General features: G+C 53.8%; 1 protein-coding gene across 2 annotated transcripts; it reads right to left on the minus strand.

Moving 5' to 3' along the window:
- Nucleotides 1-2,184: 2,184 nt before the first annotated feature.
- Nucleotides 2,185-86,380, minus strand: SLC38A3 (solute carrier family 38 member 3). 2 transcript variants are annotated; one of them, XM_039481236.1, is made up of 16 exons: nt 86,252-86,380; nt 48,070-48,205; nt 46,463-46,547; nt 43,752-43,867; nt 32,823-32,896; nt 24,911-25,003; nt 24,575-24,656; nt 20,972-21,054; nt 20,123-20,181; nt 15,181-15,357; nt 14,496-14,575; nt 13,385-13,485; nt 12,768-12,892; nt 12,061-12,205; nt 10,024-10,127; nt 2,185-7,363 (listed from the first exon to the last, which is right to left on the minus strand). In XM_039481236.1, the coding sequence occupies exons 2-16, from the start codon at nt 48,171-48,173 to the stop codon at nt 7,259-7,261; spliced, it is 1,533 nt and encodes a 510-aa protein (XP_039337170.1). In that variant the 5' UTR covers nt 48,174-48,205; nt 86,252-86,380; the 3' UTR covers nt 2,185-7,258. The 2 variants fall into 2 exon arrangements, with proteins under 2 accessions (XP_039337170.1, XP_039337172.1); XM_039481238.1 differs by lacking the exon at nt 86,252-86,380 and adding an exon at nt 50,107-50,141.
- Between the last annotated feature and the right edge of the window lie 55,849 nt (nt 86,381-142,229).

The following is a 142,229-nucleotide window of genomic DNA, read 5'->3' on the forward strand; positions in this document are numbered from 1 at the left end:
GCTGGCTAGAGTCACTGGGCTCAGGACGGGGTAGCGGGGTGTGAGCCAATGGCCAGTGGCAGACGGGTGCTCAGACTGGAGGAAGGAATGGTCCCCTAGGCTCTCTGAGCCCTCTGCACTAGCGTGCCCCGTTCAGCTGGCTGGCGAGCCCCTGCCCCAGGCCTTGCCCTGCCCTCCTGGCCACTTGTCTGGGCCCAGCCAGGACTTTCCACCCCTCCCGTGGGGAGACCCGCTCGGCTCTGGGGCTCCTGCCCCTGCCTGTCTCTGCCCCTCGTGGCATTGCTTGGTCTCTAAATCAGGTTATCTGCAGGGCAAGCCCCAGACTCACACCCATCACCTGCCAGCCTGGTAACGGGGCAGGGGTTGAGCCCAGTGCCCTTAAAGGGCCAGTTACCCTGTGACAAGCCTTGGTGTGAGGGGACAATTCAGATGGGCGGCAGGATCGTGCCCCCATCCAGCCACTGGGTTCACCCCCTTCGCCATCCCCCATCTCTCCCGTTTTGCTGCCCTCGCACCCCACAGCAGTGCCACCCAGCCGCCTGCCTGGGAGCAAAGCACCAGACGAAGGCCAGGGGATGACCTGCCATGCAGCTAACCTCATGGCACACCATGCAGGCCTAGCAGTTGCCCTCTGCCGGGTACTCCCTGTGGTCATTCTGCCATTGCCAGGCATGTCGGCGTTCTGCTGGGAAAGGGGGGGGGGAGGGGCACGTTCCTAGCACGGGGCTGGGGCAGTGACCCTAAGAGAAGAGGTGATGCTCCCCCCCCCCATTCCCTGCTGCCCAGCCGCCCCTATCACTATACAAGAGCCCCAACTCATCTGCACACTGGCTCCTGGAGTGCTGAGGGGTGGTCTCCGGTCCGAGGCCTGACCTAGCCCTGGGTGTTTCGTTGATGATGCTGGACAAAACGGCAGCCCCACAGTTTTTTGGCTGGAGCAGAGTTACCTTGAATCGGGGCTGTGTGTGCAGCTCACTGAACGGCAGCGTCGCTGGAGCTCGCCTGACTGCACTCTCCATTGCCTCGGCTCCACCCGCATGGTTACAGCAAATGAGCGCTGGTGGGGCCAGGCCCAGACAGTGATTGCCCTGGGATCCCCAAGCAGAGGAGACCTAACCCACCTCCCTGTGCACCGGCGCCCTTAGAACAGACACTTGCAGGCTGGGCTGACACCAATGTGTCTCCCCTGTGACCTAGGGACCAATGTAAGGTGACCAGATGTCCCGATTTTATAGGGACAGTCCCGATTTTGGGGTCTTTTTCTTATATAGGCTCCTATTACCCTCCACCTCCGTCCTGATTTTTCACATTTGCTGTCTGGTCACCCTAGACCAATGTCTTCATTGCACTTACTCACTGCACTGTGCAGTCACTCTGCAGCGATCACAGACTGGGCTTCTGCTGCTGTGCGCCCACTGTACCACAGAGAGCATGTGCTCGCTGAGCTACCAACCTGCTCACATACATGCATGAGACACAGGAACTGGCGGAGCAGGGCAACCCAGCAGCAGCCATTTCAGAGGAAAGTGAAAGAAAGCCCCTACTGGACAATGATGGAATAACCTGACCTGCATTAGGTCCTAGTTGGTTTATGCCCTGAAACATGCAGCTTTAAAACCTGTCTAGATGGTTGAGTCTCTCCATGATAACTCCGGGTGTTTTCATTCTCTATATAAATGCCTCAGCCTTAAAAAAAAACAAAAAAAACCCCTACTTTGCTGGTGGCCATAGTGATACCTTGTAGCAGTGAGTTCCACTGGTTAATTTTGCATGCTGAACAAATAATGATTTCCTTGTGTCCATTTTCAGTCTGCTCAGATGAAAGGCCTACCTTATGCTCATCTCAACCCCTGAAGGGGATAAACATGAACTCCTTAGATCTGCCTTTGGCTGCACGGGAAGTGGCTGAGCTCATTGGTTTCTATGGAGGCAGTTATGTCACAGTAATTCACAAGCGAGTGACTTCCTTCCTTCCAGGGTGTGGCTCCCCATTGATCTGTGGGTGCTGTATGTCCCATTCTGTGCCTGAGCCACAGTGGGCGTGAGTCTTTAGCATGGGTTTGGCATGCGCACTGCAGTCATGCACACATGTAGTTCTGCAGGACCTCAGCTCACTCCATGCTGGGTCCATTCCATTAGCTCCCAGTGTCAAGAACACACAGAACCCAGGGAGGTTTTGCTTTTCCTTTATTGTTATTTAAAAAGGGGAGGGTGTTTGTTTCCTTTCCAAATAAAAATCTAATTTAACCATATAATTTAAAATCAACCTCAAGCCCTATCACATGGTATAGCTACGCAGCTCCTTGGCCAGCGCCTCGCTCCCCCTTCACAGGCTGGGAATGTGCTAGCAAAGGGACAGGGCATGGGAGGCCAGCGCTGGCAGGGGAGGCTCAGCCCGACCCCTGCAGGAGGGTCCCGAATGCAAAGTGAGACTGAAACCAGCTTTACCCCTTACGCTGCAGCCTGCTGAGCCACCTCATAGACAGAGCGATGGAGAGGGACCGCTGTACCAACCTGCCGCCACCCAGCTAACCTGACCTGTGCAATGACCTACTGAGCACGGCCGAGCTGGGAGAAGCAGAGAGCCTTGGTTGTGGTTACAAGACGCCCCACACCTCCCTTGCCGTGCCAGCCGGGCACAGCAACTTGAGCTCTCCAATACCACAGAGCCCCCAGGTAACCAAGACTGGCACAATCATGGGAGTGGTGCTAGTGCTGAGCCCTTCCTGGGAGGCAAGTAGCACCCACTGATTGCAGCGCCTGCCCCTGCCGGGCTGGCGCTCAGCGCCTCGCAGGATCGGGCCCTTATAAAGCTGACTAAAACCATCCTTTACCTTTGCAACTGTCTAGCCCTCCCCACTCTTCAGGAGGGCCCTAATCCACAGCCCATGGAAACCCTCCATGGGCTACTGCTCACAGCCTGGGGGAGATGGTTTAACACCAGCACAATGACATCTGGAGACGTCCCCTAGTAGCCAATATCGCAGTGGCCACCAGCCTATTGAATGGCCAGATCTCGCGGTCAGTTCTCTGCGGCATAGGCAGGTCATCTGGTACAGTGGTCCCTCTCCATTGACTACATAGCATATATACACTATACAGAGCTACTGAGAGCAACACCTACTCTTATATACAGTATTGACACAAAGCTGTCCAGCTTCCTCCACCCCGATACAAAAATACGTCTCTGAGTTACTTCATTTGCACTTAGTCAATCCCAAGAAATGGTGGGTTGCTTAATTTCACTTGCAATCACAGTGCTGCCGAAAATACCCTGGCCCACCCCTTACCCCCACCCCCAGACCAATTCATATGGTGCCCGTCACGCAGCAAATGGAAACTGGGAGGCAACCGCTCATTTTCCTAGGCATATGGCGCCCAGAGGCATGAGGAGTGATGTGGGCAGGTGGGCAGCTGGGAGGCACTGTGGGCTGGCAGGAAGTCGCACAGGGCTGCAGGGTAGGTTTAGCACAGGGGGAGGATCTGCACCCTGGACTGCTTCCTCAGGGGTGGATGGGGGGGGGGGACACGCTCTGCTTGCCCCTTTGGGGAGGGGGAATGATGGCGCATAATGCACTGGCTTCAGGCCTGATCCTGCACCCTTGTCGTCTGTGGGCATCTTTACATTGTGCCCGGTGGGCACTGGGTAGGGGCCACAGTGCATGGGCAGAGCACCCTCTACAAGTCTGCTGCTGGCCCTGCATTAGTGGGAGGGCGGGGGCTGCACTCATGGGACAGAAGGGCCGTCCTGCTGGCAGCTGTGGGCCAGGTGCCCTACACGTGCCCGCCCTCCCTTCCCCCCGACATCTGGGGCATGAGAGAGAGGGGTGCTGTTCCTTCCCCTGCCCTCAACTATCACCCCCATGTCCTCTGTCATCCCAATACTTTAGTGCACCCCACAGCATCGCCCCATTACACATCAGCATAGGCCTGTTTGCCCCATATACTCCAGCTTGTGTGGGGCGCTCCTGGGCTGCTCTCCAATCGCTCCTTAGCTTGCAGGGCAGGTATCTCCCAGGGCACAGGTGCGGAGGGGTCACCCCCAAGACCCCCCTCTGCTCACCGAGGAGCATGTGACACACCGGTACCACCCAGTCATGCTGGACGCTAGAGCCTGCCTGAAGGCAATGATGACCCTGGGCAGCAGGGGGCAGCAGCATCCCATAGACCATGACTCATTACACTGCATAGGTATTTGGTGCCCGTCACTTTGGTGTCTGGGCCCTACCTAGCCATGGGCTGAGCCTCCAGTGCTCTCAGGGAAATCAAGCTCCACATTCCTCTGCTGCCCAGGGTGTTCCCTGTCCTCCAGAATGGAACCCACCAGCACATTGCCAGCCATGGGCCCTGCCCCACCTCATGTACATGTAACACCGAAAGACCCTGGGCATCGGTGGCTGGGATTGAACCTGGGACCTCTGGAGCTTAGTGTATGAGCCTCTACTGTATGAGCTAAAAGCCACATGCCTGTGAGCTATGGCTGTAGCAGATTAACTAATCTCTAAGCGGTCTCGGTACCACTAGAGGGGACAGAGCACAACACCCAGGAGGCGTGTGGGTTACATACACACCCACCCTGACCCCTCCTCCCCACTGATCGCCCTTGTCTGCCCCCAGCCAGCAGGGCTGCCCCTCCCCCCCCAAGGACATGAACAGGTTTTGCTCCAGCCCAGCGACCCTCCTCTGCTTGGCCAGACCCGAGAGACAGCCCTTGTTGGGCCCCGGGGAGCAGGGAGTGGATGTGCCTTGGTTTGGGATGTCCCTGAGTCACAGCAGCCACAAACAGCCCCCAGTACCCATGGGTGCCCTGGTTCCTGAGCCAGGGAGTGTCACTGCAGCCGGGCCCTGGGAGGCCTCATGCAGGAACCCCATATGCCTCACGGCACCAGCACCACAAGCCTGCACGTGACTGTATACCCAAGAAGGCAGCTAGGTCACCCTTCTGCCCCCCCCAGCTCTGGCTTCAGGGCTGGGGGAGCCAACTTGGCTGGGCAGGACAGCAGGAGTGGCCCTTGGGGAAGTACCCCACCCCTGGTGAGGTCCGAAGTGAATTGCCAGAGAAGCCCGGGCACCTGGGGGAGTCCAGAAAAACCTGCTGCAGTTCTCCTAGCTGAACTTCAGCATCCACTCCCCTCAGTGGGGTGCCCATTCTGGAGCCTCACTGGGGTTCCCTGCCAGCCAACACAGATACAACACTGCTGGGGCTGCTGCCTTCACCCCTCCATGAGTGACCCTCACATGCCCAGGCAGCCTGACCCCTTAGGCCAGGATTGAGGGAAAGACCGAGTGCGAACACAGGCCCAGCCCCTCATTAGCTGTGACTCTGCAGGGGTTTTTCCTCTAACTAAAATCTAGGTGCCCCTACTGGTTCACTTTCCAGCCCAGCCCAGCAACAGTCAGTACAACCAGGGCCCTGCTGCCGGGACTACTCAGGTTCACACAGGAAAAGCTCAGAGTGACACAGGCTCTCCCTCTAGGGAAATCAAAACCATCACGTGGCTCCCATGGTGCTAGGGCTAGCGCAGTCAAACCCTCACTAGTGGTTAGGGCAGGAGGCCCCTTCATTGCCTGGGGACCACCTCCCCTACAGCTAGCTAGGGAGCTCTGCATCTTTCCCCACTCCAAGGCCCCAAGAATGGCTCCTGCCATGGGTCTGTGAGGAGGCCACATCCACGGTGGCTTCTTCTGCCCACATCCTGCCCCTCAGCCAGATAGACCGTGAGGGAGAGGGGCTCATGACCATAGCATGTGGAGAGGGCTGGGAGCCATCTTTGGTTTGGGCTGAAGTCTGATGGGACTGCAGGTCAGAGAGGTGGAAAAGACCTGTCCAAGGGTGCAGAAGATATTAAACTGGTGCACGCTGCCGGCCCTCCAGGTCTGGCTTCACCCCAGCCAACTAGCAGGGTGGGAGGACAAGAGGAGAGGACCATGGTGAACTGATGCTCCTCATGCCCACCACAAGCAGTAACGAGGGAGCATCCCAAATTAAAGACAGCAGCCAACCAAACATGATTTCACTGGACCCTCCCAGCTCTGACACGGTCTGCACAGGATGGGCACCCTCTGGGACTCACTAACCGCAAGGTCAGTAACACAATAACAATAGTGTGTGTGTGTACACATATACAATATAAATTAATATAGATTCTTCTAAACTATTTCGATTAGCAGCAAATCAAGTTTTAGGGATTGTTTAGTTTCTATACAGGCTCAATGGCAGGGCCACAATTCCCAGCACACACTGCCAACTCTCAGGGGGGCACCGTCTGCCAGCCAACGGGGAGGGCCCGCCTTAGAAGGGGGGGGACAGTCTCTCAGTGCTGTGGGGCAGGGAGCTGCTCCAGGGAGTGGGCAAGGCCCCCATTGCAATAGCAGCTGGTGGGGGCATATTAGGGCTGGCATTGGACCCTCCACCTACATATGCCAAGGTGAGACACGCCGAGGCCCTGCTCCCCCCAGTGCAGAGATCCCTGCCCCTCAATTCACCCCAAATGCCACCCTCCTCGGCAGGTGTGAGATCATGGCCACAGGCTTAGCACAACTCTGAAGCCATCGCACAGAGAATGGGACCCTCCCACCCCCAACAAAAAAGGGGGTTCTGAAGAGCATGTCTGGCCCTGTGCCCCAGCAGGGAAAAAGAAACTGAGGCAGAGGGCAGGACAGCACTACACCCCACCCCATTTCGTTTCTTTTTAGTTGACGAGCTGCTCCCTGACAGGATGTGCCCTCTGTCTGCGTCACTTCCCACTTGGCAGCCTCGCTGGTGCCACCATCCGTGGGCTTCTGGCTGCTCCATATGTGCATGGAGCTGCTCCGTCTCCTGGCCAGCCCCCCAGTGAGGTAGGGAAGTAGCAGCCCCATTTTACAGATGGGAAAACTGAGGCAAGCTCACCTAGCCGGACAAGGGCAGAGAGGGAATAGATCTCACTCCCATGCTACAGCCATTACACCTGCTTCTGCTCCTTCTGGCACTTGAAGCTCCCCAGCTGGACTGGCCCAGCTCAGCTGTGCCCACCCCCCAGCTGGGGGATTGCTCAGCCTCCCCATGCTACATTCATTAGCTGCGAAGGGCTGGCTCGCCTGTGCTGGGGAAATCCCAGTAGTGCCACAGGGCCCCAGGCATGTCCCTGGCTCGGCAGTGGTGAGGACTGGGTCACTGGACAGTACTAGCAGCAGGACAGGGGCAGAGGAGCATGGCTCAGACAGCCCCATCTCCCAGGGTATGGGGTGGGGGCGGGAGGGCGCTTCCTGCTGCCCTCTAGTGGCTGCCCCCACTCTTGGCGCCGCCCATTGCCCAGTCGCTGATGATGAAGCTGAGACTCATGACCATGAAGAGCACGCCGAGGCCCGCGAAGCCGGCAGCCTGCAAGGGAGGAGACAGGGGGCAGGAGACATGAGCCCCGGGGCAGGCTCAGCCCACTGGACACAACTCCAGACATCTGACCCCACCCACATTCGCCCGACAGACACAGAGCTCCACCCCCAACCTTGCCCACCGCAACCCCTCAGACACACAGCTCAACTCTCAGCCTCACCCACCTGTGCTCCCCAGACACACAGCTCCAACCTCGACCCAGCCCACCTCGGCCCCTCAGACACACTGTTCCGCCCCCAACCCCACCTACCCATGCCCCTCAGACACACGCCTCTGCCCCAGACCATGCCCACTTCTGGCCCTCAGACTCACAGCTCTACCTTCTACCCTGCCCACCCGTGACCCTCAGACACACTGGACTGCCCCCGCCCCCACCCACCTGTACCCCTGAGACACACAGCTCCACCGCCAGCCCCGCCCACCTATGCCCTTCAGACCCACTGCTCCTACGAGCCCACCCTCCTGTGCCCGACGGACACAGAGCTTCACCCCCGACCCCGCCCACCTGCACCATTCAGACACACAGGTCGCCCCTCGACCGAGCCCACCTGCACCTCTCAGACACAAAGCTCCGCCCCACCCTGCCCACCTGTGCCCTTCAGACACACAGCTCCACCCCCAACCCCGCCCAACTGTGCCCCTCGGATACACAGCTCTGCACCGGACCCCACACACCTGTGCTGCTCAGACACACTGCTCTGCTCCCAACCCCAGCCACCTGTGCCCCTCACCCTGAGACACAAAGCTCCGCCCCCACCCACCTGTGCCCCACAGACGCACAGCTCCGCCCTCGACCCCACCTACCTGTGCACTCAGACACACAGCTCCACCTTCAACCCAGCCCACGTGCAGCCCTCAGACACACAGCTCTGCCCCCAACCCCGCCCACCTGTGCCCCTCAGACACACATCTCTGCCTTTGACCCTCCCCATCCATGACCCTCAGACACACAGGACTGGTCCCGCCCCCACCCACTGGTGCCCCTCAGACACACAGCTCGCCCCCGACTTTGCCCACCAGTGACCCTCAGACACACAGCCCTGCCCTCGATCCAGCCCACCTGTGCCCCCATGCACACATCTCTGCCTTTGATCCCGCCCTTCCGTGCCCCTCAGACACCCAGTTCCCCCCGACCCTGCCCACCTGTACCCCTGAAACACACAGATCCCCCCCTTACGCCACTCACCTGTGCCCCTGAGACATAGAGCTCTGCTGCTGACTCCGCCCACCTGTTGCCCTCAGACACACAGCTCCGCCCTCGACCCCACCCACCTGCATCCCCAAAAACACAGCTCCACCCCTGACACCGCCCCATGTGCCCCTCAGACACACAGTTCCCCCCGACCCTGCCCACCTGTACCCCTGAGACACACAGTTCCACTGCCAGCCCCGCCCACCTATGCCCCTCACACAGCTCTGCTCCTGACTCTGTCCACCTGTGCCCGTCAGACACGCAGCTCTGCCCTCGACCCAGCCCACCTCTGGGAGGGGGCTCAGGGCTGGGGCAGGGGATTGGGTTGCAGGAGGTGAGGGATCTGGCTGGGGGTGCAGGCTGTGGGGTGGGGCCGGGGATGAGAGGTTTGGGGTGTGGGAGGGTGCTCAGGACTTGGGCAGGGGATTGGGGCAGAGGGTTGGTGTGTGTGGGGGGGGGTGAGGGCTCTGGGGTGGGGCCAGGGATGAGGGGTTTGGGGTGTGGGAGGGTGCTCAGGGCTTGGGCAGGGGATTGGGGTGCGGTGGGTTGAGGGCTCCAGCTGGGGTTGAGGGCTCTGGGGTTGCGCCGGGGTGAAGGGGTTGGGGTGCATGAGGGGGCTCCGGGCTCGGGCAGAGGGTTTGGGTGTGGGGGGGTGAGGGCTCCATCTGGGGGTGCGGGCCCTGGGGTTGGGCTGGGGATGAGGGATTTGGGGTGCAGGAGGGGGCTCTGGGCTGGGGAAGAGAGTTGGGGAACAGGGGAGTGAGGGCTCTGGGTGGGGGTGCAGGTTCTGGGGTGGGGCCGGGGATGAGGGATTTGGGGCACAGGCTGCCCTAGGGAGAGAGGACTGGACTGCCCCCAGCCCTCTCTTGCCTCAGCAGCCCAGGGCCGGAGGAGAGACGCCTCTCCCTGCTGCACACCTGCATGGCCCTTAATAGCCTGCTGTGCGGCTGTGCAGCTTAGAGGGAATTTAGGTTCTATCCCCAGCTCTAGGAGGGGAGTGGGGTCTAGTGGTTAGTGATGATGGTCTCAGATTCAGGACTCGTGGGTTGTATCCACGTGACATCTGAGGAGCCTCCCATGCTATAAATGCGACCTCCTTGCTTCTAAAGTGAGAGCTGCCCCTAGAAGTTCCCCCTAAAATTGTGCCCTCCCATACACACACAGGGGAGGACTCTGGAAATTAAGGCCCATGTTTTCAGAATATTGATGGCCATTAATGTTGGGTGACTGACTTGAAACACACTGTCAGGGAGGCATGATTTCAGCCATGCCGATTGCCGTGCTGGTTCTATGCCCTCTCAGTGGGGGGTCAGTGCCCAGCACCCCTGAGAGTTGGGGAGGAGGCCTCTGGAGGGGGCCCCAAAAGCAGAGTCAACGCTGGCCCAGGGCCACCCTCTTCAGCGCCCATTAGCGGCACAATTCGCCCCGACAGTCAGCTTGGCTGGAGAGGACGTACCAGGATCTTGGGGGTGGACTTCAGGGGCTCCTTGTCCTTGGGCACGATGCGGATGTAGAAGATGGCTGGGAAGATGAAGATGAGGCAGGGGGCTGATGTGGCACCTGGAGAACAACAGGAGAGAATGGGTACAGGGGTGCGGGGGAGCAGCCAGCAGCGCCCAGTGTTATAATTTAGTGGCTTTTTTTTAGGTGTTTTTGGGGGGAGGCAAATTAGCATTGTATGTTGCTAATACTATTGCAAGGCAGTTTGGAAAGGGTTAAAAGTATAAGTGGAAAATATATATATATTTTTTTGCAGGTTGCAAAAGGCTAAAAAAACCCAAAAAACTACGGGTTAACTCAATGCCTCAGCTCTCAGCTGAATCCAAAAATAAGATGCGGGCTCCAGTCCAAGGTCACAGCACTCAAAGAAACTCTATGCAGCCAAAAACCATGCAGCTAAAAAAACCCAAACTTAAAAACCCTCCTAAAAGTCAAAGCAAATAAAAAATCAACAGCAAACCCCAAACAACCTGTGCACAAAACAAAACTCTCATCCCCCCTTCCCCCTCGTCTTCTTAAATTACACCCAGTCTTGGCCAGCCTCAGGTAGTACAAATGTAAGTGTAAAATGGGTTAAGGCCTGGGGCACTAACGCTTTCTTCCTTCCTCTAAATAACATTAAAACCCCAGCACTCTCCACTGTTATTTTATTATTTTATTAACAAAGCTTTAAAATGTAGTCACTTGGTGTGCTCCTCCATCTCCTCCCCTAAAAATCCTGCAGCCTCAGCCTAATCACCTAACGCCCTGGGCAAACCTGTCACACCAGCCGCCCACAGGCACCTGACCCCCTGAGCCAAGCCCCCTCTATTAGTTTCCTTGGAAACAGTGGGGCTAGCGACCCTGGCACAATCCCCAGGTGCTGGCCTTGCACCGGGGCCCCTCGTGGAGAGGGGCCAGCCAGGGATCCAAGGAACAGATTTAATGAGGAGTCTGTTGGCACCTTACAGACTAACAGATTTATTTGGGCATAAGCTTTCGTGGGTAAAAAACCCACTTCTTCAGATGCATGGAGACTGAAGAAGTGGGTTTTTTACCCACGAAAGCTTATGCCCAAATAAATTTGTTAGTCTTAAAGGCACCATCGGACTCCTCGTTGGTTTTGTGGATACAGACTAACACGGCTGCCCCTCTGATACTAGGAACAGATCTGGCATGACGAGAGCAAAGGCAGAACAGGAATTAAAAAACACTCAACTGCAAACAAAGAGAAGCCCTCAGGCTGCAGCCTGGAGCCCTGGGCTTTGAGCTAATACAACGGTCAGGACAGGACTCCAGAGTCCGAGGACAAGGGCGATCATTCGGTGCCGCATTTAAACCCTGCGGTTACAATGATCAGAGGGGAGCAGCAAAGGGAGGTGGGGCCTTTTGCCTGTCTGGGCCACTCCTGAGAGGAGTTGGGAGGGGTTCAGCTGAAGCAGGGACCAATGGGCCTGCCGTACTGATAGTGCTGTGGGGCAGAGATCGTGGGCTGGGCGGGGCATGGAGCAGACAGCCCCAGGCTGGGAGGGGACCCTGAAGCACAGAGAGGGAACGTGACCCAGCTAAGGTTGCCCAGATTGTTAGGCCAGGCCCTACCCAGTAGGCAATGCTGCCTCCCCTGTAACAGCAAGGGCAGGGATTCCCAAGCTGTGGAGACTGAACTCCCTCACCACTGGGGTCCAATCCCAGCACTGCTACTGACTCACTCTGTGGCCTTGGGCAAAGCATGCTCAGTACCTCAGTTTCCCCACTGGCACTCCTTCCCTTGTGTGGCCGAGCTGTGTTTGTACAGGTCCCTCCAGCCCAGGGCTGAGGCAGGCCCGCAGAGGGCAGCGTGCGTGGGACGCTAGCCCTGCGCTGGGGAAGAGCTGTGGATTTCACGCCCTGGGGCCTGGGAATCTGGCACGACAGACCAGACACTATTTCCCAGCCTACAGGGGGCTGGTGCAGAGAGCGCTGGGCTCCCTGCAGTGCCGTGGGGGCGGCTCAGGCAGCACGTGCCAGGACTCACCAATCAGGCCGAAGATGCCGAGAATGGAGGGGGCGAAGATGACCAGCAGGTTGATGGTGATCAGCAGGACCACAGCGATCGCTACGTGACGGACCCAGCTGAAGTCCTTGCCTTGAAAGAGCATCTGCTGGATGGCGCGGCGCACCTAGAGAGGAGAGGGTCAGATTGCATGCCCAGCATGGGGCCCACAGCCAGTTCCCTTTCCGGAGCCCAGCCTGCTCTGGGCCCACCACACCCACCATGGCCTCCCTGTAGTATGGTGCCCATCACCATGGCCTCTGGGCCCGCTCACCCCATCACCATGGTCCCTGGGGCCTGCTTGCCCCAATCTCTGGCTGGCCCCCTATCTCCCTTCCTGCAGATTGTATAAATGTCCATTTCCTGCTGCTGTTGTGTCCCTCCTGTGCTCACCGCAGCCCATGCAGGGCCAGGCGCAGCCAGAGAAACTCCAGGCACCTGACGAGGACCACACGGTGCCAGGGCTCTACACTGGGCTGCCCTCAGTCACCAAGGCCCATCCAGCCTCTGCTGACACTGCCCACAAGCAGCCAGCCTGTGTCAACTGAGGCCATGCAGGGGCCTGGGACAACGGCGCCAGTGTCCCCCAGGGTGGGGCACTGCACAGGGAGCCACAACCCCTGATGTCAGGGGAAAGGCCCTGTTCTCCTCCCCCCTCCCCCTCCGTGACTGGCAGTGGCGTCACCTACCGGGAAGAGGACAATTGGCACGGTCAGCGTCACGGCGATCAACACTGCCACGCGCACGCACAGGATCAGCACGTCAAAGGGATCCACGTAGCTGTAGGTGTGTAGCAGCTCCGACTCCACCCGGCCTGCGGGGTGCAACCTGTGACAGTCATGCCCAGGGCGAGCCCCGCCCATCCAGCTGGCCCAAGGGGAGACCTGTCCCGCAGGGAAACCGGCCAACATAGCTCGGCAACAGCCTGGTGCGGCACTGGGTTGGTGCGTGACAACAGAACTGCTCAGCCCTAGAGACTGGGAGCCCAGCAACAAGACCTCACTGGGTAGATCGCACTGGAGGGGCCCTGCCACAGCTGGGTCGGGGGGTACCTGGGCAAGAGATGGCAGCCCCATAGCGTGAGCCCTACGGCTCCTGCCATGGGCCGGGTCTGGTGGTACCTGGGCAGGAGAGGGCAGCCCCATAGCCATGAGCCCCATGGCTCCTGCCCTTTGAGCCGTGCAGCCAATGGAGCCAGTAACCCAGCTCCGGCTGGGTCCCTCTGGGGCTAGCGATGGGCAGGGGGCCGCTCCTGGCCTTCGGGAGGGGGGGAGTGGGGATCGTCTCGCCTAGGGGGGGCACTCACCGTAGAACGTGAGGTAGCCGAAGAGGGCGGCCAGGAAGTACATGACATACATGACAGCAATGGAGATGTTTGAGATGCCCTGCATCTTCTTCTTGGAGGGGCTGCAGGATGCCCAGAGCAGGGTTAGATTTGCCGGCCGACGGCTGCCACCACCCGCATGAGCTGGGCTCATCCCGCTCCAGAGAGCCTCTAGGCCACGGCTCTCAACCTTCCCAGTCTGGGCCCCCTGTTGGTCTTGGGCATGGCACCCATGACCCCCAAGCTGCAGAGCCTTGGCCTTGCCAGGCTGCTAAGCTGGGTCCCTCTTGCCTGGCACTGGCGAGGGAGAGGCACGTTTCTGAGGCAAACCCCATGGTGCCAGCTGGTGCCTGGCAGCCCAGAACGGATGGGTCCCTGGCAGGCTTGGCTGGGGAGCAGCGCCCCATCGCCCTCCCTGCCCCTGGAGCACCAAGCATCGGAGGGCTCCTCACAGGCTGTGTCCTGGGGACATCTCAGCTGCCCAAGTAGCCACCCTCGCTGTGTGCAGGGCTCTCTGGTGCCAGGAGAGGGCGCCGGTCTGACACAGAGACAGGACGGGAGGCAGGAGCTGCTCCTGCCACTGGCCCTGCTGTAGAAAGGGGCAGGCGAATGGTGAGTGATCCCTGCCCCACGTGGGTCTGTCAGCCAGGAGGCCATCAAGGTGAGGGCATGAGCTGCAAAGCTGGCATGGATTGGGGGTCCCCACAATGGCTGGGGGTGCCCCCAGGGACCTGTGCCTGGGCTCCAGTTGCCAGAAGGCAGGTCACTCTGGACAGTGAGGCCGGGGCGGCACCAGAACCCGCTGGAGCAGAACCCAGATCTGGGAGTCCCAGGGCAGCAGAGGCCACTTGCAGCAATGGGACCCTTGGCTGGGGCACATGGTCCAGCCACAAGAGGCAGGGGCCCATCTGGGCGTGGATCCTGGCCACGCTGGCACTGGCCTCTGGAGTCTCTCCATTGCCTACAATGGAGCTACCCTGGGTTCAGGGACTGAGCACATTGGCTCAGGTTCCTCTAGGGAGCAATGGGGTAGGGTCCCGGGGCCACCTCCTTCTCCGCCTTTGCCCCACCACATTCCGGCCCTCCGACTCACTCCTTCAGCTCCGTGTAGATGGGCAGCACCTCGGGGTGGCACACAAAGGCAAACGCCATGATGGGGATGGTGTAGGCTGTCTGCAGGAGACACCAAGGGTCAGCGGAGCAGGGCTGCTGGCTAATGGTGCAGGGCACCGGCTACAGAGAGCTACCCAAGCACCCCAGCTGTCCAGCCCCCCTGGCCTGGGTCCCTGTGGCTGGGCACGACCCAGCGGTGGGAATGAATGGGGAGGATGGGAGTGGAGCAGGCAGGAGGGCTCAGGGGAGGGTGCTGGGCTCGCAACCTCCAGCACAGAACTGCCAGCTCCCACCAGTTGAGTCTGGGTCCCACCAAGCCCCAGCTTATGGAGGCATGTGAGCTGGGGAGAAGCTCAGTGCTTATTTTAAATAAAGAGCATCTCTGGGTCCAGAGGAAACACGGCCCAAGCACAACCCGATGGCGCAGGCGCCCCGAGGCGAAGGGAAAACCCAGGGGATTGTGTGAAGTCTCACGGCTTGGGAGCCAGTCCTGCCATTTTGGGGGCCTGAGGCATAGTTAGTGACCCTTGGGCTTGGCCAGATGGCAGCAGGGTTAGCAGCAGGGCTGGGGCATGGCCATAGCATTCCCAGGACACACCCACACCCAGAGCAGGGCTCCTCCGGGATCCTGGCTGCTCTGCCTTGTGGTCTGGCACATGTGGTACCTGGGAGTTGAGTGTGAAGAGGCTGGCAGAGCAGGCAGCCCCAGCAGCAGCTGGCTGGAGGACCGGGTAGCCGTTCTGGTAGTCGCTGGTGCTGCCCTGGGCATCGCTGAGGTTGCTTGTGCCGTTGCCGTCCTGCTCAGGGAGGGGGCAGGGGATCTGGAACTTCTTGTAGATGACCTGGACAGGGAGGGGGTGGAAAACCCAGTCAGTGCCCGGTACTGCCAGCATCACCCACGGCCCCCCAGCAGCCCAGCCCCAGCTCTGAGCCTGGCAGGAAAGGCGGCGAAGGAGATGGGTGCTGCCCAAGCATGAGGGGGAGATCACGGGGCAGGGGAGAGCAGCCCATCCCCCTGCATCACTGGCCAACCCAGCCAGGTCTTCCCAGTCCAACCCTCAAGGTCTTTCTCTGCTCTGCCGGAAACCTCTGCTCCCCACGGGGAGATCACCCAGGGCCTCAGCCACGTTGGTCCGAGGTCCCCTGAAGGGTGTGATTCATCTCACACCGCAGTGCCTGAGGCCCCCTCGCAGCCCCTGGGCACAGACTGGGCTACCGGGGTGCTCATAACTTTCAGGCCTGGCAAATTTCAAGGGATACTGTAGAGACACCCACCCAGAGCCGTAACTAGGTATTTTTGCGCCTGAGGCAAGAATATAAAATTGCGCCCTCCCCCCAGGGCTGGCTCTTAGGTGGCAATTCGGCGGCGGGTCCCTCAGTCCCTCTCAGAGGGAAGGGCCTGCCTCCGAAGAATGAATGAAGTGGCAGCAGTAGAGCTTGTGATTTTGGGGGGTCTAACTCATAATTTTTGGCTGCTTGGGATGGCAGCATTGCTTCCAAGATGGTCTTTGGTTCCAGCCCAGTTCCAATCCAAAGAGGGACTCACAGGTTAAGAGAGGAGGGAGGTGCTGGATATCAGCAGTGGCCACTAGGGATCAGCATGTGTCCTGAGAATGTTGGGAGTTCAGGTTTGCAGGGCAGGAATCAGGGGTGGCAGGTTTTTAGAAATTTTGGTGGTGCCCAGAACACGCCCCGCCCCAACTCCATCCCCCCCTCCGCCCAAGGCTCTGGGAGGGAGTTTGGGTGAGGGAGGAGGTCTGGGGTGCAGGCCCTAGGCTGGGGCAGGGGATTGGGGTGCAGGCTCTGGGAGGGAGTTTGGGGATGGGCAGGTGCAGAGGGAAGGGGTGCAGGGGTGAGGACTGTGGCTGCAGATGAGGGGTTTGGAGTGTGGGAGGGGCTCAGGGCAAAAGTAGGAGTGTGGGGAGTGAGGGCTCTGTCTGGGGCTGGCAATGGGGGGGCTGGGGTGTGGGAAGGGCTCAGGGCAAGAGCAGGAGTGTGGGGGGATGAGGGCTCTGGCTGGGACTGGGGATAAGGTGTTGCTAGAGGGGCTCAGGGCTTGGGCAGAGGGTCAGGGTGTGGGGGGTTGAGGGCTCTGGTTGAGACTCGGGATAAGGTGTTTGGGGTGCTGGAGGGGCTCAGGGCTTGGACAGATGGTTGAGGATGTGGTAGGGGGTGAAAGCTCTGGCTGGGGTGTGGGCTCTGGGGTGGGGCAGGGCTGGGGATGAGTTTGGGGTGCAGGCAGGCTGCTCCGGGACAGGGGCCAGAGAGGAGGACTCCCCCCAGCCCTTTCCCTGCTGGCAGCAGCAAGCTCTGGGGGAGAAGCCCCCCGTCCTGCCTCCCCAGCAGCACACTCACCCCCACCACTGTCACTGCATGTGCTCCTAGGGCCCCTCTCAGGTCCAGGAATCTCCCCCACCTCACTGGGGGTGAGGGATGGGGCTGCCTCCTTGCCCAGCATGGGGCAGGAGTGGTGACTGCGGGCAGGGCCTGTGCTGCTGGAGGGTCCAATGGAAAATGAAAGGGTCTGAGGGGGAAGGGCAGGCTCAGAGTCAGTCTGCCCTGGCAGTTGAGATGGGGGGCGCTAGGACCCTGCGGCAGCAGTTGCTGCACGGGAGAGACAGAGACTCTCTACTTTTTTTTTTTTTCTCCACTGTTTTCTGTGCCTGTGCCTCACTCGCCTGGTCCTTGTTAGGACACTGCACCCACCTCCCTCCCGCCCCGCTCTCTGTCTGTGGGCTTTGCACCAGCCTACCACACTCTGACCCTAATCCCACCCACGTCTAACTGCACCTCTCCCCCAGGGATGCTGTTACCTCCCGCCCCTCCGCCAGCTGGGGAGAGAGAAAGCGATTCCTAGATCTATGGCCAGGAGGGACCAGTCTGACCTCCTGGATAGCCCAGGCCAGAGACCTGCCCCGTGGTAATCCAGAGCAGAGCTGCGAGCAAAGCATCCCAGCTTGGTTTAAAAGTTATCACCCTGCCCTGGGTAAATGGTCCTAGTGGTTAGTTACTCTCCCTGCTAAAACATACACCTCATTTCCAGTGTAAAGGTGTCTAGCTTCAGCTTCCAGCCACTGGATCCTGTTAGACCTTCCTCCACTCAATTAAATATCTGTGCCCCACGCAGGTACCCACAGACTGGGCTCCAGTCACCCCATGACCGTCTCTTCACTAAGCTAAACAGACAGAGCTTCCAGCGTCTCTCGCTCTCAGGAAGGTTTTCTAGTCCTTTCCTCGACCTCACTGCTCATCTCTGAGCCCTCGGCAACGTATCCCCCTCCCCCTTGAACCCTGGACCGGGCTGTTGCTGCTCAGTGTCACTGGGCTTCAGGTCTCAGACACACTCTGGGATTGTGGGTGCCAGAGCCAAACCTGCCCACTTGCGAGACGAGCAACAGAAACCCCACGATGTCTTCAAAATCGCTCGGCCCTTCCAGGGCCTGACGTCACAGCAGGGTTTGGTGACGGGCAGAGAATTCTCACATCTGGCGGGTTGTGTGTGTGCGTGAGCCTCAATGGGTGCGCGTGTGTGCATGCATGAGTGTGCATGTGCCTCTCCGTGTGCGTGTGTGCGCATGCATGAGTGTGCATGTGCCTCTCCGTGTGCGTGTGTGCACATGCATGAGTGTGCATGTGCCTCTCCGTGTGCGTGTGTGCGCATGCATGAGTGTGCATGTGCCTCTCCGTGTGCGTGTGTGCGCATGCATGAGTGTGCATGTGCCTCTCCGTGTGCGTGTGTGCGCATGCATGAGTGTGCATGTGCGTGTGTGCATGTGTGTGCATGCATGAGTGTGTGTGCCTATGTGCATGTGCATGAACCTCTCCGTGTGCACATGTGCATGAGTGTCTGCGTGCGTGTGCATGAACCTCTCTGTGTGTGCTGCTGTCCCTGAAGGCTCAGCGATCTCCCCCAGCCACTGCCCCGGAGCCCTTGCCCACCCCTCCAGCCTGGGTTTAGGCTTCCTTAACTAGAAATAAAACCATTCGCTTGCCAGGCCAGGCCCCAGGGGGTCTGCTTGGGACCAGCTGACGGGCCAGCAGGGCCCAGAGTCCCTGTCTGGGGCCACGAGCAGACATGACAAGCCTAGCAGCTCGGGCCTCTTCTCTGCAGCCCAGAGCAGAGACCTTCAGTTCCCAGCTGGTGTCTGGAGCTCTGGGCAGCCGTGGGAGCGAATGCTGAGCCATCTGGCCCTGTCCTGCCCCTGCTGGATTCACTAGCAACCCGCAGTGCGGGGCCAGCAGGAGCAGAGGGTCCTGCTACCCCAGCCGTGGGCTCCCCCCAGCTCTGCTGGTGCTCCTCGCTCCTGACCTGCAGCCCCTGCCATCCCAGCCCTGGGCTCCCCCCAGCTCTGCTGGTGCTCTTCGCTCCTGACCCGCAGCCCCTGCTACCCCAGCCCTGGGCTCCCCCCAGCTCTGCTGGTGCTCCTCGCTCCTGACCCGCAGCCCCTGCCATCCCAGCCCTGGGCTCCCCCCAGCTCTGCTGGTGCTCCTCGCTCCTGACCCGCAGCCCCTGCTACCCCAGCCCTGGGCTCCCCCCAGCTCTGCTGGTGCTCCTCGCTCCTGACCCGCAGTCCCTGCTACCCCAGCCCTGGGCTCCCCCCAGCTCTGCTGGTGCTCCTCGCTCCTGACCCGCAGCCCCTGCTACCCCAGCCGTGGGCTCCCCCCAGCTCTGCTGGTGCTCCTCGCTCCTGACCCGCAGCCCCTGCTACCCCAGCCGTGGGCTCCCCCCAGCTCTGCTGGTGCTCCTCGCTCCTGACCCGCAGCCCCTGCTACCCCAGCCCAGGGCCCCTCTGAAGTGGAGTTTGCAGAGTTTCAGCTATTGCAGAACGGGGCCATTTGGCCACTAGAAAAGGCCCATTCCACCCGGGAGCTACGCCAGCTTTAAACCCAGCTCCCCGGAGCTGGCAGGCTGTGCTGTTCCCCCAGGGACCCTGGTGAGGGGAGCTGGAAGAGCGGCTGGTCTCTGTCCACATGTAGCTGCAGCCAGACAGCCCCCCCCACACGCCTCCAGACAAAGACGTGGCACTCAGCGCCTGCATGACAGGCGTGCAGCTCCCTGTGCCAGGGCTGAGATCACACCAGGCTCCTCATGCACTGAGCCCCCTATCTCCTGTGCCCCCATGTCAGTCCGCAGAACCCAGCACCCGGAGTCAGGCCCTTTGTGCGGCCCCTGCACTCCCAATCCCTCCCTAGCGGCTGCGTCTCAAGCTCCAGCCAGGGCACAGGCCACCCAGGATGAGGGGCAAGGTACGAGCCAGCACGGATGGGTGCTGGGCGCCACCCCTCGGGAAATGGGTCCCCTTGTCAGTCAGTGCCAGGCCCCACATCCCGGGTCCTTCTGCAGCGGGGTGACCCCGATGTGGGGGAGGAAGCCAATGTCGGGGCTTCCCCCCTGAGCCCCCGGGGAGTCCTGGGAGCTGGAATCCAGAGCAGCTCAGTGGGCACATGAGACGTTCAGGGGGAAGCTCCAGCCATGCCCAGGTCAGGGCATGTGCCCCTTGGGAGGGCAGGTGCTGTTGCTGCTGCAGCACAGTGGTGGCTAGGCATGTCTGGCCTGCTGGCCCTTCTCGAGGGTCCTGGTGCCCCCCAGGGCCATGGCAGACTCACCGAGATGAGGAAGAAGACCATGCAGCTGAGGGAGAACCCGCTGGCGTAGCCCAGGTAGCCTGGGGAGAGAGGAGAGCAGGGGGTGGGCACGAGCAGAGCTGTGTGTGTCCCAGCCCGTTGTCTTTGGCCCTCATGGGGTTGGCACCAGGGGGCCTGGGGCGCGGAGGCTCAGGGCTCAGTCTGCTTGGGGAGGGATGGGTAGAGATCCAGCCATGGGCACCAGATGCCCCTCTTATCAGCCATTGGCACCAGACACGTCCTGGGCTGCTGCCTTTGGTCCCCCAGCTGGACTCTGCCCTTGGCCCAGACCCATATGGGGGTGGGGCTCCAAGGGGTGAGGTGCATGATGGGGGGGGGGCGTGACCCCTGGTGGGGCGAGGGGCGGCAGGGAGGGCGCTGGCACAGATACCTGGCGCTCACCTGACCCTGGCAAGAAGCAGACCCCACTGGTCTCCTTGTCCCTCCCCTCCTCAAAACACAGGCTGGTCCTACCCTGCCCTCCAAACCCCTCCCCTCCCTGCTATCTCTCTTCCTTGCCCCCGAGATTCACTTCCCTGCCCCCTGTCCTCCCCCCTCCCCGGCCTGAAGCAGCCTGGCTCCCAGCCCCTGCTGCACCCCAGCTATGATCCCAGCTTCCCCCAACTCCCCACCCGCTCGCCCCACACAGCGTTCACCTGTCCTGCTGTGCCAGGGGTGGGTGGGGGATGTACTGCCCATCCATCCATGCAGGAGAGCTTGGGGGGGCGAGCACCCACAATGCACCACGGGCCCCTCTCTCGGGTACCCTGGACCCCCTGCGCTTCGCCCCCCAGCTGCCAGCCCCGACCTGGCCCTGAGCGCGCGACTCACCGAGCTGCTTCATCAGGGCAAGGGGCAGGATGATGGTGAGGGAGATGAGGATCACCAGGTAGTTCCCGTTCAGGTACCAGTCCCTGCGAGACAAGAGGCTGGGTCAGGCCCTGCAGCACTGGGGGCTGGGGAATTAGCGGGACCCTGGGACTGACAACGGTGCCTGGGTCAATACCCACCCCCCAGCCTGGGCCAGCGACCCCCCTGCCTTGGTGGGAAGGACCAGCTGGAACTGATTGTGGGTGCCTGACACCGCCAGTCCTGCCAACACCCACCCCAGCTGGCTCCTTCTCTGTGCCCATCAGCTGCCCCCTCCCCTGCACCAGCTGGGGGGTCCTGCTGCAGCCCTGCTGCCTGGAGAGTCTCCCTCTGCCCACCACCCCCGCTCATTCTAAGGGTAGGTCTACACTTACCTGCTGGGTCGACGCGTAGCGTTCGACTTCTCGGAGTTCGAACTATCACGTCTAATCTAGACGCGATAGTTTGAACTTCGAACGTGCTCCCGTCGACTCTGGAACTCCACCACCGCAAACGGCGGTGGCGGAGTCGACGGGGGAGCCGCGGACTTCGATCCCGCGGACTTCGATCCCGTGGCGTCTGGACGGGTGAGTAGTTCGAACTAAGGTAGTTCGAGTTCGTAGCTGAACTTGCGTACCTTAGTTCAACCCCCCCCTCCCCCCCCAGTGTAGACCAGGCAGTGCAACTCATAGGTCTTGAGTCTTCCCAAGACGCCCTGGCATCAGCAGAGCCTGCATGGGGGGCAGTTATGGGTCAACCCTGCCTAGTCCTGAGCATCCCCCACAATGGGCACACAGGGTGCGCAGCTCCCTACTATCCTCCCCTCCCCACCAGCTCTGCTGGTGCCCCTCAATCCCGACCTGCAGCCCCCTGCTATCCCATCTCTCTGCCCTCTGGAAGGAGTGCTGGGCTGCCCACGGGAACAGCAATGCGCCGGCTGCCTGCCCCTGCCCAGACACATGGCTGCACCCTGCGCTGCCCCCTAGGAGGGCTCTGCCTCGAGCCACGTCTGCCTCCCCCACCCTGCTCGGATGTGGCCAGAGCCTGGCTAGGCCGGAGACAGAGCTCACTCTGTGCAGGGAACACTGGGACCTTTAATGTGTCCTGGCACTCAGCCTGGCCACACTGAGCCAGCTCTGCGGAGACTGTGCGAGCAACCGTTCCGGCTCTGGGCATCCACCTGGCCTGGACCAGATGACCTGTCCTGCGGTTCCCTCTTGCTCGCCCCCCCCCCCAATGGGGTTCCAGGCTCCTCTGTGGGACCCGACTTTCTCTGGCTCAGGGTCCCCCAGCTCGGGAGGGTCCCTGGGGATGGGGTCAAGGCCCCATTGGGGAAGCCAGGAGAAGATCCCTAGGAATGTGTGGGGAACGAGCAACCTCCTGTTGTACTCGCCCGTGGCTGCTCCCATGGGCTGAAAACCAGGCCTGAGGCCCATGGTGATGGGCACCCACGCTGGGTGGGACTGTAGCACAGTGCTGGGTCCACTTGCCCATCACAGGGCTAGTGATGGTTGTGGGGACAGTGTTGCCATGGGAATGGTTTGTGGTGCCCATCGTGGGCAGTTTGACTCAATGGGCCTGGATCTCCTCTCTCCTCTCCCTCGGTGCGCCAGGAGACACGCCACTAATGCCCCACCCCGGGCTCAGAGCCGACTCCAGCATTTCGTCGCTGCAGCAAGCCCAGCTCACAGTGCTAGGCACTGAAACTGTTTGCATCAAGTAGTGGGAAGTTCCCCAGCCCATGATTCCTGGCTAGAACCCCCGGTCCATTCCTTCCCTGAGCAAGCAGTGCCATGAACGGTGGGATTTGTGCTAGTGCTGTATGGGTCTGCGGGGAGGGTGGGGCACGGCCCTTGCGTGCACGTGGAGCTGTTTGGAACAGTCTGAGCATTGACTGGTGCCAGGATCAGGCCTGTGAGTGGCTGCCAGGCCCAACAGCGCCCTCGCTAGGCTGTGCCTGTGCAAAAGTATAGATCTAAACACCCCAGAGTTCGGGGCAGCTCCGGTCCAGCCGGTCTCCGTGTAACGTCCAGGGGAGAGATAGGCTCAGAGTGCCTGGAGTGACCCATCCTTTGGCCTCATGGGTGCCAGGCATGGAGCTGCCTCTGAGGGCCTGTGGGAAGCTGGATGGGCTGATAGCACCGGGAGACAGGCTCTGGCACCTGGCACGGATGTTGGAGTGGTAGTGACACCCGCAGCGACCTCACGAGCGACTGCGTTAACCCCTCAGTGCCTGGAGGTGCCAGCTGCCCCAGCCAAGTGCCACATGGAGATTCAGACCCCAGAGAAGTCGTGTGCCCAGCGGGGGGCTGGCTCTGCCCATGGGAAGGGGAAGCAGGGATTGGACGTTCCCGCTGGTTTAATCCGACACTAAAGGCTTATTCAGCTCTGGCATTAAGCTAAAATAGAAGTGACTAAATACGGCTAAATCCCTGTGCTGGGCTGGAGGCCAGATCTGCCCGGCTGCCAGGCAGGAGGGTGCAGGAGGGTGCAGACACAGCCTGCGATCACCAGGAGGCGCAGGTGCCCTCTGGGTGAAAGTCCCAGGCTGGGATTCCCTGGGTGAGCTGGCTTTGCAGATTGGTGTCATGCTGTGCCTCCGTTTCCCCAACTGGGAAAGGGGGCTAACTATACCGGCCTGCCTCATGGCAGGGAGGAGATCAGCCCAGGGAGGCAGGAGGGCAGGGCCAGCGGCAGGGAAGCAGATAGGTGGAGTCCAGGCTGGAATAGTACAGACTGTGGGTTGGGACTGAGGGGCACCCAGAGCAGGGGCTGGGGAGAGCCCAGACTGGGATAGCAGGGGCTGCGGGTCGGGATTGAGGAGCACCCAGAGCTGTGCGGGGGAACTCAGGGCTTGGGTAGCAAGAATCATGGTATGTCCTGGGCTGGCCGCTTCCCCATGCAAAAGCCCCTCTCTGGCCCCCCATGGAGTGGGGCTGGGTCCAGCCCAGCTGGGGTTGGCAGCAAGTGGTGACTAGCACCTGGATAGCAAACCCCCCACATGCTGCGGTCTTCCCCTAAGCAGTGTCCTTTCCCTGCCCCCGCAGCTGGCTCAAGCTGCTGGCCTTGGGTAGCTCCCACCCCACCCAAGGGCCCTCAGGACATCCCTTCTACTGATGGCTGGGCCCCCAGGAACAAGGGGTGGGCACTGGGCCCATCCCAACTAGGGATCCCCTTCTATTTGGAGCCAGAGAGCAGCGGCTGTCAGAGGCACTTGGTGCCTCCCCTGCGCCATGTGGTGTCTGGCCTCTCTGCACTGGGGACATGCCCTGGGAGGGGATCCCTGGCTGGGCGGGGGATGGGGGGACTTGGATGCTGCAGATTCAGCTGCCCCTTCCCCCTCCCCCACTGGGCCCATCCCCCTATCCCCCATTGGAGCTGGGGGGCTCAGGGTTACCCACCGGGCCCCTGCTCCCCTCCCGAGCTCTCTGAGGCGCCCCCGGACATGACATGGACCCCCAGCGCTGGCTGGAGCATGGCCGGTGTGTGGCCAAGCACAGGACTCAGCCACTTTGGGCACCAGCATGGGGCCAGGGGTCTGTGGCCAGCTGCGGGGTGGAGGGGGATGGACACACGGGGACTCACGTGCTCTTCTCCTCCAGGTTGAGGAAGGTCTGGATCACCAGCGGCACCTCGGACTTCACGATGTACAGGTAGCTGGACATGGCTGCGGGGAACAGAGGGGCCGCGGGGGAGCCCCGGCACAGCCACATTACTGGTGCCCAGCAGACGCTGCTCTCCAGTCGCAGCCCTGCCGGGTGCTCTCCACAGTACACCAGGGGGAAGCCTAGGTGACCCCCCGGCTGTGCCCTGGGTGTGCCAGATGGTGCCCTGGCTGGGTGAGCCTCCTGTGGGTGCCCCAGGGTGCCAGCTGTGGCTCCGTGCTGTATGGGGCAGGAGTTCTGCCCATCCCCCACCTACCTCCGATGTTCTGCAGCGTGATGGCGATGGCCGCGGCCAGCTTCCCTGGTGTGCCGAAGGCCCGGTAGCCCAGCTGCTCATAGGCACGGATCCCTGCAGGGGGTGGGGGGGAGATCGGAGGGTGAGAGGAGCCGCAGGGGCCAGGCACTGGGGCGATGCCAACAGGGAGCAGTGCCCAGGAATGCCAGCCCTCAGCCCTGGGCTAGTGGGGGGCGGGCAGGGAGCTCTGCCAGACCTGAGACACAACCCCCCCCCCAGAGCACCCCAGGTTTCCTGGCCCCAAGACACAACCCCACCCCTTGCAGCACCCCGGGACCCCCAGCCTCATGATGCGACCTCTCCCCCCACAGCATCCAGGGACTCTCAGGCTTAACCCCTCCCCCTCATAGACCCCAGGCAGCCTGGTCCAGCAACATGACTCCTCCCCTGGATGGAGCCCCCATACCTGTTGCACTAGGGGACTGGGAGATGACTGCATCACTCATGCGATGCTCTAGCCCCTGGGCCCCCTAGGCTGAGAGCTGAGCACCCCTGTCCCCCGGTGTATTGGCCCGTGGACCCCAGGGCCTGATCTCGCCTGAGGCACAGCCCCATTCACGTGGGCTGTAGTGACACGGCGCTGGGCCATGCCAGAGCCGACGTGCTATGGGGATGATCCGTCTGCAACTTCCAGACTTAATGCAAAACCCCACGAGTGGGGCAAACGCTATGAGCTCGGTGCCCCTGCTGTCCCCGCTGTCCCTGCCTGGCACCTAGCACGCGAGAAGCACACAGCCGTGCAGGTATGTCATAAACAGATAGTTAAGGGTTAATGTCTCTTTTACCTGTAAAGGGTTAAGAAGCTCAGTAAACCTGGCTGACACCTGACCAGAGGACCAATATGGGGACAAGATACTTTCAAATCTTGGTGGAGGGAGTTCTTTGTTTTGTGCTCTTTGTTTTGGGGGTTGTTCGCTCTTGGGACTAAGACGGACCAGACGTCAATCCAGGCTCTCCAAATCTTTCTGAATCAGTCTCTCATGTTTCAAACTTGTAAGTAGCACAGGCAAGGCGTGTTAGCCTTATGTTTGTTTTCTCAACCTGTAAATGTTCCTTTTTGCTGAGAGGATTTTACCTCTGTTTGCTGTAACTTTGAACCTAAGGCTAGAGGGGTTTTCTCTGGGCTATATAAACCCAAGTACCCTGTAAAGTATTTTCCATCCTGATTTTACAGAGATGATTTTTACCTTTCTTCTTTAATTAAAAGGTTTTTTTTTAGAACCTGATTGATTTTCCTTGTTTTAAGATCCAAGGGGATTGGATCTGGACTCACCAGGAATTGGTGGGGGGAAAGGGAACTGGGATTGTTTAGTCTGCAGAAGAGAAGAATGAGGGGGGATTTGATAGCTGCTTTCAACTACCTGAAAGGGGGTTTGAAGGAGGATGGATCTAGACTGTTCTCAGTGGTAGAAGATGACAGAACAAGGAGTAATGGTCTCAAGTTGCAGAGGGGGAGGTTTAGGCTGGATATTAGGAAAAACTTTTTCACTAGTAGGGTGGTGAAGAACTGGAATGGGTTACCTAGGGAGGTAGTGGAATCTCCTTCCTTAGAGGTTTTTAAAGTCAGGCTTGACAAAGCCCTGGCTGGGATGATTTAGCTGGGTTTGGTCCTGCTTTGAGCAGGGGGTTGGACTAGATGACCTCCTGAGGTCCCTTCCAACCCTGAGATTCTATGATTCTATGATTCTAAGGAGGGAGAATGGTTAATTTCTCCTTGTTTTAAGATCCAAGGGGTTTGGATCTGTGTTCACCAGAAAATTGGTAAAGTCCCTCAAGGCAGCCCAGGGAGGGGAAGGTTTTGGGGGGACAGGGAGTGCGCCAGACACTGAATTTCTGGCTGATGGCAGCGTTACCAGATCTAAGCTAGGAATTAAGCTTAGAAGGATCCATGCAGGTCCCCACATCTGTACCCTAAAGTTCAGAGTGGGGGAGGAAACCTTGACATGGTGAGTAGCTGTGAGGGATTTTTTAAGAACCAAAAGCCAGTAGGATTTTTTTTCTCTCCTTTCTAGCTGCTTAGAAAGCATCCTGAAGGAAGAGGTGTTAAGTTTTTTTAACAAGGGTCTTTGTTAAGAGGAGGCTTCAAGCTGTGAGCAAACAGACAGCAACAGGAATTTACAAGCTGAATTGTTTTCTTTCTTTCTACCTCTCGGGTATAGCTAGTTAGAAAGTCTCTGTTAACCAAGCAGCCCTGAGCTGAGTGCATCCCAGTCAGTGAGCTGCAGAGGGGTGTGGCCAGCATAAGAAAGCAGGAAAATGAGTACCAGTGAAACAGTTAACAAACTCGAACTGGCTAGGCTGGACACAGAAGAGAAAGCCACAGGAGAGCTATGGACATGAGAGAAAAAGAGATGGAGATGAGAGAAAGAGAAGAGAGAGCCAAAGAGGCTGATCACAGGAGAGCTATGGAGATAAAACAAATAGAGATGGAGGCAAAGAAAAAAGAGAGAAAGCATGAACTGGAATTAGCAAGGACTAAGCCGGATGTACCAGCCAACCCTAACAACCCTTCTCCAGGTACTGTCTCCCATCCCAGAAAATTCCCCACCTACAAGGCAGGTGATGATACTGAGGCCTTCTTAGAAAATTTTGAAAGGGTCTGCCTTGGGTACAACATCCCTACAGACCAGTACATGATAGAGCTGAGGCCACAGCTCAGTGGACCCTTAGCAGAGGTGGCGGCTGAAATGCCTAAGGAACACATGAACAATTATGATCTTTTTCAAACCAAGGCCAGAATCAGAATAGGGCTAACCCCTGAGCATGCCCGTTGGTGGTTCAGAGCCCTAAGGTGGAAACCAGATGTGTCATTTACCTGACATGCCTCCCACATTGGAAAGAATTGGAATGCCTGGATATCAGGAGCAAGTGTTAACTCTCTGGAAGAGCTGTCCCTCCTAATGCAAATGGAGCAGTTCTTAGAGGGTGTGTGTGAGGAAATAGAAAGGTACATCCTAGATGGGAAACCCAAAACTGTAACCGAGGCAGGGGAGATTGGAGCCAGATGGGTGGAAGTGGCAGAAAAGAAAAAAACTACTAGCAAGGGGAGCGAATATCAGAGAGGGCAAACCGAAAATAAACCCTATCACCGGGGGCAACCCAAGACCCCACCTACAACCCAAGGAAAGCCCCAGACACCCTATTGTCCCACCTCACCAGTCTCCAGCAACCCACCTCGGCCCAGTGACCAGTCAGCTGGGCGATGTTTTAAATGTATCGAACTGGGACATATAAAGGCCAACTGCCCCAAGAACCCCAACCGATTACAGTTCATTACAACACCATCACACCAAAGATCCCCAGGCCCAGATGCCTCTCAAATACCCTCGGAGTGAAGGGAAACCTTGAGAATGGGCGGAAAGAAGGTTATCGCGTGGAGAGACACCGGGGCACAAGTGTCAGTTATCCACCAATCCTTAGTGAACCCCAAATTCATCAACCCAGAGGCCCAAGTGACAATTCACCCATTCATGTCAAAATCTTTAAACTTGCCTACAGCTGAATTGCCTGTCCAGTACAAGGGCTGGTCAGGAATGTGGACTTTTGCAGTCTATGACAATTATCCCATCCCCATGCTACTGGGGGAAGACTTGGCCAACCATGTGAAGCTGGCCAAGAGGGTGGGAATGGTCACCTGCAGCCAGGCCAAGCAAGCTTCCACACCCATCCCTGTTCCTGAGCCATCCAGGGCCCCGTCTGTGTTACCAGAGACCCAGACAGAGGTGGTGGAACCGGATCCCCTGCCAACGACTGCAACAGCCCTAGTGCATCCAGTCCCAGAACCGGAACTGGAAAAGCAACCAGCACCAGAACCGTTGCCAGCACTGACTCCAGCGCTTGCAAACCCGTCTACAACTCCAGAGGGCACCAGTGGGCCTGAACTGGCAGAAGCAGCAGACAACCCTACCCAAGAGGTTCAGCCAGAGCCTGAAATATCACATAGTGCACCAGCGGAAAGCGGTTCACCATCAACGAAAACAACCCCATCACCTACATCGCTTCCAGAGGGCCCAAGCCCAAGTCCACAGTCTAAGGAGGAACTGGTGTCTCCAGCCTCAAGGGAACAGTTCCAGGCTGAGCAGGAAGCAGATGACAGCCTTCAGAAAGCTTGGGCGGCGGCACGGAGCACCCCAGCGCCTCTCAGCTCTTGTAACCGATCCCGGTTTGTTGTAGAACAAGGACTTTTATACAAGGAGACTCTTTCTGGTGGACACCAGGAAGGCTGGCATCCTCAAAAGCAGTTGGTAGTTCCAACTAAGTACCGGGTAAAGCTCTTGAGCTTATCCCATGATCATCCCAGTGGTCATTCTGGGGTGAACAGAACCAAGGACCGGTTGGGGAAGTCTTTCCACTGGGAGGGAATGGGCAAGGATGTTGCTAATTATGTCCAGTCTTGTGAGGTGTGCCAAAGAGTGGGAAAGCCCCAAGACCAGGTCAAAGCCCCTCTCCAGCCACTCCCCATAATTGAGGTCCCATTTCAGCGAGTAGCTGTGGATATTCTGGGTCCTTTCCCAAAAAAGACCCCCAGAGGAAAGCAGTACATACTGACTTTCGTGGATTTTGCTACCCAATGGCCGGAAGCAGTATCTCTAAGCAACACCAGGGCTAAAACTGTGTGCCAGGCCTTAGCAGACATTTTTGCCAGGGTAGGTTGGCCCTCCGACATCCTTACAGATTCGGGAACTAATTTCCTGGCAGGGACAATGAAAAACCTGTGGGAAGCTCATGGGGTGAATCACTTGGTTGCCACACCTTACCACTATCAAACCAATGGCCTGGTGGAGACGTTTAATGGAACTTTGGGGGCCATGATACATAAATTCATAAATGAGCACTCCAATGATTGGGACCTAGTGTTGCAGCAGTTACTTTTTGCCTACAGGGCTGTACCACATCCCAGTTTAAGGTTTTTACCATTCAAACTTGTGTATGGCCACGAGGTTAAGGGGCCATTACAGCTGGTGAAGCACCAATGGGAGGGGTTTACGCCTTCTCCAGGAACTAACATTCTGGACTTTGTAAGCAACCTACAAAGCACCCTCCAACATTCTTTAGCCCTTGCTAAAGAAAACCTAAAGGATGCTCAGGAAGAGCAAAAGGCCTGGTATGATAAACATACCAGAGAGCGTTCCTTCAAAGTAGGGGACCAGGTTATGGTCTTGAAGGCGCAACAGGCCCATAAGATGGAGGCATCATGGGAATGGCCATTCACGGTCCAAGAGCGCCTGGGAGCTGTTAACTATCTCATAGCATTCCCCACCTCAACTCTAAAGCCTAAAGTGTACCATGTTAACTCTCTAAAGCCCTTTTATTCCAGAGAAGTAAAGGTTTGTCAGTTTACAGCCCAGGGAGGAGATGACACTGAGTGGCCTGAAGGTGTCTACTATGAAGGAAAAAGTGACGGTGGCGTGGAAGAGGTGAACCTCTCCACAACACTGGAACGTCTGCAGCGACAACAGATCAAGGAGCTGTGCACTAGCTTCACCCCAATGTTCTCAGCCACCCCAGGACAGACTGAATGGGCATACCACTCCATTGACACAGGTAATGCTCACCCAATTAGAACCCCACCCTACCGGGTGTCTCCTCATGCCCAAGCGGCTATAGAACGGGAGATCCAAAGCATGCTACAGTGGGTATAATCCGCCCCTCTAACAGTGCATGGGCATCTCCCGTGGTTCTAGTTCCCAAACCAGATGGGGAAATACGCTTTTGTGTGGACTACCGTAAGCTAAATGCTGTAACTCGTCCCGACAACTATCCAATGCCACACACCAATGAGCTATTAGAGAAATTGGGACGTGCCCAGTTTATCTCTACATTAGACTTAACCAAGGGGTACTGGCAAGTACCGCTAGATGAACCCGCCAAAGAACGGTCTGCCTTCATCATCCATGGAGGGGTGTATGAATTTAATGTGCTTCCCTTCGGGCTGCAAAATGCACCCGCCACCTTCCAAAGACTTATAGATGGTCTCCTAGCAGGATTGGGAGAATCTGCAGTTGCCTACCTCGATGATGTGGCCATTTTTTCTGATTCATGGGCAGAACACCTGGAACACTTGGAAAAAGTCTTCGAGCGCATCAGGCAGGCAGGACTAACTGTTAAGGCTAAAAAGTGTCAAATAGGCCAAAACAGAGTGACTTACCTTGGACACCAGGTGGGTCAAGGAACGATAACTCCCCTACAGGCCAAGGTGGATGCTATCCAAAAGTGGCCTGTCCCAAAGTCTAAGAAACAGGTCCAATCCTTCTTAGGCTTGGCCGGATATTACAGGTGATTTGTACCCCACTACAGCCAAATCGCTGCCCCACTAACAGACCTGACCAGAAAGACACAGCCAAATGCGGTTAAGTGGACTGATAAGTGTCAGAAGGCCTTTACCCAGCTTAAGGCCACACTCATGTCTGACCCTGTGCTAAGGGCCCCAGACTTTGACAAACCATTCCTAGTAACCACAGATGCATCTGAGCGTGGTGTAGGAGCAGTTTTAATGCAGGAAGGACCGGATCAAAACTTCCATCCTGTCGTGTTTCTCAGCAAGAAACTGTCTGAGAGGGAAAGCCACTGGTCCATCAGTGAAAAAGAATGCTACGCTATTGTGTATGCCCTGGAAAAGCTACGCCCATACGTTTGGGGACGGCGTTTCCAGCTACAAACCGGACAATGGTGTGCTAAAGTGGCTTCATACTGCCAAGGGAAACAACAAAAAACTTCTTCGATAGAGTTTAGCTCTCCAAGATTTTGATTTAGAAATTCAATACATTTCAGGAGCTTCTAACAAAGTAGCTGATGCACTCTCCCGTGAAAGTTTCCCAGAATCAACTGGTTAAAAATTGTCCTTGAAATGTAAAATATCTCGTAGTTTTACCTAATTAGTGGTATATGTAAAGGTGCATGTGTTTTATTAATCTGCTTATTCTAAAATTCTAGGAAGAAATCACCACCAGTGTGGCTCCACACTGTCTGAGATTTGGGGGGCGTGTCATAAACAGATAGTTAAGGGTTAATGTCTCTTTTACCTGTAAAGGGTTAAGAAGCTCAGTAAACCTGGCTGACACCTGACCAGAGGAACAATAAGGGGACAAGATACTTTCAAATCTTGGTGGAGGGAAGTCTTTGTTTTGTGCTCTTTGTTTTGGGGGTTGTTCGCTCTTGGGACTAAGACGGACCAGACGTCAATCCAGGCTCTCCAAATCTTTCTGAATCAGTCTCTCATGTTTCAAACTTGTAAGTAGCACAGGCAAGGCGTGTTAGTCTTATGTTTGTTTTCTCAACCTGTAAATGTTCCTTTTTGCTGAGAGGATTTTACCTCTGTTTGCTGTAACTTTGAACCTAAGGCTAGAGGGGTTTTCTCTGGGCTATATAAACCCAAGTACCCTGTAAAGTATTTTCCATCCTGATTTTACAGAGATGATTTTTACCTTTCTTCTTTAATTAAAAGGTTTTTTTTAGAACCTGATTGATTTTCCTTGTTTTAAGATCCAAGGGGTTTGGATCTGTGTTCACCAGAAAATTGGTAAAGTCCCTCAAGGCAGCCCAGGGAGGGGAAGGTTTTGGGGGGACAGGGAGTGCGCCAGACACTGAATTTCTGGCTGATGGCAGCGTTACCAGATCTAAGCTAGGAATTAAGCTTAGAAGGATCCATGCAGGTCCCCACATCTGTACCCTAAAGTTCAGAGTGGGGGAGGAAACCTTGACAGGGTACCTGGCCATGCACTAGCCGTTCCCCGCCAGCCGCAGGCAGCCAGTCAGCCTCAGTCCACCTGGGGCTGGGGGTGCAAAGTAACAAGTCGGGGGAGTGGGAACCTGGCGCAAATGGGAAAGCTGGGCCTGGAGATGACCCTCCCATCCCCACTTGCAGGGGTCTTACCCACAATCCCGGAGGACTTCAGCAGGAGGTGGATGGAGTAGCTGGACAGCAAGGCCACTGAGGTCAGGAGGAAGCTGGAATGAGATGGGAGATGAGTGAGCTGAGAGCAGAGCCCTAGGAGGCTGCATTGGGGTGGGAGTCTGCTGGGACAGAGAGCTGAGGGCTGGCAGGCCAGAGCCCTGCGGGGGTCACAGGTGCTGGCATACCGTGTGGCCTTGGGGTGTCAACGAGGGCCAGATTTGCCAAGGAGTGGAATCTCTGGCACGCCCATTACCTTGGGCCCCCTGCCTCTCCATGCCTCAGTTTCCCCTTCTGGAGCAGAGAGTGTGAGCATGTTACTGATACAGGGGAGTTGGGAGGATTCACCAGCCAAAGGGCCCTGCTGGGCCCTGGTGAAAATCCACTTGGTTCAGTGCAGGCTCCAGCCAGCCCCTCTCCCCGCAGCAGGGCTCCAGCCAGCCCCTCTCCCTGCCCCATGGCAGGGCTCCAGCTGCACCACAGCCTGTGCGATCCGTGTCTCGGGGTCCCACCTGCTCGCAGTGCTGGGCAGAGAGCAGAGGAGCTACTGCCTGTCAGTGGTTCCTGGAGCCTGCAGCTGCCTTTGCATAATGGGGAGTGGGGGCTTGGAAAACCCTTGTTAACCTTGCAGAACCCAGCCAAGAGTCAAGGGCTGGGTGTTTTTTAGGAGCGGTCTCTCCCCAGTCAATGAAATGCATGTCCCACTCATCCCACGGGGTCCCCCCACCCCGCCACTGACCTGGTGCCTGTCCTGATGCCCGTCCTGGGGTGTATCTGGAGGCCAGAGAGCAGTGGGTGCTATTGCACCACAGCCCACCACTGGCTGCCAGTCACTTCTGATGCCAGTCTGTGGCCTCGGGCTTCACCTTCCCAGAAAGGAGCAGAGCGAGCCCTAGCCAACCCAAAGGCCAAATCTCCATCTGTGAGCCCTGGGGCCAGCTGGGCTCCTCGGAGCGATGCAGAGCCCGGGAAGGGGGGCGGGGGGAGAGAAGGTGAAGCGTGGGAGGGATGGGGCAAAGCACTCTGGATCGTGGAGGGGTGAGCCCAGAGCCTAACCGGCTTTAGGAAACACCTCCAACCTCTTTGAAAAAGCCCTTCCACCATAGGAACAACACTCACAACTCTGCTACACAACAAACCCCAGCCAACCGCCCAGCCAAACACTCACCTAGCCACCCAAACAACTGACCACCCATCCAGCCAACCAGTCAACCATTCACCCACTCAAAGAAACAACCATACAACCACCCAACCAATCAACCATTCACCCAGCTAATCAAACATTCACCTAGCCACTCAACCATTCACCCACCCAGTCACCCACCCAATCAAACACTTACCCAACCATTCACCAACCTACACATCCAGCCAACCAATCAACCATTCACCCACTCCAAAAACCCAACCATTTAGCCACCCAACCAAACAACCACCCAGCCAATCAAGCACCCACCTGCCCAAACACCCACCCACTTACTCAACTAACCACTCACCCACCCACCCAGTTCCTCAAGCAACCAATCAGCCACCCACCTAGAAAAACAACAATTAAAATCACCCTGAAACAAATCAACCGAGACAACTCCATTGCGGTAAATTCATAACAATCTAACCTCCCACCAAACAAGCCCACAGCCCTCCCCTGAGCAGAGCTCTGACCCCCTCAGTGGTACAGGGAAGGCACCCAGACACTCTGTTGCTGGGCGGAAGGAGATAGACACGATTGTCTGAGAGGCGCCCCGGGGTTTGGGACGGCCTGGGGGCCCTGTTCCTCTGCACTTGTTCTTGGAGACGTCATTACCCCCAGAGCTATTTACATGTTCCCAGGCATGTGGCCTGCCCAGCCCCTCTCCTCCTGTTTATGGTCATTTCAAATCACAGCCTGCTGTGTTTGCTTTGGAAGGGCCTGTGGTTCCCTCTGGCCAGCCAGGGACCTGGAGCTTTTCCAGAGGAGCCGGAGGGGGCCGCGGATCCCCCACTGCCACAGAGCCATCGCTGGATGCAGCTATTCTGGGATGAGATCGGAGCCATGGGGAGGTTAGGACGCCCTGAGCTGGATGGATCCATGCCCAAAGAATCCCGCTGTCCTATCCACATGAGGACTCGCCCAGTTCTTGGGACAGCTGTGTCGCCTGGGTGCACTGGACAAAAGGGCCCCAAACTGCCCACATCTGCGCCAGGACGAGGGCATCACACTATCCCTGGAATGCCTGAGATCACCCTGGGCAAAATGCCACTTCACCAGGTCATGCCACGTGGCGCCAGCCTCCCCCTGGGGCCCTGCATGCTTGGTGGTGGGAGAGCGGCGAGGATCAGGGCTGGCTCTGGCTTCCAAAGTGAGATCGCTCAGGCCGCAGAGACCGGGCAAAGCCTCTAGGCTATAATGGGCTGGGACCTGCCGAGTGGAGGACGCAGCAGAGGCAACGCAGAAGGCTGGTTCCATCTCTGCCTTGTGTCGTAGGAGTCCAATGGTGTCCCATGTGCCTGGGGGCTGCTGGGAGCTGTGTCAGGGAGAATGGAGCCAGCAAAGCAGCCTCTGGCCAGGGCGCACTAAAAACAAGGCGCTGTCTGATGCGCCAGTGCCTGAGAGAGCTGCTCCCAGCGTGTAAGGAAGAGCCAGAGTGGAGCGCTCGTCCACACTCCAGACCTGGGAACACAGGGCAGCTCTCAGCTGGTCTGGCCCCAAAGCACAGGACAGGTTGAGTTCAAAATAGGAGACAGAGGGTGGGAGGCAGGACACCAGGCTCCTATTCCTGGCTCTGGCCTACTGTGTGATGGCAGGCAAGTCACCACCCCTGCCTGCCTCAGTTTCCCTGTCTGCAGCATAGACATGCTGACACGTGTAACAGGAACCAGGGCAGCCTGGCAGTGGAATGGGGCATTTGGACTGCAGCCAGATGTCATAAGACTGGGACCTGAAATACAGATCTGGGTTTTGGTTCTGATTGACCCTCCACAGCCACAGCATCCGAGACCCTCATGCTCTGTAGGGCTGGGCCGCCCAGAGAGGGGGGGCAAGAGGGGCAATTTGCCCCAGGCCCCAGGCCCCGCAGGGGCCCCCACGAGAGTTTTTCGGGGCCCCTGGAGCGGGGTCCTTCACTTGCTCCGGGGGCCCCGGAAAACTCTCGCAGGGCCCAGGCCCCCAGAGCTTCTTCCACTCTGGGTTGTTGTCGGCAATTTGGCGGCGGGGGGTCCTTCCGCTCTGGGACAGAAGGACCCCCCGCCACCAAATTACCGCCGAAGACCCGGCACTTCGGCGGCGGGGGGCCCCCACCGCGGGTTTTCGGGGCATTTCGGCGGTGGGTCCCTGAGCGGAAGGACCCCCCACCACCGAATTACCACTGAAGCAGGGGCCCCCTGCCGCCGAAGACCCCAGGCCCCCTGAATCCTCTGGGCGGCCCTGCTGTGGAGTATTCAGCCTCGCAGCCTTCCTGCCTGGGGTAGGGCAGTTCCATTACCCCCCATACAAATGGGGAAACCAAGGCACAGTGCCTGAGTGACACACATACAATGTCATAAGCCAATCCCGCTAACCACCTTTTCACAGCTTCTTGCCCAGCCTGGTGCATGGGTCTAAGAACAGAATAAGGTCCTGGCTAATTAATGCCCTTTTACTTTCCGCTCAGATCCATTGTCATTAGTTCCGCTAGGTAACAAGGCGTCTGTCAGCGTCGCTTGCATTTGAATGGGCTTTTCCCCAGCAGTCTCCTAGGGAAGGAGTTTTTCTTTTCTCTCCTGCCATCCCCAGACTCTCAGGGCGAGTTCGCAGCTGGGGAGGACTGGGCAGCGTGGATGGCAGGGTTTGCCAGTCCTGGTTTTACTCCAGTGTAAAAACACTTTCCTATCAGTACAGGGAGGGGACCCCCCCAGCCCCAACATCCACCTGAGTTCTGCTGTGATGCGGAGAGCTCAGTGCACATGTCTTGCCATGTTGCATAGCTAATCAGCAACCCGGACACGGCCTCAGTCATATCACGGCACAGAGCCCCACCAGGGAGTCCTGAATGCTGGTTTTGTTAAAGCGTGGGGGCTAGAAAACCCAGGGGGCTAGAAACAGGTTTGTGCCCTGCATACATACTCCAGGATAAATCAGGCGTGACCCCTATGCAGCCAGCAGGAATGGGCTGCGGGGTCAGGCCAGTTGTTCCCATGTATTTTAGGAGATGGATTTTCCCCACAGCAGTAGCCTGGACCTTTTGAATGGGAACCAGGAAGTGAAACCGAGCGAGCAAACTCTATTCTCTTGGCTGAGTGGGCTGCAAACAGTCATGGATCCACTCCAACCCCCTGCAGTTTGATGCTGCTCCTTTCTGGAGTGGCCCAATCGGGGCTGAGATCCCGCTGCACCAGGCACTGTACAAGCACATGCAGGTGTGGTCCTCGCCCCAAAGAGCAGCCATGAGCATGAACTTCATGTAAAGTGAGGCACACGGAGGGAAAGTGACTCACCTAAGGTCAGTCACTGGTGCAGCTGGGATCAGAACCCAGGTGCCCAGGCTCCCAGCTTAAGTCTCAACCCACTAGGTTGCACTGTTACCGGATAAAAGTAACCGGGAACTGGCACAGAACAGTGGGCGTAGCAGAGACTTTGGGGCTATTTCCAGCTCTCTCATCAACTGGCTGGGCCACCGTAGTTGAGTCTCTCTCTCTGGCTTGCTCTGTGCCTCAGTTTCCCCATCTCTCAAGGGGAGATTATGGCACTACCCACTCCCCGGGGCTTGTGGGAGGAGCCTGCTGGAAAACTTCCATCAAAACATTTTTACATAGGGAAAATACCATTTTGATAAACCGACATTTCCTGTGAAATCATAATGGTTTGGATGAAATTTCACTTAGAAAAAAAATGGTTTAAAAGAAAAAGGTTGAAAAGCTCCAAACGGGACTGCTGATTTTTCATTGTGAAACACCACTTCATTGTCTAACAAAACCAGAACGAACCCCATTTCTCACAGGTTGCAATGGAAACTGGAAAGTTTCAATGGCCCCAAACCAGGGTTTCCAGAATTCATTTTTTTGGAAAATGTCCAGTGGTTTTGGAATCTCGCTTTTTCCATGGGTGGAGGAATCCAGGGGCCGACCGACTCTGCTCAGGAGGCTGCCATGCTACGTGCACTGAGACACACGCGGAAGAGGAGGGCAAAGCAGGACTTGTCTCCCAGGCGCCTGCAAAGGTTTCGTGAGCAGCAGCGCATCTGTGGTTGTTTTAAGTGCAAACCCAGGAGACTGTGGCCAGGGACTCAGGCCCGGGGCTCTGGGAAGGGCCAGACACCCTGGAGCCAGGCCTCGCTGAGGCCTAGCCGAGTGTGTGAGCAAGCAGCAGAATCATCCCAGGAGGGCTCTGGAGGGGGCTGCCCTCAGGGCTGAGTTGGTTCAAGGCTCCAGCCAGGGCGCTCAGGACTGCGGTTTGGTGTGCCCGTGCTAACCCGCCTCAGCACCAGGGTCCATGAAAGCAGCTGGCCTGGGGTGTCATCCCGCCTGCATAGGAACTCCCTCCACAGAGCCAACCGCACAGACAGGACAGGAGAGCTTGCTGCAGACCGGATACCACAGTGACGGGCACATGATAGCTAGCTAGATGGTACCCTCCCCCCGCTGCCCATATCCATCCTGCCCAGCCAGTGGCTCCCGCCCAGCCAGTGCCCCCGCCATCCCCATCCTGCCCAATCATGGCCCCCAGCTCTCCATCCCCATCTCCCCCAGCCACTTGTTCATATCCTGCCCAGCTGGTACTCACTCCCACTCTTTTCCTCCCCCTGCACCAGAGCCTGGCACTGCCCACAACAAGGCAGATGACACTGCGCCCGTGCGGAGGGCACGGGATGGGCAGGGCACTGCTTGTAGGGACACGTGACTGAGATGAGCACCAGCTCCTCGTGACCCGCAGACACCCCCCCACCGGAAGCTGGAAGGGCAGTGAGCTCAGGTCACCCCACAGTGCCTGGCTGGTTGGGTGGCCTCGTGGCTACGTGTTCCCAGTGCCATCCAACCTGACCCCAGAGGAGAGCAGCAGTGCTAATCTCTCCGGTCACACTGTCCGGAGTTTATTACCACGCCAGGGGCTGAGCTAGGCAGGCCTTCCTCCTCTGCCTGGCACGTGGCCCTGTGGGTGACAGCTGCCCCAGGGCCGGCATCGGGGGATCCTTGGGAGGGGCTGCACAGAGCGACACCAGCTGCTGAAAGGCTTCTGCCCAGGAGGCTGTGTGGGGATGGGACACTGGGGGTAGGTGGTGCTTGGAGGCACCCAGCAGTGGAAGGATGGCTTAGTGGTTAATCCCCGGCCTGGGCTGTGGCCGATCTGGGGTCAGTGGGCAGCTGTGGCACAAACTTTGTGGCTAGGGGGTCTCAGTTGCCCATCCCATCCGTGTCCATTTAGCCGGCCTGCCCCTTGGGGCTGATGCCGGCTCTGGCTGTGGGTGTGTACAGTGCCTGGCACAAGGGGGATGTGTCTTGGGAGCGCCCTGCAGCCCTGCAGGATGGCAGGAGGTGCGCTGGAAAGCTGCCCTCCTGGGTCATTTCCCCTCCCTCGCTGCAGGGACCTCCCGCCTCTCTCAATCAATGGAAAATTGGCTTCTCAGAAGCTGCTGGCAGCCCTGAAGCCAGCCAGGCCTTGGCTGCCCTCTCTGCTTTGTTTGAACAGTTGTGAGCAGTGCCACAACCAGCAATGACCCTGGGGAAAGTCCACAGCTGCCGGTGACCCTGCTGCTCCTGCCAGCGGGGAACAGGAGGGCAGATCCACCAGCTCCTCATTAAGGCCGCAGCCTAACAAGGAAGTGGGAAGCAGAGGATGCCAGGCAGCTGCCCCCTTCACCCACCACTGCCAGCCGCCAAGCAGCTCCTCAGCCTTGCAGAGAACCAGGCGGCTGCTGACCGGGCGACCTGGGCAGCTGGGGCAGCTAGGCAGAGCAGCCGGCAGAGCTTCACAGCACATAGCAGCTATGTGGGCACCCCAGGGTGCTGGGCAGGCCCTCTGATTGCTCCTCTCTCAGTGCTGGGGGATCCTCGCACCCCACAGAGTGTGTGTGGGGGGTGTAGAGGGCGATCGCTGGCTCTGATGCCGTGTGCAGTAATGCCAAACTTACCTGCTGGAGTCACAAGACTGGCTTAAAAACCCCTGGGTGTCTCAGCAATACATGCTGGGCTCTGTTTGCCTTCCATTTCCTGAGCCATTGGGGGCAGTTTTCAAGCGTTTCCCTGCAAACGGGAGGGCAGAAACATCCTTCTTCTCCCAACACAAGCAGAGATTTGCCCCCTAATCACCTGACTCCAGGAGCTGGGACTTTAGGAAACCCCCTTATCACAGAACCGTAGCCATACGGTGAGGCGTGTGATCACATTCCCAGAGCTGGCAGCTGGGGAAGATGGTGAAGGCTCAGCAAATTGCATGGACGCAGGCAGCCGGTTTATACACCCCCTGCAGAATTTGATAACAGGGCGACAATTCTCTATTCAGTTCTATAGGTTAGTTGGGAACGGTCATGCAAATTATGGGGAGCCATTTCCAAAGTAGTGGCTGATTCTGGGGTGTGCAAGCCGGTGGGCCTGCTCAGAAGGGCTCAGCATCCACCACCCCAGCAGGAGCAGCAGGTGCGAATCAGAGGTGTCTCGTAGACCTTGACTTGAGTGCTGAGGAGCCTGGTTGGTTTCATCACCAGGCGGTTCTGCAGGACTGGTCTGGAGTGTGTGTCTGTCAGATAGGTCTGAATCTGCATCTGGGTCCATGTGCGCGAGTGTGAATGGGGGGGGGGTCTATTAGACACGGCTGCGAATTCCCCTGTAAGCCGACGTGTGTGTTTGCACTGTGATGCCCTCCTGAGCCCACCAAAAAGCCGTGAGGGCCAAGGGTCAGCCACTCCCGGCCTGGACTAAGAAAGCCTGCGGCCAAAACTGTAGCCTCGGCAGCATGGCCCATGCCAAAGGGAGCGGCAGGGGGTCCTGGTGGGTCTAACAATGCACTGAATCAGGAGGCCTGGGAACCGCAGAGATCAGCTAACCTGTATCTATGCCCCTCTCTGGTCCAGGCGCATGGAAGGGGAACTGTCAGCACAGGTAGGGGACACAGCGCCAAACTGGAGGTGGGAAAAGCACACAAACCAATCCGGGTACTGCCAGGGAGATGAGGAGAGACGGCACATGTTACCGATGGGCAAAATCAAAGGGGCAAATGCCAGGCCAGGAAGGAACCGGGACTTGTAATTCTATTTTGTTCCAGATGGCTTGGTATCCTGCCCTCCTTGCTGCAGCATCTGAGTGCCGGTCAGTCGTGCAGTGGGTGATGTGGCTGGCATCTGTCGTGTGAGGTCCACGCTCCCTCACCTTTCCCCAGGCTGGGGGGGGGGGGAAGGGGGGTGCGCTGCGTGCACTGCAGAGGACCTGGGTTGGGCAGCATTTGGTTTGATTTGTCCACACTGCTTTAGGCAGAAGGGGTCCTTGGGCCACAGAAATGGTGGTGCTGAGCCCAGAACTCCTCCGAAACTTCGGGCAGAGGCAGGGGCTCCATGTGCCAGCGGAAGCCCATCTCACTGGTGCGTGGCTGCGTTCGATACCAGCTGAGGTTCTCTGAGTGCTGCAAGCATTGCGCCCAGCTCTGGTGTGCAGCTGTATTCTAGCTGAGAGATGACAGAGGCGCGAATAACTCCGGCTAGGTCATCATGACAGGACAACCTCACCTGTGGCCTGCAGGGTGAGATTCTGTGGCCTGCATTGTGCAGGAGGTCAGACTAGATGATCATAATGGTCCCTTCTGACCTGAAAGTCTATGAGTCTATGAGTCTATGAACAGGGTGCAGCATGACAGGCGTCTCCAGCCTCAGTTTCTCTTCCTGGTCCCGCCATGCAAGGAAGAGTCACTCAAAGCTGGCCTCCGAACGCAACGCATCAATCAACTCCCAGTCTGTCGCTCCACACAGAACTCCCACAGTTCCCACAGCAAATATTGAAAGGTCCAACCCATTCCCCGCTAGTCTGGAGCAGTCCTGCGTTCCCTGGCCACAGCCCTGTTCCCCAGGGCTTCCTGCCTGGCAGTGACCTCTTCACCCAGAGAGCTCCTGGCAGTCCTACCCCTCCCACAGCAACCCTCTGGATTCTGGGCTCGGCCGGTTTTCCCCCTTTTCCTGGGCGTCCTTGCCCGAGCATCAGCTGGGCTCTTTGCACCGGCACGCTTGTTCCAGCTCTTCCGTGTCTCTCGCTGATTCCTCTCCAGTTCGGCCTCACTCCATCTCCCTCCCTCTGGAGCCCAGGTGCCTCCCGAGCCCCGGATTGAATCGACTGATTGGGGCATCAACCTTTCACTGGGGGAGACTGCCTCGTGGCCCAGAGTCTCCAGTGTGATTCCTCTGCTCACCAGCACCGCCCCCAGCTCACTCGGCTTCAGCCTCAGCCAGCCGCTCTTCACCCATGAGCTGGTCTCACCCACGCCCGGGCTGTCCTGGGGGCTCTGGCAAGGTCGGATGTCCTGCAGGATGGGTCAAGCTGGGGGTTGGCTGCATATCATGATGCTGGCCCTTGGCAGTTCTGTGTGGGGGAGGGGAATTGGGGCTTGGTGGTGGTGGGGTGTCGAGAGCTGGCGGTGGAGCAGACAGTGCACTGAATTGTGCCGTGCCGAGGAGTGTCAATCGCAGCTCCTGGGACAGCAACATGTCTGGCCTCTGCCGTGTTTGTCTCCAGGGGGAATCCCCCGTGTCTGGCTGATTGCTCTGGGGCAGTGGGAGGCCGGGAGGGCACCGTGGGCTCTTGTCTCTGCCAACACGCTGGCATTGTGCCAGCAGGATCACCGATGGCATTGGGATCCCAGCTGGGCCAGCCACCTACGGGCCCTCTGCCCATCCCTGCTCCTGTCAGCCAGCATGGCCACAAATCTGCAGGGCAGCTCAGGCAGGGTCAGCCGCCAACAGCAAGTGCAACATCCCCAGCGTGCAAACACTGAGTGTGCGTGTCCACCCAGTGCACGCCCCTCACATGTCTCTGTCTATTCATCTATCCCCACACACCCCTCTATCCATCCATCCATCCATCCATCCCCATACACACCCTTCTATCCACCCGTCCATCCCCACACACCCCTCTATCCATCCATCCATCCATCCCCATACGCACCCTTCTATCCACCCGTCCATCCCCACACACCCCTCTATCCATCCATCCATCCATCCATCCATCCATCTATCCATCCCTTCTATCCACCCGTCCATCCCCACACACCTCTATCCATCCATCCATCCATCCCTCTATCCATCCATCCATCCATCCCCATACGCACCCTTCTATCCATCCGTCCATCCCCACACACCCCTCTATCCATCCATCCATCCATCCATCCATCCATCCCCATACACACCCTTCTATCCACTCATCCATCCCCACACACCCCTCTATCCATCCATCCAGCCAGCCCCATACGCACCCTTCTATCCATCTATCCATCCATCCCCACACACCCCTCCATCCGTCCATCCATCCATCCATCCATCCCCATACACACCCTTCTATCCACTCATCCATCCCCACACACCCCTCTATCCAGCCAGCCAGCCAGCCCCATACGCACCCTTCTATCCATCAATCCATCCATCCCCACACACCCCTCCATCCGTCCATCCATCCATCCATCCATCCATCCCCACACACCCCTCTATCCATCCATCCATCCCTACACATCCCTCTATCCATCCATCCATCCATCCATCCATCCATCCATCCATCCATCCCCATACACCCCTGTTCTCATCATTGGGTTAGTATCCACCCACCCCTCTGCCCAGGCTCTCACATTGCTGCCATGCCTGGCTAGGAGTTATTGTCCTTTCCCATTTGGACCCACACAGGCCAAAGAGCAGATTCAGCCCCCGAGTGTGCGCCAAGCCCTCCCCCGCGCAGCCACACCCCGGCACAAGGCGTGTGGAGAGCTTCACTCACAGGAAGAGGAGGATGCCGGTGTTGGCCATGGCGTATGCCAGCCCCAGGATGCCGCTGCCCATGATGGCATTGCTGAGGTTGAAGACGGACATGCCAAAGGAGGTCTTCCCTTCAAACTGCACAGACAGGACACAGAGGGTCACGCGCCGTGGCTGGGCAAAGCCTGGCCCCCCGTGCTCCTAGCTGGAAATACCCCCATGTCCCCTGCCACTCACACAGAGCGATGCCTTTGGAGCACCCCAGCTAACCCTCTGGCTGCGGAAATGTGGGGACTGGGCCCATGGGCAGCGCCTCTGGGCTACTACCATATTATTGGTACCAGCACCTCCTTCACTGCCCAGGGTACATTCCTCCTTCCTAGGGGCTGTTATTTCCCTTGTAATCCCTCTGCCTCAATAGCCTGCCTCCTTGCCCTAAGCTGCTGCACCCCTCTGGGCAGCAGGCCTTAGGGGGCCCCCTCCGTGAGAGCCCCACTTCCACAGCCTGGCTCTTCAACTCCAGCTGTAGTTGCTCCTGCTCTTATATCTAGAAGGCCCCGTTGTGACGCCAAGGCCCCTAGGTGTCGACTGAATCATGACAAGCACACAGCTGGAGCCAGCCTGGGCGTTAGTCTTATTAACCTCAGTATTAGCGTTGTACAAATGGCCTTAGTGGTTGGACGTGTTGGAATGCTGTGAGTCGCTGCCGGCATTAATCCGGTTTATAATACCTATGTCCCATGCTAGGAGGTAACAGTGCAGTGGTCGCTCTGAAACTCGCAACCACCAGACAGGAGAGAAGCACTAACCAGTGTGAACGGGAGGTGTCAGCTCCGGCCCAGCGACACCAGCTGAACCCTTGTGGACCAGCAGAGGACAAAAGATTTCTGTTGGTTGCTGCCCTCTACCCCAAGAGGAGCCAGGCTCCTGAGTTCCTCCCAGCAGCTGAATTTACATCTCGAAGCAGAATGGAGGGAGGAATAAAAAGCCCTGACAAGAAGGAACTGGATCTTTTATGCTGCTGGGACTCTGAGGGGCAAGGATTACTGGGCATAAGCAAGAGATTCCCAGTGCTTAGCCAGGGTTAGCCACAAAGGACAGATAGAGCCTGCTTATCAGAGAAGCTTCTATTACCTTTTGAAACGTAAGACTGGAATTCATTTGGGTGTGTCTGTGTTTAGCTGCTTTAACCTCTCAAAGAGCTCTCCTCTCTCCTTTTCCTAGTCAATACATCTGTAGAGCCGTCATACTCCGAGCTCAGCCGGTCAGGAGCCAAATTAGCGAGTAACATGACCCAAAAGGGCCCCAGTCATGTGAATTCCTTGTTTCATTGACTATATATATATATATATCTACACACTATTCTCACGGCACAATGATTAGCCAAGTATTCCACAGTCGGTTAATAACACAGTACAAGCATCCTGACTGGTCACTAACTTGGATTGGTTAATAATGAAATCACATGGAGCTTTAACATCATGTGTTGTGAACAGTCACAGGAGACAGGTTAAAGAGCCACTTGCAGCTCCCAAGCCTCACTCGGAGTATCACTGCACTAGAGAGTTTATTACAGGACTGGCTACAGGCGCTGTCTATGGGTGAGATCTAAGGAACAGGCACCGACTTTCTAAGCGCTGGGAGGGTGTGCCCCCTTGCTCCACCCTAGGCCCTGTCCCCACTCTACCCCTGCCCCCAGACCTTACCCCCACCCTGCCTCTTCCTGCTCCTTCCTTGCCCTCCCCATCCCCTGCCCTAAGACTGCTCCACTCTCACTCCTTCCCTCTCCCTCATCCATCCCAGTGCCTCCTGTACACCACGGAACAGCCGATTGCGGCAGGTGGAAGGCGCTGCAGGGCAGGGGGAAGTGCTGAGCGGCAGGGCCCGCCGGTGGGCGGGAGGCGCTGGCGGGAGGCACTGCTAGGGAGGCTGCTCAGCACCCACCATTTTTTTTCTGTGGGTGCTCCAGTCAGTGCCTATGGTCTAAGGTGCAATTGACCTGGGGTAAGTGACGGGTCCCTTGGGGCTGGGAGTAACCTGACTATTGCTGTGATCCTTGGCATGAGGGACCCTCTGTGACAAAGGCAGACTTGCCTGGGTGGCAGGATAGATTGGAGCACCCAAAGGGATGGTCGGTGACTCCAGGATTAGCCTGTTCTAGTGCCTGAGGAATTCACACTTGGTGAAATCTAAGTGTAGAACTCACAGCCAGTTAGGGTTAGTGCCCTGCTTTTGGGCCCCTGCAGGGCAGCCTGGCACCCAGCTCAATCCCTGGGGAGCAGGCCAAGAGGGCAGCCATCTAGCCCATGTAACAATCCTACTTACCCACCCCCAGGGGTCACCAGCACTAAATGCAAGAGCTCTGATCACTTGAGCTAAGGGAAAAAGTGCACAAGCTGTGAGCAGCAGTAGTAGGCTTTTATCCTCTAGGTGGACCAGCCACTAGAGGGCAAATGGGTCACACATGCTAAACTGGAGGTTTATGGTGAAACCAAAGAACCTGGGAGATCTCTCCAGCTCTCTCTGTGCCCCAGGAAATGAGCTCAGGGGGCAGCCCATGGCGGCAGGAGACTGGACCTGGATTTCCCGACTCCCACTCCCCTGCCCTCCCCCTACTCTGCAGTGAAGGGCAGTGGATCTGTGCCCTGCCTGAGGGCCAGGCTCTTGGCAAGTAGCGCGAGGAGGTGCCTGGGCTGCAGTCACCCCACCAGCCACTCTCCCGCCTGGACTCACATCCGTGAAGTGGGTCTGCTTCTTGTCAGGGCCCTGGGGCAGGAACTCCTCCATCTCTGCCACCGTGAGCTGGGGCTCTTCAAACCTGGAGTAAGGTGGGAGGGAGAGAAGACCCATAAACCATGCACCGTAGTGGGGTGCTACCTTTCCCTGGTGCCACCTGGGCTGCCCATGCCACCTCCCGTGCTACAAGGCAGAACAGGCCATGCCACTCCATCTCCGACAGCTCCCACTCCAGGGCGCTCCACTGGCCAGGGGGCTCCAGCCTGCCCCTGGGGAGCCTTATCTCTGATGGCACTCTGCGGGGAGGAGGTACAGCAGAGGGTCCCTGAGTGACTGGCACCAATCCCTCACCCTCCTCCAGCACCAATACTCCAAGGGGCTCAAAGTGCCCCACAAACACGTTCCCCTCCAGGCAGGTGCGGCTGTATGTATTTTGCCGCCCCAAGCACGGCAGTCAGGTGGCTTTTGGCGGCGCGCCTGCGGGAGGTCCACTGGTAATGCGGATTAGGCATCGCACCTGTGACAGGTCCCCGATCCCGTGCCTTCGGCGTACCCATCGCCGAATTGCCGCCAAAACCACGGGACTGGAGGACCTCTCGCAGGCATGCCGCCTAAGGCAGCCTGACTGCCGCCCTCACAGCGACTGTCAGAGCGCCCCCCCTCAATTTGCAGCCCCAGGCACGCACTTGGTGCGCTGGTGCCTGGAGCTGCCCCTGCCTCCAGGCAGGGTGAACACCAGGATCCCCTGGGGAAACTGAGGCAGAGAGGGGCTGGGACTTCCTCAGCTTCACCCCGCAAGGCAGCAGATCCCAGCTCTCCTGTGTCCACTGCTCCTGTCTGCACTGGGGTGTGTGGTCCCGTCATTCTCCTCCTTAGAAGCAAATTCTTCCCCAGGCTCAGGCTGGAGCTGGCCCTTTTAGGTCAGACTGCACCATGCAGGACCTGCCCATGCAGCTTAGCTTCCCCCCACCACTCTCCGCCCGTGCCTGCTTGTGTCCCCCTCACACTGCCGCTCAGCCGGGCTCCTCATCAATCCACCTCACCAGCCACTCAGTCCTTCTGGCTCATCTCTGAACACCCAGCCTTCTCATACAGGATCCAAGGGGCTGCTCCACCGAGACCCTAGACAGGGATCAGCCCCCACCCCAGCTTGTTTTCTTGGCTACCTGTTGCAGAGCTGTGGGGAGTGGGGTCATGGGGTAGGAGTGGGAGGCATCAGCAGAGCTGGGGTGTGTGGGGGGGAGCCCAGGGTTGGGCTAGCTGGGGGCTGGGGGTTGGGAGTGAGGGGCACTGGCAGAGTTAGGGGCTGGGAAGAGCCCAGGGTTGGGCTAGCTGGGGGCTGGGGGTCGGGAGTGAGGGGCACTGGCAGAGTTAGGGGCTGGGAAGAGCCCAGGGTTGGGCTAGCTGGGGGCTGGGGGTCGGGAGTGAGAAGCACCGGTAGAGCTGCAAAGGGGACACTTGCATGGCACCTGCCTTCACTGTGCCTAGCTCTGGCAAGGGTTCCTAACCCATCCCCTGCCAGGAGCAGGAAGACAGAATGACTCTGTCTCTCAGCTGGCTCCAGCCAGGCAAGCCCCTGCCCTCTGCTCATGTGCTGGGGTTACCTGGCATTCCCCACCAAGGGGATGGCCGAGGCGTTCACAGCGTATTTGCCGTTGGGCACCAGCTCCACCAGCTCTGTCTGGATGGGGATCTCTGCGGGGTCCATCTCTGCTGGACTCACTGGGGCGACGGCACTGGCTGTGGGAAGGAAGGAAAGTCAGTCGTGCTCCTTTTGAGACCCTGGAGAATGACATCTCCCCATGGGGCTGGGCCAGGCGGCAGAGCACAGATCAGGGCTCAGTGGGGCTGGGAACACAAACAGAATAACCTGTATCCAGGCCGCGGGCTCGGAGCTTGACCTGCCAGAAATCCCACCTTGGGCTGGCTTCCAGGTCTCAACTGGTCTCCCCCTGGGCACGTGGAAATGCCAGCGGGGTCACCTACCAGCCTGCTGCCATCCAGCTGCCCTCCCTTCCCAACCGGCAGCCACAGAGCCAGGCTAACCACAGGGTCCTGCATCTGCCCAGGGGGTGGTGTCTGCATTGACCCTTCCTGGGCCTGCTGCTAACGGGACACCAGATCGAAGTTGACACACCCAGGGGTTTCCCCATGGGCACTGGAAGGACATTTCACTGGGGACTTGTGAGAGCTGACGAGCTGTCTCCCATCACTGGGAAACATGCTCCCCTCCCCGGGCAGTGCACAGCATGGCATGGCACAGCCCCCACCCACCCTGTGCTGGGCACAGCTCTATGGGGGGCATGCAGGGAGAGAGGAGAACCTGGCTTGGTACCACTGGTTTCCAGTGGCATCCAGGTGGGGGGAGGACGCTACCCTGCTGTGAGAGGCATTCAGAGACGGCCCTAGATGGCCAGTCCCTCATTCACCCCGTCTCTGCTGGGTCACCCTGATGGGCTCCACCTGGGCACAACTGTGAAAAACACCTGGAAGCGGCAACTCGCCCAGCCCCCAGCTGAGCCCATCAGACCCGCGCTCTGTGCTGGCTGCCAGGCAAGCTCTGGATAGCCTACAGGGATCCTCGAGCACTCCAAGCCCAGGCTGCTGCCAGGGTGGCATTATTACCACCCCCACCTGCCGTGCCAGCACCCACCTGGGAGGCCAGCACGTCTGTGGAGTGAGCTCAAGCACCGAGCTGGCCCCTTTCCAGCTGCCAGCAGCACCCCTGCCATCACACTGCTGTATAATCCCCTGGAGCGCCCACCCCTGGAATTCTGTGCCCAGGTCTGGTAGTCATAGGAGAGAACGGAGCTGGAAAAGGTTCAGAGAAGGGCACCAAGTATGATCCAGGGTATGGAACAGCTTCCATATGAGGAGGGGCCGGACAGAGCAGGGCTGTAAAGCTTAGACAAGAGATGGCTGACGGGGGATGTGAGAAAGGTCGATGAAATCATGACCGATGAAGAGAAGGTGAGTAGAGAAGCGTTATTCACCCTGTCCCACAACACAAGAACCAAGGCTCACCTGATGAAATGAACAAACAGCAGGTTTCATACAACCAAGAGGAAGGACTTCTTCACGCAACACACAATTAATCTGTGGAACTCATTGCCAGGGGATATTGTGATGGTCAAAAGTATAACAGGGTTCAAAAAAGAACTAGGTAAGTCCATGGGAGATAGGTCCATCAGTGGCCATTGGCTAAGATGGCTCAGGATGCCACCCCACGCTTGGGGTGACCCTAAACTTCTGACTGCCAGAAGCCAGGAGGGGACCACGCTCCCGGAAGCTTAGAGACAGGATACTGGGCAAGACGAACCATTCACAGACAAGGTCAGCTCTCACACTGCTGTCCTGGGCAACACAATATGGGGAGGAGGTGATCAGCCCTCAGTGGTGAAAGAACAGGTTAAGGACTATTTAGAAAAGCAGGACATGCACAAGTCCATGGGGCCAGATCTAATGCATCCGAGGGTGCTGAGGGAGTTGGTGGATGTGATTGCAGAGCCATTGGCCATTATCTTTGAAAACTCATGGCGATCAGGGGAGGGCCCGGACAATTGGAAAAAGGCAAACCTAGTGCCTATCTTTAAAAAAGAGAAGAAGGAGAATCCGGGGAACTACAGACCGGTCAGCCTCACCTCAGTCCCTGGAAAAATCATGGAGCAGGTCCTCAAGGAATCCATTTTGAAGCACTTGGAGGGGAGGAAGGTGATCAGGAACAGTCAACATGGATTCACCAAGGGCAAGTCATGCCTGACCAACCTGATTGCCTTCTATGATGAGATAACTGGCTCTGTGGATATGGGGAAAGCGGTGGATGTGATATACCTTGACTTTAGCAAAGCTTTTGATACAGTCTCCCACAGTATTCTTGCCAGCAAGTTAAAGAAGTATGGATTGGATGAATGGACTATAAGGTGGATAGAAAGCTGGCTAGATTGTCAGGCTCAACGGGGAGTGATCAATGGTTCAATGTCTAGTTGGCAGCTGGTATCAAGCGGAGTGCTCCAAGGGTCGGTCCTGGGGCCAGTTTTGTTTAACAATCTTTATTAATGATCTGGATGATGGGATGGATTACACCCTCAGCAAGTTCACAGATGACACTAAGGTGGGGGGAGAGGTAGATACGCTGGAGGGTAGGGGTAGGGTCCAGAGAAACCTAGACAAATAGGAGGATTGGGCCAAAAGAAATCTGATGAGGTTCAACAAGTGCAGAGTCCTGCGCTTAGGATGGAAGAATCCCATGCACTGCTACAGGCTGGGGACTGACTGGCTAAGCGGCAGTTCTGCAGAAAAGGACCTGGGGATTACAGTGGACGAGAAGCTGGATATGAGTCAGCAGTGTGCCCTTGTGCCATGAAGGCTAAGGGCATATTGGGCTGTATTAGTAGGAGCATTGCCAGCAGATCGACCAAAGTGATTATTCCCCTCTATTTGGCATTGGTGAGGCCATATCTGGAATATTGTGTCCAGTTTCCCTCCCCCGAAAGGATGTGGACAAATTGGAGAGTCCAGCGGAGGGCAACGAAAATGATCAGGGGGCTGGAGCACGACTTATGAGGAGAGGCTGAGAGAACTGGGCTTGTTTAGTCTGCAGAAGAGAAGAGTGAGGGGGGATTTGATAGCAGCCTTCAATTACCTGAAGGGGGGTTCCAAAGAGGATGGAGCTCAGCTGTTCTCAGTGGTGGCAGATGACAGAACAAGGAGCAATGGTCTCAAGTTGCAGTGGGGGAGGTCTTAGTTGGATATTAGGAAACACTTTTTCACTAGGAGGGTGGTGAAGCACTGGAATGGGTTACCTAGGGAGGTGGTGGAATCTCCTTCCTTAGAGGTTTTTAAGGCCCAACTTGACAAAGCCCTGGCTGGGATGATTTAGTTGGCGTTGGTCCTGCTTTGAGCAGGGGGTTGGACTAGATGACCTCCTGAGGTCTCTCCCAACCCTAATCTTCTATGATTCTATGATTGATCTGACCCAGCCTGGCCGTTCTTATGGCTCTGCCCTGACCTCCCCGCTGACTCCATGCTACCAGCTAGCTGGGTGGAAAGCAGTGGTTCCAGGACCTTGGCAAAGGGCACATCACAGCCCTTTGTCATGACTGGGCTGCTGAAAGATAAGAATCTACTACAGCTACCCAGGGCCGCCGAGAGCGGGTTTAGGCCCCGGTGAAAAATTTTTTTCAGGCCCCCCAGCAAGGGCGGACCGGCTAAACAGGGCCAACAAAGCCGGGGAAGCCGGGCCCCAGGCCCCCTTCTGGACCGCCGGGCCTTGGTAATTTGTACCAGCTTTCCGCCCCCCCCCACCCCCCGTCGGCCCTGCAGCTACCTTTTATTTCCAGCACTAGCAACCAGTGCTATGATGGTAAAGATTCTGGGTGCAAACCCTGGGGGTGACCCATGAGCAGGGTCAGTCCATGGGGTGTGGCTGCCCTTGGAGGTCTCCTGCTGTCATTGGGACAGGGATTATTAATCAGCGAGGAGCATACTTCCACCAAGCCGCACAGTCAGTAGCCCCTTTAGCTGTAACATTTGTGCAAAGGGGCTGCCCTCGGTCAGCTTGCCGTGGGGACTGGGCCTTTAAAAGGCTGAGCTTCTCAGCGCCCCACATGCACTCTGTCTGGGAAGCTCAGCCCTTAAAGGCCCAGCCCCCAACACCACAGGGTGCACTTGCCCATTGAAAAGTGCCTGGCTGGTTCAGGGGCATCCAGCAGTGCTGGGGTGCATGACAGCACAATGGGCAGGGCCATGGGGCATCGGATCCAATGGCGGCATGACCAGCACCCCAGCCGAGATGGCAGTTATGTCCAGGGCAGCCTCTCCTTTGCTGATAAACTGAGGTGCCAGCCCTGGGCATCCCCACACCCCAGAGCTCTGGGTCTGGATGCAAATCCACCTCCCAACCCTGCCCTAAGGGCCAAGCTCTGGCCTGGGACTGTGGCATCCCTCCTCTCTGGTGCAGCTCCAGGGGATGCCAGGGCCCAGCAGGCAACGCTGTGTCTTGCTCCGCTGGCTGCCCTGCACGCGGGGATCTGTAGTGTCCGGGGAGCTGTCAGCTGGATTTCTAGTCTCCCCTGCACTTTCAGCTGGATACAGGAGCCTGCTGCACTTCCTGGCGCCAAGCTACTCATGTGGTGTTGCTGCACACTGCTAAACAGCTGCCATGGGCCACCTCAGGGGTGGCCACATTTCAGCAGTGGGCGAGAGACCCCGACAGCCTGCAAAGCGCTGGCCTGGAAATACCAATACTGCTTTGTCCAGCCCAGGACCCTTCGTGCGAGGGTCTCCCCGGGCAGGACAAGCATGAAGCAATTTCAGCCCCCAGCAATTAGCTTCCCGTTCCCATTGGCTCTTTGCCATTGACTGTTCACATGGCGACACTGCTGGGCGTGGTATGGACTGGGTGCATGAGTTCCTGGCTCCAGGGTCCCGGCACACGCTGCCAGCCTTGTGCACATAAGGGCAGCAGGTGAGGTCCCCCTAGGCAGCGGAGCGTGCAGTGACCAGAACAGAACAGCGCCCAGGCGAGACGCGGGGCTGCAGCAGAGGGCGGCTGATCTGACAATGGCCAGCACGGCAGAGAGCTCAGCGCCCCCAGGTTTGGGCCGCTCATTCCGCTTCCGGCTGGCCAAACAGCAACCAGTGCCAGACACAAGGTGGGAGTGCCTGCCTGTCTGTGATGCTTACCTTGCGCCCATCACCATAGCGTCTGGCGCCTCCCATGTCTTACCATACTTATTCTCAGCCTATGGCGGACAAGCAGCTCGGAGCCCTCACTGGAGCTGGAACTCTGAAGTGGGATTCCCAGGCAAGGTGGGGGTGGGGGAGGCGCCTCTTTCACCAGAGGGGCCCAATCCTGTCATCATGCTGTGGGCACACCCAGGACCAGCTACCTGTCAGACCCCACGGGGCTGGGGAGGCAGCTGTGGGTAGGTGGGAGGGAGCAGTACGGCCTGCAGACAGCGCAGGGTGAGAGCTACCAGCATGAGCTGGAGATAGACGGTTCCGACTGCCAGGTTGGGCCTATGTCAGCTGCTGGCCTGGCTCAGGGTCTGACTCTGGAACAGGGGTGTGTGTGTGTGTGTGAAAGTCATGGCAGAGAGGCTGAGTGGAGGGAGCTGTCAGTCTCTGGCCCGTCAGCCAGGGCAGCCCCTCTCCTCTGCCTCCCATTTCACACCAGGCTAGTGCAGGCTGCTCCCTGCTCAGCTTCCCGGCTTCCTGGCTCTGCCCATGCACCTGCCTGCTCCGTGCCTCAGTTTCCCCACCTGTACTAGAATCATAGATCATAGAATCATAGATTATTAAGGTTGGAAGGGACCTCAGGAGATCATCTAGCCCAACCCCCCTGCTCAAAGCAGGACCAATCCCCAAATAAATGGCCCCCTCAAGGATTGAGCTCACAACCCTGGGTTTAGCAGGCCAATGCTCAAACCACTGAGCTGTGAGGTAATAACTTTAATTATAATTATTACTACTGGGGGTATTTCTGTTGCACAGTGCTTGGAGGTCAGTGGGTGGGAAGCACCTGGGTGGTGCTAAGGGGCAGGGATGGCCCGGCCCGGCAGCAGGGTCTGGCATTTCAAACACCACTGGGATGGGTCCCTTCAACGACTGACAGCCGAGGACTGGGGAAGAAATGGAAGAATAAGGCCCCCCTCCTCTTGTGAGCAAGGGGAGACCCTGTGTGTCCCCCTTTCAGCAGCGCCCATCACACCCCAGCTTGTATGGAAATGGCTCAGTGCTAATGAGAGACAGATGATTAATAAAGTCTCCCCGCTGGGGCTGGCAGGGCTGCCCAGAGGATTCAGGGGGCCTGGGGCAAAGCAATTTCGGGGCCCCTTCCATAAAAAAAGTAGCAATACTATAGAATACTATATTCTCATGGGGACCTGGGGCAAATTGCCCCACTTGTCGCCCCCCACCCCGGACGACCCTGCTGGCAGCAGCCAGCCTCGGTGCCAGCCAAGGAGTGTGGGGGAGCTCCAGGCCAGCCAGCGGGGGCAGGAAGGGAGAGGAACTGGAAACAAGGCCTTGGTGGAGGCAGCTCTCTGGGCTCCGGGGCCGGGAGTGCGGGATGCCTTGGCAGGCAGCACAATGCTCCCTCTGTGGGACCATGCGCCCCTCCCCGCCAATCGCTGGGAAACGGCTCGCACGGACAGTGCGTCTTTATGGGCTGCTGGCTGCCGGCAAGGGGGAGCCCCCTCCCTGCCCCCCACCTCAGGCTGAGTGGGGCGTTGTGGGTTTGTTACTGCCAAACATCTTTGGAAAATATGGTTATGATTAAAATAACTTTGCGGCTGCCCTGGGGCCTTTCAGCCCAGCAACGGGGGGGTCTCAAGGTGATGGCCATAGACGGAGGGAGGGCAGGAGATCTGGGGTCATTCCTGGCTTTCCCATAGATGCCCTGTGGGACCCTCAGGCCCCGTGCCTCAGTTTCCCCATCTGGCAAACAAGGATTATAAACCTTCCTTGGCTTGTCCTGGCTAGTCAGCTCGCAAGCTCTCTGGGGCAGGGGCTGCCTCGCGCTGCAGTGCCCAAATCCTGCTGTCATACAAATAAATAAAGGATCCCAAAGCACTCTAGGAATGTAAAAAGGAGACAACACAAGCAACTTGGTGAGACTGCATCAGTCACCACAGAAATGCAGCTACCTCTGGGGTGGAACAAAGCCACTGGGCAGCAGGTGGAGGGGCCCATCTTAATCCCCAGGCACCCGGCCCCTGCCCCTCATCCCTCCCTGAGAGACCCCCATGGTCTGTTTGGTTCTCAGCTAACACTTCCAACAAGGGGGCAATTAGTGCTAGCATGGGTGGCGGGCACAACCAGGGGGACCCCTGTCTGTCAGGAGCTGGGACAGCCTGTTCACCTTGTGAACATCACCAGGCAGCCACCAGCTGCTAAGAGCTTCCAGTCACTCCCATCGGAGCCAGCGCCCCGAAGACACAACGTCCCAGCTCCCTGCATCCAGCCCCTGAGCCATCCAGGGCCCGCTCCAGGTGCGTCTGCTCCAGCCAGACCACCTGGCCACCCCCGCCTCCTGGCCAGTGACACGCACTCAGCTAGTCTGCGCTCACACAGAGCAGCTGCCAAGGATCCACCCTGGCTGGTACCCGGAGCTCAGGCTTCTGGTAATTAAAAAGCCACTTGAGGAAGGACTCAGATAAGCCCATTAATCAGCCGGAAAGGGCTGGAAAAGGCAGACATGGGAGAGACGGGAACATGCCCTGGGGTCTAGCTAATATTCTCCAACCATTTCTCAGCTTTCGGCTTGTTCTTTTAGCTCTGGAGTTTATAGCCCCCGCCATCAGCTGTAATTGCAAGGATCCTGAAGAGTGTCATAGAATCATAGAATCTCAGGGTTGGAAGGGACCTCAGGAGGTCATCTAGTCCAACCCCCTGCTCAAAGCAGGACCAAACCCAACTAAATCATCCCAGCCAGGGCTTTGTCAAGCCTGACCTTAAAAACCTCTAAGGAAGGAGATTCCACCACCTCCCTAGGTAACCCATTCCAGTTCTTCACCACCCTACTAGTGAAAAAGTTTTTCCTAATATCCAACCTAAACCTCTCCCTCTGCAACTTGAGACCATTACTCCTTGTTCTGTCATCTTCTACCACTGAGAACAGTCTAGATCCATCCTCTTTGGAACCCCCTTTCAGGTAGTTGAAAGCAGCTATCAAATCCCCCCTCATTCTTCTCTTCTGCAGACTAAACAATCCCAGTTCCCTCAGCCTCTCCTCATAAGTCATGTGCTCCAGCCTCCTAATCATTTTTGTTGCCCTCCACTGGACTTTCTCCAATTTATCCACATCCTTCTTGTAGTGTGGGGCCCAAAACTGGACACAGTACTCCAAATGAGGCCTCACCAGTGCTGAGTAGAGGGGAATGATCACATCCCTCGATCTGCTGGAAATGCCCCTACTTCTACAACCCAAAATGCCATTAGCCTTCTTGGCAACAAGGGCACACTGTTGACTCATATTCAGCTTTTCGTCCACCGTAACCCCTAGGTCCGTTTCTGCAGAACTGCTGCCCAGCCATTCGGTCTCTAGTCTGTAGCAGTGAATGGGATTCTTCCGTCCTAAGTGCAGGACTCTGCACTTGTCCTTGTTGAATCTCATCATATTTCTTTTGGCCCAATCCTCTAATTTGTCTAGGTCCCTCTGTATCCTATCCCTACCCTCCAGCGTATCAACCACTCCTCCCAGTTTAGTGTCATCTGCAAACTTGCTAAGGGTGCAGTCCACACCATCCTCCAGATCGTTAATGAAGATATTGAATAAAACCGACCCCAGCACTGACCCTTGGGGCACTCCGCTTGATACCGGCTGCCAACTAGACATGGAACCATTGATCACTACCCGTTGAGCCCGACCATCTAGCCAGTTTTCTATCCACCTTACCGTCCATTCATCCAGCCCATACTTCTTTAACTTGCTGGCAAGAATACTGTGGGAGACTGTATCAAAAGCTTTGCTAAAGTCCAGAAATAGCACATCCACTGCTTTCCCCTCATCCACAGAGCCGGTTATCTCATCATAGAAGGCAATTAGATTAGTCAGGCATGACTTGCCCTTGGTGAATCCATGCTGACTGTTCCTGATCACTTTCCCCTCCTTTAAGTGGTTCAGAATTGATTCCTTGAGGACCTGTTCCATGATTTTTCCAGGGACTTTGGAAAAAGTCCTCGTCCGACATGATTTTGTCGGACGAGGACCCCCCAGAGGTAATGATTACTTCACCCCATTTTCCAGAGGAGGAAATTGATGCAGGCAGGGGTGGCTGCAGCCTGCCAAGGCAATGGGTACCCCCAGACTCCTTGTCCTGCTAAGGGAGCACCAACCACCCACAGCAACACCCCGCCACTCCACCCCTAATCCCAGCCCGGGACGGAGGGGAGGGCGAGCCCATGCCACACTTACCTACAGTGGCAGCTCCCCTCCTGCGCGGTGGACCCAATGCCCCCCTCCGGACTTTGTGATTGTCCCACATGGTCACAGTGCTACTCTGATTTGGCCCAGCCATACCGCCACCAAATCTGAGTGGCACTGCCACCCTCTGTGCCAGCTCCCAATTCCACTCACTCCCATTTGGCCCACCCCGACCTGGGACCGGAGCCCAGGAGCCCTGACTCCCAAGGCCCCTGCTCTAACCACTGGATAAGGCTGCCTCTGTCATACTAAAGGCTGAGGAGGAGCATCAGGGTGTTTGTGGCTGGGTCTGTAAAGTGTGGCAATGATTTCAAACTAACTTGCAATAACCCTCCTGTTAAAACCACCTCAGGTGTCACTGCGCTGGCGCACGCCGGGCAGTATGTTACACTTTCCATCCCGGGAAAGTCACCCGAGAAGAACCCACGTTCGCCCCCAAATCCAAGTTCAAGCCAAGGGAGAACTATTGGTTATCATTAGAGGCTCTGCTTCTGTTAGGCAGTCCCATGGGAAAGAGCCACAGATGGGCAAGGAGATCTGGCTTCTGTTCTGGACCCTGCACACAACACTTCATAGCTCACTGCCTCAGTTTCCCTGTCTGGCTAGCCATTGCTGGAATCTGAGCTGTTCCATCTCCCACCTTCCCCCACCCACGTGAAGGCAGGCTCTGGAAAGAGACCGACTCCAGGCCATCAGGTTAAGAAGCGAGGCCACAAAGACCGTTCTGTCCAGATCTCTCATTAGGGGCCAGGCTTGGGACATCTGAGTTTGCAAACAGAAGCCATATTCCAGGAAAGCGACACCTGTCAGTCGACAGCCCAGCCCCTCTGGGGGGATGCAGTAGCGCCTGCAGGCTAAGCCATCTTCACTGGGGACACGGCCCTGATCTCATCTGCATGGGAGACCAGGTGCTTTGTTTCCAAGTGAGGGGCACAGACCAGGGAACTGCCCACGCTTTGCCCACCGGGGCGCTTGTCTGGCACCAAGCCCGGAGCACAAGCCCTGCACTTATTTGGTATAAACTGGAGTCTGTTGCATGCACCGGTCTCCTGGTGAACGTGCTGGCACAGCTCCTGGGGACTACAAGTCCCAGCATGCACTGTTCCATCTTGGGCAGGTAAGGCAGGTGATGCTGCAGAGGGGGCATAAGAGGAGGTATGGTCCCTCAGCCCAACCGGTTGCTCCACCCGCAAGTAATCGGCCTGGTGGCAGGCGGCTTGGGAAGGGCTCTTCGGTCTGCTGGTATTTGGGAAGCTTTTAAGCTTTGAAGAGTTCCATGCCCCAGCCATGCCTGGTAACGCCTCTCCCAGGCAGATCCAACCCTTCCCCCTCAGACTTCAGGCTCAGCCCCTCCCAAGCTCAGAACTCCAGCCTCACCCTCTTGCCCGTCTTGCCTAACGAACCCCTTCTTGCTCTCATTTGCTCTCCGCACCAGCGCCCAAATCTGCCCCCCCCCAGGCCGAGCCCCTCCAGCAGCTACTGGAAAGAAGCTACTAGAAAAGAAGAAGCTTCCTTCCCCTGTGTGACTGATCTAGCCCAGCCCCATCCAGTCACCCCTGAATATCCCCCTTAGGGAAAGTCAGGCACGGAGGTGCCAGGTGACTGGCCCAACATCAAGCAGACTTCGACTCCCTCAGGGAACTGATGGGCAAGGTCCCCTGGGAGAATAACATGACGGGGAAAGGAGTCGAGGAAAGCTGGCTGTATTTTAAAGAAACCTTATTGAGGTTGCAGGAACAAACCATCCCGATGTGTAGGAAGAAAAGTAAATATGGCAGGCGACCAGCTTGGCTTAACAGTGAAATCCTTGCTCGTCTTAAACACAAAAAAGCAGCTTACAAGAAGTGGAAGATTGGACAAATAACCAGGGAGCAGTATAAAAGTATTGCTCAGGCATGCAGGAGTGAAATTAGGAAGGCCAAATCACACTTCGAGTTGCAGCTAGCCGGAGATGTTAGGAGTAACAAGAAGGGTTTCTTCAGGTATGTTAGCAACAAGAAGAAAGTCAAGGAAAGTGTGGGCCCCTTGCTGAATGAGGGAGGGAACCTAGTGACAGAGGATGTGGAGAAAGCTAGTGTACTCAATGCTTTTTTTGCCTGTCTTCACAGACAAGGTCAGCTCCCAGACAGCTGCACTCTGCAGCACGGTATTGGGAGGAGGTGATCAGCTCTCTGTGGAGAAAGAAGTAGTTTGGGACTATTTAGAAAAGCTGGACGAGCACAAGTCCATGGGGCCGGATGCGCTGCATCCGAGGGTGCTAAAGGAGTTGGCCGATGAGATTGAAGAGCCATTGGCCATTATCTTTGAAAAATCATGGCGATCGGGGGAGGTCCCGGATGACTGGAAAAAGGTTAATGTAGTGCCCATCTTTAAAAAAGGGAAGAAGGAAGATCCAGGGAACTACAGGCCAGTCAGTCTCACCTCAGTCCCTGGAAAAATCATGGAACAGGTCCTCAAGGAATCAATTCTGAACCACTTAAAGGAGGGGAAAGTGATCAGGAACAGTCAGCATGGATTCACCAAGGGCAAGTCATGCCTGACTAATCTAATTGCCTTCTATGATGAGATAACCGGCTCTGTGGATGAGGGGAAAGCAGTGGATGTGCTATTTCTGGACTTTAGCAAAGCTTTTGATACAGTCTCCCACAGTATTCTTGCCAGCATGTTAAAGAAGTCTGGGCTGGATGAATGGACGGTAAGGTGGATAGAAAACTGGCTAGATGGTCGGGCTCAACGGGTAGTGATCAATGGTTCCATGTCTAGTTGGCAGCCGGTATCAAGCGGAGTGCCCCAAGGGTCGGTGCTGGGGCCGGTTTTATTCAATATCTTCATTAACGATCTGGAGGATGGTGTGGACTGCACCCTTAGCAAGTTTGCAGATGACACTAAACTGGGAGGAGTGGTTGATACGCTGGAGGGTAGGGATAGGATACAGAGGGACCTAGACAAATTAGAGGATTGGGCCAAAAGAAATATGATGAGGTTCAACAAGGACAAGTGCAGAGTCCTGCACTTAGGACGGAAGAATCCCATTCACTGCTACAGACTAGAGACCGAATGGTTAGGCAGCAGTTCTGCAGAAAAGGACCTAGGGGTTACGGTGGACGAAAAGCTGAATATGAGTCAACAGTGTGCCCTTGTTGCCAAGAAGGCTAATGGCATTTTGGGTTGTATAAGTAGGGGCATTTCCAGCAGATCGAGGGATGTGATCATTCCCCTCTACTCAGCACTGGTGAGGCCTCATTTGGAGTACTGTGTCCAGTTTTGGGCCCCACACTACAAGAAGGATGTGGATAAATTGGAGAAAGTCCAGTGGAGGGCAACAAAAATGATTAGGAGGCTGGAGCACATGACTTATGAGGAGAGGCTGAGGGAACTGGGATTGTTTAGTCTGCAGAAGAGAAGAATGAGGGGGGATTTGATAGCTGCTTTCAACTACCTGAAAGGGGATTCCAAAGAGGATGGATCTAGACTGTTCTCAGTGGTAGAAGATGACAGAACAAGGAGTAATGGTCTCAAGTTGCAGAGGGAGAGGTTTAGGTTGGATATTAGGAAAAACTTTTTCACTAGTAGGGTGGTGAAGAACTGGAATGGGTTACCTAGGGAGGTGGTGGAATCTCCTTCCTTAGAGGTTTTTAAGGTCAGGCTTGACAAAGCCCTGGCTGGGATGATTTAGTTGGGTTTGGTCCTGCTTTGAGCAGGGGGTTGGACTAGATGACCTCCTGAGGTCCCTTCCAACCCTGAGATTCTATGATTCTATTGCAGCACTGGGAATAGAAGCCACGCCTCCTTTTTCATAGTCCTGTGTCCTAGCTTCTAGGCCACGCTGTCTTCTGTTAGGCAAGGGCAGAGTTAAGGCTATTCAGGCAGCCTTAACTTTGAATTTCCAAGCCAATATGCAGAGGGGTTTGGGTTTTTTTTTTTAAAGGAAACAACATTCCCTTGAAGTCCACCCTGGCTCCAGATATGCCTGGGAATTCAGTACAGCTTCTAGCTTTTCTGTACAGAGCCACTCAGTGTTAGTGAAAGTACAGCAGCTCTCAGGGACACAGCAGACAAAGCCTGGCAAACCGCAGCTCTGCTGACAACTTCAGAGATTTTGAAGGCCAGAGAGGACCATAACTATCATCTACCCTGACCTGCCCGCCACAAGCCAGTGAATTTCAGCCAGAGGTTCCTGCCCCACATGCATGATGTCTGGCTGAGCTGAGGAAAGACATCAGCTGCTGGATTGAAAGATGTCATGGGATGGAGAACCCACCGCGTGCTGAGGGCAGCCGTTCCCGTGTGTAATCACTTCCCTGCAGAACATGTCTTAGGCCTGGGGAGGTGATGAATGTACCAAAACTGCTCTCAGAGCAGCAGCACCAGGCAGCAAAACCACCCCATTCCCCTCCCCATTGTGTCACAGTGCCACCTCCCCACTGCTCCTCGTCTCCACCTAACTATGTCCCCGGCTGCCCCGCCCAGCCTCTCATCCCCTCCCTGGCAGCTGTCTGCCACACGACCACACAACCCCTGAGGCCAGGTTCTAGATGTCTCTCTGCAGTCAAAGGGCTGGGTCTCCCGCTGGTGTGAATGGGGGAGACTCCGTGGATTCCCCTCCAGAGGATAAAGCCCAGGGTAGTTAAAAGGGGGCAGAAAAATGCCAGACCATCCCCCTGCCGCTGCAGGGCTGTGCCCTGTTACACCGCGGCCCTCTGCCAAGGTTGAGGCCTTGCAGGTGGGTTTCCCCAGTGTCACTGATTCAGTCTGGGATTTTTCTTAGTGCTGCTGTTTATTTCCACTCCATAAGCCAGGCCTGGGAGAGTGGTGGGCCCAAACGGCAGGCAGGCAAGACCCTTGCAAAGGAAGCTCAACCCATGCACCAGTGCCCATGGCTCTGGAAGCAACTCCTCCCTAGGAATTGACTCTGCTTACAGAGATCAAAGCACAGAGCAAAACTCCCCTGCTGCTTGCAACAGCTCCCCCAGGATGAACACACATCACACAACTGCCAATAACCCACCATTCAACCAGTGCCAAAACAACGCACAAGGCTCCATGGAACAGCACCACCTTGGGATGCCCACCTGGCTTTTTGTCCAGTCTAGCTTCATGTAACCCGAGCAATGGGGCTTCTCCCCAACCAGGTTTTATTTGCCGCCCATCCCCGTCACAGCCGGGTGCCTTCCCCAGAGCTCATGACACAGAGGCCAGTGCTTCAATTTCCCCACTCTTCCGCATCCTAGCACACCTCACTGGCCGTTCCTCTGATCTTTGCCTCGCATTTCCTCTTCTCAGGCTTCGGCCTGTTTGTCCCAGTCCCCTCCCCCCATATTATTTTCCTTGGGCCCCTTATGCCAACCTCCATCCCCCATTTGTCCCTGGGCATATGGTAGGAGAGCATTTTACTAGGCGCAGATTGAGCTGTCATTGCCACTCCCTTCCCACAGCACTCACGGCTCAAATGCTCCTGTTTAGTGTCTGAGTAAAAGCTCCTTCTCCCAGGTTACGATAATATTTCTTCGCAGCAGTTCAGGAAATACCAGCCCTCCCCCCAGACCTCTCTGAATAGCAAGTGAGGGGCAGTGAGACCTATTTCAAACGCACCAGGGTGAATGTGATGTGCACAGACCGATTCCCCCCGCACCCCAGGTCTGCGTGAAATTTGCCATGAGACCAGATCCCTTTTCACTGTCCAGCCGGGCCTCATGGGAGGGGAGTTTTGTTCCCTCACTGGCAGCCTTCCCAGAATGCAATTCACGCAGGCATTTGGTTGGCGATGTGAATGTGGAAAAGAGAATGTCACCTGAGAGGCTGATGGGTCTTAAATGGCCATTAAAAAAGGGTTTGTCGCGAGGGGAGAGAGGGAAGGGAGGAAAATCAATAAATCGAGGGAACAGAACCGGAGATGGAAACCTGTTTGCTTTGCCTTGAGATAAGAGGTTGTGGGACATCCAATGACTCTAACTCGGTGGGTGGAGCTGGAGCCGTGTACATGTGCTTTGCACGTGCGTGAGGCTTTGAGTCCGTGTTTGTATTGGGGGGGGGATTAGCTATGTTCGGGAGGGTGCGTGGAATTGAATTTCTGGGTGTGGCACACACCTCGGTGTGGGGAAGTTTGTTTCCCTGTGCCGGGGCATCCGGGGTGGCTGTGGCTGTCTTTGCTTTGGTGAGGTAGATGAAATGGTGTGGCTGGGTGAGCGTGTGGCATGTGTGGGAGACAGATAGTTTGTGTTTGGGTGGCTTATGAAATCCTGGGTGTATGTGTGTCCATCTGAGCCGTCGTATGTCTCTGCTCACTCCTCACAATGTGACGCCGGGTCGGCAGCTGAGCTGCGTCGTGTGTAGGTGGGAGACTCTAGGGCAGGGGTGGGAAAACTACGGCCCATGGGCCACATCCGGCCCGTGGGACTGTCCTGCCCGGCCCCCAAGCTCCTGGCCCAGGAGGTTAGCCCCTGGCCCCTCCCCCGCTGTTCCCCCTTGCCAGCAGCCTCAGCTCACTTGCTCTGCTGCCGGTGCAATGCTCTGGGCCACAGGGCTGTGAGCTCCTGGGGCAGCGCAGCTGCAGAGCCCAGCCTGACCCTGCGTGGTGGCGGCGGCGGAGGCTGTAGCATTGCCAGCCACCGGTGCTCCAGGCAGTGTGGTAAGGGGGCAGGGAGCTGTGGGGGGGGGGTGTTGGATAGAGGGCAGGGGAGTTCGGGGTGGTGGTCAGGGGCGGGGTGTGGATGGTGGCCAGGGGGGAAACAGCAGGTTGAATGGGGGCAGGGGTCCTGGGGGGAGCAGTCAGGAAGGGGTGGGGTTGGATGGGGTGGCATGGGGCAGTCAGGGGCATGGGTCCCGGAGGCAGTCAGGGGACAGGGAGAAGGGGTGGTTGGATGGGGCAGGAGTCCCAGGGGGACCATCAGGGAACAGGGGGTGTTGGATGGGGCAGGAGTCCCGGGGGGGGGGGGCAGATAGGAGGTGGGGGCTGGGCCACGACCCCCTCCCCTAACCAGCCCTCCATACAATTTACAAAACACGATGCGGCCCTCAAGCCAAAAAGTTTGCCCACCCCTGCTCTGGGGTGTGTGTCACAGAGCAAGGGACGTTTCAAACCCCCAGGGCACGTTAAGAGCTCAGCCCAAAGCACCATCCTGCCCCAGGTGACCGTTCTAGGTGCCGCATGCGGGGACATGGTGGGAACTTCTGGCAAAGGAGCCAGGGTTGTTACTTAATCGCCCTCCATGGCCCATGGCTCTGAGAGGAAAATGCTCCCCAGACAACTGTTCTGGTCCACGTGCCACTGCTCGTAACGGTGCTCCGCTATTTTCATCTGCCCAGCCATCTAGGCATTTGCACTGAGCTCAGCCCCAGCTCCTGACCTCCTCCTCCCCTCCTGCTGGGAGTACGAGCCCCCAGTGCCCAGTGCCTGAGGCTGTCAGCAGGGCCGGCTTTAGGCCAATTCCACCAATTCCCCCGAATCGGGCCCCGTGCCTAAGAGGGCCCCGTGCCCAGTGAGAATCTCTTCCCTGGCTAGAGACCCCTTTTTAATTTTTACTCACCTGACGGCGCTCCGGGTCTTCGGCAGCACTTCAGCAGCGGGTCCTTCAGTGCCGCCGAAGACCTGGAGTGAGTGAAGGACCCGCCCCCGAAGTGCCACCAAAGACTCGGAGCACCGCCCGGTGAGTACAAGCCCCGCATGTTTTTTTACATTTTTTTTTTGTCATCCCTGTCGGGGCCCCGTCGAAACTGTTCGAATTGGGCCCTGCACTTCCTAAAGCCGGCCCTGGCTGTCAGAGGAAGGATGGCCTTGGGGTGGCAGCAGGGCTGGGGGCTCAGTTCCCAGACTCCCTCTGGGTCCTTGGCCAGATCCTGAGGCTCCTAACTCCCCTGGAAATTCATGGCAGTTAGGAGCCTAAACCCTGCTGCAGATCTGGGTCTTGGTGCAATGGGATAATCATTGCATCCTGCGTGTCTGTCAGCTCTCAGCACTGGGTCCATCTCTCCCTGTGCCCGGGCCGCACCCAGCGCCATGGGGCCAGATCTCAGCAGGGAGCTCTGGGGCACAGGTAAATAATTAACTCTTAGCTCCAAAGCCTTCGTCAGCAGGGCTGGTGCTGTTGACCTGCGGCAGGAGCCCTGGGCCAGCTTTGTCCAGACACCCCCCACACGCAGCACTGCTCCCCAAAGTCGCCTTTCTGCATGTGGGTTAGAATCGTATCCTGCCTCATTCTCCCTGCAGTGATCAAAGACACCACAGCTCCGCTGCTGATCCTCAGCCCCAGCTGGCAGCTCCCCGTTGCTCTTTCTTCCCACCCTGGGCCCCCCATGCCTAGCTCTGCTGGTGTCCCTCATTCCCAACCTGCAGCCCTGTAAGCCCAGCCCTGGGCTCCCACCCCAGCTCTGCTGGTGCCCCTCACTCCCAACACGCAGCCCCTGCTAGCCCAGCCCTGGGCTCCCCTCACAGCTCTGCCAATGCCCATCACTCCCAACACGCAGCCCCTACTAGCCAGGGGCGGCTCTATGTTTTTTGCCGCCCCAAGCACAGCAGGCAGGTGGCTTTTGGCAGTGCGCCTGTGAGCAGTGTGCCGGTCACGCGGATTCGGCGTCCCCGTCGCCGAATTACGGCCGAAGCCACGGGACCAGTGGACCTCCCATGGGCACACCACCAAAAGCTGCCTGCCTGCCGCCCTCACAGCGACTGGCAGGCTGCCCCAGGCACGTGCTTGCTGCGCTGGTGCCTGGAGCCGCCCCGCTACTAGCCCAGCCCTGGGCTCCCCCATGCAGCTGAAAGGTGATCAGAGAATTATTTCCATAAATCTCATTGTCAGCCCCTGCCGGGAAGGACAGCTCAGCACCACTCCCATGTCAGGGAGGCCTCCTGCAACCCCCCTTCCCCAGCTCCCAGCACAGCGGCCATGTGGGATCCTTGGAACCAGCCTGGAGCAGGCCCCTAGGTCTCATGGAAGTGCCAGGAGGGGCTCAAGGGCTCTTCGGATGTGGCCCATCAGGACCGAACAAGAGGCTGATGTTGGCCCAGATCCTCACAGGCATTCAGGCACCCAACTCCCATGGGCCACAGCAGGAATCTGGGCCTTGCCCCCTGGTTTCCCCAGGCTTGCCCCAGGTGTGAGTGACATCACCAGCCCCCGTGCAGCGCCCACTCCCTCTCGTCACCAGCAGGCAGGGGAGGGGGGGGCGGAAAGCCCATGAGTCCCTGCACATTATTGATCTGTTTGTTCCCTGCACAGCTGCCGTTCCCTGGAACAAGCCCTAGTGTCTCTGGCCTGGCCGCCCAGCACCTGCTCCCCGTCCCAGCGTGTTTGGATTATTTGCTGAGGGGGGAAGAGGCTACGAGTGCGGCTGAGTTCTCCCCTAAGCCAGGGGGCCAAGCCAGCATTGCCCGGACTTGGCCAGGCCAGGATGAAGATGGCGCCAAGTGACACCTGGTCTCCAGAAGAGTTTAAGCCATTGGCGTTGCTGCCCAGTTTCAGACTGGGGTCAATGGTGCAGGGCAAGGCCTGGCTTCCCCCAGGGTCTCATCTCGCCTGCAACCTAAGGAGGGAGGTTAACACATGCTAACTAGCACACCTGGAACCTCCCGCCTAGCCCTTAGCATGTGCTGAACTGCTTCCCTTCTGCCTGGCATAGCTGGCATAGTCAGTTTCATAGAGTTTCAGGGTGGAACGGCCCATCAGATCGGCCAGTCTGATCTTCTGTATAGCTTGTGTCACTGACCCCACTGGCTCCTGAGCCCAGGAACGTCAGTGAGACCAAACATTTCAGTCCTCAGTGGACTATGTTGTGCCAGAGGCGAGACTGCGGGGCTCCCACTGCCCGAGGCCCTGCCATGGCAGGGCACAGACCAGCTGAGAGATACCCAGAGGAGCAGAGCAGGTGATCCACACCCCCCGTGTGCTAGCCACATGGCAACTGGCGTGAGCGAATGTCACCCCTTAAATCCAAGTCTGGACAAAGCCTCGGGGTTCGCTTTGCTTCACTGCAGGTAACAACCGTGGCTTCAGGTGCTGGCTGGGAGGCCCTGATGAGTCACCAGCCCTTGGGCATAGCTCAGCCTCATCCCTGCTTTTGTCTTAATTTATTTCAAGTTGCCAGGGCTGACGAGTGTTTCTCATGCCAATGCAGGGAAAAATCATGTTCCCTCAGTTGGGGAAACTGAGGCACGGAGCAGGGGTGTGATTTACTCAAGGCCATGGAGCCAGAAACAGAACAGGGATGGGTTACCACTCCCTGCCAGGCCAAATAAAATGTTCACATGAACATTCTTCACCGTGTTCTAATTCGGAAGCTTTGCCAGGCCTCAGCTGCATGTTTCCACAGTGCTGTCTCTTCCCCACCATTCACTGGCCTATGGCTACCTCTGTACTCATAGATTTTGGCCCATTAGGCGCAGGTATAAGCAGATACAACAAGTTGTATCCAGCCCTGCCCAGAGGTGCCTTTTACCACCACATTTATACTGAATGTCTGTAGGGTCCCTCAGAGCCGGCCCAGGCCAGAACTCAACTCTAAGAGCCAGATTCTTAAATGCTCAAACCCCACAGCCAGGGCCAGGTTTTCAGAAGTTCTCCGGCTCCCCACATGTGGGACTTTCCCTAGTGGCAAAAGGGCTTTTCTCTTTGTAGTTCATACTACATACTATCCACACCTATCCTCACAGACAGACACGGCGCCCAGGTCACACGGTGGGACGGTTCTTTTCCCAGCCACGAGAGAGTGGCAGCACACACACCCCCCTCCCCCCCAGACCGCTCATTTCAACAGGAAGTTGCAGAAAAATGGTAACTGTGTTTCAGGGAAATGCATTGCTGGGGGAGGTGGGATTTTTTTTTCATTTTGCAGTGAACTAACTTTAAATGAAACTATTCTGCACTCATCAAAGACATTTGAAAAGTTTTAATGGGGAATAAAACACCCCACATATTTTCTCACTTTTTTCACACTGGGAGAAAAAGACAAAAAAGTGAAAGATTTTGTGGCGGGGCAGGGGGGGGGAGGAGGTTGGCCTATGGGATCAAACATATTACAGCTGATTTTTTTATTTTTTTACCAAAATGATTTTTTTATTTTTTGAGAATTTTTTCCCTTTGGTCAAGCCCACATTTTTCAGCTAAATAAAACATTCACATGAACATTCTTCACTGTGTTCTAATTCGGAAGCGTTGCCTGTGTCCTAGCACTTCTCACCCAAGGATCTCAAAGAGAAGATACCAGAAACTCAAGGGCTTGAGTGGAGACAGATAGAACAAGAACCCACAGTGGGAAGTTAAAGCCAGACAAGTTCAATTCAGAAATAAGGCACAATTTTTTCACAGTGGAGGTGCCTAAACAGTGGAACTAATCCCATGAGAAATGCTGGATTCTCCATCTCTTTGATCAAGGCTAGATCGTTTTGTAGTAGGCACCCATTAGCAGAACACTGGTTATTGGCTTCAGCATAGGAGTAATTGGTGAAACTCTCAGGTCAGTGAAATACAGGTCAGACTAGATGATTCCTAATGGCATTAAAATGAATGAATCTTTGGGGAAAAGTTCTTCATTCATAGAATATTAGGGTTGGAAGGGACCTCAATAGATCATCTAGTCCAACCCCCTGCTCAAAGCAGGACCAATCCCCAAACAGCCCTCCTCAAGGATTGAGCTCACAACCCTGGGTTTAGCAGGCCAATGCTCAAACCACTGAGCTATCCCTCCCCCCATTAACCCTCACAACTCTATGGTGAGACAGGGCAGTGTGTGGGTCCCCATTCAGCGATGGGGAAACTGAGGCACAGAGTCACACGGGGAGTTTGAGCCAGGAATATAACCCAGGTGTCCTGGCTTCCCCTCCCGGACCCACACTCACACCGTTCACTATGGCCCCGACAGTTTGTTTCGGTGCATAGCAGGGAGATAATCCCACACAAAGCTTGTTGTTTGAACTCATTAGCCCTGACTCGCTTGCCCTCCATTCGCACTTCACATGCTGTCGCTTTGCTCCCAGGCAGTATCGGCTCCCCCATTTCATTCTCTCTGCTGAACCGGGCTCAGGTGCTGTCCCCTAGCACCTCTGGAAAGCTCCTGCTTTCTGCCTCAGCTCCTCTGTGAGGGCCCAGTGGATTTAAGCCAATGAGCTAAAGGTGACCAGTCCTCAGTTCTCTGGATGCTGCCCAGGCCCTCAGTGGTGCTAATATTCTAGCTCCTGGCACTGGATAATTCTTCCCCTCTCTATACCGCTGCTGAGTGCTGCTATGGCCTAGGGGAGATGTCTTCCCTGCAGAGTTAGCTCATCCATGCCTGGGTCTGAGCCTAGCCCAGGTCTGAGACTCTGACTCAACCCAGCCCAGGTGTGAGCAGGCCCCCGGCAAAGCCCTGCACCCTGTGTGGGGGGGTTGCTAGGATTTCTGGGGGACGTTGCCTGCACCTCTGGGCTGAAGGGAGCTGAGCCACTCTGGGATTTGGTCCCAGTGATGTGCAGGAGAGCTTTTCTTCCTCTGGGCACGTGAGGGGGAGGCACTGGAGGACTAGCAGCATGGGTGTGGTCTAGCCTGTATCCTCACTTCCCCAGTGCAAGCAGCCCCTGGGCTCTAACCCACCCCCAGCCAGACCAGCTAGCCTGGGTTCAAAGCACCACCAGGCTCAGGTCAGAGGGGCTGTGTGGGGACAGGAAGGGGTTAGGTCAGAGCCCAGGCTAAGTACAGTGAAGGCAGACCCAGTGCTTCCAGGGCAGCTGGGCTCAAGTCCAACTGCTGGTGTCATAGGCCGCCCTGCCCTATCACCCCATCCAGAAACATACCATGCTCCACCTTCACCCCAGATAGGTTCCTTTCCCCCACTACTCCCATGGGAAGGCTGTTAAAGCAGCAAAACTTTTAGGTATAGACAAGGCCTGAGTCTGCAGAGAGCCTGAAACAATAGCTCCCAGAGGGGTGAACTGCCCCTCTCATCTTAACCGAAAGAATGTGAGGACATGGCCTGGGACGGGGGCTTCAGGGATCAACTAGGGCTCTGGAATGCCTTAAATTAGATGCTCCCCACACAAACCAGGGGTTGCCCAATGAAATTAACAGGCAGCAGGTTTAAAACAAACAGACGCAAGGACTTCTTCACATCATGTGCAGTCACCTGTGGAACTCCTTGTCAGGGGATGGTGTGAAGGCCAAGCTATAACTAAGTTCAGAAAGAATGAGATAAGTTCCTGGAGGATAGGTCCATCAATGGCTATTAGCCAAGGTAGTCAGGGATGCAACCCCATGCTCTGGGTATCCCTGAGCCTCTGACTGCCAGAACTTGGGACTGGACGACGGGATGGATCACTGGATAATCACCCTGTTCTGTTAATTCCCTCTGAAGCACCCCGCACCAGCCACTTGCCAGAGACAGGACACCAGGCTAGAAGGACCATGGGTCTGAGCTGGGGTGGCTGTTAGTCCTTACATGCCTGTGGGCAGATGGATCCCTCATTGCTCCCCAGGGCTCCCGGCCCCCTAAGATTTCCATCAGAGCACATCCGTGGGTGGTTACTCACTAGCCCTGAATCCCAGGCCGCTGTTGGCAGAGGCTGCGTGGCATCTGACAGGGAAGACTCCACAAAAAGAGCCAGGATTTCTCCTAAGTCCTGGCAGGGCTCAGTGACCTGCTTGGCAGCGCCACATGGCCCGCCGGGCAGAGAAAGCCTCAGCCCAGGCAGCCCGGCCCCAGGTGTAGGAGCCAGGACAAGGGGATCGATTGGGGATCTCACTGGGATGGGTCATTTGGGGTGAGGAGGTGTGGCCTAAATGTCCCCCCAGGTGCAACTACCCCATGCTTCAATGGGCCCTGCCTCAGCTGGGAGGCAGTGGGAACGAAGGGGGAATGGAGCCTGAGGCTCAGGGATCTGGCTCTTGCGGGCAGTGGGTCTTGTCGGGGTACCCAGGCCAGGCTGAGGTGATGGCAGCCTCGCTGGGCACAGCAGTGCCAGGCCAGTGCCAGGCCACCCTGTCTTTCTCTCAGGCTATCAAAGTAACCTCCACTTCCAGCAGAGGGGAGGGTGTAGCCTAGTGCAGAGAGCATCAGGCTAGGAATCAGGAAACTGTGGGTCTATCCTTAGCTCTGGCCTTCCAGGGCACCTTGGGAGAGTCATGGCCCCCTCTGTGCCTCAGTTTCCCCTTCTATAAAATGGAGGTGATGGTACTGGCCCACCTTGGGAAGGCGCTCTATCATTGGAGGGGGGTGAGAGCATGGCTGGGATATTTAAATCCCACCCTCATCACTGGCTTTAAAAGAATCCTTGATTCTGATGGGTCCTTGATTGTCAGGTTGGGCTCCAGCCAGGTGGTGCCTGCCCTGCCCTGCTCAGCCTGGGCTCCTTGCTGTGGAGTCGCAGCGGCCAGGGGTTAGGGCACCAAGCCACTAACCAGGACACCTGGTTCCTAGCTGCACTGTAGCCTGTGGCCAAGCTCCCACCCTGCTCTGCAGCTCCGGTGGTAATACCTGCCCCATCCCTGGTAAAATGTGCTGGGAGCAGCAAGGAAGAAGGACCCCAGAGCTAATCAGGGCTGTGTCTCTTAACCCCCGGCTGTCTATACAAGCCCAACCCTTCCAGGCTGCTGCCTCAGCACTTGCCCTGCTCTTTCGCCGTCAGCGAGCAGCTGGGCACAGGCAACTCCCAAGACCCACTGCGGTGCTGGGCCAGCAGGGCTGGGCCTTGCTCCCACTAACACAGGCACTGGCATTGCCTCAGCAGCTGGAGAGCAGCAACAAAACTCAGAGGAGCTTTGCTGGGCTTGAAACCTGGCAGGGCTGGCAGCTGGAGCAGGAATCGCTGGATCCCAGAGAGCAACTTTTGGTTGCTCAGCCAGTAAGTAGCACAGGGCAGTCGCCTCCAGCTCTGCGCAGACAGACAGAGACGCACTCACCTGGGCTTTGTCTACACACACAGCGCCTTGGCTTCAGGGGTGGGTTTTTGTCGCTGCACAGAGCTGGGCGCAGCCTCTGATTTCAGTTTAAACCAGGCCGATTGCAGTTTAGCTGCAATTGGCCAGGAACCAGTTTCAGCTCACCTGAAACAAGAGCATCTACATGAAGGGGAGGGGAGGGGAGTTGCACTACTTTGAGAACTGATTTAAGCTAAACCAGTGCAGCCTGCGGCATGTAGACAAGATCTAACACACACACAGGCCACCTCCTTGCTGCCCAGTCCAGGACTGTTTTTACACTGTGGGGGCTAGGAAAGCCTAGAGGAGACAAGGCAGTGTAGTTTTTACCATGAGGGATCATGGGCTGGGGAGGGTGGCACGGGGTACAGGTGGCATCTGGCTTTTGGTGACAGCACCCCTCGGCCTCTCTATCTGGACCGCTCACCGGGAGGGTGCAGAGAAGCAGCTGATGGAGTGTTTGGCCCCGGTAGTAGGCGCTGCTGGCCAAGCCATGCTATTGCCCCCGGCTGGTCCCCTGCCCAGAGGCTGGCAGAGCTCAGGAGGAGGCGGAGGGGCAGCTTTGCGGAGGGAGAACCACTCCCTCATCTCCCTTCTCGTCACAGCTGAATCCCTGATAATCCGCCTGCCCTGGGGCCCGGGAAACAGAAACATTAATGGCAGTAATCCGGCTTTAGCACCAGGCACTTGCCCAGCTGCTGGGGCTGCGTGTGGCTGGCCAGGTACCCAAGCACTGGCCCGTGTGGTCAGCAGAGTCTAGGAAGTGCCTGCAACAGACTTCTCATTACCTGCCCTGGCTTGACCATGGCATGCTGTGGCTCTATAACTCAGGCAGGCAGCATGGGCATGTGGTGTGCCCAGGACATCTGGGTTCTAGTCTTGTCTCTACCACTGCTTTGCTTGGGAGTTACTGCTCTCTGATTCAGTCTCCCCTGGCTGGGAGGCTGCATTGTGCCTACTTGTTGCTGGCATAAGGAGGTGGCTGGGCAGAAGCTCAGCAAGGCCCAGAGAGCTGAACAGAACTTGCCTGAGGTCACGCAAGCAGCAAGGAATAGAACCCAGGAGTTCTGACTCCCAGCCCCCTTACTCTAACCACTAACCTATATCTCAGTCCTGCACTCTCACCCATGGGCCGCAGTTCCCACCAAGAGCCAGGAAGAACCCAGGAGTTCAGACTCACCCAGTGCTCTAACCACTAGACAGCACTTCCCACAGGTGGAAGAATTTGGCTGATTGTTGACTCGCTGGGTTCCGAAAGTTTTAGACACTCAGGCAAGAGGCCCAATTTTCAAACGTGCTAAACAGACCCTGAGTTAAACGAGTGCAGTTAGTGAGGTGGGGGCTGAAATACCTTTGAGGCCCAAGGCCTCAGGACCTCTGAAAAGCAAGACATTGAGGTGCCTCCCTTTGGATTTAGAGCAAAAAGCCTTCACATGCCTAGTTACTTTGCCCTTCAGTGGGACTTACAGAGTTTTGAAATATTCACCCCCTCAGGGTTGAAGTTTAGGGACCCCAGTTTGGAAATCTTGGCCCACTCAGTGCTGCAAACTCTCAGGATTTGACCCCAAGTCATGCTACTTGGTGTGGTTTTCTTAAAGCCCCAGCTCCCAGAGTCATGTGATTAATATCAAATCTAAATCACCCTTGCTGCAGATTAAGCTCATTGTTTCTTGTTATTCTCGTTCTGAGGAAATCTCCGTTTTCTTTTTTGGAAATATTTCTAGCCCTCACAGCTACAGAGCAAAAGCACAAAAATGTGACCCCTTGACCCTGAAGGGCTCAGAACCAAAAGGGAAAAATAAGAATTTAAAAACATGATTTTGAAAAGTCTTGTGATTTTTCCACCAATCTCATGATTTGTCAGGTGGCTGCAGGTTGCCAATTTCGCCTATCACAGCTAGACCAGCTTGCGAATGTCACGAGCTCAGACAACATGACTCGGGACGATTACCGGTTCCACGGGCCTCTTAGCCGACCGGGTAAACACCATGAGCCCACAGGCATGGGAACTATGGGAGCAGGGGGTGCTACAGCACCTCCAGGTTTTACACAGCATCCCAGCATGCAGGGTCCCGGCTGCTGGCCCCGCGCTCACCCCCAGCTGTCGCCACAGCCTCAGCCCCCTTACCCTTGTCTGGGTCCCTCCCTCCCGGAGATAAGGCCCTGCTCCTGGCCTCAGCTGGGGTGGGGGGCACAGACGGGGTAAGGGGGCTGGCTTTCAGCAGTAAATTGATAGGTGACACAGTGAGTATACAGTAGTAAGAGGGCTGCATGATTACATGGCCTAGTGGATAGAGCACTGGATTGGGACTCAGGAAACCAGGTTCTTGTCCCTGGCTCTGCCAAGGGCCTGCTGGCTGACCTTGGGCAAGTTATGTCCCCACCCTGTGCCTCAGTTTCCCCATCTATAAAATAGGGATAACACCACCAAACTCCTTTGTAAAGTGATTTGAGATTTACTGCTGAAGAGTGCTAACTGGAACTATTACAGTCAAACCCAATTCAAAAAAATCTCATATCCCCCCTGAGTTTTTACCTCCAAAGAGACCCAGTGTTTCTCAGAGACAAAGAGACTTTCAGGCCAGATGGGACCATCATGATCATCTAGTCTGACCTCCTGCACATTGCAGGCCACAGAATCTCACCCACCCACTCCTGTAACAGACCCCTAACCTCTGGCAGAGTTACTGAAGTCCTCAAATCATGATTTAAAGACTTCAAGTGACAGAGAATCTACCACTTACACTAGTTTAAACCTGCAAGTGACCTATGCTGCAGAGGAAGGCAAAAAGCCCCCAGGGTCTCTGCCAATCTGACCCGGGGGGAAATTCCTTCCTGACCCCAAATATTATGGCCATGTTTCCCAATTCCCAAACAAAACGCTTAGTTACCATAAAGAGCGACTGGCTGCCCACCGATCTCCTGCCCAGCTGCCTTGCAGCCTCACCTCCATCTGAGTTCCTGTTGGTGGGGTGGCAGCGGTGGGTCCGGGCAAGGGGGCCGGAGGAGGCGAGGGTTGGAGCTTTATGGATCAGTTCAGTGACTGCGCTCCAGGGGACCTTTTCAAAGCTCCAAGTGGGAGAGGGAGTCTGGAGACACTGTCGAGACAGCAGGCAGGGGGTGAGGCTGACCGCAAGGGCGGAGGCAAGGGGCCAGCAGGGCAAGACGAGATGGCAAGGGATTATCCTCACAGGCTGGTTCTGTCCATAGCTAGGGCTCAGCTGGCCCCCCAAGAGCCCCTAATCCTGGGTCTTGCCTGTAACCCAGCAGTGAGCCATAGCCCTTCTCCCACCCCTGTCCCCCAGTGCAGTCAATGGGAGTCTTTCCATCGCTCTGGAAGCACCTGGGCTGGGCTCTGATTCAGGCGAAGTCCAGCTGGGCAGTAGCATAAACACTGATCAGTGCCTTTGCTCTGAAAGGTTGTTATCTGGATGGGAGAGAGGGGGAATCTCTGTTACCACAGTTACAAGATTGGCTTAAACCCCAGGAAATTTAAAGATTTAATCCATTTTTGGCCTTTTCCATTCCCCTCACAGTTTGGACCCTATAGGGGTAACGTTCTCTAGCTCTTCTCCACGAGGGCCAGATGCTTACTGATGTATAAAAACACCAGCTGAGATTCTGACCTAATCCCAGGACTCCAGGAGTTGGGGCTTTGAGGAAAAGAAACACCAAATATTACAAGGAGTCAGGCAGCGGCTTTACTCGCTTAGACCCAACCAACAAATAGGCCGATTCCGAGCTCACTCCGGTGTGATTCAGGAGTCAGTGCAATGACAGCCATGGGTGTGAAACCAGCACAAGATGAGGATGAGGGGCACCGAATCAGCAAGGCTGTTTTGCTCCCTGCTGTAACACTGCATCCCATATTCTTCATAGTGATATTATTATATGATTATGGCATAATTTTGATGCATTTTAGGCAAAATAGGTCATATAAGGTGTCATTGGAAAAGTTATGATTTGCTGAATACAATTATCCTATTTGTATGCATGTATTATTTTGTATCTGAAGTTATGAATATTGACTATGTATCTGTATTTCACATGTAGTTACACCTGCCCACTAGGCAGGATGCTTCCAGTCTAGATAGCTGGTGGGGAAGGGTGTATTCAGGGTAATGGGCCATTAGGAAAAACAGTAGGCCTTAGGAGAAGCTTATCCCCGGCCTGATGTGTCTTCAGGAGAATGCTCCAGACAATCTGTAAGTAATGGCTGCTATGACTCAGCAAGGACATGTGAGGAGACCACATGACTCTGGACTCCATCTTGAGATGTCAGTGTTTTTCCATAAACTGAGTTTTGGGACAAAGGGTTCCCGCCATATGTTAAAGCTATATAAGGTGGGAAGTGACATCATCTGTTGTCCTCCCCACACCAGGACTCCTGGAAACACCTGAGGAACAAAGAGTGAACTGCTGGACCCAGGCTAAAGGGATTTCTAGCTTGCGTTTGAAAGACCTGGGGATTCCAAGCACTCAGTGTACACAGACAGCTCAAGCCACAAACACCCTTTGCCTGGAAGAGACCACAGCTCACTGTGGAGAAGCCTAGTGCAGCCAGCTCCCTGGCACTGGGGCCAACCCCACAGGGGAAGCTGCTCAGAGGCTGGGCCCAGGGCACTCTAGGCCTTCACGAGTGCTCTACTCTGGTTAGACTCCTGTGTTAGCAGAGCCCTTGATAAATAGCACTGGGACTGCACAGCACCACGGCTCAGCTGACCAACACTGGTACCTTAGGCCTCTCCTGCTCCTGGGACTGCAGTCCACCTGACAGCCTGCCTGGCATCTACACATCCTAACACCTCCCTCTGCTGGGGAACCAGCTCAGAGATCCGCTTCCACATTCCAGCAGGCACTCAGCCACTCATCAGAGGGGAGGGGTAGCTCAGCAGTTTGAGCATTGGCCTGCTAAACCCACAGTTGTGAGTTCAATCCTTAAGGGGGCCACTTAGGGATCTGGGGCAAAAATCAGTACTTGGTCCTGCTAGTGAAGGCAGAGGGCTAGACTCAATGACCTTCCAAGGTCCCTTCCAGTTCTAGGAGACAGGTACATCTCCAATTATTACCTGTGTTCCCAGCAACTCTGCCATCCCTGGTGCATGGCTAAGACCCAGCTGGGTTTCTCTTGTCTTCCAAGACTTGAATCTGTTTTTTCAGCTGCTCAGGTCACTCTCTCTGCCCTTGGCCACGTGCTCGGGTGCAATCCAGTCCAGGTAGAGGGACCAGCTGAGACCTGGCCCCCACCTTTCTCCTCAAACTAGGGCTTCAAGTTCAGTGGGGTAAAGTTAGGGTGACCAGATGTCCCGATTTTATAGGGACAGTCCCGATTTTTGGGTCTTTTTCTTATATAGGCTCCTATTACCCCCCCTCCCCCTTCCAATTTTTCACACTTGCTGTCTGGTCACCCTAGGTATAGCTGGGGCATGAACTTTGCCCTTGTCCCACTGCTCCAGGGCAAATTGCAGCCCCTGTCCTCAACATGCCTTCTCCAGCAAAGTGTCCCCCTCTTCCCACTGACATCCTGCCCCTTGCTGGCCCATGGGACAGAGCTCTCCCTCACCCCTTGGCACCCACGGGCCCATTGGGCATGTGTGGGGGGAGGCGATGTACCCATGCCCCCGTAGGAGGGAAAGGGTAAATGCTGCTTTGCTGGAAGAATCCAGTCCCTAGCTTGGTAGCACATGCAGGCTGCAGCAGAGCCAGGGTGGCGCAGCAGCTGCTGTCCGGGCATCAGAGCCAGCTCTGGCAGCACCAGTCAAGCCCAACTCCTCTATAAATCATGCAGAGCTCCCTTCCCCCCAGGGCCCTTGATCACTATTTCATTACAGTTGCATTACAGGCCCCCATCAGCATCCAGCTGCTCCCATGCCAGGTGCTCTGAAGGCTGCGAGACCAGAGGGGCTATAAGTTACCGCATGCACAGAGGGCACCGACATCACACGGGAGCCTGTGGCAGAGCTGGGGCCAAAACCCAGGTCTGCAGAGTCCCTGTCCAGAGCTATGAGCACATGGGGTTCCTGGCGCCTTTCCCCCAAGGGCTGTCAGCAGTCCCCCATTAACTTCTCCAGCTAATCTAGACTGCATGCCCCGGGCTGAGATCCTGGCCTGAGTAGGTTGCAAAGCGTCCTTAGAACAGAAACAAACACCCAGGAATGCCCCCATCTCAGCCCTTCCCCAGCCGCTGTGCCTGAGTTGGGTTCCAGTCAGTGAGGACACAGTGTCGGAAGTGACTACCACACGCACTGTGCCTAACGCTCTCACATGTTCCCTGCCACCGGACCATCCTGCCCGGGTGTGGGTTGTTCTGTGTGGTTGACTGGCCTGGAGCCAGCCCCGAGCCAGTCACTGCTGCTCCGGCCCAGGCTCTCTGCCCTCCACTCGCCCACTGGGGCTGGAAAAATTCTGCTGCTCCTGGTCCTTGGTGACTGATCTAGAGGGGAGAGATGGGGGGACCTTTGGTCTCAAAACTAGGCATGTAAGAAGCACAGTGACTCACAGCTGAGTTGGAGGATGGTTGCTCCAACTGCAAACAGCTGTTCAGTGCAGACAAAATTCGTCCCCCTTATCCACTGTGGGTGAAACTCCCCCCGCCTCTACCTTGGGCATGTTCCTCTATGAGTACTGCAGCATGTCTGCCCCACACTCTTGGGAGCCAGGCAGCGCTCTGCCCCCCCTTGCCCAGACAGGGAGCTGAGCCTGTGCGTTTCTTGCCCAAGGTCTAATGGAGTCGGTGGCAGAGCCACTTCACCTCATTCCCTGATCAGCCACCACCCTTCCTCTGGGCGACAGCCACCCACCTGGCCAGCACCATGAGACCTCCAGAGCGCAAAGAAGGAGCTGCTACAGCTTGAGCTGCGACAGCTCCATCTCCTCTGGAGGCAGGGCACAGAGGGGGACACGAACACAGGCACCACTTAAACTAACAGGCCCTTCCCCAGAAGGGTGCGCCATGCTTCTCCCAAGCACCCACTACCCACGCCTCCCCATCCCTGAGAGATGGCAGTGGAGCTGTTCCACTGAGCTACGCAGCGAATAGGGGCTTTTTCCACTACTGTGCACTCAGCGCTGTGTGAGACACACATCAAAATATAGTCCCTGCCCCAAGCAGCTTCCACAGCTACGGGCCCAAGCCCTGATGCAGAGAACGCTACAGAGCTTTGCCTGATCATTTACCTCCACTGGAGTTTGCAACATCCAGTCTCACAGTGAGCCAGTAGCAGAGCTGGGAGAGAACCCAGGAGTCCCGGCTCCCAGCCCCCAACTGTCACCCTGCCATGGCACTGGATGTCTCTGCCCAGCTTCCCCACCAGGGAATTAATAGCCAACCCATTCACAGGACTGAGTTTTTTTGGGGGCCGGTGTCCCAACCTCTCCCCCATGCTTGTGCGAAGGAAGGAGCCGTGGCCAAGGGCTGGCCCCCGGCCTGGAGAAGGGCTGGATGCACAGCCTCACTCCCCGTGTCCTAAGCTGCCCTTGGGGAGGAAATCTAATCCTAGTGAGGGGGAGGAGGGAGCCGCAAAAGAGCTCACAGCTGCTCTGGATAATCAGCGAGGGTGCGCTGATGAGCAGGGACATGCACGCGCGACTGCAGCCGCTGAACAAGAGACAAGGCCAGCCCAGCGCACGGGGTTCGTATGTGGTGCTCTGTGCGGCAAAGCACCCGCGTGGGCAAACCCGCCAGGGCTTTGCTACCAGCATCACGGAAAGCCTGAGGATGCAGCAGGCATGTTGAGGGGTGGATTCAACCCCTCACGGCCCAGCCAGGCTATGGGGGTCCTGTGCATCCCACACCCAGTCCAGCCGATGAGCCGGGTCTCCCAGCCGCTGGAGCTCCCTTGGCATCTCGCCACACTGGCCTATTTGGAAGCAGGGCAGAGCCCCCCCATTCCATGGCATGTGTCACACTCCAGCCAGACCCGACCATTGGTGCAGGTCCTAACCCTACCCACCCCGGCAATGGGATTCTCGCGGGGGGCTGGCCTCCAGAACCAGCTCTGGGCCATGCCCCAATCTCCCAGGGAAGAAGAGCCCTCCGAGACCCTCCCAGCTCTGCAGGGATACATGCTAGGAGAGTGGTAACCTGCTGTGATGCTTCAGTGCCTGACCCCACCCTGGCAGGGGTCCGACAGGAACGCTCCTCCCAGCCCATGCCCAGGATCGCAGTACCATCCAGGTAGGTTATGGATGGGGCTTTTCTGTATTCCTCCATAGGACCCGCCCTGGACCACTGGCAAAGGCAGGAGAAGTAACATCACCCCATGTTACAGATAGGGAAACTGAGGCACAGAGCAGTGCAGCAACTGGTCCACGATCACATGGTGAATCAGTGGCAGAGTGGGAAATTGAACCCTGGCAGCCTGGTCCCCAGGCCCCCCTGCTCTAAGCGCCAGCCCTCACTAACCTAGTGCCACTCCTCCACGAGGCACTAAACCCACCCGACAGGGAAGAAAGCTGTGTTAGTTGATGGCGCGGCCTGGCTGCAAGGATGAGGGAAGGAGGGCAGAAGCCCCGTGCCATGCAGCAGCCATGGGGCAGGGGAAACAAGGGCTGGGAGAACATGGACAGATGGTGACTTCCTTCTTAGGCAAGCTGCAAAGACAGCCATGGCGTTCCAGCACCCGGGACAGCAGGGGCCACCCCAGCACCTCCTCCCCATGCCCAGGGAGCTCCGGGGGGCTATGTGGTGCCTACCCTCAAAGCCACTCCCCACTAACCTCAGCTGGGGTGACACACACCCATGGGTCACTTGCAAGGCAGGAGCCACCAGCTGTCAGATGCTGTCCTGGGAAACCTCCCGCAGGTGGGGGCTGCCCCCGAGACCCAGACACATGCTCCAACAGCACTAGCTCCTTCCCCTGAACATGATTGAGCAGGAGAAAGGAGCGACACAGGGAACCTGCATCAGCTGCCAATATCACGGGCAGCCTTGACCAGCCAAGGCCAGGCCAGGCGGGAAGGTAGCCCGCTACAGAGCGGGCAGGGATGGAGCCTGCTGCAGGGGATGCAGACGGCCAGCGGGGAGTTCACTTGCTGCCTCAGGGAAAGGGGCAAGATCTGACCCAGCTTGGGCCTATGCTCAGAGGGAGTTTTGCCATCGCTAGCAGTGGGTGCTCAGCCCCTGAGTCACAAGCGACTCCCGTAGGTGCCCGTGTGACAGCTGCTGGCCAGCGCAGTGGGGTTTGGACTGGGGCCCTCTGGAGCCTGCGCTAGAGAAGCCAGGCTCTGGCGCTGGGGCTGGCACAGACCCCGCTTCTGCAGGCCAGGATGTGTAACATGGCCTGGACATATGGATTTGGGCGCCTAACCCTTTAACTCAAGCGATTGCTCTCAGGCAAGGGGCCCAGCTTAGCACTGACGCTGCTGGCTCTTTGTGCTGTGTCTGTACAGAGCCAGGCCCGGGGGGCCCTGGCCATGACTGGGGCTACAGTAATAAAAGGGTAGGTCAGCAGCGGCTGAGCCTGGGACCCACCACTCGGATCAGCCCATGTGTCCCTTTGCCAGGTTCGAGGCTGGATGCAAACTGCCCCCTCAGGGTTTGGAGAAATGAGCCCACTGCGGACGCCAGGGGGCAGCACTGGGGCAACTGGACGGGGGCTGAACACAGCAGTTCTGCCTCAGCGGTCCACCCCAGCCATTGGCGTCTCCAGGCCATTTTCCCTTGGAGAGGCTGTACCAGGGGCAGCTCTAGGATTTCCGCTGCCCCAAGCACGGCGGCACGCCGCGGGGGGGCACTCAGCAGTCGCCGGTCCCGCGGGACCAGCGGACCCTCTGCAGGCACGTCTGCGGGAGGTCCACCAGAGCCGCCTGCCGCCCTCCCGCGGGACGCTGCCCCAAGCGCGCGCTTGGTGCGCTGGGGTCTGGAGCCGGCCCTGGGCTGTACACTGGAGGAAGCCAGGAGAGACATCAGCCCCTGGATGTGATCTCAGCCAGTCCATTCCATTCCTGGGGGAGGCCTGGATTTTAATCGAAGCAGCTGAACACACACTAACGTTCCACTGCCTTGCCTAGGCTAGACTTGGTATAGCATGCATTAGCTAACCCCCAACCTGAGATCTAACGTCGACACAGCCCAAGTCTGGAGCCAAGCCCAGAACAGAACCTGCCCTAGCCACTAGGTCAGCCTTCTGCCCCTGAATGACTGGTCCTAGACACGTGGGTTCTCCTGCTACCTTACTGGGTGACTGCCCCCTGCGGTGCCTCAGTTTCCCCTTCCAACCTTTGCCTAGTTAGCCTAAGTCGGGTGGGGTTGGGGCTGCCTCTCTGTGTGTGTGTATAGCACCTGACACAGTGGGGCCTGGGCCCATTCCAGTAGCCCAGAGGTGACCGGAATGCAGGTGACAGATGTAGCCGTTCGGCCCTTTGAGGGAAGTGATAACAAGCGAGGGGAGGAGGAGGTGGTTAGAACAGCATTTAGTTTAGGCATTTCCCCTGGAACCTGGTGGAATGTGAAGGGGACCTGAGGGTGAACACAAAGGACCCGACTGTTAGCAAATCGCTGTGTCAGCAGCACTGTGTGGCAGGGGGCACGTGGGTGGCAGCCAAACCCCACATGCCCCCAGCATGCCAGGGCCAGCCTAGGTGAGCGGGCGCCGAGTCCCCAGCTCCCCACCATGCCGGCTCTTACGCAGCCTGGAGAACGGTTTACTGAGAAAACAAACTGTGCGACCCCAGCGCTTCACTCCCGACAAATCCACCAAAGAAAGGCCCTGGTACAGCATGTTTATTTGATACAGCCGCAGCCAGTGGGTGTAGATACAGCTGGAACCCCAGCAGCTCCGAACTCCCAGCTGTGGGCCCCAAAGCGCTGCTTTCAGCCAGGCAGCTCTGGGGTGGAGCAGGGAAAGGGAGGGGCAGAGCTGATCAAAGGTGTCCCTACCCGCCCCAGGCTATGTACTGCAGCAGGCCACCAGGGCAGAGTCACAGGGTAATTGGTTGTGGTCAGACGGTTAAAGCAGGGGATAGAGCAGCTTGATTCCTGGTCTAGAAAATCCCAGCTGTCACAGGGGAGTGGGGTCTAGTGGTTAGTGGGTCTAGTGACTGGCATAGGAGACTGGGAGTCGGGGTGCTAGTCCCAGCTACAGGAGGCAAGCTGGGTCTGGCAGTTAGAAGCAAGCCTTGGGGGCCTGGATTCCTGGGTTCCCTTCTTGGTCTGGGAGGAGAGGAGGCTTGGCTCTGGCACCTTGCAGGCACTCCTCTCACCTCTGAGATGGGGCCGCCCACCCCAAGTGCGAAGGAGGATGTGTGGTCATGCATGAGCACCAGGAGGCCCCAAGAGACTCAGATAAAAGGTGGCATGGGAAGAGCCGAGTAAAGTAGTTAGACACTCCACTGCCCCAGCCATGGCCCTTTAATTGTCTCCACCTGGAAACAAGGGGTCCTTGTTTGGGGCTCAGCATGTGAACGCATGGCCTGTGCACTAGCCCTAGCTCCAGCTTGCTCCGGTGCGGGCTCCCCTTACAGGACCTGTGGTCGTTGTAGCCCCTGGCCCAGCAGGACAACAGACCTGTCTCTGTGGTGTGGCCAGCCCGATCCTCTTTTGGAGGGTGAGGGAGGAGGTGATCCTGGCTACAGAGCAGATCTGACAGCTCTCTACCCAAAGGGGGCTGCTCCCCTGGCTGTGAAACAGACACACTCCCTGGAGCCAGAGGCCTGAGTGCCCATCGATTGGACTCAGCCATCTGGCCCTGAGCCGGAGCTCTCTGAAGTCAGTGGAACTGACTGCTGGCTCCCACCAGCTTTGGATCAGGCCCTTTGCCCCGGTCCTGGGTTGGCCTCCCCTGGTGCAGCCATTCACAACTGCAGGATGTGAGTGTGAGATGCTGCCATGCAGTGTGACACGAGTGCCGAGCTGCGTCCCCAGAGTGGTGAGAGAGTCTCTCATACCCACGTCAGCCCAAGGAGGAAGGCAACGGGGGACCAGCCCCACTGCGCTGTTCCCCACACCTGGGGAAGTATTTTAGACTAAACAAGGCCCTCTCCAATCCCTGAAGAGCAGGCACTTGCCTCAGTGCCTGGAGCCAAAATCACCCCTCCTTCCTCAGCTGTTGGCTGCTGCTTTACCCCAGAGCTGGCTGCATATCGGGGGGGGGGGGGGCAGCTGGGAAATGTGAATGATCATTGAATGGGCCTGGCTTGGTCACTGGGGATGGGAGACCCCAACTCCAGCAACCCAACCACATTCAGCACTGCTCCCCCTAGCTCCATCCAGCCTCTACTGTACTAGGCACCCCCTTCCCCTGGCTGTCTAAAAGTGGGGACGGGGCAAGCTCTCCATGGTGCCCCTCTATAATCAAGGCTAATGGGCGTGGCTATGCAAATCAATGGCTGGGTGAAGGGTGGAGTTAGAAGTGGACAAAGTGATTATAAAGTGATTGGTTGGCAGTTGGAGCATGTGGGCAACAGGGGAATGCAATGTGCCACCCCTGCCTCCCCCAGCCTTCTGATGGCTCCTTGAGCAACCAGGCTCTATAAATACCCTGCTCAGGGCAACAAAAATCCAGGCATGTCCCCCCTGCTCCCCAGAGACAGCCTGGGCCACAGCACCTGCACAGAGCCAGCTCCCACAGTCAAATTACATCCAGCCTGCTACACACAGTGACCCCCCTGAGCCCGCCCAGAGTCCTGATAGTCACACCCCAGTACCCCGATTGCAGAGAGCCCCCCAAGTGACATGCAGCTGGGACACCCATGCTGCTGCTGGTGAAATTGAATGCCAAAGACCCTCTCTGTCTCCTGGCACAATGTGCAAGAACCTGGTTTTCTCAAGTAGTGTGCTGACCCAGAGACTCCTGCCGCAGCCCGGAACAATGACACCTGATCTATGCTGCAACAATTTCCAGAGCTAGGAGACATGTAACTCCCATGCCCAATTAAAAATTAAAGTGGAAAAAAGATATATTTTTTTAAATGCCTGCAACCCAGCAATCATCGGACAACAGCTGGCCCACCCAGCTCACACTGTATAATGCACTTTCCAAGACTTTGCCCAAAGCCAAGCACTATGTTCTAATGCAGCAAACCTGGCTTAGCACCGGGCTCCTTTCTGATCCTTCACACATTTTTATAGATCACGAGAAGTTAAGAGTGAAAAAAACCCACACCAGAACTCCAGCTCTTGTCACCTGCAAACTTTGCTGTAGCTTCAGATTTGACCCACATGCATTGGCTTGTATAGTTCACAACATTGAAAGAGAACTAGGATCTGCATGTTAAGAAGAGCACATGGTGAATTATATTATTCATTATATAGTCTTGCAGCTGTCTTTTTGCAAGTGAGGAAAGCAATGTGAGCGTTTATAATATTATGGGGCTGTTGACCCTGGCAAAAAAACCATCAGGGCAGTTTAAAAGAGTTTTAGGACAAAGCCAGAACAGGTGAAAACAAACGTTTGGGGGGGGGGGGGAGTGGAAGATAAAAACAGCTGCCCTGGAACTACAATTCACCCTCCACATAGTGCACAAATATCAGTGTTCGGCACATAGGCTATTCCTAACCCCCTTTGCACATACGTCAAAAGCTCTAACCCCATCCCACGCAGCATTACTGAGAGTAGAAAGTGTGGCAGTACACCTCTACCCCGATATAATGCAACTCGATATAACATGAATTTGGATATAACACGGTAAAGCAGTGTGGGGTGGGGCTGCGCATTCCGGCGGATCAAAACAAATTCAATATAAAGTGGTTTCACCTATAACGCAGTAAGATTTTTTGGCCCCCAAAGACAGCGGTATATTGGCGTAGAGGTGTATTTAGGCCAGGACAGGTTAGATTAGAACAGCTGGAATAGATTAGGAGGGATGAGCCTGGCTTGGCTGGCAGAGTTCTCACAGTTTCAGGGTGGTTTGGAAATTGAAGAGTTTTGCACATTTTAAAAAAATATATAAAGCAAGTTTATAGAAAGCAATTTCAAGAGAAAAGAAAAAGAAAAACACAGCCAGTGTGAGAGAACAGAGGGCAAGTTTGCTGGCACTTACCTGCTTCTCCCCTCTATGCCCCCAAACACTGCCTGCTCTATTCTGCGCTGGGGAAAGCAGGCACAACTTGTCGATTTCCTCTGCTGGGAGATGGCTCTGCGTGCCCAGAGCTACCGTGCAGATTATAGGACCGTGTTACCCAGTAATCCCAATGGAGGCAGGATTAAAGTAGCCCAGACCCGCCTCCATCACAGCTTCCAATCTGTGTGGCTGCTGGGCCAGCGTCACAGCCAACCCCTTTTTTCCAGGGCTTGGAGGGATGTACACATGCACACGCACACACACACAGCAGGATTAGAGAGGGACAGCAAGGGTAGAGCTCTGCTCACCACCACCAGCCCAGCTCTTCTGATTTCATTCCTGGATCCCGCTGGCTTTTTCCCCAAGCGATGAACAAAGCTGCCTCTTTCTCCCCCGCTTTACAGAATGACTTGCCATGGGCTTTCCTGCCACACACTAAGATCAGACATTTCCCTTCCCTAAGAAACTCTCCCTCAGCCTGGCTACATAGGGGTAGTTCAGCCATTTTTAAAATCCAGATGATTATAGGAGCCCCTCTCCAGATTTTAATCCCAAATAGGCACATACCCAAAGCCCCAGGAATAACCTCTAGATTAAATGCCCCGGATCTATTTTGGTTCTTCTAATCTAACCCCTGAAGCTCTAAATATAGCGGGAACCAAATTCACTTGCTTGACTCCTTGATGGCAGCAAACAAGCCTATCTAGAGGAATGCACCGTGCTATTTGACACAAGGGCTAATTCTATAAATCCTGGTTAAATCAATGAGGCTATTTGTGTGAGCAAAGATGTGCAGAAATAGGCTTTTAGACTGTAAAATCATGTGAGCATTGACTGTCCCTTAATTCCTCTCCAGCGCTGCCCTGGCTGTCAGTAGTTAAATTAATCTAGCCAGGGATCGCTATTAAGTCAACATTTCCAGCAGCGGCTGTACGTTCCCACAGATTCTCCCTATGTGGAGAATAGGAAATGACTGCAGAACCACTTCTGAAAGTGAATGGGCCTAGCCTAGATGCAAATACTGGCATTAAAACACTTTCAGACAACTGCTTTATGTTTTGAATTTGTTTTGGGTTTACAAAGAGTATTATCTTTAGTTTTGTCAAATAAAATGATTGTAGGCATATAACCCCCCAATTGCCCCCCATCTTCCTCCTCTCCCCAAACCCCTCAATTGCCCCCCTCCCTGTCTTAGGGTTACCATATTTCAAGAGAACGCTGCCGGGAGAGCAGGGAGAACTGGAAAGGATATTTGGGGGGTGCTAAAGGGGTATGTGTGTACTGGCTGGGATATTTTGGGATGCTGGCGGTGGTACCTGTGATCTCATTCTCAAGGTGGGGGCAGTGTCGCACTCCCAGTGATGGTGTCAGGGCAACGGGCACAGGCCTGGAATGCAGCTCCAGCCCATCAGTCAGCACCTCCCTGAAGGCCTCTCCTCACCCCAAGGCAGGGAGCTGGGGTCTGGCCCATAGCAGGGCACGCAGCCCGGTCAAGAGGTATGTGGCAGCTCTGCTTACTGGTAGGCCAGGCAGCTCAGCTCCCCCAAGCTTCAATTGCCTCCCATCCAGCTCTCCGCACGCAGAGGTTCCTACCTCTCCACTCACTGAGCCTTGATGCCAGCGCCTGCTCATTCGCCCACATGGCCTACTCGTCCCATCCCTGTACTGCTGCTGGTCATCAGAGGATGGAGCTGCAGGTTGCACAAGCTGCTACACCTGGGGACACACTGTGCCCTGCAGCTTGGCCCAGATGCCCACCCCCTGCAGGAGAGGGCCCTGTGCTGGGGAGTGGGCATGGCTCCACCCCGTTTGACCTTTGCGGTCCACTCAAAAGGTCTGGGGGTCCAGATTTGGCTCATGGTCCGTCTATTGACTACCCCACTATACAACATAGCTGCAGTAGCAGGACGTTAAGGTTGCAGAGTTAGGAAATGCCAGAATGAAGATGGCCCGTCCAACCTTAATTCACCCCTGTGTGTGCATTTTACATGATCACATGGCATTTTTTTCCAGAGAACCTCTACTTCACTCAGTGCATGGGAAGGACCTAGGAGTATAGTGAAAGCATCTGTTTTCTGTAGGACCCCTGCCTCATTGGTTGCAAAAGCTGGAAGGGGTGCACAGAATGATTAATTATAGGCAGAGCCGCTAACAGCAAAGCACCTGTAGTTAAGTTTCAGAGTAGCAGCTGTGTTAGTCTGTATCCGCAAAAAGAACAGGAGTACTTGTGGCACCTTAGAGACTAACAAATTTATTTCAGCATGAGCTTTCGTGAGCTACAGCTCACTTCTTCGGATGCATCCGCAGAAGTAAGCTATAGCTCACGAAAGCTCATGCTGAAATAAATTTGTTAGTCTCTAAGGTGCCACAAGTACTCCTGTTCTTCCTGTAGTTAAGGTTGCTTGACACTTCTCATTACAAGATCTTGTTTTCAGTTGCATATAGCTTTGCCAAAATTACGTATTTGGGATGAAATGTTCCATGCCAGGTCTCTATCTCTGGCTGAAAAATATAGATTTTTTTATGTTTCAGCAAAAGTGGCCCAGCCATTTCTGAGAATGCAATTGGGGAAAATGAAGTGGTTTTTCCAACACATTTTTTTCCCCAATTCATTGGATGGAAGGTTCATATATTTTTAGCAACCAGCCTCCACTGAGCGTGTGCAAATATTGATTTTCAGACACTTCTAACATGGGCAAATCTGGGTGAATTTCACCAAGAATGGTAAAAAGCACCTCTTTGATACCAGGACCATCCCGCTGCCAAAAGTGGAATTCCTATTTCAAAACATGAGGATGCTAGGGTGCTTTTTACCATTCTTGGTGAAATTCACCCAGATTTGCCCATGTTAGAAGTGTCTGAAAATCAATATTTGCACACGCTCAGTGGAGGCTGGTTGCTAAAAATATATGAACCTTCCATCCACGCTGAGCATGCTATCTAATTCCCCCATAGCTCTAGTTCAAAACAGGCTACAGCAACAGCAGTTGGACAAGGGGAATGAGAGCTGGGCCGGGGCATAAGAAGTCACCATGAGTTCTAGTCCCATCTCTTCAGCTGACCGGTGTTAAGGACTGTGAAGTACACAGCTTGTTACTGAGTAAGGCCTCACACCACTCCTGTAGGAGGCAGGCATGTGTCAGCCCCTCCACTTTACAGAATAGGTTGCACAAGGCCATGTCTGGTAAACCAGGGAATAGAAGCCAAATGCCAGGCTCTATGCTGCTCCTCTCAAGACAGAGAGGCAAAAGGTGGTTTTTAACATCCTTCTGCCTTCCAGATTCTGGGTTGCTCTGTCCAGCGGACACTTGGGTGAACCATCAGCAAAATGTGTGTTGCAGTCTTCTTTGGTAACTGGTAAATATAGAAGATAACAGCCTACTACTCCAATCAGTGAATTCTATAGCTCAAGCAGTAGAGGTCTGGATATAAAGATCCTAGGGTCAGATCCTGCCAATGACCCACCTTGCAGGGGCAGCCTAATGTCACATGATGTTACAAAGCCTCAGTAGGAATTGAACCTAGAGCCTCTGGACCTAAGAGCATGAATTTCTACCACCTTAGGCCTGAATTGTTCCATTTCCTAACATTGGAGAAACATGCATGGCAACTTTAATGTCATTATTTGGCATGTGCTACACACACCATGCGAAACATTGCATAGATCATACACTCCCCAGCCTTGCCTGTACTCTGCCCGCCTCCCCTGCATTTATTCTAACATTCCAAGACCTTGATCATCCCTAAAGAGCTACTTGGGGCCTGGGGAGGGTTGTTGGTTTGTTTTTTTAATCACCCTGTTAGAGACACGTTTCCTTCCTTCCCAAATGTGATCGTTTTCCCCAGAATTGCACCAGCCTGGGGCTGGTGACTGACTTCACATCTGAAATCTTTTGCTTCCAGCATTTGATTTTAGTCCTGGGATATTGGGCTTTAAATTTGGGATGTTCATATGTATTAGAGAAGCTATTTCTATACATTTTAAAGATGTATTTGTTTTTATTTTCCTCCTCCCTGTGCCGGGCCCATTTGCCTCTCATGAGTGCCCTCTATTGGATATATGCATGTGCCTGATCTTTTTCAGCTTTGCGTTGCTCATGGTGCCGCCCACCAGCTACCAGCCTCATCAGGTGGGTCTTTGCGACTCAGCCCTCTGGCCAAGTCACATACAGACTGTATGTGAATAAACAAACTCCTTCCAGGGTACAAGTCCAACAGGACCTATCACAGTACCCTCGGTCAGTCTCTTCCTGCAGCCCTCCCTGGGCTTAGTCCTCAGCCCCTTCTGTGCTGGCTCTCAAACAGTCCCTGCTCTGGAACGGAGCAGTGCCCCTAGGACTTCCTGCCTGGAGACTCTTCGCCTTCTGGCGAGCCTTAGCTGACCCAGCTCTCCAGCTGCGTCACTCTTTATAGTTCAGTTCACTTCCTTCCAACAAATGCTGACCCTTTTCTGGGTCTTCAGCCCCTTCCCGGGGCTACTTCCTTGCTCAGGGCTTAAGCCACTTCCCTAGTGTCTGGTGGGGGGGACTCAGGCCCACCCACTACTCTGGGTCCCAACTCATGGATCCTACAAATAGTAGCCACCTGCTTCATCCCTTTTTACTCTGTTGTTGCTGCTACTGTTTCCGGGTCAGTTCCCCACAGCCGCATCACCTTCACTCTTACCCAAGGCTGAAGTCCTGCTTGTGTCTCTGCTACCAGCCAGGAGCACCTTCCTTGCTCCCCCAGTCCCTGCCAGCAACTGAACTACTCTGTCCCTTTTATATGAGCTTGCTAGACTCTGATTGGCTGCTCCCTGCAGCCTCTTCTTTGACTGGTTTCTTTCCCACATCCGTCTCAAGGCAGCCTGAAGTACTCACTTTCTTGGGGTGGAGTGTGGTAAGACCACGAGGTCTCCAGCAGGGGGCCTCTGAGCCTAGTACACTCCATCACACTCCCTCTGAATCCTGTCCATTTGGACTCCTTGGCAATTAACACAGCAAGTGGAAGGATCCCAAAATAGTCCCAATAACTTTTGAACACATGCTAAAGTGTTTCTAAAACAGGTTTTTATCTTCTGTGAAAGAGGCTGAAAATCCAGAAGCTGTGATAGTGTGGTATAGTATCAAGGTATCTACACAGCCCACCTACGGTCACTCCAAGATTAGGATGATAATAATCCCTAGCTCTTATATAGCACTTTTTATTAGGGAATTTTAAAGTACTTTGCAAATGAGGTATAATTATCCCTCATTTTACAGCTGGGGAAACTGAGGCACAGAGGTGAAGTGACTTGCCCAAAGTCATGCAGTAGGCCAGTGGCAGAGCCCAGTCTCCTGAGTCCAGGGCTCTATTCACTAGGCCACACTGCCTCCTTTATACCACATTATTTTATAGTCTCTCTTTGTCTACATACAATGTATATATCCCCTCAATCATTAGAACTCCAGAAAACCCATCCAAGCTTTCCTCAGGGAAGATGGTGGCCACTTGGCTGTTAGGAGGTAGTGAACAGCATCCCAAGAAGTAGATGGAGGGAGGGTCTGGCCATCTTCACTAAGGGCAGCCTGTTGCCTCAGTCCATTGAGATCAATGAGAGATGGCGGCCATTTTGAAAGAGGGCAACTCTCCAAGGCATTCTCTGACAGAATGTTATTCTTCCACCTCTGCTGAAGAAGCAGCTTTCACTTATGAAGAGTAATAGCAAAAAGGGACCACTCGTGCTAAAAATGTCTCTTCAAAAACCAGCCGTTGTACCCAAACGGCTCAAGACCTGCCTCTGGGCTAATTTTCTGTTGACAATGCCCAATCCGACACCATTAGGGACCCAAGATCTAAGCCAGGGAACCAAGTTTCTTAAGAGGGCCCATTTTTAAGATGAATTTTAATTCAAAAACTCATCAGTGGATTGACTCCAATTCTCAGAATCAGTCCTGTGCAGAAGAAGGGCGGCTGCCGGTTTGAGAGGAGATGCTGTGTTCCTTGTACGTATAATAAAGAGGAGGAACCCCTGCTCTCCGGGCACAAACCTCAACTGAGCCGGCCTGTCCCTCATACACCCAAGTAGTAAGATGTTAAATACTGAGTAAGCTGCTGTCACATGAGCTGCCCTTGTGCCCCACAATAGCACTTCTCCTGTTACCGCTGGCCTTGTTTTGCTGCTTTTCAGCGGAAGGGCAACACTGACGTTAATTCCTAACAGCAGCATGTGGAGGTAACTCCCGAACTGCAGATACCCTGAAGGACTAAAGGCCAGGCCTGCCTGAGCTTTTGGAAGTACAAGGCAGGTTACAAAGGCAGATCTGAGCCACCCCACAGGCACCATTTGTGGGAAGTTCCAATCTGAAAGAGATAAGACTCTGGTACAGGGTTTTGAACCCCTCTGATCCCACAATTCCAAGCACAGCCCCAGGTTGTGCAAATCAATAGTGCATGAGTCAGGAGAATGCAGCAATCCATGTATTCTGACATAGGGAAGGGGTTAAAAAAGAGAGAGGCCTGACAACAGTCACCCAGTCAGCAAATCTTCCCAGCAGACACACTGAAGCATGGGACATTTAATACGACAGCAGTCGAATCCAGTGCTGTGCTACGAGCCAGGGCCATGCAGTCAGCACAGCCATGCATGTCTATGCGTCACTGCGAGCCCAAGTCACACAAGTAAATCCTTTTGAGTGGCAGCTGCCAAAACAGGATGAGACAGAGGAGCGATCGGCCTAGCTAGCTTGTCTAGGGGGGAGTCTCTGGGGAGACAGTCCAGCCACTATGTAGCAGCAGGCTTGACAACATCCAGCAACACCCCCACTCCTTCACGGAAGTTGCATAAATACTCCCTGATTGTTAATTAATTAGCATTAGCTTCTCCCTAAAGTAACTCTGTACCTCAGCTGGTTCTGAGAGTAACCCCAGGGCAGTGAGTGACAGATATATCAACCCCCTGCAATATCTTTGGGAGGCTTTGTATTCATGTATCACATCCACTTAGAGCTGGTTAACATTTTTAGTTGGAAACTTTTTTTTAAAAAACCTACATCTTTTGCAAAATACTCTGTGTGCAAAACTGTCCTTTTGGGGTCAAAATGAAAAGTTCAAAATTTAATTTTGAAATTGATTTTTTCCCTTTTCTTCTTTCCTTTTTTGCTCTTTTGCCACACAATACAATAGAAGATGCCGAGGGTTTTGTTCTGTGCTTTTCCCCTTTGCCACTCTCACTTTCCAAAACTTCCTCAACTTTGGAAGAGTTGTAGGACAGCCAACGTGAAATGGACTCAAAGGTGAGGAAGTTTTGGAAAGTGAGATTGGTAAAAGGAAAAAGGAAAAGACACCTTTTTGTCATTCATTCTGGTGCACTCTGGCTAAAAAAGAGGGGAAGTAGGAAAGAAGTGAAAAGTTGCAATCTCAAAAATACAAATTTGACATTTCCCCAAATTGGAATTTTTGAAAAATATATTTCCCAAAAAGTTGTCCCATTTGACCCCTGCAAAATGGAAACCTCAATTTTTTTTTCACTAGATTGTTTTTCCCACGATTTACCTAGCCCCATTCCCTGCCCTTTGCTGTGGAGCAAAATGGGAAGAGGAGCCTGCTCCATGTGCTAAGAGAAGCTACTGCCCCTTAGCGCATGCACCAGCTGGTACTCACTGGCTGCCCTTCCTCAGGAAGTGGGGAAATTGGAGAGGGGCAGTCAGTCAGCAGGGGATTTCCCCAGATTGACAGGTTCTTCCCTGCAGAGAGGTGCAGTGTGTGTGTATAGGCACCTGCAGTTCTACATCTTCCCACCAGAACAGAAACATCTGAAAGCAGATCGATGACACTGGCACATGGAGATTGGTCGGTACCCACAGTGGGAGTTTCCCATTGATAACTGACTTCAGGGACAGGGTAAGAGCCAATTCCCCTCTCCTGTGCGGGGTCTGTGTATGTCACAGAACCGAGAAATTAAAGGAGGACAGATTCAGGGTCTGCATATTAAGTAGAGCACATGGCAGATATAAATACATATAAGTATAGCTGCAGTGGTCTTTTTCATAATGAGGAAAGAAAGTAGAGTGTTTCTGGTATCACGGGACCATCACCCCTTCTAGTAAATCTTGGAGGGGAGTTGGAAGAAACATTACTCTCTCCTGCGCCTACATCTTTTTTTAGAGAACTTAAAAAATGGGGAAAAATAAGTGGAAGGTAAGAAAAAAAACCCTACCCTTGGAAATGCAATTTGTCTTGCACGTGGTGCAGAACAATTTCCGGCATTTATTCTATTTTCTCTCTCTCTCTCTCTCTCTGTCACACACATACAGACACACTCATGCTCACACATGCTCGTGCTTGCACACACAATCTTTAAGCCCAGCCAAGAGTTGGCAGGTGCCACGGTTTATTCTGAGCTGCCATCAGGACACCACCTTTGCAGAGAGCGGGAGCTGGTTTTATGATTCGTATGACTCTAGTTGGTTTGTTAAAATTTCGGATGTTTCAAAATTGCTAGTTTCATTTTGGGGCAAGTGCAGTGTTTTGTTTCGATTTCCACCACTTTTTAAACATTCTTAGATTTAAAACAAAGAAATTCAAGGACATTTTGAAAGGAAAAGTCATTTCTAACTGAAATCCAAATTTCAATTTATTCAGATTTTTTCCCCCTAAACAAATAATTCAGCCAAATTGACCCTTGGTGTCGCCAAATAGGTTTCAGGCAAAACATTTCGCCCAGCTCTATTTTCACCTACAGTGAATAGTCAGGGCCCGAATGTGGCTGAACTGAACAGCTGTTTGCAACTGGAACAGGTCCCCCAGCCCAGTCCTGGCGGCACCAGGCCAGCTGTGCTTCTTACACACCTGCTATTAGGACAGAAAGCCTCTTCGCTCCCCAGCAATCCGTCACTGAGGGCTGGGAGCAGTGCGCTATTTCTAGCTGCCCAGGGTGAGTAGAGGGCAGAGCCTGGACCAGCAGTGAGTGGCTGGCGGTCAGCTCCAAGCCATGCAACAGAGCTCAACCCAAACGCCGCAGGACCATCCTGGCTGCAGGAAGCAAGTTTGAGCATCAGCCCCAGCACGTGAGAGCACATTTGACTCTGTGGACACTCACTCTGGAATCTAAACCAACTGATCCCCCTGGGGATGATGGCATTCCTGGGTCTTTGCTTCTGCTGTGAAAACAATTAAGGCCAGGATCCCTGCCCTGGAGCATTCAATCTAGATTAGATGGAGACGTTAATGGGGAACTGCTGACAGCCCCTGGAGGAAAGGCAGGGAGTCACTCCAGGAATGCCAGGAACACCCCGTTCCTCAGGTCTCTGGACAGGGACTCAGGAGATCTGAGTTCTGTCCCCAGTTCTTCCACAGATTGCCCAGGTGACCTTGGGCCAGTCCTCAAATCTCCTGGGGCCTCAGTCACCATCTGTGGTGAGGTAATTTCTTTGGGCTCAAAAGCTAATGGTTTTCTGACTCTCCTCAGAGAAGCTCCTGAGGTGGGAGCTTGCTGATTCAGTCCTGATTTTGTGCTGGTTTACACCACATGACTTTCATTGCCGTGACTCCTGATTCACGCCGGAGCAAACTCAGAATCAATATGTTTGCTGGGTCCAAGCAGGCAAATCCACAGCATACATGACCTTCACAATTTTTATGATGTGAAATAAAATATTTGCAATATTTGGTATTTTTCTCAAAGCTCCAGCTCCTGGAGTCCTGGGATTAGGTCACAATCTCAGGGTACGTCTACACTACGGGATTATTCCGAATTTGCATAAACCGGTTTTGTAAAACAGAATTTATAAAATCGGGTGGAGCGCGGCCATACTAAGCACATTAAATCGGTGGTGTGCGTCCATGGTCCGTGGCTAGCGTCAATTTCTGGAGCGTTGCACTGTGGGTAGCTATTCCCTAGCTATCCCATAGTTCCCGCAGCCTCCCCCGCCCCTTGGAACTTCCGGGTTGAGATCCCAGTGCCTGATGGGGCAAAAATCATTGTCGCGGGTGGTTCTGGGTAAATGTCGTCAGTCACTCCTTCGTCTGGGAAAGCAACGGCAGACAAGCATTTCGTGCCTTTTTCCCCTGGATTGCCCTGGCAGATGCCATAGCATGGCAATCATGGAGCTTGTTTTGCCGTTTGTGACTCTCACCGTATGTGTACTAGATGCCGCTCACAGAGGCGATTCAGCAGCGCTACACAGAAGCATGCTTTTGCATGACAGCAGAGATGGTTACTAGCCATATTGCACCATCCAAACCCTTCCATAAATTGGAACTGAGGATGATCATGGCTACCAGTCCTTTTGTACCATTTGCTGCTAGTGCCCCTGGCCGATCAGCCAGGGGCGCAAAAGCCAAGATTGGTTACTAGCCATATTGCACCTTCCATCGTTTTGTACCATTTGCTGCTGTCATAAGTGCCCCTGGCCGATCAGCCAGGGGCGCAAAAGCAAAAATTGGGAATGACTCCCTGAGTCAATCCCTCCTTTTTGGTATCTAAAAATAGAATCAGTGCTGCCTAATATAGGCAAGTGTACTAGAGAACCACCGTATCATAGAACCAGAGAGCACAGCTGCTCTGTGTCAGAGCCTGCAGAAATTATGATCTGTATGCTATTCACAGGGGGTGCTCCTGTAACAACCCCACCTGTTGATTCCATTCTTCCCCCAGCCTTTCTTGGCTACCGTAGCATTGTCCCCCCACTTGTGTGATGAATTAATAAAGAATGCAGGAATAAGACACACTGACTTGTTAGTGAGAAATGAGTGGAAGGCAGCCTCCAGCTGCTATGATAGTCCAGACAGGACATTAAGCAGTGTGTAGGAGAGAAGCCCAGCATCCCACTGCTAGTCCAGGAGCAACTGAATCTTTTCTTTACACATGAAGGGTGGGGGCTGATGGAGCTCAGCCCCCTGTTGCTATGATGAGGATGGTTACCAGCCATATTGCACCATCCATCCACCAGAAAAAATTAGGGCCAATAGGCTGATGACGAGGACGGTTACCAGTCCTTTTGTACCATCAGCTGAGGCTGATGATGAGGATGGATTTCCATCATTTTGTACCATCAGCCGCCCATGGCGGGGCGGGGGAGCAAGGATGTTGGTGTTGAGTGCTGCACTATTGCGTCTATCTGCAGCATTCAGTAAAGATAGGGTGACATGTAAAAGAGTCAGAGGATTGTTTTACTTTTCGCTTCTGGGGGTGGGTGGGGGGTGGGTGAGTAGATTGCCAAGCTATGCCCTGACCCGCGGACACTGTGTTTGACCCTAGAAGCATTTGGAGCTCAGCCAAGAATGCAAATACTTTTCGGAGGCTGCAGGAACTGTGGGATAGCTTCAGTCCTCCAGTCCATGAGCATCCATTTGATTCTTTGGCTTTCCGTTACGCTTGTCACGCTGCAGTGCGCTGAGTCCCTGCTATGGCGTCTGTCTGGAGATTTTTAAAAAAGGATTCTGAATTTCATCTTCTGTAACAGAGCGCTGATAGAACGGATTTGCCTGCCCCTACAGCGATCACATCCGCATGGTCCATGCGGGAGCTCTTTTTTTATTTTGATTTCGGACTGCATCGCCACCCGTGCTGATCGGAGCTCCACGCTGGGCAAACAGGAAATATTCAAAAGTTTGCGGGGCTTTTCCTGTTTACCTGACCACTGCATCCGAGTTCAGATTGCGGTCCAGAGCGGTCACTGGTGCACTGTGGGATAGCTCCCGGAGGCCAATACCGTCGATCAGCGTCCACACTAACCCTAATCCGATATGTTAATACCGATACTAGCGTTACTCCTCTCGTTAGGGAGGAGTACAGAAACCGGTTTAAAGAGCCATTAAAATCGATATAAGGTGCCTCCTAGTGTGGACGGTTTTGGCGTTAAATCAGTTTTACACTCCTAAAACCGATTTAAACGCCTAGTGTAGACCAGGCTTCAGTTGATGGTTTTTATAAACTTCTGGCCCTCATGGCTGCGGAAATGAGCTAGAGAACATGACCCCTAAAGGTAGGGGGAATGGAAAGGACCCCAAATGGATTAACTCTTTAAATCCTAGTGCTAAAACTTGACAAGCTAGCCTTGGTTCAAGGTGGAATCCCTTACCCCGTGTTCCCAGGAACATTCTCAGGCCAGGATCTGCTCCCAAAGTCCAAAGACTATTTCTTTTGTCTTAGGTGAAAGAGAAAGAGGGAGAGACACTTTGGGATGTTTCGCTCCTCACTTTTGTAGTCCAGTCACCCTTTGAAATGCAGTTTCCTGAGGGTTAGCCTTAGACAAAGTTCATTCCAGCTGGGAGGATGGAGACAAGGCATCTCTGGGTGAAAGAGGTTCCATGCTGTTTGCTAAGCTACAGCTCTGTTTGTTCCTGCCTCCCTTTCCTCCCAAATAATGGCCACTTGATGACACCTGAGAAACAGGTTTACCCTTCCCTCCCTGCAGACTTTTCTGGTAAACATACTTCAGTCAGGATTTCAGTTTGTGCTCAGAATTTTACATAGAATGTTGCTCCACACTGTTTATCCTTTGATAGGATTGACCAGTGAGGTCTTAGTGTTCATAAGGCATGTTTTGCACAAAGATTATTACAGTCATGTGTAGGGTGTGAATACAGAGGTGCATTCGTTCATACCCACACAGAGAAAAGGGTGACATGCCCCAGTACAGGGACAAACCAAGATCCCCTATTTCAGCCGAAAGCAGAATGGGCACCTGCAGGGCGGCTGTCCATCAGTCAGCGGGGAAGGTTCTGTTTCCCCTGCACAAACTACATGCGCAGGGGCTTTCCACAGAGTGGGGTATGTGTGCGTGTTTCCTTGTTGTCACAACAATCTAATCGCTGTCACATCAGAGACAGGAAATCACTTAATCAAGAGCCCTGTGTGTGGAACAAACACTGTTTTTATTGCTACAACGCATGAATAAATTCATATTCTGACAAAGAAACAACCGCCCCACTCCCACTAGATTGTTTGATCTGCCCAGAGACCCCTGTCTACAGTAGTGAAGGATCTGGCTCTGCTGGAACTCAAATGCCCTCTGATTAATTTTTATTAATGCCCCCGCCCCTTTAATTCTCTGTTTGTAACCAAAAATGACATTTTTGACCAAGTGAAAATTTGCCGGGAGCGCGTTCGTTGTGGTCAAAGAGCCATTGGACCATTGAAATGTTTTCACCCAGACATAGTTATCAATCAGCTCTGCTGCCCACCAAAACATGTTCAAAAGGAAGAAAAGTACAGAGACGCTGGCAGGCCAGTGCCAGCTTGTGCCAAGGTTCCCCATGTCTCACGGACAGATACACTTGCAGGTTGATATTAATACAATAACTAAAAGAATTCTAAGGAAGTGTTTAATGGCTAGACTCTATTGGATGCTTTTCAGTTACTGCCTGCGTTAATCTTGCTGGTAATATCTGTGTTCCACACTGTAATCTAATACCAGAGAGGCTGTATTGTGAACTTCTGTGACCGTCGGTATCATTATACCGGAGAGCGACATTAATTAGTGCAAAGAACATTGGTTTACCCCTTCCAAAAAGAGGAGACCCACTGATATCAGATGGGAATCAGTTGATTTTACAACAGGAAACACCCCACCATGGGATTAGGAATCGTCAATAAAAGGACTAAAGACTGTTATTGTTGTTGTGTTCTGCTCCCCTTGAAGACAGTCATGAAAGTGGACTCCCATCAGCTGAGTTTGCAGCTCAGAGCACATGGCAGGAGGGGGATAAAAACCCTAGACAAAAGTACTAGGTATCTCTGTGCTGCTTGGACTTGGGATGGCGTGGGGCGGGCAAGGTGTTTCTGGGCCTGAGCAAGAAATCCCCAGCTGTCTAGCCTGGGTTAGCCCTAAAGGACAAATAGAGCTTGCTGATTATAGATGCCAATATTCCCTTTTCCTGTTTAATAAATCATCTAGTTTACTATAGGATTGGCTACAAGTGTTATCTTCGGTGTGAGACCTAAAGGGCAATTGACCTGGGGTAAGTGACTGGTCCTTTGGGATCAGAAGTAACGTGAATATTGCTGTGATTCTTGGTGTAGGGGGCCATTGAGCAAAAAGGTACGCTCACCTGGGCAGCAAGACAGGCCCGAGAACCCACGGGGCTGGTGGTGACTCCATGTTAAGGCTGTTCAAGTGCCTGAGGAGTTTGCATGTGAAAACTAAGTTTAGAGCTCACAGGTGATTTGGGGGTTGTGCCCTGGTTTTTGACAGTCTGTCCGGGGCTGGCACCCACGCTCTTGTCACTGTTGGGAGTGTTACTAGTATCATCTATTGCCACCTGGAAGATCTACACAATGCACACAGAGTGGGCGCTTGTTTGGAATTGATCATGACCACCATGAGGCCAGGCTGCAAAGGACACAATCAATTTTCCTGATGTGAGGCCCACAGTTGTAGTCTTCGAAATAACGTTTGATGCTGATTCACATTATCCAGCTGTCCAGCCGAGAATCAGCAGCCTTCCCTGCCCACCACCAGCTCCATTTGCTTGCTGCAACTCTAATCTCATGGTCCTTGCAGAAATGATCATGGGACAAGGGCTGTGGAAAGAAGTCCTGGTTGAATTGGGGATCTTTGGTGGAAAAAAGTCAAAGGCTTGCACCAAGGGTGAGATTGTTTCTCTAGGTGGGATTCATGTTTAACAATAACACTTCATTCTTTCCATCAGTCAATCTCAAAACACTTCATAAGGAGGTCAGTATCATTACCCCATATTACAGATGGGGAAACTGAGGCACAAAACAAAGGAAGTGACTTGCCCAAGGTCATGCAGCAGTCCAGTGGCAAAGGTGAGATGTGAACCTGGATCTCCTGAAGTCTAGTCTACTGCCCTTTCCATTAGGATACATTGCAATCATCAGGCTTGGATCTGCCACATCCCAACTCTGGCAGCCTTTACAGCCTAGTGGAGGATGTATTTGATCACTTTAGCTCTTCGCTCATGGTCAAATCCTAGGAAATGTGTTTTTCAAGCCAGCAGGGTATTTACTCGCAGAAATGGCTGCCAGGAGCGGGTGAGAAACTGGTTTATTTTATAGCCATGTCATTTGCCCTAGAGAATTGTTTATATCATGGTGTGTGCTCACAGCTATCATATGATGTGGCAAGCTCAACAACAACAATGAATAATTGGTTAATGCAATTTCAGAACGTTATTTGCAATTATAATTCATCAGAAAGCAGCCATGAGCTTTGCACGCTGGAAACAGGTTTCTCTCATTTGTTCCTGGAAAATCTAAACCAATTAACTTTACACAAGGCAGAAACAAACACTGATCGCTGGCCCTTGAGGCTGTGGGTTTATCTCTTCACTAAATCACTAACTTCCCACATGCGTCATGGGCAGTGGTAATGAGGCCAGTTTGGGGGCAGGGAAGGTAGGGCCTGAGGAGCAGGGGGGGAAAAATGGCTTAACGTTGGCATTTTCCCCCTATTTTGAAACACTTCCTAGTTTGTGGGAGGAAAGGGAAGGAAACTGGTCTCTTTGCAATGAAGATTCTTGCATTTCTGTAACACACAGGGGTCTGATTGTGACCTCACTGCTGATTTGAGCCATGGGTGGGAGTAGGATTAGACCCAGAGCACCTGTTTTTCTGGATTGCGTGTAAGGAAATGTCCATGCAGTTGCACAGCTAGGTTCTGATCCACACTAGAGCAAGGTGAGAATTACCCGAGTAACTTCGCAGATCCCAGAGCAATGCAATTGTGAATGTGTATGTGGAATTACTGTGACTGCATGCAGATATCAGATACGTCACATGCAAGTAGCTGGATGCATAGCTGCTCATTTGCACATGCAATTCCCCCTCATCTGCAGGCAATCAGAGTAACAGGGCATGAAGGTGAGCAAAAGGAAATTGATTTAAAAAAAAATCAGGCTCAAACAGATCTGGAAGCCTTCCCTGGGGAACACAGGTGTGACTAGAACTGCTCCAAATTTGTCTGCTGATGTAAGCCGGTGAAGACTCACCCGGCAGCACCTCCTGCTGGTCATCCTCAGGAATTAGCTCTTGGACCCAGGAGTGCCCTCTGCAGGCCGGTGATCCACGTGCCGTTGGCCCTCGTGTCCCTCCCAGGACCCCGGTGCCCTTATCCCAGGGTTCTGCCTCCTGCAGTACCCCACAGTCTTACTGGGTTTCCCCACCCCAGGGGAACCCCCACTCCCTAGCCCCATGTCGCCTCAGTCGTGGCTACTGCCAGTCTCTGTTTAGCCCCAATGCCCTGGGGCGGACTGCAGTCTATCAGCCAGTCATCACAGGCAACAAGGGGCTTGGACTGGCTGCCTTTACCCACCCTCCAGCTGCCCCTCTGCAAGCCCAATACCTAGGTGGGCCTAGGACCAGGCCCTGCAGCCTGGGGAGTTGCTGGCCTAGGGCTTCCCAGCTTCTAAGGCCTTTCCTCAGCCCTGCCATCCTCTAGGTCCCCTGGGTGATTTCCCAAGCAGCCAGGCCTGTCTCCCTCTCCAGTCAGAGAGAGACTGCTGCTTCTGGCCTCCCTGGCCTTCTTATAAGGCCCAGTTGCCTAGTTTGGGATGTGGCCGCAGCTGCAGACACTTCCCCCAATCAGTCGGGGTTTTACTCCCTTGCCCAGCCTGAGCCCTCTGCAGGGCTTTTCCACCCGCTTCCGGATTGGAGGGGGTGGTCACCCCGCTACAGCTGAAAAGTGTTCCCATTAAAAAAAACAAAAGAGAGAGATTGGATCAAAAACGGAAGTTTTCACAGGGACAGTGTCAAGCGTAATGAATTGGTCATTGGGGAATTTCAAAACAAAATGAGCATTTTCAGTTCTAATTAAAATGTTCATGTCGTTTATTGAAAAACATGGGGTTTTTTTGTTTTTTTTAATTGTGGATTTTTGGTTCCTCTCCTCACTGACTGCAATACAATGGGTTACCTAGGGAGGTGGTGGAATCTCCTTCCTTAGAGGTTTTTAAGGTCAGGCTTGACAAAGCCCTGGCTGGGATGATTTAGTTGGGTTTGGTCCTGCTTTGAGCAGGGGGTTGGACTAGATGACCTCCTGAGGTCCCTTCCAACCCTGAGATTCTATGAATGAATGAGGTGCAATCCCCAGCATCAGAGGTGTTAAAGAACAGGTTAAACAAAGGAAAACAATGCAGCAGATTCCAGAAGTGAACCACTGGCTAGGTAACAGGTGTAAAGTGGAGGTTACCATATTTTAGGTTCCCCAAAAGAGGACACCGTGGGAGAGGGGAGAGCTAGAGGGGGCAAGGAAAGGGGGTACAGTTGGGGGAACTAGAGGGGGTGCTCATTGGAGGTGGAGGGCAGTGTCGCTCGCTGTCACGGTGGCAGGATGGCTGGTGCAAGCCCAGGACACAGCAACAGTCATCATTCAGACATAGCCTCCCTGCGGGACCCCCGGCCCAGGGCTGGGAGCTGGGGCCTGGGTGGGTGCTATCAGGCAGCTGTGGTTTGCAGGGGATTGCACCAATCAGCTGCGGGTGCAGAAGAGGGACCAGTCGGGGCTCTTTCTGAGCTGCAGCTTGTCTGCTCTGTAAAAACCCCAGTTTGAGAAATCCATCTGGACAGAGAAAGGAAGCGCAGAGGCTCTGTCCAGGAGACCCGGGTGGTAACTCCAGGTTTTGCACAACATTGGTCCAACTTCTGGGGGGAGGGAGGGCCATATAGTTTGGATGGCCTCCACCTCAGTAGAAGGGGGATCCATTTTCTTAGGGACAGGAGGGCATTACACTAATAACAAAAGGGGAGGGGTAAAAAAAAGAGGGAAGATAGGAGCACTTAGCAAAACATCATGATGTTGAGAACAAATTAATCAAAACACCAAAGGAAATGCAGAGAAGAAATTCTTTAGTTGCCTAGACACCAATGGTAGGAGCCTGGTAACAAACAAAAAGAACTTGTTACAATTCATGGTTACAGCCTATTTAGGAAGGATCGAGTGGGGAAAAGGGGTGGGAGAGCAGAATTATGTCAAAAATGGCATGACCTGTTTCTGAGTCGCTGGTCACTTAGCAGAAAATGATCTTGAATGTTTATGGATCAATGTCCTAACAGATAAACCACAAGATGGGCTATTAGTTGATGTCTGCTCCAGACCATCAAATCACACTAGGGGACAGGATGACTGTCTCCGTGCGCACCTATCTATAATGTGTAGGGGGAAAAGCTGTGTGATGATGGGGGACTTGAATCTTAGCGACACACTGGAGGGCTTATGCTGCCAGTGCTAAAACATCCTTGGGATTTCCTAACTCAAAGTGTTGCATCCAACATGGGGGAATTCTTTATTACACCACATCTTGACAGATAAAGAGGAATTGATCACAGAATTAAAAGTTATTGGTAATTTAGGTACAAGTGATCAGGATTTGATAACATTTTAAATGTTCAAACAGATTCAAGTCTAGACCAGTAACTATAAACTTGGTTCTTTAAAAGGGTCAATTTCACAAAGCTGAAAGCTATTTTGAGCCAAATCAGCTGGGATGAAGAATTTAATCAGAAAAATGTCAATGATAAATGGGAATTGTTTAAAAGCCCCAAAAGCCACAATTGAGGAAGAAGGCTGTATTGGTTAAAGAGCGATCTGATGTAGAGGCAAAGTGAAGGCAGCTATACAATATAAAAATATACATATATAGCAAATAGAAAAAAGAGGAAGTTGATAGTAAGTTAGGAACTATAGAAAATTGATACGGGAAGGAAAGGGACACAAGGAGAAATCTCTGGTCAGCAGAGTTAAGGACAATAAGCAGGAGGGTTTTTTATGTATATTAGGAGCAAAAAGAATCCTAACCAGGAGCAATGGTAGAATTATCAAATTATAATGCAGAAGAGACTGAAGTCTTCGATAAATATTTCTGTTCTGTATTTGGGGGAAAACAGATGATGCACTCATATCGTAGAATAACACTCTCCATTTCACTAGGATATCAGGAGGATGTAAAACAGCGGCTACTAAAGGTAGACATTTTAAATCAGCATTTAAATCAGCAGGTCCAAATACTTTGCATGCAAAAGTTTTAAAACAGCTGGCTGAGGAGCTCACTGGACCTTTAATATTGATTTTCTGTAAGTCTTGGAACACTGGGGAAGTTCCAGAAGGCGGGAAGAGCAAAATTGTGCCAATATTTTAAAAGAGTAAACGGGGTGACCCAGGTAATTATAGACCTGTCAGTCTGACATTGTTCCCAGGCAAGATAATGGAAAAGCTGATATGAGACCCCGTTAATAAAGAACTAAAGGAGTGTAATATAATTCATGCCAATCAACACGGGTTTATGGAAAATAGATCCTGTCAAACTAACAATATCTTTTTTCGATCAGAGTACAAGTTTGGTTGATAAAGGTAATGGTGTTGGCATAAAATACTTAGGCTTCTGTGATAAGGTGTTCAATTTAGAATCACTGTTAAAGTTTGCAGATAACTCAAAAATAATGATGACAGAGTGATCTGGATTGTGTGGTAAGCTGGGCACAAGCAAACAGTGTGTGCTTTAATACGGCTAAATGTAAAATGTATATATTTAAGAACAAAGAATGTCGGCCATACTTACAGGATATGGGACTCTATCCTGGGAAGCAGTGACTCTGAAAAAGGTTTGGGGGTTGTGGATAATCAGCTGCACATGAGCTCCCAGTGCGACACTATGGCCAAGAGAGCTAACCTGGATGGGGGTTCAGAGAAGAGCCATGAGAATGATTAAAGGATTCAAGAAACCTGTTGTATAGTGATAGACTGAGGGAGCTTAATCTATTTAGCTTAACAAAGAGAAGGTTAAGGGGTGACTTGGGGAACAAATATTGGATAATGGGCTTGTCAATCAAGCGGAAGGAGGTCTAACACGATCCAACAGCTGAAAGTTGAAGCTAGACAAATTCAGACTGGAAATAAGGTGTAAATTTTTAGCAGTGAGAGTAATTAACCATTGGAACCATTTACCAAGGGCTGTGGTGGATTCTTCATAATTGGCAACTTTTAAAAATCAAGATTTTTTTTAAAGTATTTGGGGGCTGTTCTCTGGCCTCTGTTCACCAGGAGGTCAAACTAGATGATCACAATGGTCCCTCCTGGCCTTGGAACCTAGGAATCTGTTAATCCTTGTCTTCCTTTTCCTTCTTCAGGGCTCTGTAGATTTTTTAAACAGCTCAACTTCAGAAAAGTGCTAGAGTGGCAGAAGGAAAAAACAAAGTAACTCTGCCACTGTAGAGCTTGTCCAGAGTTGGAGGACAGGTCTGGGCCATGACCAACTGGCTTGTCCCATATTGCTCAGGGGAAGGGAGGTTCTGGCTTGATGGGAAAGGCAGGGGCCCACTATGGGAAAGGATGAGAACCAGGGACTTAAAGCAAATAGATTTTATTGACAATTTTACAGAACACAGAGAAAAGCATAAAATAAGACACATCTAGACCATGATGCCTAGGTCGACACTACAGAAAGCATTAGCAGGCTGGTACTAAAGGCCAAGGTACAGCAAATACCGCAGCGTTCCCTGCATGTACAGCACAGTAGAAGCCAGGGGCGGCTCCAGGCCCCAGCACGCTAAGCGCGTGCTTGGGGCAGCAAGCTGCGGGGGGCGCTCTGCCGGCGCCGCTGGGGTGGTAGGCAGGCTGCACTCAGCGGCTTGCCTGCGGAGGGTCCGCTGGTCCCGCGGCTTCGGAGGACCTCCGAAGCTGCGGGACCAGCGGACCCTCCGCAGGCAAGCCGTGGAAAGCAGCCTGCCTGCTGTGCTTGGGGTGGCAAAATTCCTAGAGCCGCCCCTGGTAGAAGCTTGTCAGAGAAAACATGAAATTGAAAAATTTATCAGAGGGAGATTCTCCTGGAGACAGTATCTGACTTACCAGGAATAGCATCTCCCACTGCCATGTGTCGATAGGGTTGATAATTTCGGCTGGACATATTCCTGGAAGTTTTTTCATGACACAATCTTTAATTTCTGCAGATTCCAGGACAATCCTGGAGGGTTGGTGACCCTATGTGGCCATGGCAGCCTTTACACAGGGTAGTTTTGCCCTGGCAATTCAAGAACTGACTTATTTGCCAACGTCACCTTCTGCCAACAGCCAGCCGGAGTTACACCCCTCGAGTTAGCATGGCTCGAGCCAGAGTGGCACAACTGTGAAACTACACAATGATGGAATCCATAGGTGCTGACTCCATGGGTGCTGTGGGGCTCAAGCATCCACCGAAAAAAATAAGGGGTGCTCAGCACCCACAAGCCACAGTGGGTTTTTTTATGTGATAAGTGTTATTAAAGATGTCAGTTTAAGGCAAAATAAATTCCAATGGACATTTTACAATGGCATCAGTAGGGGGCAGGAGCACATACATGGCACACAGTGAAACCGGAAGGCGGAATTATTCGACTACTATACCGCGATCGGGACAGACGCGACTGAATTATGTAGCTGTCCGTAATGTGCATCAAGACCAGACCAGGGAACTAGATGTAAATAAGATCGCTGACAGTTTCATCCAGAAAGCCACAGTGAGATGTAACGTCTTTCAACAGGAACATTAGTGAAGACAGCTTTTGGGTGAGTGCAATGATTTTAATACACTGCAATTCATGGTCATGTAATTATGTCATTCATTACTATTTGAATAATGATTACATTGTTAAGATACCAATGACAGATACATATTCAATAACTATAATATTAAAGAAATGTATAAACATGCTGAAAATAGCCTCCCCCCAAAACTGGCAGACCCCTCCCCACCGCCTGCCATGTCTTCAAAAGCACCCACCGGCAAAAACAGAAGTCAGCATCTGGGGGATCAGGGGCTAATGAGCTGTGTGAGTCCAGCCGTAGCCTGAAGTTGCAGCCTTTCTGCATTACTAGCTCTACTATAGCAGCACATGAGTTCAGCCCACTCCCCTGAGAGCCTAGCAAGCCTGAGCTTAAAACACCACTTAACTCGAGCTAGAGGTTTCATGTGTGGACAGAAGCTGGGTTACGGGCAAAACTCAAGTTATACCTTGTTTTCACACTGCAGCCAAGAGAAGCCTGTCCTGTTATGGACTCACCTGACTGCCTGAGTAGCTTCTAGATCAACAGGAAGTAGCAGATTTCTGTAGTCTTACATACATATGTTACTGTAGGGCTAATGGCGCTAACAAATACCTTCACAGTTCATCTCAGAGAGGAACACCCTATGCATGCGCCATAGCTCACAGCAGGGCATGTGGGGGGAATTTACCTCTGTCCGGCCCAAAGCCAATTCATCCTTTAAGTCCTATATTGCTGGCTCTCTGTATAGGAGTGTCACGGACTCCCAGGTTGTGCCCACTCTTGGCCCTGTATGGTCCCTGGGGGGAACCTCCTTCAGTGCGACAGCCCTTTTCGGGAGTCCACTCTCTCTCGAGGGTTAAGCCCCTCCGCAAGGACCGGCTCTAGGTTTTTTGCCGCCCCAAGCAAAAAATTTTTTAGCTGTTCCCCACCCCAGCCCTGGGCTCTCACCCCCACCCGCACCCCCTGCCGCCCCAGGCCTGGGCTCCCCCCCAACCAGTGCTGACTCCGCCCGCTCCCCTCTCGTCTCCAGCCAGTCCAGTGCTGGCAGGGTCGGGGTAAGCAGCGGGGCTCCTGGGCTGCGCCTCAGCCCAGGGTCCTTCCAGCCAGGGCTCCTGCATCCCGCCCTGGCCAGGACCTGGGAGGGCAGAGCCAGGGGACCACCCCGGCAGAGGGCTGAGGAGCCCGGGGACCGCCCTGGCAGGCGGCTGAGGAGCCGGGGCAGGGTAGCCCCAGAGGGAGCGGAGCCCCGGACAGCAGGACGCGAGCCCCACATGGCAGCACCCCACCCTCTATGCAGGGCTGGTGCTACCATTTAGGCGAACTAGGTGGTTGCCTAGGGTGCCAAGATTTGGGGGTGCCAAAAAGCGGCGCCCCCCCAAAAAATTTTAAAGCCATTTCAGCAGCCGCTGCGCTGGGAGAGAGAGGGAATCTGAGCTGCCACCGGCAGCCCAGAGGTTCCCCTGGGTCAGCGCGCTGCCGGCAGCCCGGGGGTTCCACCGCGCAGTCGCTGCTTCGCTTCTCCCGCCTCCTAGGCTTGCGGCGCCAATCAGCTGTTTGGTGCCGCAAGCCTGGGAGGAGAATTAGAGCGGGAGCAGCGTGCTCAGGGAGGACGCAGAGCAGAACTGAGCTGGGGTGGGGAGGTACCGCACAGCTCCCCGGGCCAGGGGGTGGGGAGCTGCCGCGGCGGGGGGCGCCTCAGGGCGGGGCCTGGCAGGAAGCTGCTGCAGGGCTGGGGAAGCGCAAAGTGGAAGTTTCGCCTAGGGCGCGAATATTCCTTGCACCGGCCCTGCCTCTATGGCCCCGCTGCTGCTGCTGCTGCTTCTAGCTGCCCTGCTGCAGTCCCTGGGAGGCTCGGGCTGATTCGCCCAGCCCTGGCTGTGGCACTGGGGGGCGGCCAGCCTGCGGCACCTGCACACAGCTCCGCGTGCCCCACGGGGCAGCCCCCAGCCTGGGTGTCCCCCGCTCAGAGCCTGCCTGGCCCAGCCACAAGGTGTGGCACTGCTGCCCCGCGGTGCGAAGCACAGCGACCCCAGGCACCCCCGGCACACGATCTGCTGCTGCTGCCAGGGCCGGCTCTAGGCTTTTGCCCCTGGAAGCAAAAAAAAAAAGAAGGTGGCCAGAATGCTGCCCCAAGCACGTGCTTGGTTTGCTGTTGCCTAGAGCCAGCCCTGCCCTCCGCCTCCTGGAACTGCACCTCTCTGAGCCTTAGCACACCTGTCTTTCGCCGTGGGCCCCCTCAGGGAGTCCACTTGCTCTGGACCCTCGGGGCCTCCACTCCCAGAGGGAATAAGGCAACTCTGTTCTCTACACCGGAGTGACTCTCAGCCAGTGTAAAACAAGAGGGTTTATTGAGTGTCTGAACACAGCATAGGAAACTCTCAGGGCCCTCAGGCCTGGCCTCCCTCAGCACAGTACATCTAGGTCTCCCCTGCATCCAGGTGGGCGCTGCCTGCTCTCTCCCCACAGTCCACAGACCCTGCGCTTTCCAGCCGGGCATCCGATATCACCGGCCCCAACAACTCCTCAACTGTCTTTTGTCTTCCATCCCCAGGTAAACAGGCTCTTTTCTGTCCTTTGTTCTCCTCTGGCTGGAACTGGCTGGTCAGGTCACCCGGGTCCTCTCTCCTCAGCCCTTTGTCCTACCACTGGCCAGAACTGGCTGGCTGCCAAGCTAGGGTGGGCCTCTTAGTCACCAGGTCACTAGTTGTTAGGGTTCCCCATCTCCAGGCCATTTTCTGGGGGTCCCAGCTGCCAGGCGAGGTCACACCTGGTCCTCTGCAACAACCAACCCTCTCCCACCACCTTGTTAAACATGCAGCACACAGGGAAACTGAGGCGTGCACACACTATTCATGTAAAACACTACAAAAATCCCCAACTTTGTCATAAGGAGTAAATTGGTTCACCCCTATTTGGTCTCAACCAAACAGACATTGTACACACCCATTTCTACAAAATCCACCATTTCAACCATCCCAAATAAGTTCATAAATAATTATTACAGACCAGTTTTTCAGATGGTGTAAATCAGCATAGACCCATCCCCATCACTGATTTACCCCAGCCAACCTTCTGGCCCTTCTACCTTGCAATTGTAAGCAGAGTCAGGATGAGCTCTACCTGACATCTGGTGGTGAATTGTGGTGAGTTGTGGAAAAGAACTTCAGGGGCTGATCTTGTTTGCAGTACACACCCACCCCACCTAGCATGAGCCCACAGCAGTCCAAATGGTCACTTTGGCTGCTGTGGGATCCCCAGTTTCTCTGTTATTGGGGCAGGAAGAATAAAGTGTTGTTACCCTGATTATGTGAATCAAGGCCAGTGGAACTGTTTTATGACAGAGGGACTCACCATCAACTTAGTAGCACTCGCTAGACAAGGGACATGGGTTCCAACGCCCAGTGAATGGGGAATAACATTTTGAACTCTGGGGCTGCACTGACCAGGGACAAAGACTTTTTGGGTTGTTGGACTTTTGGGTGATCTTTTGGGGTGTTGGACTTAAGACCCTGAGGGGAAAAGGATACTGCCAGACTTACTTGGGGGTGGGTCTTTTGCTCATGGTTTGTGTTATGAATCCTGTTTGTGGTGTTTCCCCAACATAATGCCACATTGTTTCCCTCCTTTATTAAAAGGATTTTGCTACATTCAGACTCCGTGCTTGTGAGAGGGGAAGTATTGCCTCCTAGAGGCGCCTGGGTGGGGGTGGTATGTAATTGTCCCAGGTCACTGGGTGGGGGCTCGAGCCAGTTTTGCATTGTGTTATTGAAACAGAACCCCTGGATACTGAACCCGGCCCTTGTTGCTGCCAACTCAGACCGGCAAAAGGGTTACACAATGTTGCACTTGGAAGAGCCGAGCCCGCAGGCTTACCTGGTCCAGTGTCAGCTGCTACAGGTTCGCTCAGGGGGGGGCCTCTGTTTCTCCTCTGAGCCATGGTTCACAGGCAGCTCTAGGGCTCATAGGAGGCTGGGCCACAAAATTCCTCCCTTCCAGGCTTAAATCAAAGCCCCCAGTGTTAAATCAAAACCCACTCATCCACCCCAAGTTTCGGCTGGGCACAACCCTTCCTACCAATCTGTCCTGTTGCCTCACAGTCTGTAGCCCCTAAGCATGCAGCCCTCCTCAGCTCCCACTAGTCAATCCAGCCCTTCTTTCCCTGCTTAATAGGGGTGGTTTCACCCTCTCACTGTCACACCTAGTGTTATAGGGAGGAGCCACGCCTCCCCACTACTAGTGGTTACCAGCCCATGGCTCTTAAACAAGGGTGCATCGTTAACTGATGTGGAGCTAGGGACGGCTGAGTTAATTAATTGGCTTTTTGCAGTGTTGGGAGGAGATGAGAGCCTTCTGCTCCACCAGGCAGAACTTCAAGGATATTTGTGTAACCTGAGGCAAAGTTGCATGATTTGAGGCACATTAAAAATCTCCTGATTTTTTCGGTCCCAAAATGTTGGCAGATGAATAGGCAGAAACTCCCACTGTCACAAGGAGAAACATTTTTCTAGCATTATCTCGTTGTTTTCATTGACACAATGGGCCAGATCCCCGGGGATGTACATCGGTGCAGCTTCATTGGAGTCAATAGGCCAGATCCCCAGCTAGTGTGAATCAGCCAGGGCCAGATGTTCACTGGTGTCACTCAGGTTTGCTCCAATGGAGTCAACAGGCCAGATCCCCAGCTGGTGTGAATTGGCCACAGCACCACTGGAATCCCACAGGCAATCTTTGCTGGAATCAGTGGCGCCAGCCTGATTTACACCAACTGAGCCTGGCCCACAACTCGTTGCACTGACTCTTTCTGACAGTTTCGGATGGTTTTGTTTCCTACCGTTGCTCAGGGCATGTGCTGACAGTCGGTGACCTTGGGAGTGATCACAATGTCTCTACAGAGACATGTCACAGTCGCCTAGGGAGGGGAAGACAAAAAATAACTGCTAATAAGAAAAAAATGGAGCAATCATCTTGGATTAGCTATCCGCCCATATCCACAGCAACCAGAACTGAAGGGCCAAATCTTCGCCTCAGGAGATTGGACACCTGGGACCAGATCCCCAGCTGGGGTAGATGGATTTCACTGGAGTTAGGCCATTTACCCAGCAGAGGTGGCCCATGAGATCTGCCCTGTGGGGGCTGAGGGTGGGTGAAGGGAGGCTGGTCCCACCAACAGTCACCATGAGCCTCTGCTGGCTTTGAATTGTCTCTGCCTGCTTTACTGAGGCTGCTAGCCCAGCAGGGCCAAACAGCAATGCGAGATGGTGCTGCTTCATATAGCACCTCCTTTAATTTCCTGCTTCTCTAAAGCACAGGGTTGGCTGTTTGATCTCCCATGGGGCACAGTTAAGGTTATGGCAGCGTGCCAGGCATGAGGCATTACCTGCACTGTGCTTCTTCTGTTGTGTTATTTTTATTAGTGAACAATGCATAATTGAGGAGTCCAGTGGCACCTTTAAGACTAACAGATGTATCTGGGAATAAGCTTTCATGGGTAAAAAACCTCTTCTTCAGATGCATAAGTGGGTAAAACACCCACTTCTTCAGTCTCCAGGCATCTGAAAAAGTGGATTTTTTTACCCACAAAAGCTTGTGCCCAAATAAATCTGTTAGTCTTTAAGGTGCCACCGAACTCCTCATTGTTTTTGTGTGTACAGACTAACAGGGCTACCACTCTGATACTTGAATGGCTAATTGCTGGAGCTTGCAGGCTTAGCTACACAAACAATTAGACTGCAGCAAGCTGGGATATAATTCGATCCCCTCTAGCCTGCTGGGGTCTACCTGTCCATGTGCACCCTGCTGATGCACCTTAACAGTTTGTCAGAGCGCTTTGATTGTGTCCTCTTTGAAACAGGGCTGGTTCAAAGTGCATTAACAGCCTATTAATGCACATCAGCAGAATCCCCACTGGACAGTCAGTCCACTCCCCAGGCTGACACCATCTGAGATGTGAGGCTCACCTCTCTCTCCCTTCCCCCATTCTTGGGTGTCACTGTCCCTTCCTTTAGCCCTGAGAGCCAAAGGGGCTGTTTTTCCCCAGCTCTCCCAGGCCCAGGCTGTGTCACATGGAGCTGAATTAATCCATCACATGAGGGGCAGAATAATGAAATTTATCGTCTCGCCCTGCTCCCTAACACAAGCCCGGAACAGACTGTCACTCACAACACAGCCATTCAGGGCCTCTCACAAAGCAGGGTAAGATGGTTATGTAAGTGCAGGGAGGCTGGCGCCAAACGGGGGAGGGGATCTGATTTCAAACCCACAGGAAGAGGGGGGTGGTTCCAGGAAAAGCTCTGATCTGGGACCTGTGTGACCCTCTGATCTTCGCTCTGAGTAAAGGTCTACAGAAAGGTACACAACCCAGAGCTGGATCTCCGGTCAATATCAGCAAAGGGTGCATTGGCCGAGCCCTTTCCCCGGCCCCCCAAGTCCAAAATCACTCCTCTGCTTCCAGCTGTGATGAAAGAAACCAAATCCGCAACGTGGGACCGACAAAAGGGGTAGGGGGCAATTAGCGGTCGAGTGAAGCTGGTGAGAGGGGGCCACAGGATTGCTGAGCAATTGAGACTGACGGCAGGACTGGCTTAAAGGGAGCTGGGGGAAGCTAGCATGGGCTGCATCTATTGTGATTTCTTGAAAAGGCTCAAAGGAGAAATCAGAGCATTAACGCTCCTGAGCAAAGGGAGCCCGGAGCCTACTCAAGTTTTCCAGGAACAAGATGATCCTGCTGCTGCCTCTGGCTCCTTCCGCTAACCTACTCGAGCACTTGTGCTGTTGTGGCTCCTTGGCAGGTGACAGCATGGAGGAAGGATGGCCTAGTGGCTACAGTGCTGGCCTGGCGTGTGCAAGGCTAAACGCCTGATTGTCAAGGCAATGGACAGTTCTGCTTGTAGACTCTGTGCTCTCTCACGGTGCAGGCCAGACGGGTGAAGCAGGGAGGGGCATAGTGCATTAAAGAGGGGGCGGAGCAGCAGCTTGAGGGAGGCAGCTGGTGCTAGTCACTCCTGCGGGGGGCAGGTTTTGTCCTGCTGGGCGTGGGATCAGCCTGCTTGTTACTGGGGTAGAGCTTCTAAGGGACTGGGGCTGCGTGAGAAATGTGGGCTGACAGACATCCCACAGCTGGGCCCCCTCCCCACAGAGCTTGTGTCTTCTCCCATTTTGTCCAGTTTGCTGTCCTGAAGAGGATCCCATCTTCACGGGGGTGTCTGGCAAGTCCCCGGGGTGCCCCTCCAGGGAGGGCTAGTGCCTCTCCTCTCCCAGGTGTGTGTCAGAGGCGGCCATGCAGTGTCTCCGCAGGGGGAGCCCATCTGATTGCATCACACTGGCAGCAGTGGGGGAGGTGGCATCACCAGGCCCCATGGGTCACATGCAAATAGCACAGGTGGGATTCCAGGAACTGAAAACTGACTTCTCCTCTCACCCTTGCCCCGCAAAGTCACAAGCAAAGCCACCGAGACAGGAGAGCCGCTTGCGGGGCAGATCTGCAACATGCTGGACTGGAGGGGAGCACTGGCATTTCATCCCAGCTTGATCTCCCCTAATACTCTGCTTCCCTTGGCTTCGGACAACTTAGCCAACCAGCACTGAGAATGGGGTTTGAACCCTGGACCTACAACCCTAAAAGCATGAGCGACAGGAGCAGCTCCGTTAGCTGGCAGCTGTAGTAGACTCTTATCCTCTTCCATGGACCAGCCACTAGAGCAGGAGAAAAGACCCGCACTGGAGGAGCTACTCTTGCAACCTCTGTGTCTGCTCCCTTTTAGGAGGCTGATGGGTGTTGCCTGGGGATGGGGGAGGGGCTCTGCAGAGTCGTAAGCCAGGGGCTGGCTCCAGGAAGGGTGAGAGAGGACACATGTTCCTGCCTGTGCTATTTGCATGTGACTCATGGGGCCTGGTGATGCCATCCTGTCTTCCCAGGGTGACACAATCAGATGGCCTCCCCATGCAGAGACACTGCATGACTGCCTCTGAAACACACAGGTGGCGGGGGGGAGAGCAATGCTAGCCCTTGGAGGGGCCCCCCATGAATAGGATCCTTTCCAGGACAGGTCATGCACCAAACTGGACCTGCAGCCAAATGCCTGGCAGGGATGCCAGGTCCCAGCTCCTATGACCGGCAGACACAGAGAGTTAATGTTTAGACAATGGAGCTGGAGCATGGGCAGACAGGGGGTGGGGGGGAAAGGAGGGGACCTTGTGGCTGAACAAACTGCCCCTGCACAAGAGCCTTGGCTGTGTAATTTTCCAGATTCTCCCAGACCAGGTGCTGTGGGGGTGGGGAGGACAGACGCCAGAGCAGACAGGCCTCTGGAGGAGTCCCTAGAGCAACACGTGCTGCCAACCTCAGCTGGAAGGGAGTCTGCCAGGGGGTTGCAGATGGCTGGGGGAGCTGGGGCTGTGTGCGCGCCAGAGGGGGAAAACGTCAGAGTCCATGCCATGCGCTCGCTCCCCCTGTGCAGTCTGCAGGCTGGCGCTGCATGCCCATGTCAATAGACTGTGCATCATACATGTGCCCGGTGGGGGCTGTCTGCACAGAGAGATGGCAAATCAGGGCCAGAGGTTGGGGGCTTAGTCCCAAGCAAAACCTCCCGAAGGGCCTGTTCATAGACAGTTCTGCTGGGTTGATGCCTGGGGGCGGGGAGGTGATTTATGGGAATATTTGGACATTAACCTTTCTGCTAAATGCAACGGCAGAGGGGAAGGATGGTCTAGTGGCTAAGGCACTGGCTGGGAGTTGGGAATGTGGATTCACTCCCTTTCACAGCCTCCCTTCAGGCCAGCTCCTGAGCCTCAGTTCCCATCTGTAAAATGAGGCTAATAATCTTGTCCTTTATCTGTCCTGTCTTGTTCGATGTTAAGCCCTTTGACTCTTACCATGTACATTTTCAGCATCTGGTGCGATGGGGCCCTGATCTCGGCTGATGAGTAGTGCTTAGCATTCCCACCGTGGCAATGTTTTCCTCCCGGTGAGAGTGGGGAATCACTCTGGTCAGTTGAGATGCTTTAAAAGTTTCCTTTGAGATTCAAGAGGCTTCTCTGAGCACCAGTAGGGAAGGGAAGAGAAGGCCGGGGCAGCTAAAAACCCTGCTGCACTTTTAAGCTGGAGATTGGTGCAACTTTGTGTGTTTAATTATGTGGCACTGTAGTGACTCCATGCAACAGATGCAGTTATTATAGCAATTGCATGCACATGGGGGTCAGGACCGAACCATGGTGCTCTGGCTCCTACAACACAGGCCTCTCCGAACTAAAGGAAACCTCTAACTGCTTGGGGCAACAGCAATTCTCTTATCTCTGTGGGCAACTTCTCAGGGCCCCCGTACATGGCCCTCTATCGTCTGCAACAAGTGAAAGGAGGCAGGAAGATGGCCCTGTGACTTGGGATCAATACATATGAGTGTATCAAGTGGATCTGCAACTTATACAGGGCAGTGGCTCTCAGTCTTTTCCAGGGACCTCCTCCCATTAGGAGAGAGGCAGGGTGGGCACAGCCCCCTGACACCTGTGTGTGACCCTCCCACCCCCCATTGAGAACTCAGGGAATAGAAGAATATCCAGAGGGGATCCCTTGGATTATTCCAATACGGAACGCCAGTGGGGAACAATTACAGAGGCAGCATTGAGCACCAGCTAGGGCCCTGGGCTGGAATTCAAGAAAAATTGTTCTTAGCTCTGACCTCAGGCAAGTCCTTCAGCCTCTCCACTGTCTGTCTGTCTTGTCTGCTTACACTGTGAGCTGTTCGCTGCAGCATCACCAGTCACTACAGGTATGCGTAGCACCTAGTACAGCAGGGAGCTGATCTCACTGGCAGCTCTCGAGGAGCTACTGAAATGTCACTAAAGCGACTCTCCTGTGCCCATCCAAGGGAATCTGCATTTGCAATGATGGGCATGCCGCATACTCCGCCAAACCCTTACAGTTGGACAGCGTCAGCACGGCCTTGGGTCTCCTCTCCCTGCCTATTGCCAGGTGGAAATTGACCTCCATTTCATTTTTTATTTGTAAAGGCATCTGAGCAGCTCAGCAAGGTGTGCCCAGGGCTCTAGTAGGTTCTCTCGCCCTTTCATATGGCAACTTTTGGGACATTTTTTATATCCTTGTTGCCCATCTGTCCTGAAACCAGTGAAGCAGGTCAGGGCTCTCCTTGTTGTAATCTTAGGTTTTGTTTTGTTTTTAATGAAGAATGGACACAGTCCATTTACCCTGAACACAGGAGGAACACACAGCAGCAATGTCCTTGCTCAGAAATCCCGTCTGCCTCTCCAGCGAGCTTTGTGCCCAAGAAGCTCTGTCTCTGCTTCCTGCCAGGATCACACTCACAGCTCCTTCTCCTGACTTCCAACTTCCAGCATGCACACCCTGCAACTAGCCTCCTAGCCCCTGCAACCAAAGGAACCCCCCAGTCCACAGAGCTCAGCTTTGATCTGCCTGCTTTGGGGAGTCACTCCCCAGAATCTGCAGCTGCTTTTACTACATAAAAGGGCTTGATAGCGCCTTCTGTTGAGCCCAAAAGACAGTGCCTGGCACAGCCACTGGCTTTAATGAGGTCTGTGATTATCTTTGGACCCCAAACCCCTTCACTGAGGACAGCTGCTAGCACCTTGCAGCATGACATTATTCATTTTCAGCCTGTGCTGGGGGGTTGGTCTCCTCTCAAAGAACCATTCAATAGCAACTGCATTCAAGAGTCATACTTGCAACAGAAGGTATCTATGGAGAACATGGGAAATTTCAGTATTATTTTATGAAAACTGTGGGACTCAGTTTACTTGCTCACTGTTGCATTGCCACCTACTTGGTCTCAAGAAGTTAACTTCTTTCCAGAGACACTTCTTGTGCTATGGAGACAGGGAGTGGCACCTCAGTATCTGCCTATGAAAGTTAAAGACCATCAGTCACTGACGAGGTCTGGCCATAGTAGACCCATGGGGAGAACCCAGCTTGTCTGCAGAGGGAGCAGGATTTGAAGGCATGAAAAATCCCAGAAGGGGGAACAAAAAACCCAAGTGTTAGGACAGATGCTTAAAAACTCTGACACAGAGAGACTCAGGGGACAAAAGGATTTAGTGAGATGGAACTGTGTGACAGCTGGATTAGACACAGCTGTCTGTGGGGGTCAGATTTTGAGAGGCACTCCCTGTTCCCGAGGAAAATCCATGAGCTGAAGGAGTGAGGGGATTTGGAACCCTGAATCCCAAAGAAGGCTCACGAGTGGTGAGGAAACTGAGGCAGTGATGGCATAAACAGATGCTTACTGTTTTGCCTAGATCTGTAGATCTCTTGTGCAGTCTAAAGAGCAATTGTTTTAGAAATCCCTTTGCAAAGTCGGTACATTATTTTCTTCAACTGTCACGTGTCCCTGAAAGGTTAAGCTATAAACTGACTGCTCACCTGGATGGAGCTCAGTGAACAGACATGCTTAAACTACTGGGGGCTCAGCACTGGTCCTGGGCAGCTGGACTAAGGGTCCCACTTTTGAAAGGGGTACCAGAGAGTTCATGACCAGGGAGTGAGCCTAAAGGCCAAAGAAAGTGCCTAGAGCCAGCCTAAAAGGGGAGCTAAAAACACATAGATTCAATGTTGGCATCATAGAATAATAGAAGATTAGGGTTCGAAGAGACTGCAGGAGGTCATCTAGTTCAATCCCCTGCCCAACTAAATCATCCTAGACAGGGCTTTGTCAAGCTGGGCCTTAAAAGCCTCTAAGGATGGAAATTCCACTACTTCCCTAGGTAACCCATTCCAGTGTTTTACCACCCTCCTGGTGAAATAGTGCTTCCTAATATCCAACCAAGACCTCCCACACTGCAACTTGAGACCATTGCTCCTTGTTCTGTCATCTGCCACCACTGAGGACAACCGAGCTCCATCCTTTTTGGAACCCCCCTTTCAGGTAGTTGAAGGCTGCTATCAAATCCCCCCTCACTCTTCTCTTCTGCAGACTAAACAAGCCCAGTTCCCTCAGCCTCTCCTCATAAGTCATGTGCCCCAACCCCCTAATTATTTTTGTTGCCCTTCACTGGACTCTCTCCAATTTGTCCACATCCTTTCTGTAGTGGGGGGCCCAAAACTGGACACAATACTCCAGATGTGGCCTCACCAGTGCTGAATAGAGGGCAATGATCACATCCCTCGACCTACAGGCAATGCTCCTACTAATGCAGCCCAATATGCCGTTAGCCTTCTTGGCAACAAGGGCACACTGCTGACTCATAGCCAGCTTCTCGTCCACTGTAATCCCCAGGTCCTTTTCTGCAGAACTGCCGCTTAGCCAGTCAGTCAGTCCCCAGCCTGTAGCAGTGCATGGGATTCTTCCATCCTAAGTGCAGGACTCTGCACTTGTCTTTGTTGAACCTCATCAGATTTCTTTTAGCCCAATCGTCCAATTTGTCTAGGTCACTCTGGACCCTATCCCTACTCTCCAGCGTATCTACCTCTCCCCCCACCTTAGTGTCATCTGCTAAATTGCTGAGGGTGCAATCCATCCCATCATCCAGATCATTAATGAAGATGTTGAACAAAACCGGCCCCAGGACTGGCACCCTGGGGCACTCCGCTTGATACCGGCTGCCAACTAGACATCACGCCGTTGATCACTACCCGCTGAGTCCGATGATCTAGCCAGCTTTCTATCCACCTTATAGTCCATTCATCCAAGCCATACTTTTTTAACTTGCCGGCAAGAATACTGTGGGAGACCACATCAAAAGCTTTGCTGAAGTCAAGATATATCACATCCACTGCTTTCCCCATATCCACAGAGCCAGTTATCTCCTCATAGAAGGCAATCAGGTTGGTCAGGCATGACTTGCCCTTGGTGAATCCATGCTGACTATTCCTGATTACTTTCTTCTCCTTTAAGTGCTTCAGAATTGATTCCTTGAGGACCTGTTCCATGATTTTTCCAGGGACTGAAGTGAGGCTGTAGTTCCCCGGATTCTCCTTCTTCCATCTTTTAAAGATTGGCACTACATTTGCCTTTTTCCAGTCGTCCAGGACCTCCCCTGATAGCCATGAATTTTCAGAGATAATAGCCAATGGCTCTGCAATCACATCAGCCAACTCCCTCAGCACCCTTGGATGCATTAGGATCCGGCCCCATGGACTTGTGCATGTCCAGCTTTTCTAAATAGTCCTTAACCTGTTCTTTCACCACTGAGGGCTTCTCACCCCCTCCCCATACTGTGTTGCCCAGTGCAGAAGTCTGGGAGCTGACCTTGTCTGTGAAGACCAAGACAAAAAAAGCCTTGAGTACTTCAGCTTTTTCCACATCATCTGTCACACTTCCCTGATCTTTTTCTTATTGCTAACATACCTCTAGAAACCCTTCTTGTTACCCTTCACACTCATCCAAACACAGCAGCCTGATGAGTCTCCAGCAGGGGAGCTCAACCAGGGCTGTGAAGGAATTTAGCTTTGAGCACTGTGAGGCCCATGAGCTCATCTGTCTTGTGGCAGTGAGTTTCACAGTCTGGGTCCAGCTCCTGTGAAAGTTCTGTAGTCGTCAGCCTGCCCTAGTGGCTGGCAATCTCCTCACCCAGGTGGAATGTAGCCATCCGGAGACCTATGGCTGTAGAAAGGGCAGCATCTCTCTGTTAGATAATGCCAATCCCATGCAGGGGCCTGAATATAGGGAGAGCTCTCATTTCATCTGCCTAGCTAAATGTCATAGGGCATGCCTGCCGGTAGCACTGCCCACTGGCCAGGCAAGGCCCTGCAGGCACACTTCTTTCCACACCTTCTACTGGGGTTCCCCTTATCTCCAGATACTCTAACCACTATTTCCCTTCTCCAGAGGCCTAATTCACTGAGTTCATACAGCTTCCCTAAAAGGCTCCTCTTTAGGCCCAGGGGTCCTAACACCCTCCCTGGGGCCTGGGTCTCCCTCCTTGGTGCCTGAGGCCCACAGCTCCCCTTGCTGGGCTGTGCTCACTACCCCAGGCCAGCTGCAGCTTCCAACCAGATCTTTCTTCAGCTGGTCCTGGTCTCCAACCAGTCTCCAGCATCTGCAGGCAGCCTTCTCCAGCTGGTATCTCTGTGATCTGAGGGAAGTGGCAGAGTATATACTGCCCTCTTCTCCTAGCTCATTCCCAATTGGGTGGGTGAGGGGAAGCCTTGCCCTGCCCACTCCACAAGGCTCCTAGTCCCAAGCCCTTAAAGAAACAGTAACCGTCTTTATCCCAAGCACGACTTATTCTCAGGACTGCTTCCTCTCCACCAGTATTGCCTAGCTTTTTTGCATATATCAAAACCTCCCAAAATCTTAAAGGGCCATACCATGTGACTGGGGTGAGCTATCCACTAAGCTCCACTATCCTTAGTGAGGTAGACTTCCCCATCATACTACATTACACATAGGCTTGGAAGAATTCAGTTTTTTTTTTAATTTCACTTGATAATATCAATGTTTATTTGTAAACTTTTTTCAGGTTTGTATATTTCCATTTTCACAGTTTTAAGCATTTTTTAATTTTATTTTCATAAATTTAAATTTTCAGTGGCAGGAAATTATGGGTATCAGACAATAGTGGAGTCAGACAATAATTAGTGAATGACAGTAGATGCTGAGATTCAGAAAGCTAAAGCTTTATAACCATTAAAATACAAATTGTCACTTGCATGCCAAAATAGACAAAGTAAATCTCAGTAAATCAAACTTGAAATCGTTCTTAAGCAGCATTTTTCTTACTTTGCCTATTGGTAAATTCTGTTATTATCAATGGAAATATTTTTTGATTGTTTGTGCGTGTGTACGATGAAATTGAAGTTTACTGACATTTATCAATAAAAATCTGATCCTTTTAAACCTATGGATCTGAACTAGATCATAGCTACCACATCCACCCACCCAACCACCCACCCCTCCAAGGCATCTATACTGTGCTCCTCTCTGCAGTATACTGTCCATATGGGCATCCTGCATGCTATAGAGCTTCTGCAATGTGTGCGCAAAGCTTGCTACTGTCTAGCTTCATTCTGTAGCCACACGATTGACTTTCTTATGGTCCAGCTATACTAGAGAAGGACCCCGATCAAATTCTCAGCTCTGACCCAGATTTGGGGGAGATTCAGGTCTAGATCAGAGTGTTAGGGCTCTCTCTCTCTCTCTCTCTCTCTCTCACGCTTTGTGAGGAAGAGCCGTTGTACCCACGCTGTTCAATCTGCCTCTCCAGGGTTGGGCTCTGGTGCACTTTATGGCCAGAATTACACGGCGGCATAGCCTCCCTGTGGGAACAGCTCTGCTCCAGCCCATGGTGGTACTGCGAGTCCTGTGATCTGCCTTCACATGCTGCATCCTCCAGCCGGGGTGACTGGCAGTCCTGGGAGCAGAACGGGCCATAGAAACCGAGCTGTCGGGATCCAATCACAGGGTGGAGGGAGGATAAAGCATCTATTATGCCTCCCAAGGCAAATGAATTAAACAGGAAGGACGCAAAAGGAAGTGAGTGACTGGCATGAGGTGGAGAAGGGCCAGAATACCATCCCAGGAGAAGGGAGGCCTCTGAGCTCTGAGGATGCATACAGCTCGGGCAGTTGCAGGGCAACCATCCCTGTCACCAACTTGCCTCTGAGCAGTAGCGGACACTCAGGATCCGCAGCCCAGCCAGGCCTGGGGTTACTCACCAATGAGCCACACCGGCAGCTTTTGTGATATCGGTACTTCCACCATTTCATGTTCTCTGTATGTATAAATATCTTCTGTCTGTGTGTTCCATTCTATGCATCCAAAGAAGTGAGCTGTAGCCCACAAAAGCTTATGCTGAAATAAATTTGTTAGTTTCCAAGGTGCCACAAGTACTCCTGTTCTTTTTGCAGCTACAGACTAACACAGCTGCTACTCTGAAACCAACATGGCAAGGTCACCATCTCGGCACACACTCGCCACCAAACAACCAGCGGGGTGGGGGATGTTTGAGGGCGCAAGTGTTGCTGGTTTGGAGTCAAACCAGTGACCTCCAATGGAGGTGGGAGGCTGGGCTTGCCAGTCCATTGAAGCCACCCAGTCCCCCAAGGGAGGTGATCGATTTCCTTTAGCCAGGCGGTGTTAGTGTCTCCTGCCCAACGTGACCAGAAGTTTGTGAACCTTGCTTCTGAGCACTTAGTCTCACTCAAGTTGGGTGCATACAAGTGTCTGGGTGAAGCTTAATGAGTGGAGGTCAGATGAGATGATCTGACAGTCCCTTTTGGACTATGAAACTATGAAGGCTCAGCATGTTTCCTGCTCCAGCTCCAAGGGGTGGGAGTCCCTTTGGGGCCATCTGCTAGACCCTACACTGCACCATGGGGCAACGACTGAACTGATGGGGTGTGTGTGATCCCAGGGAATGGGACTTTCCTGCCTGGCTCAGTCCTTGCAGTGTGTATCAACCAGGGCCAGCTCTAGGCACCAGCAAACCAAGCATGTGCTTGGGGCAGCATACCGGCCACCTTTTTTGTTGTTGTTGTTGCTTTGGGTGGCAAAAGCCTAGAGCCAGCCTTGGCAGCAGCAGCATGTCATGCGCGGCGGGCACCCTGGGGCCATTGAGGTTCGTGCCACAGGGGAGCAGCACCCGCACTTTGTGGCTGGGTCGGGCAGGCTCCGAGTGGGGGACACTCGGGCTGGGGACCACCTCATGGGGCACACAGAGCCATCTGTAGGTGCTGCAGGGCAGCTGCCCCCCAGTGCTGCAGCCGGGACTGGGCAAAGCAGCCCGAGCCACCCAGGGACTGCGGCAGGGCGGTGAGAAGCAGCAGCAGCAGTGGCAGCAGGGCCATAGATGGCAGGGCACTGCCGTGTGGGGCCCATGTCCTGCTCTCCGGGGCTCTGCTCCCTCTGGGGCTACCGTGCCCCGGCTCCTCAGCCCCCTGCTGGGGTGGTCCCCTGGCTCTGCTCTCCTGGGTCCTGGCTGGTCCTGGAGGCACCCTGGGGTGAGGCGTGGCCCGGGAGCCTCACTGCTTACCCCGACTCTGCCAGCGCTGGACTGGCTGGAGGTAAGGGGGGAGCGGGTGGAGTCAGCACTAGTGGCGGGGAGCCCAGGGCTGAGGCAGCAGGGGGTGCGAGTGGGGGAGGGCACTGGGGTGGGGATGAGAGCCCAGGGCTGGGGTGGGGGGCAGCTAAAAATGTTTTTGCTTGGGGCGGCAAAAAACCTAGAGCCGGCCCTGGTATCAACATAGGCTGGGCTTGTCTTCCTCTCTAGGATCCTTTCCAAGCAGTTGTGCAAGCAAAGCTGTGGGGGGCCCAGTCAGGATGTCCTTTGTCATCTGATTTTGTAACACACTTTGCACTAGAGAGAAACAACTGTGATTCAGCAAACTATTATATCTGGGAATATAGCGAGTCACTAGGGTCTGCTCTGACATCCGGCCCTCGAGCTGGGACACACATACACACACATTCCGAGCAGGCAGGATGGTGAAAGAATAGAGCAGCGGCCATCCAGATCACAGTTACCCCTTATCAGAGTGAGTGTCCCCTGTCCTGCCACCATGCATTGTGAAAGCCCCCCCTGCCGTCATTGGTAACTGATCAATTAGAAACTGCAGGACTCTGCCCCCTTCCCTCCCCTAAGCACTTGGTAGCAATTGGCTACCAATCCGCTAGCAGGGGACGCTGTCCTTGATCCAGAGGGGCTGTTCATCTCATCCTGTTAAGTAAATAGATATTTTAAAAAATAATCAACAGCTAAAACGAGGAAAATAGTCTGGACTGAAACATGACAGGTCCATGCCTGGGACAAGATTTGGCTCCCAGCTACACCCGTGTCAAGCTGAAGGCTCTCCACTGACTCTGTTGGAGTTACTCTGGATTGCCAATGTGCAAATGAGGCCAGAGCCCATTAGGTATAGAAATAATAATCCCTAGTTCTTATCATCAGGAGATCTCAAAGCACCTTACAAAAGAAGTCTGTATTTTGATCGCCATTTTACAGATGGGGAAACTGAGACCCAGGGAGACTTGTTTGAGGTCACACGGAAAATCTGTGGCAGAGTAGAGAATTGAATGCAGGTCTCCCACAACTCCGGCTACAGCCCTAACCACTAGGCTATTCTTCCTGACTCACCCTCTACTACTCACTTAATCAGGTTGCTGCTCTTTTCAGGCTCCATCTACACTGGAAAAAAGCCACGTGGCAGCGAGTCTTCAGATCCCTGGTCAACTGACTTGGGCTCATGGGGCTCATGCTATGGGGTTAAAAATAGCAGTGTAGACATTCCTGCTGTGGTCAGTTGAGCTGGGCTCTGAGCCCAACTGTCGTGGAGTTGTAGCTGTACCTTCAGACTCCCTGCCAATGTTTCCAGAGCTCTCTGGTTCTGAGGTGCCTAGAACTGAATGCTAAATTCCAGAATGCCTGAACTGAATTGTGCTGAACTGTATTGACTGGGGCTAGCACTTCCCAGGCACATACCCTGGCGACGTGACTCTCTCGCTTAGCCAAAAGCTACAGATGAACCCTAGAGCCCTCGAGGAAGGAGCATGGAGCCTACAAACATGGGGCAGATATTAGTCATGTTGCTTTATAGCATGACTGAAAGGCGCTCAGCTACTATGGGGATGGGCGCAGTATAAGAACCAACAGAGAACGGCATAGGATACCCTATTGACAGAGAAAGACTCAAGCTGCTCCAGCTCCCAGTGTCTCTCCCTCCAGAACTTTGAGGAGTTTGGATCTTATGGTTGATTGTGCCCAGTTCAGAGGTCAAACTGCACCCTTCAGAGCTCTGTTTTGAGCTAAAAAAGCTTGAGGGTTCTTGCATTTAGGGTCAGACCCATCCCAGCAATGGTGGAGGAGGAGAGGTGGGAGAAAGGTATTGGGAAGACAGGCCAATGACATGCAATGTGAGGGAGAGCAGTTAACTGAATCAAGGACTGTGATACAATGGGGAACACGGTCAAAAGCACCAGAGTGATTTAGGAGCTTCAGTCCAAGTCTCAGAAGTGACCTAACACCTAGGAGCTAAGTCCCATGCCCCCAAGGACCTGCGGCACAGATCCTCAGAGGTATGTAGGCACCTAATTCCCTTTGATTTTAATGGGTGTTAGGGTCCTAAATACCTTCGAGGATGTGGGTGCAGGTGACTTTTGAAAATGGCACTTGGGGTCCTAGATCACTGAGACGCTTTTTAAAATGTTCGCAATCTTGACAGGACAAAATGATCCCCAACTCCTCCACTGAGCACAACCTCCCCCCGCTCCCCCACACCACATGCATCCCCGCGAGAAAAGCTGGAGCAGGCAGACCTGGCTCTGTGCTCTGAAGGCGGAGTGAGATGGGCTTAGGGAAAGACCAGAGTCAAACCCCACGCCCTGAGGATACCAGGCCCCAAAGCCCAGATGTATAAATGAGGAGCTGTTGGCTCAAGCAGTCAGGTTTGGGGCCCTGTAGTGCCAGGTGCAGTACAGACATAGTGGTCCAGGCTGAGCCAAAGAGTAGAGCCTGGGAACCCGGCCCAAACCTGACGGAACCCATCTACATGTGTCTAGGGCTGCCAACTGTGACTGAAGCTATTCTGGGAGATGCTCCCCTCCCCCCACCCACCCAACATGAGAATGTCATTTTCTTAAAATATCCTATTAAATTTCCCAGATTGCTTTCAATAGGCACCAGGAGATCAATGCTGATTCTGGGAGACTCCAGGCCAATCCTGGAGAGTTGGCAACCCCTACAAGTGTCCGGTTCAGGTCAGGTCTGAAGAAAACCTGTCCTTCTTGTGCTCAGATTGGGCCTGAGCAGACGTCTCCCAGAGACTGGGTTAGCCGGCCCCAAAGCACAGCTCAGAACCAGCCTCTTGACCTGTACCCTTAGAAGGTCTGGCAGCCAGAGCATCTCCTGGACCTTCCTGAGCCAAACCCTGCTCAGCAACGGGGCAGCTGCCTTCTGCCCCACCTCAGAGGGTCCCCCCAGATAGCATATCCCAGCAGCCTTGGCAGGAGGACACAAGGCTCGGGGAGCAGCTGGGAAAGGTCTGGACACAGACTCCGAGGCATGGGCTGGGGCAAATATTGGGGGCTGCTCCGCGAGAGCCTGGCGGCTGGCATTGCTTTGAGGGGTGGCTTTTGGGATGTATGTGGCCTTTCTCCAGTGGCCACAGTTGGGGGAAGGAGACCTCTCTCCAGGATCATTGGAGGAACAGGCAGAAGAAGAAGGGGAGCAGAGACACCCCCCAGGAGCTCACCCTCACAGCACCCACACAGCATAGTCTCCATACATGCACCCCGCCTTGAGGCCTGGGTAGCTTTTGTCCTTGCTGTGTGAGGGGCGCACATCTGAAACAGGATGGGAGGAAACTGTCACCTTAAACCTCCTGCCATGCAGCAATCCCCTGTCCACCAGCATCTCCACCTGCCTCAGTACTATGCCCACCCTCCGCCTGACCTGCCCTGTGCACCCCACATCTGCCAGTTCCCAGGCGCTGCACTGAGAGAGAACGGCTCTGCTGCTTCGCATCACCTTCCTTCAGGCAAGGCGACTACTCTGGAACCTGGCACTTGTTTGGGTTTGGCTCAGGGCTCAGATCATGATCCCTGTTGGGGTTTCAGGCTGCAACTTCCAGCTCCTCCCAGTTCCCACCTGCTAAAGCATAGCCAATGTTCTTTCACCCATTTGTGCTTGGCAAAGCCTGGGCACCAGCCAACCCGGTGACCCCTGCGCTCCCCCTCTCTGGCGTAAGGAGCCTCCTGTGTTGTGCAGAAACAGAGTTCACAGTGGCAGCTTGCCAGGATTTAATAAAAACTGGTGATTAAAATTCACAGCCTGACAAAGCGACAAACTGTGCTCCAGGTTAGTCACAAAAGGGCCTTTTTCCATTCCTAGGCCATGTGGAAAGAGTGGAGTATAGTGGCTAGAGGACCTGGAGTCCTGCATTCTGATCCCAGCACTACCATGGATTTGTTGTGATACCCTGGAAGAGTCACATCACCTCGGTTTCCCCATCTGTAAAATGGGGGGCATAGTCCACTTGGCCCTGATTCGGAAAGTGTCTGGATCCGACGGTGACTGGAGCTCTACAGATAACTAAAATAGAGGGAATTTTTCATTAGCTGAGACTCTTAGATGAAAGAAGCTGAGAAGAGCAAAGCAGCATCCTTTGGTTTAGTTGACTAAAGAAAAAGGATGGTCCAGAGGCTTGGATGATTCCCCAGACCTGGGCTGAACTCCCTGCTGTGCCCCAGCTTCCTTGTGTGAGGTTAGGTAAGTCATGTAGCCTGTGAGCCTCAGTCCCCCTGCCATACAATGAGGATACCTCTGTGACGAGTTGCTCCCCTTTAAGGTGCCACTTGATGTACTGGGATACCACTGAGCCCACATGTTCATAGAATCATGGAACATGCCAACATGATCATGCTAGTAAAAGCCTTAGTATAGAGGCAATTATATTGGTATGAATAGAGTCCTGCAAATCCACAGATATCCACTTTATATCCATGGATAGAATCATAGAATATCAGGGTTGGAAGGGACCTCAGGAGGTCATATAGTCCAACCCCCTGCTCAAAGCAGGACCAACACCAATTAAATCATCCCAGCCAAGGCTTTGTCAAGCCAGGCCTTAAAAACCTCTAAGGATGGAGATTCCACCACCTCCCTAGGTAACCCATTCCAGTGCTTCGCCACCCTCCTAGTGAAATAGTTTTTCCTAATATCCAACCTAGACCTCCTCCACTGGAACTTGAGGCCATTGCTCCTTGTTCTGTCATCTGCCACATCCTTTCTGTAGTGGGGGCCCCAAAACTGGATGCAATACTCCAGATGTGGCCTCACCAGTGCCAAATAGAGGGGAATAATCACTTCCCTCAATCTACTGCCAATGCTCCTACTAATGCAACCCAATGTGCCATTAGCCTTCTTGGCAACAAGGGCACACTGCTGACTCATAGCCAGCTTCTCGTCCACTGTAATCCCCAGGTCCTTTTCTGCAGAACTGCCGCTTAGCCAGTCAGTCAGTCCCCAGCCTGTAGCAGTGCATGGGATTCTTCCATTCTAAGTGCAGGACTCTGCACTTGTCTTTGTTGAACCTCATCAGATTTATTTTAGCCCAATTGTCCAATTTGTCTAGGTCACTCTGGACCCTATCCCTACTCTCCAGCGTATCTACCTCTCCCCCCACCTTAGTGTCATCTGCAAAGTTGCTGAGGGTGCAATCCATCCCATCATCCAGATCATTAATGAAGATGTTGAACAAAACCGGCCCCAGGACTGGCACCCTGGGTCACTCCGCTTGATACCGGCTGCCAACTAGACATCACGCCGTTGATCACTGCCTGTTGAGCCCGATGATCTAGCCAGCTTTCTATCCACCTTATAGTCCATTCATCCAAGCCATACTTTTTTAACTTGCTGGCAAGAATACTGTGGGAGACCGTATCAAAAGCTTTGCTAAAGTCAAGATATATCACATCCACTGCTTTCCCCTCATCCACAGAGCCAGTTATCTCCTCATAGAAGGCAATCAGGTTGGTCAGGCATGACTTGCTCTTGGTGAATCCATGTTGACTGTTCCTGATCACCTTCCTCTCCTCCAAGTGCTTCAAAATGATTTCCTGGAGGACCTGCTCCATGATTTTTCCAGGGATTGAGGTGAGGCTGACCAATCTGTAGTTCCCAGATTCTCCTTCTTCCCTTTTCTAAATATGGGCACTATATTTGCCTTTTTCCAGTTGACTGAGGCAAAAAAAGCCTTGAGTACATTAGCTTTTTCCACATCACCTGTCACTAGGTTGCCTCCCCCATTCATTAACGGTCCCACACTTTCCCTGAACTTTTTCTTGTTGCTAACATACCTGTAGAAACCCTTCTTGTTACCCTTCGCATCCCTTGCTAGCTGCAACTCCAATTGTGTTTTGGCCTTCCTGATTACACCCCTGCATGTTTGAGCAATATTTTTATACTCCTCCCTAGTCATCTGTCCAAGTTTCCACTTCTCGTGAGCCTCCTTTTTGTGTTTAAGCTCACCGAAGATTTCACTGTTAAGCCACGCTGGTCGCCTGCCATATTTGCTATTCTTTCTGCACATCAGGATGGCTTGTTCCTCCCTCAATAAGGCTTTAAAATACAACCAGCTTTCCTAGACTCCTTTCCCCCTCATATTAGCCTCCCAGGAGATCCTGCCCATCAGTTCCCTAAGGGAGTCAAAGTCTGCTTTTCTGAAGTCCAGGGTCCGTATTTTACTACTCTCTTTTCTTCCTTTTGTGAGGATCCTGAACTCAACCATCTCATGGTCACTGCTGCCCAGGTTGCAACCCACTTCTACTTCCCCTACCAATTCTTCCCTGTTTGTAAGCAGCAGGTGAAGAGGAGAACGCCCCCTGGTTGGTTCCTCCTGTAGTTGCACCAGGAAGTTGTCCCCAACATGCTCCAAAAACTTCCTGGATTGTCTGTGCACTGCAGTATTGCTCTCCCAGCAGATGTCAGGGTGATTGAAGTCCCCCATTAGAACCAGGGCCTGTGTTCTGCAAACTTCAGTTAATTATCCGAAGAAAGCCTCGTTTACCTCATCCTCTTGGTCCAGTGGGCTATAGCACATGCCCACCACGACATCACCCTTGTTGCTCTCATTGCTAAACTTAACCCAAAGACTCTCTGTTCCACCAGTTTGGGCCTCCCTTACACTGTCTTGCTGTGCCAGGCTCCCCATCCTCTTGACACACACACACACACAAGTCTGCTCTGTGTGTGAGGATTCACCCAGCACTCACATGCACATCCCCTTTGGGGAATAAACCCAAAATAATGCTGTCTTGCGCTGTATAGAAAAATCTGCACAGCGCAAGCTCATAAAAATTTGCCCTCTTCCTAAATGTGAAGAGAGATTAACTATAGAAGGTAGATTTTAAGTGATTATAAGGGATAGCAAACAGAACAAAGCAGATTACTGAGCAAATAAAACAAAACACACATACTAAGCTTAAGATTTTAAAGAGACTGATTTCGAGAAGTAATTTCTCACCCTAAATGTTGTTTTAGGCAAGTTTCTGAGTTTCTGTAGCCTAGCATTCCAGTTATTTCTTCTTACAGACTGGACCTCTGTCTCAGTCTGGACTCATCCCTGCCTTTCACCTCAGGTTATTTCCTTTGTCCCTTCAGCAGTCTTTCTTCTTGGGTAGGCAATGGAGGAGAGTCTAGATTAACCCCCTCCCCAGCCTTAAAAAGGATTTACCTAAGGCAGGAAACCTTTTATTTGATCCCCATCCCCCCTACAGAGGAAAAGTACCAGCAGTGTCCCCAAGGTGGTATTTTGTAACAGGTGACAGGACCACCTGACCTGGTAGCGTTACAGCTACATCCCAAGACACCTCTGAGGAAGGAGAGATTAGTATCTTCACAGTCTTACTGTTTCTTCCTAATGGCCCATCAAGGCTGTGATGGCCGGTTGTCTGGTGGGTGTCTCCCAAATACACACACAATTGTAATTGTTACATAGTCAATATTCCTAACTTTAGTTCAGGGGTGGGCAAACTGTGGCCCATGGGCCACATCTGGCCTGCCAGCCATTTTAATCCGGCCCTCGCGCTCCCGCTGGGGAGCAGGGTCTGGGGGTTGCCTGCTCCAGCACGCCAGCCAGGGAGCAGGGTTGAGGGCTGCTCCGCGCAGCTCCCGGAAGCAGCAGTGTGTCCCCACTCCAGCTGCTATGTGTAGTGGAGCCCCCTGGTTTCCCCTCTGCATATTGCCGCTGCCCCAAATGCCGCCCCCGCAGCTCCCATTGGCCAGGAACCTTGGCCAATGGGAGGTGCAGGGGTGGCGCCTGCAGATAGGGCAGTGTGCAGCAGAGCCGCTGGGCTGTGCCTCCGGATAGGAGCAACATGCCGTTGCTTCGGGGAGCTGCTTGAGGTAAGCGGCACCTGGAGCCTTCACCCCTGAACCACGCCCTCGTGCCCCAAACCCCTGCCCCAGCCCTGATCCCCCTCTCACCCTCCAAACCCCTTGGTCCCAGACCAGAGCACCCTCCTACACCCCAAACCCCTCATTCCCAGCCCCACCCCAGAGCCCGCAACCCAGCTGGAGCCCTCACGCCCCCACCTCCGCACTCTACTCCCCGGCTCCAGTCTGCAGCCCTCTCCCACACCCTGAACTCCTCATTTCTGGCCCCAACCTGGAGCCACCACCTCCAGCCAGAGCCCTCACCCCCTCCCACACCCCAACCCCAATTTTGTGAGCATTCATGGCCCGCCATACAATTTCCATGGCCAGATGTGGCCCTTGGGCCAAAAAGTTTGACAACCCCTTCTTTAGATACAGAAATAATACATGCATACAAATTGGATAATCACATTCAGTAAATCATAACCTTTCCAATGATACCTTACAAAACCCATCTTGCATAAAATATATCTTAGTTAGTGCATATTCATAACATAACCATATTGCTATGAAGAATATGGGATGCAACGTCACAACTTCCCAGCAGTGTGTGAAGATAAATACATTGGAGAATGGGAGTTGTCCAGATACTACAAAGATGGGAACTGTATATGTCTGGTATATGGATGGGGGTAGGATGGGGGGTCCGTAGGTTTGCACTTCTGCTGGATTCTGGTCTAAGGGCTGATGCATTGCAGGAATTAGGCATGTGTAAGATGCACTCCCAGGGCTTCTGGTGTAGGTTGGGCACAGGAGTCCCGGCTTTAGCTTTCTGGGATTCCTTGAACCGTTGCCACAGAGCTAGGAGCCCCAGCTTCTAGGTTCCTGGCTCAGCATCAGTCCACTAGAAGTCAGGGCTTAGGCAGGAGCCTTGGAGTTTGGCCTCCACTGTTTGATTTGGTTCTGAAACTTTCACAGGGAAATGTTTCAATGTGTCAAAATCATTTTTTAAAATCTTGCCATCCACGGGACCCTTCACCCTGGCTGTTGTTTATTTGGAAATGGAATGAATATTCTCCCCACAGTTTCAGAATTTCCCATGGAACAGAAATTCTGCCTGTGGCCCAGCTCTATAGAGCAGGTCTTCCGGAAAGGCAGCCAGCCTGGATTTGAAGACTTGGAGAGATGGAGAATCCACCACTTCCCTTGGGAGCTTGTTCCAGTGGTCGATTGCCCCCTCTGTTAAACATTTGTGCCTTGTTTCTAATTTGAATTTGTCTGGCTTGCCTTTGTCTGCACAGCACATGCCATCTTCCATCTGGGCAGCTGTGGCTTCAATCCTATTGAGAACAAAGGTGGTTGGGCAGCCTTGTGGAAAATGGGCAGTTTTCATGACTCAGCAGGCGTCTCAGGGGGAACTGGGGTATATGTATGTGAATGCAGGGTAACACCAGGAGGAAGAATTTGGGGTGGGTTGGTGGGTGCACAGGGGAAGGTAGGGAGGTGCAAGACAGAGGGAGAATTTGGAGGAGAGAAGTAAGGCAGAAAGCAAACCATCAGAAATGGCATCATTCACTTTGAGCTTCTGGTTAGTGTCATGTGTGATATTTTTAAATATAAAAATACCAAGGAAATTCCCCACACAAAAACTGCATTAAGACAGAGTTAAGGGTGAGAGTACGTCTCAGTAATTTAGGGAGAAATCCATCACAAGGAGATCGAAATTATCCCCAAACTAGTCTTTACAAATCCAGAACATTCACAGTTATGGTTAAACTTAAAAGAAATCCAAACATGTTAAGGTGAGAAAACACCCAAATAATCTTAACTCTTCCCTGAAGTGATGTCATGTAATAACCATACAATGAGGATTAAGTCACTGTAGTGTTTAATGTGGACACAAATTACATTTTTTTAAAAAGGCATATCAGATTTTCCCCTTTTTTAGCCACTCAGGTTTGTTATAAGAAACCCAGACATATTAAGTAAGAAATACACAGTTAAGGAATCCCAACAATTTTAACTTTGCTATGTAATGATTCTATGAGGGAAATATCCTAAAAATCATTTTAATCTTTAAATCAAGATTGGATTTTTTCCTAAAGGTCTGTTCTAGTTCAAATGGGAATTTAGGGAAGTCCTATCGGCCTGTTTTATACTAGATCAAACTAGATGATCACACTGGACCCCTTCCAGTTCTATAATCTAATCTGGGACCACAAACATTAAAATGCCTTCATCACAATTTTATTGTTATTAAGTGGCATCAGAGGGTTCTTTTTTTTTTTTAAACAAATAAGACCTTTTCCTCATTATTTTCTTGTGTCCTTTTTCTGGAAACCAAAATTTCATAATGACGACACCCCACAACTGTTCTAAACACAAAGTTTTTTTTAATATCAACAATTTCCAGTGTAGAATGACTCAAGACTTGGAATTTCCATTCCATGGGAAATTCAGACATTTTCACATTTTGTTCATTCCAAATCGGAATGAAAAGTTGAAGGGTTGAAATGTACTATGAAACAAATTTTCTGACATTTTGTTTTGAGTCAATAAATAAGACTATTCTTTTTCAATTTTGAAATTTTATTTTTATCTTTTAATGTATTTGTATTATTTTTATTTTACATTTTATTTATATACAACCTGAAAGCCTGGGGCATCACACAGATGTAATTAGTGAAATCACATGAAGTGCCAGTGACTGCTAGAAGAAAATGTTAGGCAACATACATACGAACACTACAAAATGCAAAACATGCACATTGTCAAATAGGAATGTACGCACATGTAACAACTTTGGCTCATATCACCTAACTCAAACATACCCACTTCCCCCCTGTTGCTTGTTAAATTACTTAGAACATTTGGCCATGTTCTCATGAAATTCTGAGGCACACATTTCGTTACTATTGAAAGCACATAGCCATTTTCATTTTGTGGCAGAGAAATGCTGGACAACTTGAATGCCTGACACCTCTGTTTGCTTTGAATATGAAACACATATTACTAAGGTAAATTTCACCATTCTTGGCATGCCACTGTACTGTAAGGTACTTTCTGCTTTGGCTTAGGGTTTATCTATAGGGTGGGGTGATGTTTTTTTCTGAGTGATTTCTAAAGTACACTAAAGTGTTATGCATTAATTGGTTATGTAGACTTTGCTGGTGTGCTTTAATGTAGTGCTGTTTGAATCAGTACTATGTTAAAGAAAACTAGGGAAGCTTTAGTACAGGGGGTTCTCAACCTTTTCCTTTCTGAGGACCCCTCCCCCCAACATGCTATAAAAACTCTACCGCCCATGTGTGCCACAACAACTGTTTTTCTGTGTCACAGGCACTAGGGCTGAAAATGTTCCTGAGAGTAACTGGTGGGATACTGGCAACAGAGACGGGATTCACAGATTTGTTACAGTATTTGCCCAGACTCAGCACACTAGGGTTTAACCCCTGGCAGCAGGCAGGGCCTTGGAGCTGTGACCCCTGTGAAGTGATGCTCTCTACTGCCCATCTTTGCTGACCACCCACTTGGAAGCTAAAGATCCCATGGCAGCTTTTGAAAAGTGTTAGGGCAAATTGCAGTGTTACCTACACAAGCACAAATGTTGGTCTTTGTTGCCCTCCAGTGGCTGGCCCACATATGAGGATAACAGTCTACTACAGTTGACAGCTAGATGAGTCGCTCCTTTCACTCAAACAATAGGAGCTCACACATTTGGTATTTGTGGCACCTTAAAGACTAACAAATTTATTTAAGCATGAGCTTTCGTGAGCTACAGCTCACTTCTTCGGATGCTTAAATAAATTTGTTAGTCTTTAAAGGTGCCACAAGTACTCCTGTTTTTTTTTTTTGCGGATACAGACTAACACGGCTGCTACTCTGAAACCTGACATTTGGTATTGAGGATCATAGGCATGAATCCCACTGATGATCTGATAATCATACCGTTCATAGATCCTCCTGTCCCATTCATCTTTTCACCAATCCATCTCCTCTCAATGAAAAATTCTGGGCCAGGTGCTGCTTGGAGAAAATGCAGAGTGACCCCCCCCACCCCTGCAAATGACTAGCTCTGCAGAGGAGAAACAGCTAGAGACAGGCCTGACCTTAAGTTGGCATCTAGATTTGGATTTCATGGAGAGTTAGGTTCCCAAGGTCTGGGCATGGGCCAATTCCTCATCAGAGCCAAAACAGCCTGCTGAAGAGTAGCTTTGTTTGCTTGTGCTTTGAGGTCTCTCTGCAGAAGGAAAAGAGCTGCACGAGAGCCAGATTCCTCCCCTCTGTGACCAAATACCCTACACAAAGGGCAAATGGGTTTGTTGAGATGACGATTTTCAGGCGATAAATAAACAACAAATTCTGATCAGAGGAAGATCAAGAGCTTTGTAAAAGTGGGAAATGTTGTGAGCTTCATGCTATTTATACATCTGTTTGTCAGGCAATCAAACCAGCCCAAAACACTGATGGAAAACCTAGACCAAGCCCCAGGTCGACTAGAATTGCAGGGGTAGTGTGGGCCAGGACCGGCAGTATGCTGGCAGAGCTGGATGGAGGCAGCTTGCACAACAGCTACCTGTGCCAGCACTGTCAGTTTTGGCTCAGTAAGTGCTGGAGTGACAGGGAAGTGCCAGGGCAGAACCAGGAGGACATTGGCTGAGCTTGCAAGAATCACCTATGCTATGCCTGCCTGTCCAGGCAATGAGCCTTCCCATAGAACACACCTTGGATTAAAGCAGGGCTCTGGGGGCCAGGGTGGAGATCTAGCAACACCCGCCAGTCTGCACATAAGTTGCACCATTATTACTAATCCTTTATTCTTTGGGGGCATCTAGAGGGCAACCAGACCTGTGCCCCTTTGTGCCGTACTTGTGTAATAAACACCCCGGGTCACATCACCTGCAGGGAATGGACCTGGGACCTCTGGCTCTGAAAGCATGAGGTGCGATTGCTTGAGCTAAAGTACCATGGGATGCATTTTAGAAGGTATTGAGGCACTTAACTTCCATTGAAATCAATGGGCATTAGACACCTAAATACCTGGACCTATGGCCATTGGCTCAGAGCCAGACATTGTAAGAAACTGCAAGAGTAGATGCTGGGACTGTTGGGTTTGGGGGATTCTGATGTTGCTACATCACCACTGGCAGCTCAAGCTAGGGTTCTGCAGGAGGATCCTGTCAAGCCAAGCCAGGCTCTGTAGGAAATTCTGCGCAGCAGGGCCTGAGTGGCAGCCCCTCCCATCCCACTGATTGGCTGATTCTAGTATTTAAACCAGGAAGCCATGATAAGCTGGGAGTGGTTGTGACTTAGGCTCTGCAGGAAATACCATCCAGCAAAGCCTAACTTCACAGGATCCTCCAGCAGCAACCCAGTCTAAGCTCCCAGTGGTGAGGCAGCAACATCCTTTTACTTGCTTTTGGTTGGCTCTTTAACTCAAGCTTTGTTAAATAAGCTGCAGTTTGGTTTTATCTCACTGCTTTGTGCTAAGGAGAGGGTTAAAATGAGGTGAAGCCAGTAAACGGGTTTCCCGCTTCCACGGAGCAGCAGATGATCGGTGTACAGTCTGGATGTCCAGGAGACAAGGGGCTGGGCATTTGAGTGTAACAAGAGGGGCATGCTAATTGGTAGCCAGCACTGGGGAAAAATGGGACTTGCAGAGCCCAGAATGGAGCACTTATGCTGCCATTGGCTGGCACAGTTAGTTGGATTTCCCTCAGTGGGCACAGACAAGACTCTCTCATGCTGTAAACAGGTGGTAGTGATTCACCTCGCTTAACCCCAAAAAGCAACACAAGTCACTCCTGACCCAAAGCCCCTTACTATATCAGTCCTGGGATCTGGGTTCAGTCCTGATGCCCCTCAATCCCAACCCACAGGAATACAAAATGCTAAATGACACTTGCATCCCAGAAAGAAAAGCATAAAAGATCATTAAAGCTTCTGCTGATGTCTGGAAATACAAATTGGGCACATTTGTCTCTGGAAAGTCACTACATGCTGCAGAATTGTTGAGCCATTTGTATTTTATCCACCCAGGGAGTCTGCAAGTGAGGCAATGGGTCAGATCCTGTACTTCTCCTGCCAGGAGGGGCACTGTAGATGGTACTGGCCTGAGTTGGGGCAAAGTTTGGTGTTACCTCCTATAGACGAGCTCTTCGTTGCTCAGGGTACAAATTGGCTGGAGCCCACTCTTTCATACACCAGTGCCCTTTTATTTCCCAGTATTTTCCCCACCACCACGTATATACAGCGATATACAGTTCAATACCAGTCAGGTAGCCCCTTAGGGAACAGCTTGCTCTTACAGCAGCTGGGAGCAACAGGCCCTCCTCACTTTCCTGTTCCTCTCTCCTATTTCCTTCCTGCTAGCTTTGTCGGCCTTCTTCTCAGCAGGCTCACAGGTGATTGCTCTCAGGCTCCTTTAATGAGCCACACCCTGCCAGTTCACCTTGATGGCAGCTATGCTAGCAGGTTGAGCTAATAGGGGCTGGTTCAGTGCCTCTTAAGCCAGCACGCTGTTACACCTCCCCCTTGAGCCTCCTGAATTCTGGTTAGTGCAGCCCCTGATCGAACTTACAGCAGACTTGCAGAGAACAGTGGGAGCACACCCCCTTCTTTCCCCTGACATGTCCCCCTGCCCCTACCTAAGGCTGTCTATGCCAAACTTATGCAGTTTGCCCACTGGGCAAATTCTCCAGGGGGATATTCCAACCCAATGTTGCTGGAGTGGCATTAAAGGCTTGAAATGAAATTCCAAGCCAATAGATTATCCCAGTGAAAAATTAGCACATAATATAATTGCATCAACACCACTGTGTGGAAAGAACATTACATTTACACTCAAAGATCAGAAAAGGCCAATGTTAAGGTTTAGTGTGACTCTGCCCCCTAGTGCCCATGTATCACAACAATCTCTCATAATAGAGGCACATACAATGCATATTTATTATTGCACCCTCGAGCACTGTGAGCTCATCTGTGTTAGTTCATGAAAGTTATCCCTATACAAGATCCTGCAGAGCCCTATCTCATTTACCGTGAAACTCACAAGTTGCACTTTGAAAGGCTGTAGGGCACAAAAATACATGTTATTGCTGTAAAGCACATGGGAGAGCTCTTATTTTTGTGACTGTTTGGTGAAACCCTTATTTGTTTGATCATGACTGGGTAACTGGTTACAGATGTAGCCCAGGTTAATGGGTCTGACAGCTAGACAAAAGATGAGATGCTCACCTTGCCAAATGTGTTGAGACTTCAGATTGGGCAAACCCTGGGAGACTGAAGGCTGACTAAGGCAATCAGACAGGGGATGAGAAATTCCCTCAGGCAGAGCTGTCCTATGAGTGATTGCCTCACTGTCTCCCAGCCTGAGGGGAGTACAGGCCATCCCCTGACTGTCTCTCCCACTACCTGAGGGAGCACCAGCGCCCCTCTGACTGTCTCCCCTGCCTTTGCAGGGCCGGCTTTAGGAAGTGCAGGGCCCAATTCGAACACTTTCGACGAGGCCCAGACAGGGATGACTTTGGGAAGAAAAAAAAAGTGTAAAAAACAAAAAACCCACCACAAGTGGGGCTTGTACTCACCGGGCGGTGCTCCGAGTCCTTGGCGGCTCTTCAGCTGCACTTCAGCGGCGGGTCCTTCACTCACTCCAGGTCTTCGGTGGCACTGAAAGACCTGCCGCTGAAGACCTGGAGTAAACAAAGGACCCACTGCCGAAGTGCTGCTGAAGACCCGGAGCGCGGCCAGGTGAGTAAAAATTAAGAAGATGCCTCTAGCCAGGGAAGGGATTCTCATGGGGCGCAGAGCCCAATTTGGGGGAATTGGTGGAATAGGCCTAAAGCCAGCCCTGCCTGAGAGGAGTACAGGTGATCCCCCGACTGTCTCCCCTTGCCTGAGACGAGTGTGAGCGATCGCCTGACTGTCTTCCCCTGTGGACGATCCCCTGACTCAGGCTGAGAGTGCTTCTGTTGACAAAGCGCTGTTCACACCAGCGCTTGTAGTTGGCAAAACATTTGTCTTTCAGGGTGTGTGGGTTTAACTCCTCTGAACGACAAATGTTTTGTCTTTCACTTGCCAGTGTAGACAAAGATTTACACTAATCAAGTAAGCCTCATAAATTTAAGCTATGCATGAATCCCCGAGGACACATGCAGTTATCAACACAGGAAGTGTGTTTACAAGATGTCCTGCTGGTGGAGCAGTCATCACTGCCAGAAGAATCGTGGCAGGAGGTCAGAATGAAGTTTGACACAATCTTGACTATTTTTTAATGTTTCACCCGACTCCAATTACAAAGCACTCACATTTGGAAAGTGCCCACTTCTCCAGTCCATCAGGCCAGCTCAAATCCGGTCCCCCTTCAAACTAAAATCTTTTAGTCCAGTCCTGTTCATTTTAATCTTGATCAGGTGACACTGATCTGTTACTCCAGATTTACACTAGTGTAAGTAACTGTACTGATTTCAGTGGAGTTAGTCTGGATTTACTAAGGTGACCAGACAGCAAGTGTGAAAAATCAGGACAGGTGGTAGTAGGAGCCTATATTAGAAAAAGACCCAAAAATCAGGACGGTCCCTATAAAAATCAGGACATCTGGTCACCCTAGGATTTACACTGGAGTGATGGTGGTTAGAACCTGACAATTGAGTTATGGTAACTGATTTAAACCCATGTTGTAATCCTAGCTCCGCGTGTGGCGCTGCATTGTGGCTTGGTGAGGTGTTTCAGAGGTTTCCTCTCAGTTGTCCTGCCAATCTGGTCCACTGATGGTCTCCTTTTGCCTTGTGACTCAGCCCTCCAGCTGAGTCACCTTTGGTCTCACCCTATTAAGGACAAATCAGGGTTTCCACCCAGTAGTCATCTCTGGACCTCACACCAGATCAACAGCCCTGGTCCAGGCTTAATAGTCCTTCTGGCCTCTTGTGTCTGGGGTCTTCCCATCAGTCCCCAGTGATGCTGTAGGGAAACCCAATCTCTCCCTCTACTCTGGTTTCCATTCCAGGGACCCTTGTAGCAAGTGGTTACAGTTTGTCTGGTCAGACCTCTTGCTTCTTCCCTGGGCTACTTCCTACTTCAGTTTTCAGAATGGAAAGAAGTAAATAGTGGTGCCCCTGAGGGATCTGTACTGGGACCAGTGGTGTTCAACATTCATTAATGATCTGGAAAAAAAGGATAAACAGTGAGGTGGCAACATTTGCAGATACAAAATTACTCAAGATAATTAAGTCAAAGCAGATGGCGAAGAGTTACAAAGGGATCTCACAAAACTGAGAGACTGGGCAACAAAATGGCAGATGAAATTCAGTGTTGATAAATGCTAAGTAATACACATTGGAAAAACATAATCCCAACTGTTCATACAAAAATGATAGGGTCTAAATTAGCTGTTACCACTCAAGAAAGACCTTCAAGTCATTGTAAATAGTTCTCCGAAAAGATACGCTCAATGTGCAGTGGCAGTCAGAAAAGCTAACAGAATGTTGGGAGTCATTAGGAAAGGGATAGATAATATCCTAATGTCACTATATAAATCCATGGCACACCCACATCTTGAATACTGTGTGCAGTTCTGGTCAGCCCATCCCAAAAAGATATTAGAATTGAAAAAGGTACAGAGAAGGGCAACGAAAATGATTAAGAGTCTCAAACAGCTTCTGTCTGAGGAGAGATTAAAAGACTGGGACTTTTCAGCTCAAAAGAGATGACTAAGAGGGGATATGATAGAGGTCTATAAAATCATG

This window comes from Mauremys reevesii, linkage group 7 (assembly GCF_016161935.1).
Source record: "Mauremys reevesii isolate NIE-2019 linkage group 7, ASM1616193v1, whole genome shotgun sequence".
In the NCBI taxonomy this organism is placed as follows: Eukaryota; Metazoa; Chordata; order Testudines; family Geoemydidae; genus Mauremys; species Mauremys reevesii.

What these genes read in the sequence shown, in the direction of transcription:
- SLC38A3 (XM_039481236.1), bottom strand. Translation starts at nt 48,173, where the DNA reads ATGGACCCCGCAGAGATCCCCATCCAGACAGAGCTGGTGGAGCTGGTG. An exon ending in AGCAGACCCACTTCACGGAT is followed by an intron (nt 43,868 to 46,462) that starts GTGAGTCCAGGC and finishes CTGTCTGTGCAG; the next exon opens with TTTGAAGGGAAGACCTCCTT. An exon ending in TGGTCTTCTTCCTCATCTCG is followed by an intron (nt 15,358 to 20,122) that starts GTGAGTCTGCCA and finishes CTCCCTGTCCAG; the next exon opens with GTCATCTACAAGAAGTTCCA.